Here is a 144,179-nt window from a genome sequence, read left to right on the forward strand (position 1 = left end):
GTATTTGAGATTTCCCAAGGCCTTCCTCAGTTCTTCATTTCTGCCTGTGGGATTTCATATTTGTGAGCATATCCTCTGAATGTGATGGTGTTGTAGCATCAGACTCAGCAATCCTGACTCTCAGGGCACTCATTTCGTAAAGAGCACGCATAAGAAGGGAGCATTTGAATTATCCTGTAAATGTTTTAAACTCACCAATGATGTTTATGTAGCAATCATGGATCCTGGGAATGGAGAGGGCTTTCTGGTCTCCAAAGCCAGCTGAGATGGGTTCCATATTATTACTTCTGAGTGGGGTACTCAAGTCCGTTCCTGCAATTCTTAGCTCCCTTTTTATTTATTTTTTATTGTCTTATTTTACTAGGGAAAATTGAAGCTGCACAAGGAAAACCTCATCTCACTCAGCAGTTAATTTTTTTCTTTCATCCTAATTCTCAAAGGAGTAAATAATTGCATACAAAGGATACAAGCTAAGGTTTCTATTCTGTAAGAGTATAAGGAACCAGCATTATTTATCTATCTGTTTCCCTCTTATTTGTATTAATAAAAAGAAATTAAATTTTTTTCCAAAACGTCAAATAAATGAAATCATGCAGCTAGAAAATTGTGGTATGCACGAAGATGACTGTCAATGATCTAGCAGATAAATGACTTGATAACACATATAAATACATTCCTCTGTGTTTTTCAAAGTTTTTCTCAGAGTAAAGACTATGGAATCAAAAGAGAAGGTAGACACTAACTCAGATTTTTCGAAGGAAGGAACCTATAAATAAACTAATTGGACTATCACTTGATTTGTGTGTCAGATATGTAAGTACTTAGAGAACAATGTTTGTTTCAGCTGTTCTCATCAGTATGATTAACGACTATTTAAAAGCGCTTTTATTCCATTTGTATGCCAGCTGTTCTTATATAGAACAAACTTGGACTTTCTCAAGATAATCCAAGTCAGCTGTCTGTAGGGTTTGGGGGCTGATACCTACAAGTTAGGAAGGGAGTTAGAAAAGGAAATGGATGGCTCTTAGCTCATCGTGATGAGGTCAGACCCAGAGGCTCGTGACTGAAATATATTCCTAAAGCAGATGCTTCTTTCTGGGGACTTGTGAAATGCAGGGCCTGCCCTGTGTAGGTTCTGCTTGGTAGAAAGGTCTGAGCCAATAGGGAACCTTATGCATCGTTAGCAAGTAAAAAAGAACCTAACTAGTCTTAACCACACAGACTGACCATACTTTCAGAGGTAAATCTGCAAGACAAGTCTTTGGAAATCATAGACAAGCTTGGCCAAGTGAAACCCTCAAGCCATGGAAGTAATGCTATGTCCTTTCCCAGTGAAGTGGCTGCACACCAGTCACACCCTGGGGACAGGCAAGGTGTTGGTGATGGTGGGCATGATTTCACAACTGGAAAATCGTGTGTGCAAGGTCACAACTATCAATGATTTGGCAGATAAATGACTTGATAGTACAGTTTTAAATGCATTCATCTGGGCTTTTCAAAGTTCTCCTCAAAGAAAAGATCATGGAATCAAAAGAAAAGAGGGGCATAAAGGGGAATAATTTGGGACATGAGCTCCAAAGACAGTGACTATTTTTGCATTTTCACTTCCTGTACAGCAAGTTCAAAAGTAGTTGTGTGATCACTGTATCCTCTGCGTTGAAAGGCAAAAGGATATCAGAGATGAGAGTGATTTCCTTTCCCACAAAACTACTTTCAAAAGGATCCACATGAAAATGAAAATCCCATAGTAGTCTTTAAGGTCAGTTAGTTTAAGGCACAGACAGTCAACACATATTGTTCAAGTTGTCCCTGTGCTAGTAAGTCACTCCGCCAGGAAGCGGATGCCAGACTTGGAAGCGCTTTCCACCTCATTGGGAGAGATTAAAGCCTAAGAGCTAACAGTTGTTAGACGCTTGCTATGTTGAGCCCTGTACCCGATCATATGCATCCATGGTCTCATCTCCTCCTCAGAGCAGCCTTATGGAAGTCATTACCATTACTCCACCCCCATTTTAGAGGTAAGGAAAACAAGAAACTTGAGATATTTATTTTCCTCTTTCAAAATATTAGTAGTATTCATGTGCATTCAGTCCAGGTAAATTTGACTATTCCAGAAAAAAAAAATGTGTTGGGATTCTGATTGAAATTATACTGAATGTCAGTATGAGGAGCCCTCAAATCTTGATATCACTGAGCTTTCCATCCAGGAAAATGGTGTGTATCTTCATTTATTCAGATCTCATGAAAATCATTTTTCTTTCATATTTCTTGTAAAATTTACAGCGAGGTATTTTATAATATTTGTTGCCATTGTGAAAGTCTACTTTTAACCATAGATTTGCTTATTATTAAATTTTATGGCTCTATACAACTGGAAATGCAGAATAGATAAACTCAAAGACCTGTCTTAGAATATAATTCAAAATCATTCCTGTTCAATTACTGCTTAGAACCTAGGTGAGAGAGACAGTATGCAAAATCATCTCTTAAGATGAACAAAAGTATGTCTTTGGTCTGAAAAATGTGGTGTCTTCCCGGACTCCATTGGAGTGGCTTGATTGAACTTTTCCCTCATTCCATTTTTTTTTTTTTTTTTTTGGTCTTTTTGCCATTTCTAGGGCCGCTTCTGCAGCATATGGAGGTTCCCAGGCTAGGGGTCTAACGGAGCTGTAGCCACCGGTCTACACCACAGCCACAGCAACACAGGATCCGAACCGAGTCTGTGACCTACACCACAGCTCACGGCAGCGCCGGATCCTTAACCCACTGAACAAGGCCAGGGATCGAACCTGCAACCTCATGGTTCCTAGTTGGATTCATTAACCACTAAGCCACGATGGGAACTCCCCTCATTCCATTTTGATGTTTGGCCATCAGCCTGTGAAAACTATTTCCAGGATTTACTAGGAGGTTGTTTTTCAAAGATATTTTCTAGGAGTTCCCATTGTGGCTCAGAGGAAACGAATTTGACTAGCATCCATGAAGACACAGGTTCTATCCCTGGCCTCGCTAAATGGGTTAAGTAAGGATGCATGAGCCATTAAGTAAGTTGCCATGAGCTGTGGTGTAGGTTGCAGGTGCAGCTCGGATCTGGCATTGCGGTGGCTGTGGAGTAGGCCGGCTTCTACAGCTCTGATTCAACTCCTAGCCTGGGAACCCCCATATGCCGTGGGTGGGCCCTAAAAAGACAGAAAAAAAATTTTCCATATTACATTTGTTATCTATATGAAGATCTGAGAGAAGACTTGCCCTGGTCTTTGTTCCTCTTGAGAAGCTGCTTTGTGCTTTTACCTAGTGGACCCAGTTATCAATCATGTTAGTAAGAGCGCCCCCCTGGCTGCTAGAGAGCTTACAGTCAAATTTTCACTCACCTCTAACAAATATGCAGGATTTTCATGGTTTGTGTTTTGAGTTCTACACTTATTCCTGGCCTTTGTCAAACTTTCCTACAGTTATGCCTGTTTTTCATTTTTTTAAATCTTGTTATATCTAATACATCTTTAATCCACTTTCAATGCTTTCTGGATGGAGGGAGACTTAGAAATGCTTAGGCGGGTATGGAAGCTACAATCTATGCTCTGGTTCATGAAATTGCATGGTAAATATAATGACCACACCATTTCGTATAAAGACCTTGTTTTTGAAATACTTATACATTCTTTGAAATTATACATCAGTTCATACAAAATAGTCTTAGCCTTAATTTCTAAAATCAAACACACTTGTAAAAACATAGCAAAATGATTTAGCGGGTAAACCTTGGACTCAAAGCCTGACTAGGAAAATTCTTCATGAGGTTCATTGCCTCTTACCATTTGAAATGGGTGCCTTGGAGTTCCTGTCATAGCTCAGAGGAAACAAATCTAACTAGTATCATGAGGACTCAGGTTTGATCCCTGGCCTCCCTCAGTGGGTTAAGGATCTGGTGTTGCTGTGGGCTGTGGTGCGGGTTGCAGATGCTGGTCAGATTTGGCATTGCTGTGCCTGTGGTATAGGCTGGCAGCTACAGCTCTGATACAACCCCTAGCCTGGGAACTTCCATATGCTGCAAGTGCAGCCCTAAAATGACAAACGAACGAATGAACGAACAAAAGAAAGAAAGAGAGAAAGAAAAATGGGTGCTTGCCCCCCATTTTGTGCTCAATACTGAAAACACAATTCCTCAACAAAGATTTACTCTCTCTCTCTTTTTTTTTTGCCACAGCAACGCAGTATTCGAGCTGCATCTGTGACCTACATCACAGCTCACGGCAGCGCTGCATCCTTAACCCACTGAGTGAGGCCAGGGATCAAATCCCCAACCTCATGGTTCCTAGTCAGATTCATTTCTGCTGCACCATGATGGGAACTCCTATTTACTCTATTCTTATATTTCAAATTTTTCCAGAAAAGAATTTTAAAGTTATATAAATTTGAAGTCATATTTTTGCATTAAAATGTGTAAAAGCAAATTTCCAAGTCAACAAAGACAAGTACAGTGTATGGGAATAGTTTTTAGAAAGGTTTTAGTTCAGTGATTTGTATCAGGCAGTGTTCCTTATGATAATTTTAGGAAAATATGAACGAAAAATTTTAGGAAGGAATTTATAATACTGAAGTCTATAAATATTCAAAACATCATCTTACTTTATGGGAGCAAGATAAGGCAACTGAAGATGTTAAAAAACATTGACTTTGGGAGTTCCCTGGTGGCTCAGCAGGTTAAGGATCTGGCATTGTCACTGCTGTGGCACTGGGTCGATCCCTGGCCCCAGAACTTTTGTATGCTTCAGGCACAGCAAAAACCAAACCAAACCAAAAAAACCCATTGACTTTATTTAATCAGTTCATTCTGGACATAAAGAATGACAGTCACAAGGCATTGTCCTGGGAACAGTAGCTGGGTACTTTTACATGTGATTCCCAAAGGAAAGAGATGCTCCTTAGGAAACAGTGGGGCGGATTAATTTTTGAGAATAATGAGAGACTGTGAGCATGATATGATCCTATCAGACTCAATGCTTGCCAGAAGCCTGAAATCAGAAGCACGACCAGGTCCAATCCTAGTGACCTCATTTCCACGTGGGGAAGACATTTCTAATACTTTCATTTAAAGAAATTTTTATTCTTCTACTGGTGAATGTCATAGAAAGGGTATGTAATGAATTTCTTGTTTGAACCTCTGTTGTGTTCATTTGGAAGTTTAGAAAAATCTGTAAAGATCTGCCTCTCGACTTCGTAACTTTATCAGTGCCCCTGGATGGAACATGAGGTCAACTATGTACGTTTCAGGGAGAGGGACAGCCCCAATCACCCCTTTACGGGATTCATTCATCAGCTTAACTTCATTCCAGGCTCTGCCATACTCCCCGCGAACCAGAGAGCAACCGATGCCAATTTTATCAGCCAGAGCCTGTGGGAGAAAACATGAGATCAACCAAGAGTGAGGAGAGGGAGGGGGAAGAGGAAAAATAAGTGGTTGAAAGACCCACCTTGCTTGAAGGTGAAATACACAACTTCTGCAAAAGAAAGTGCTTAGAAAGGCTGGAAAAATGTGAAGTGTTACGATAGGAGCTGGTTAAAATGTGATAAGTTCCCTTGTTCCTCAAGATTCTGTGGACTCAAAATCTCTGTGTAGGTCCTGCTGTGAAGTGACATTTTTCAGGCAGTTACGCTGCATTGTATCAGCACAAGATTGATAATGTAATTGGAGCAAAGCTGTTCCACGGGCTTTCAGCACTAGTGCATCTATCAATCTTTCCATGCTTCTGGGCTGCTCCTTGGGTGTGATGTGCAGTGGGATTGAATGCAAGTATCAAATTGGTGGGGACTTGTTTCTAGCCCATTTGTTCTGAGTGGTGTAGACAGGTGTTATGGAGCCAGAGGGGCAGAAGTGCGAGCCATTGGTCCCTCTTGGGCTGCATGAGGTTGGTTATGTTCCTTGGAAGTTGTCTTTTCAATTTGTCCTGATTTAAAAGTACCTTTTAAAATAATCTGGAGACTTCTTAGCCACATCATAGTGGATAAGAAAGAGAGCTGGCTGGTTGTGAATTTCGGCTCAGCCACTGACTAGCTGTTGTCTCCTCAAGCAGATGACTTAACCTCTCTGTGCTTCATCTTCATCTGTGAAATGAGGATAACAGCAGTATAACCACCTTCCTCTTCGTGTAAAGATGAACTGAATTCATGCCATGGTTATTGGCACAGAGTAAGTGCTCGATAGGCGTTTCTAGTACGAGAAGGTGACACTTGTGCTGTTTCGAGCATCCCTATAGTTATAATGTAATTTACTGATTGCTTACTATATAATGACTGCTACCAGGTAGTCTTGGGTGGACCAGGATGATTAAGACATGGTTACCACTTTTAGGGTCTTACACTCTATCTGGCCTGGTCAGTGATCAGCTACAACACAATGATATTTGGATGTATGGCATGCTGTAATGTATAATAAGAAACACATATTTGGTCTTTGTCCAGTTCCCAGCACAGAGCTTCTAAAACCCTTGGAATTTCCTAAGTGATGAGAGCAATAAAGGTGTCTTTTGTTATAGGAATGAGGTGACTTTGGGGCCATATCTAAGGATGGGGGCTGGTTGCCAGGAGACCTAACCTTGTGATCGGAGGGCTGGAACTTTCACTCCCACCTTCTGACCCCCTAGGGAGGGGAGGAGGGCTGGAGGTTGAATCAATAGGCAAGGATTTAATTAATCATGTTTATGCAATGAAGCATCCATAAATACCCAAAAGGACAGGATTTGGAGAGCTGCTGGGTTGATGAACAGGCAGACATTTAGGGAGAGCATGGAAACTCTTGTGCCCATTCCCCACACCTCATTCCTATGCGTCCCTCCTACCTGGCTGTTCCTGTCTTACACTCTTTTATAGCAAACCACTAATCTAGTACATGATACATTTCTCTGGGTTTTGTGAGCCACTTTAGAAAATTAATGGAATCCAAGGAGGAGGTTGTTGGAACCTCCAATCTATAGTCTGGTCAGTCATATGCACAGGTGACAACTTGGGCTTGTGCCTGGTGTGAGAAGTGGGCTGAGGAGTTCCCATCGTGACTCAGTGGTTAACAATTCCGATTACGAACGATGAGGTTGTGGGTTCGATCCCCGGCCTCGCTCAGTGACTTAAGGATCCGACATTGTCGTGAGCTGTGGGGTAGGTTGCAGATTCGGCTCAGATTGCGCGTTGCTGTGACTCTGGCATAGGCTGGCAGCTACAGCTCCGATTAGACCCCTAACGTGGGAACCTCCATATGCCGTGGGTGCGACCCTCGAAAAGACAAAGACAAAAAGACAAAAAAAAAAAAAAGAAGTGGGTTGAAGCGGGTGAAGGGAGCAGTCTTTTAAAACTGAGTCCTTAATGACGCTATTTCCAGGTAGATAGTGTCAGAATTGAGTTGAATTGTAGGACACCCAGCTGGTGCCAAAGAATTGCTTGGATGTGTGGAACACACCCCCTTATTCCCTTGAAATTGGTCCTAGAATCATTTTACACTCATAGGGGGGCAGTGACACAAAAATAAACATATATTTTCCAAAATAAAATGTATTGGTCTCTTACTCCATGTCAAGGCACTTTAAATCATCACAAGACCCCTGTGAAATAGATACTGTTGTAGTGCCCATCCTCTAGAGAGTAAAACTGAGGTCACTGTATTTTCCCAAGTTCACAATAAGCAGTGACCTATTGTGGTACTTCTTGCTCCAGTGACCTTCTGACTGGTCTTCCTGTTTCCAGTCTTGCCCCCATTCTAATTCCTTTCCCAATCTGTTGCCTGAATGGTTTTTCCAATCATGATATTACCATTTTCCCATTAACTTTCAGTGGCTACTCATAGATTCTAGGATCAAGTGCAAACTCACGTGATGCTTTATCATCTGGCCCTTTAGCCTCATCCAACCCTTCCTCTCTTTTCTGCATCCAGACAAACCACACTACATCCCTCAAATGGACCACTGACTCTCATACCTATTGTCTTGAATGAAATGTTTGCATTATTCAGAACACTCTTGTCTTCCTCTTTACCTGCTGAAATCCCTAGGTAGCCTAAAACATGGAAGCCACAAATTAATCCCCCACCCCCACCCCACCCCCACTGAGACTTTCCCTGTTGTCACCTGAGAACCCACAGGTCTGGCTTAGGTTCCCCTTCCATGCTGGGACTGTCACTTTAGCATCTCTATATTCCCAGACCCTGGAAGGGGCCCTGCCTATAGTAGGTTTGTGATAAATGTTGAATGAATTTGCTTCCAATAGTCTGGTGAATACATGTGTGTATGCGTGTACACATACATAGCCATGTCGAATATAAGTACATCTAAATGATAGGATTCATATCATCAGCCGATCGTTAGCACTTGGCTCACTCCACAGTGATAAAGACAAAACATTTTTACCTAATGGGAAATGAGGCAAAAACATCTTAAATACCTTGAAAAGCAAAGCTCGATGGTAGAAGATTCCTTTTTTGATCTGTCCAATTGGTACAACATTGGATTTAAGTTGAAATTTTAGTTCACTTATATGAAGTTCCCAGCTGAAATCATGTAGTTTCTCTTTCAGAATTTTACCGCCCATTTTTTCTGCCACGTACCTGTGTCAATTACAATGAGATTGAATTGGTCAAGTTTAATATCTGTCTTTGGATGCTTTGAGTGTAACTGTGTAATTATATGTATAAAAAATATTTTCCCTAAGAGTTTTGCTTTACTTTTAAAAATGTACTGGAGTTCCTGTTGTGGCTCGCAGTAATGAACCCAATTAGTAGCTATGAAGATGTGGGTTCCATCTGTGGCCTCGCTCAGTGGATTAAGGATATGGTGTTGCCATGAGCTGTGGTTTAGGTCACAGACATGGCTCAGGTCTTGCATTGCTGTGGCTGTGGTGTAGGCCAGCAGCTGCAGCTCCCATTCGACCCCTAGCCTGGGAACTTCCATATGCCACAGGTGCAGCCCTAGAAAGACAAAACAAACAAAAATGTACTTACCATAATTGACATTATGCTTACTGTATTCAAACTTTCATATATAAACTGAAATTGTAATAATTTCATTCAGCAGGAAGAAAGAAATGAATGCTAATTTCCTAATATTTATAGCAAGATAGAAATAAATATTACACTAAATAGGTATCAACACAGTTTTAATTTTACTCTTGGAAAGTATTTTCAAATGTTCAGTCTGAAACCGAAGGCGTTGTCCTAACACGTGATCCTTTTTTTTTTCTTTTTTTATAATGATTTTTATCCTTGCTATTATAGTTGGTTTACAGTGTTCTGTCAATTTTCTACTATACAGCAAAGTGACCCAGTCTCACGCACACGCACACTCGCGCACACACACACACACACACACATTCTTTTTCTCACATTATCCTCCATCATGCCATGTGGTCCTTCTTTTAAGGACTTTAAACTCAGAGACAAAGACAAACACATAGGAAATTTTCCCATTAGGTTCACAAATATTTTCAAGTTTTATCATCTTTTAATTTTTTTAATTTTGAGAAAGTCATGGCATTTACATACAACTGAAGTGAGAGGAAAGAGGCAACAAGGAAAAATAAGTAACAGAAGAGGATGTGAGATGAGGGTGTACTTTGCCTGTGGATTTTTCCTAAAATTAGGCTCTCCCTGAAGATGTTGGTAATCACTTTGTCACCTAAGGCTACTAATCTTGGAGTAAAGGCAGAATTGCACATTTTAAAGGAAGAATTTCCCCTTGCTGTGTGTGGGACCAAGTGAAGAAGAACAATGGTGAAAACCAAGAGAAAGGGTTGGGCAGACACCTGCAAAACTGACTGGCAGTGCCAGCCATGTGCCCTATAGTGGCTGCTAGGATCCAAAGGCCTGGGGGCAAACCTCTGTATTGCCATCTTGCTGTGGGCTCAGGTTACAAAACCAATTATTTGGGAATGATAAAGAGAATTTCTGATAGGAACAAAGCATGAGGAAATTTGACAAATGTTAAAATGAGCTAATTCAGAGTTCTGCTTGAGTCATCACTTCTCAAGGACACCAGGAAAACTTTGGTCGCCAAAAATGCTCTCTTCCAGTCCTGGCTGACAAGAAGTCAGTGATCTGGCGGCTGCGTTTCTTGCAGTTGTCACATCCAGGTTTGATGTTTGCAACTCACTTCTATTTGGAGGAAGTACAAGCGCCTGTGGAGACTGCAGCTGTTGCACAAGCCAGGAGCTCACGACTGGCTGGTGTCAGTCATGAAGGCGATCCTCCATTTCTAGTGATTCCTAATCCCAGACAGCTAGCAGCTCACGTCCTCAGCTTTCTTTGAGTGGAATCAGATTAAATGCTGTAATTTAGGAGGCGACCTCACTGGCTAACACAGAGCGCTAAGCCATCTCCTAGAATACCCACAATCCCACTTTAGAGCAATGTGAAAAGCAAAATATCAGACCTATAAAAATAGGCAGTGGCTATTTGTATTAGGAAATAGCTCGTGAGTCTACAAATAATTTACAATAGGATTCCTTCATTCATAACTTTTTCATGATTGTGCGGAAAGATACTTTCCATGGTTTAGCTGGAGAAAATGACACAGGCATTTTTCTTTAAGCAGTTACCAACTCCTAGCTCTGATTCTTGGCAGAAATATGATCTAAGATATAAATGGAGAATTTTTTTTTTCCAATTCATCATTGTGTTTTTGCTTCAGAGTCAGAGGCAGGACTCTGTAAAGTTCAGTTTTATTGTGGTGTCGTTGTCTGAAAATTGGCTAAAAAATGTAAACCGCTAATGTCAAAAAACATTTTCTAGAAATTAAAAATGTAAATGTATATATAGACAACTTACTTTGCAAGAACCTCGATCTGTTCCTTTATATTGGTGATGGGAAGTATGGATGTGGTCACTTCATACACGTAAACACAGAAGTCGGGATCAGAGGGAGGGTACCATTCTTTATCAGGGCTTCCTTCTCCCATCAGTTTTGGTACTGCTGCTGTAGCCTCTTCCTCCTCTTTCACTTTCTCCTCTTCTTTTTTCCCTCTGCCTTTCCTTAAAGAGTAAACAACAGCAATCAAAGTCACAAAGTGAACAAACACTAACTCTGCCCTGAGTAAATCTGAAGAGCATGGCAAAAACCTAGTACTTTATATCTGCCTCAACAAACATATCACATATAGTTTTCGAATTTTCCATAACAATGATAGAATTTTATAGCCTCTACATTTTGCAGGAGAAATTAATTTTCAAGAGAATATTGCTACTGCTAATGATTGATATATATTATGAAAACCTTATACTGGTCTTCTGTTCAACTGCTTAGCAAGATATCTGGTATATTGTAGGTATGTAATAGATATTTATTGAATTAGAAAAAATAGTTTGCTTCCTCAGGGACTCTATGCCAGTCTTATAGCATCTCTTGCTTCACTTGAGACCTCTGCAAGAAGGATCTGGATCACTATATTAAAGAATAATTATCCAAAACATGAAAAAAGGCAAAAACAAAATAAAGATGGCAGGGAGTTTCTGTGTCATGCAGGGACAAAGACTCATCCAAAGTTTAACTAGGGAAATATAATTAGTTTGGTACTTAGGGAAAAATGGAATGTACTTGATAAAAAATATACTGTTTAATTAAAAGACACTTAATTAAAATTTCTAGATTTAGAGACATTATTAGTTAACATATATATTTTTGTTTAGTAGATATACAAATTATTTCTATTCAATGGAAAATATATTCCAAAAGTTGCAATTTATTGTCCTGTAAGATGTTAGTCATTCTACAGGATTTTTTTTTTTAAGTGTAACTCAGAAATCTTTTTCTAACATCCCTTAATTAAATTGGATAGAAATACATATTTTATCAAATGATCTTTGAACCAGTATTAACATCTTACTAATTCTCTCACTATTAATAAGTTGAGCAAAACAATGACATGGGTTCTCATTCAGGTAACAGGGAGTAAGCACGCTTCACTGTCTCTCCTACTGGGCACAGTCATAAACCTGGACAGGGTGCATGCATTAGCTCTTTGAAAATTCTGAAAGGTGATTTGTAGCAGAAAGATCAGAGAAGACAAAATCGAATTACTACTGAACTGATGGTGAGTTTATCTTTTGATCTTCCTCCACTATTCTCCAAGCTGAACTGGCCCCGAAGCTGGAAGTGAGCATCAGCACAGAGGAAGCTCAAGGAGAAACAGGAAAGAGAGAAAGTGGAGGAAAGCCCTGTTTTTTTATTTTTTATTTTTCTTATTTTTTATCCATACTCTTTGTGCCCCAGTGCTCAAGGAGCCTGGTGACAATGGTAGCAGTCATGACATTGAGGTCCCTAAGAGTCTAAAGCTGCCTTCTACTTGGCCCAGTCCTCCTGCTGTTTGGCTGTGGTTATGGATTCAGTCACAGCAAGAGTGTAGCTAGCAGGGCAGGGTGAATAAAGTTTTTTGGCCAAAAGAGAAGTTCTAAGGAACCAGGAAAGACAAGGGAGGTCTTGGAAGGGGGGATGATGAAGTAAGTAACCCTTTGAGATTGTTTATGAATTCCTAGGCTTACTTCTAAGCTGTATGTGCATAGGTCTGACCCTAAACAGCACATACACAGATTTTGAAGATGGAACTACAGTATAGACCACTGCCCATGTCCCAAATTGGACACTAGTTGGCACACATGCAGGGCTGATCCAAGTAGCACTCCAAAGCCTTTGAAAATGAGGCGAACAGTGGAATGACAACCCACAGGACACTGGTTTGAATTCGAAGAATGAAAGCAACTGGAACAGTTGACTACTAAAACACACACACACACACACACACGAAGCATTCTTCTTAGAATGTATTTAAGATCCATAAAGAAGAACTGTAGGACTCATAATATAATATTACAATCTAATTACCCAACATATGAAGAACCAGAAAAATCTCAACTCATATGGGAAAAGATAATCAATACACACCAGTGCTGAGATGACACAGGTGTAAAATGTTCCAACAAGTAGGGTCAAACATTCTTGAAGTGACTAGGGAGTGAGAGAGTCTGAAAGAAATAGAAGATACAAAGATAGAATTTGGAGCTAAAAAATAGAATAACTAAAACTTACAGAACATAACCCCCTGAAGAGATTCAATAACAGACTGGAGATAACAGAAGGAATAATCTGTGAACTTAAAGATAAATGAATAAAAATTATCTAATATGGACAATACAGAGAACAAAAGATTGAAAAAACAACTGACAGAGTCTCAGGGACTTGTGGTACAATGAAAAAGACCTAAGGTGTGATCAAAGACTCAGAAGAAGGAGTTCCCTTCGTGGCTCAATAGTTAATGAAGTCGACTAGTGTCCATGAAGATGCGGGTTCAATCCCCGGCCTTGCTCAGTGGGTTAAAGATCCTGCATTGTCGTGAGCCGTGGTGTAGGTCGCAGACGTGGCTCAGATCCCGCATTGCTGTGGCTGTGGGGTAGGGCAGCGGTAACAGCTCTGATTAAACCCCTAGCCTGGGAACCTTCAGGTTGAAAGCAATCAAAGAAGACCTACTGTGTCCCTAGATTTAAAGATATGACATATTAAAGATGTAATTCTCCCCCAAATGATCTCCAGGTTTAATGTAATTCCTATCAAAATCTAAACAAAGTTTCTGTAGAATAAAAAATTTTATTCTGAGATTTATATGGAAAGGCACAGGTCCTTGAACAGCTAAATCCATTTTGACAAAGACAGGAAAACAGGTAGATTCACTTTACTTGTTATCAAGTCTTACTGTGTAGCTTCAGCGATCAACTAGAGTGATATTGGTGGAGGGACAGACACAGAGTAACGTTACAGAACAGAGGCCTCAGACCCACACAGGCATGCTCAAAAGGCACAGAAACAATTCAATGGAAGAAGTACAGACTTTTCAACAAATGGTGCCAAGAAATTAAACGTGAAGGATCCTTGTGGTGATAGAACTGTTGATTATTTTAAATGTAGTCATAGATACATGAACCTACATGTGTGATAAAAGTGCATAAAAGTTGATACACACACACACAGGAGTAAAACTGGGGGAACCTAAATAAATTTGTTGGATTGTATTCATCAGTATCTTGGTTCTGATATTGTACTATAATTTTGAAAACGTTATCATTGGAAGAAATTGGGTAAATGGTACATAGGATCATTCTGTATTATTTCTTAGAATAGCATGTGAATTTTCATTTATATCATAAAATTTTCAATTAAAAAATCGATTGGCCATGTCTGTGTCATCTGTTATACTGTTCTCTTTATTCATGCCTTGGTTTACCCCTTCATCAATTACAAACTATCTTTGTTACTGTAGCTTTATAGTAAGCCATAAAAATCAGGTGATTCAATTCTTTTTCAAAATGGTTTTGGCTATTATAGTTTATTTACCTTTTTGTAAAAATTTTACTATTGGCATATCTCTATCTACAAAAATTCCTACTGGGATTTTGATAGAATTATATCAAATCTGTAGATCAACTCAGGGAAAACTGCCATTTTCACTATGTTGAGTTTTCCAACACGTGAACATGGTGTATCTCTTCACTTTAGTGATTCTTTGATTTCTGTTGTGTTTTATAGTTTTTGATATACAAGTTCTATACATGTTTTTTTGTTTCATTTTCATTTCCATATTTCATTTTTCAGAACTATTAAAATGTTATTAAAATTTTTGGTTTTCAATTTTTCTTTGCTGGCATATAAAAATATGATTGATTTTTCTGTGTTGACCTTATATCCTGACATGTTGCTAAACTCACCTATTAGTTTTAGGAGTTTTTTAAAAAATGGATTCCTGAGGATTTTCTATTTAGACAATCATGTTGTTTGCAAACAGAAACATCTTTTCTCCCCTCACTTTCCAATCTGTATATATATTTTCCAATCTGTATATATTTTTAAATTGCCTAATTGCAATGTCTAGGACTTCAAAAATAATATTGAATGGGAATAATAAGAATGGCTATCCCTGTTTTGTTCATGATCTTTGCAGGAAGGCATCCAGTCTCTCACCATTAAGTATGATGTAATTCTTTGGATGCCTTTCATCAGGTTGAGGAAGTCCCCTTATCTCCCTGTTTTGTTGATAGCTTTATTTTTTAACATGAACAGATGTTGAATTTTGCCAAATAATTTTTCTGCAATTAATATGATCATGTGCTTTTTCTTCTTTATACTGTTGATATGGTGTATTACATTGATTGATTTTCAAATACTGAATCAGCCTTGCATTCCTGGGATAAACTTCTCTCAGATGAATTATTCTCTTTGATTTGATTAACTATTACTTTAATTGCTAATATTTCAGAAAGAATTTTGCTAATGGTGGATTACGACCTATAATTTTCTTATAATGTCTTTGTCTGGTATTGGCATTAGGATAATGCTAGTATCATAACACATTGGGAAACACTATTTTCTGGAAAAGACTGTTTAGAGTGGTGTTAATTCTTGAAATGTTTGGCAGAATTCACTAATGAAACCATCTTGGTCAAGAGATTTCTTTTTTGGAAGGATTTTATGAAATCTACTTCTTTGATAATTACAGGATTTTTTGGGTCATATATTTCATCTTTGATGAGTTTTGAGAGTTCACAATTTTGGCTGAATTGGGCCATTTTGTCTAAGTTGCTAAATTTAAGGTTTTCATAGTATTATCCTTTAATTTGTGTAGGTTTATAATGTCAGTTCCCTCTCTCAATTCTGATATTGACAATTTATGTCTTTTCTCTTTTACTCTTTGTCAGTCTTGCTAGAAGTTTATCAATATTATTGACATTTTTAAAGAAATGGCTTTGATTTCATTGACTTTCTTTGCTGTTTTCCTGTTTTAAATTTCATTGATTTCTGCTCATTATTTTATTCCTTCTAATTATATTGGGTATATTTTGCTCTTCTTTTTCTAGATTCTTGAAATAAGAGTTTAGATGACTGATTTAAGACATCTTTACCTAGTGAAATAAATTTACCTCTCAGTGCTGCCTTGGCTGTATCTCACAAATTTTGAATTTATATTTTCATCTAGTTCTTTTTATGTTTAAATTCCTTTGAGACTTCCTCTTGTCCCAGCGATTATTTAGAAGTGTATCATTCGTTTTTTACATGTTTAAAGATTTTCTTGTCTCTCTGTCATTAATTTCTAGTTTGATTCTGTCATAATGAGAAAACATATTGTGTGATTTTAATTATTTTAAATTTTCTGAGCCTTGTTTTATGATCCAGGGTATGGTGACTATTCCAAATGCAGTTGAGAAAATATGCATTCTGTTGTTGGTGATGGAATGTTCCATGGTATGTTGTTCAAATCTTTTATCTTTGCTGATTTTAGGTCGAGCTGTTCTGTCACTTGCTCAGAGGGACATGCTGAAGTCCTCGGCTGTAATTTTGGATTTATCTAGTCCTCCTTTCTGTTCTATCAGTTTTTGCCTTGTGTATTTTGAAGCTCTGTGGTTTGGTGCCTATGCATTAGACCATTATGCTTCTTCATGGATTGATCGATTTTATCATATGTAATAGCCTTGTCTCTAGAATTTTTCTTTGCTTGGAAGTCTACTTTATTACATATTTTAAAAGCCATTCCTGCTTTTTAAAAAATAAGTATTTCCATGGTATATTTTCCCATCCTTTCACTTTCAACCCACCTATAACAACAAATTTGAATTGAGTTTTTAAAGCAGCAAATAATTGAATCATAACATTTTATTTCACTCCAACGATTTTTGGCTTTCGACTGGTTCTTTTTCTTCTTTTTTTTTCTTTTCTTGCCTTCCTGTGGGTTACTGAAACATTCTTTAGTTATCCATCTTGATTTATGTATACTGTTTCTGAGTATTCATTTGTAGGTATTTGTATTCATTTGTAGGTATTTTATAGGTTACTATGGGTATTAAAAATACATACATGGCTTATTACAGTCTGCTGCTATCCACATTTTACCACTTTTACCTTTTCCACTTTTAAATATCATTGTCTTGGGTATCAGATGTTGTTATGATACTTGTTTCAGGAGTTCTCGTCATGGCTCAGAGGTTAACAAACCCGACTATCATCCATGAGGATGCAGGTTCGATCCCTGGCCTCACTCATTGGGTTAAGGATCTGGTGTTGCCATGAGCTGTGGTGTAGGTCGCAGATGCAGCTCGGATCCCATGTTGCTGTGGCTTAGGCCAGCGGCTACAGCTCCGATTGGACCCCTAGCCTGGGAACCTCCATGTACCTCAGGTGCGGCCCTAAAAAGACAAAAAAGATTGTTTCAATTATCAAATATGCATAAAATTCACAAGTAAATAGTCTATTGTATATACCTATATTTCAGCTCTCCTTGTTACTTTCTTTCTTTCTAATACTTCCAAATTCTTTCTACATTTTCTTTTCATTAGAAGAACTTCCTTTACCTAGCCAACCTGTAAGGGTAGGCCAGCTAGTAACAAACTTTTCTTCGTCTGTCTTTATTTCCCCCTCTTTATTGCTGAAAGATAGTTTCACCAGCTAGAGAATACATCATTGGTTCTTTTTAAAATTTTATTGGCGTATGGTTGACTTATAATGTTGTGTTAGTTTCAGGTGTACAGCAAAGTGAATCAGTTATACATATACACGTCTATTCCTTTTCAGATTCTTTTCCCATACAGGTCACTACAGAGTTTGAGTAGATGTCCCTGTGCTATACAGTATGTTCTTGTTACTCATCCATTTCATGCATAGTAGTGTGTACATGGCAATCCCAGCCTCCCATTTTATCCCTCCCCCCCAACATTTCCCCTTTGGAATCATAAGTTTGGTCTTAAAGTCTTTGAGTCTGTTTCTGTTTTGTGAATAAGTTCTTTTGTATCATTTTTTTAAATTAGATTCCACATATTGGTGATCTCATAAAACATATGGTTGATTCTTTTAGCTCTTGAAACATATTGTGCCATTTCCTTCTGACTTGAGAGAAATGTACTGTCATTCAAATTGGTATGTCCCTATAGGTAATTGGAATCTGCACCTTTATGAAGTCTGGATCCCATGACTCAGGTGCACGTCCTTGGGTGGAGCTAACTCACATGAGAAAATTGCATCTTATGCTATGCTCATGGAGAGACAACGAGGACGAGGAGACCTGTGGTTGACTTCTTTCCACCTTTGCATATGTCTATATTTTTCCTGGTGATCTTGTATTTTATCTTTTGCTTTAATAAATCTTAGTCATAAATATATATAAGCCTCAAAATTGAACCAGGCCAGTGTAGGCAGGGAAATCTCCTAAACTATATAATCAAAAGTATAGAGCATTCTGTTCCACTAGAAGTAAATTAGGGATGGGAATTATCTTTAAGTGTTAATTAAAACATGGGGTGGGAAGGGGATAAACTAAAGTCCATTTGAGTTTTCTCTTTAATTAAGAGGGAAAAAGTACAAAAATAATCCTTTCAGCTGCCATTGGAGAATGATGCAAAACTATATAATCATAGCAAATACTAAAAAGTTTTATATTTTCTAATTCAATATTCTATTTACTACAGCTAAGTAGAGTCTACTCATGTGTTAATTGCACTAGCCATATATTGTGATAAAATCTGTAAGCAAAAAATAGTATTTCTCAGCTATATGATCTTAACCGCTTCCCTTTTTTGTAAGATAAGCAAGCTGAACATCTTAACATACATAGTAAGATTTTAGTAAATTAAGAACCAGTAGTGGGAAGGTCAGTTAGAATGGCGCAAAGTATAAATAAGTTTACCTGTTTCCTAAGATTACAGGGTAGCTTTATAAGATTGGAGAGCTGGACTCTGTGATTACTCAGAGTCACCTATAAAACAAAACAGGCATTTTTCTCACTGAGTGTGCTGCCTGGAGTAGGAAGAATCATTTGGCACGTAGACAGTAATATCCAGGACACGGGGCTGAGTGCATCTGGGAGGGGAATCTGACTGAGTGATTAAAGAAGAGATAATTTACGGGAACTCCTGAACTTTAGTTTTCTGCTGCTATAAATAGAAATCTTTCACTTGGGCTTCTTTTCCATGAAGACTGCCAAGTGGTCGTAGTAAGGGCTTCTGTACTTTCATTTCTGAATAAATATGGAAACAAGAGCTTGGAAATTATAAAATTAGCTCCTATAATGTTACTCATCAGAAAGAGTATCAATTTATGATGAAAGTTATTAGAACCTTTACCTTTCTTGCAGAGGCCTTAGCAAAACTATCTCAGAGGCTTGCTGTGGGAACCTAAAAGAGTAAGGATATTTTTGTACGTTCACAGGTAGATGAGCAGGTAGGTAGGTAGAGAGGAAGATAATTGTCTGGCTCAAAATCATGTACTGACATTGTCAAAGTTTAATCACTTGCTCCCTTTGATACCACCAACTGTTTGAATGTATATTACAGAGCAAGGCTGGTGGAAGGAATGCAAGTCATGAATCCAGCCCACTTGCGGTTTCAACTTAGGTGGGAAGATGTCGGCATGTGAAAAATAATCACAATACCAGGTAGCGTTCAATAAATTCCACAAGGAATAAAAATTAGAAACTCAAGCAGTTCAATGTTAAAAGAAACCTATTACACTTGCGTATCTTATTCTACCCAGTCTCTTTCAAAAGAGTAAGAAAGGAGTATTACACAAGGTGGAGACAGGATTTATTTGGGGCTTAAGAAGATACATTGTGTATGTGTGTGTGTGGTTTATTTTGTTGGTTGTCTGTATCCCCACTAGGATGTAAGTTCTGTCAAGGCAGAGGTATTTGTTCACAGCACTTCCTCCAATACTGGAAAAATTCCTGACATCTAGTAAGTGCTCAGTAAGTATTTGTCGAATGAATAAATCAATTCAGGAAAAGAAGGTCAGAAGGTATTTAATTGTCACCAAGAGACAATACATTTTTGGAACACTTTTGAAATTGGTTAAAATTTGGAGGAGGGGTAAAAAACAGCTAAGGTATAGATAAAAGAGGGTTTGAGGGAAAGTATTTTATTTTTTAAAATTTTAATTAAAAATTTTATTGAGGTATAATATATATGTAACATTATATTGGTTTCAGGTGATCAGCATAATGATTCGATATTTGTATACATCGAGAAATGATCAATAGGTAAGTCTAGCTACCAATCTATCACCATACAAAGTTAAATTTTAGGGTTCACTCTCTTGGCAACATTCAAGTATGCTCTACGATATTGACTGGAGTCACCATACTGTATATTACATCCCCGTGACTTGTTTATTTTATAACTGAAAGTTGGTACCTCTTGACCCCTCCACCTACTCCCCCTGCTTCTCTCTGGGAACCACTATTCTGTTCTCTTTATCTATGATTTTTTTTTTTGCTTGTTTATTTGTTTTGTTTTTTAGACTCCACATATAAGTGAAGTTGTATAATATTTGTCTTTCTCATCTGCCATTTTGCTTAGCATAATGCCTTTGGGATCCATCCATGTTGTCTCAAATGGCAATATTTCATTCTTTTTTCATGGTTGGTAGTATTCTACCGTATACATATACCATACTTTTCCTTCTTCCCCTCCTCCTTCTCCTTCTTCTCTCCATTCACCCATTGATGGACTCAGGTTGTTTCCATGTTTCCATACCTTGGCTTTTTTAAATAATGCTGCAGTGAACATGGGAGTTTATAAATCTTTTCAAGTTAGTGTTTTTTCTTTCTTTGCATAAATACCTAGAAGTGGAATTGCTGGATCATTTTGATTTTTAATTTTTTGAGGAAACTCCATACTGTTTTCCATAGTGCCTGCACCAATTTACATTCCTATCAATAGTGTACAGGGGGTTCCTTTTTTTCTACTTCCTGGCCAACACTAGTTATCTCCTGTCTTCCTGATGGCCAGTCTACCAGGTGTGAGGTGATACCTCATTGTGGTTTTGATTTGCATTTCCCTGATGATTATATTTAGCATCTTTTCACGTGCATGTTGGCCTTCTGTATGTCTTTTTTTTGAAAAAAATGTTTATTCAGATCCTCTGACATTTAAAAATCAGATTGCTTTTTTTTTTTTTTTGCTACTGAGTTTTATGAATTCTTTTTACATTTTGGATATTAACCTTCTATTGGATATATGATTTGCAAATATTTTCTCACATTAAGAGGTTGTCTTTTAACTTTGTTGATGGTTTCCTTTTCAGATGCTTTTTAGTTTGCTATAGTCCCAGTTGTTTATTTTCGCTTTTGCTGCTTTTGCTTTTGGAGTCAGATTCAAAAATTTATTACGAAGACCAAAGTCAATAGCTTATCGCCTAAGTTTTCTTCTAGGTGTTTTCCGGCTTCAGATCTTACATTTTGAGTTAACTTTTGTTTATAGTATAAAATAGTGGTCTAGCCTCATTCTTATGCATGTGGCTGTCCAGTTTCCTGAGGGAAATTATTTTAAAGACAAAAATGTTTTAGGAAGTCATTGTGAGGCGATCAAGATGATTTAAATAGCAGGAATTTTAAAGTATACGTTGTAAAGATCTGAAAGTCTCCAAAGGTGAACTGACTAGAAGGATATGAAATAGGATACAGAAAACAATAAACTTTTAAGTGTGCGTGATAAACTCATGTGTAATCAACTTACATATTTATGAAAACTAGACTGAGTGTAAAATATAGTATAGTATGAACGGGGATAGTAAATGTTGGTTGGAAGTAGGATGGTCTTTACAAGGAGAAGCTTTAGAGGGCCTAAGACGTGCTGGTTGCAGGGAAGCCTAGGGCAGTATCAGGAAGGTGCCTGGATCAACACAAAATAAGTCTCTCCTACGAGTGTTGTGCCATAAGAGTGTGCCACTAAAACCTTCAAAACCAGAAATAAAATGGTGTCTGGTCACCTAATGAGTGCCTCCTGCTTAAAGGTTTGAGTTTACATGGTAAACGGTCATCATATGCATCAGGAAAAAGACAGAAATCCACGCTTTCACTTTCCTTGACTGTATTAGGGCACCTCTCATCTCTTCTTTCCTCCTTTTCAAAAATTCAGCCACTTTGTGGTTCGAGATGTCTCATGATTCTTTGTCAGTATCACTTGGTATCTTTTTGTCAACATTAAACATTCTCCATGACGTTATCAGATAAGTAGAGCTTTACACTCTATGTCTAGGGGTCCACAGTTTTAACAGTCACAAGAGGAGAAATGTTGACCAAAAAATAAACAACGGAACAATAGAATTCTGACCAGTCTGTCTTCCAGTCGCCAAGAAGAGGAAAGAGCCTGGACACATGCCGATCACGTCAATAAGCCAGACAGTGGTTTAGGGACTTTACGTATATCATGTCCCTTACTCTGACAGCAGATTTATGAGGTAGGAACCATCATTGCCAGTTGACAATATGATATGAAAACCAAGGGCCAGTTTTATCGGAACCCAAAAATCTGTGTGTTTTCCTTTACAAGCCAACAGAGCTCTTAAATGTTGGGAGCACATTAAGGGTTTATCTTCAAAAGGGGAGTGAGATGCAAGAATATGCAGAGACAAGGAGCAGAGTGGAGATGGTGTGAAGAAGAAATAATTATCCTCATTTTTTGTAATTATTTTCCCGGCGCATACTTTAAGGGAGCCAAACATCTATTCCTTTCAATAACCAGCATTCAATATTTGAAATAATTTGTGACTACTTATACAGTAAATATTCCTCTACTGCTCTTGATGTGCCTGATGTTATTCTAGGTTCAATGAAAAAGGCCTGATCCCTTACTAAGAAGGACAAATAAACAAATGAGCATTAATCAGTTTGGGTTATATATTAGTCACAGATCAAATTCACAAAGTATTTGTCCCAAAGGGAAGATTTTGCCTGGGGTAATCAGGGAAGGCCTCACAAAAGCAAAAATGTAAAGAGAATGCAGACTAGGCATTGCCATGTATGCAAGTCAGGAAACTGTTATTACACACTATGCCGTGGTTGGAGTCTGGACTTCATCTGGAAGATAACAGTCACTATTTTAGGCAGAATAATATGATCAGACTTTCACTGCAAAAATAGAACACCGAGGGGTAGGTAGGATGGAGGATGGGTGGACTATACAAAAGGCAGGAGGATCTTACAATAAGGAGGTCAGTGTGACTGAGATATACTAGATGTGACTAGGGAAGTGAGGTGGGAATGAAAAGGAAGAACGATTTAAGAGATAAGTAAGACAGAGTGGACAGGAGTAAGAGATTCATTCAGTTTTGGGAATAAGGGAGAAGGACCTGAAGATGCCTCCTATACTTGGGCAATGGTCTGGAAGATGGGAACACTCACCAGCATCGGGAATAGAAGAGGAGGAGGCGGCGTGGGAATCAGGGAGAACAATGAGTTCAGTTTGGAGCACACCAAACTTGAGGTGTTTACAGGATAATGGGATAGAGAAGACCAACAGGCAAGTAGACACACAAGTCTGGACTGAGAGGGGTATAAACTGGCATATACATGTGAGTGGCAGCTAAGACTGCAGAGAGTGAGTAAAGGAGTAGATGAGGAATCCGGGAAAATACCAGTATTTAAGGTGTTTCTAGAGGATGGGGAGACAGCAACAAGGGCCAGAAAAGAAGGAACTTACAGAACAAAGTGACTTGGATCAAATGAGATGAATACGTGAATGCTTCAAAATGTCACAGAAAAATATTAATACCAAATGTTTACTGAGATACAATAAAAAGCACAGCTGTTGGAAGATTGGCATTTTGATATTCACAAATACACAAAATAACTTTCAACCCAGAAGGTTGAAAGTTTCTCTCGCAAAAGTTTGGAATCAAGAGCCAAACTGAATTGTAAGAAAAGTAAAATGATGGAAAAGAGCTGAGGATGGCAGAACTACCAAAGACAGCTGATGTGGCATCAGGGACACTGGAGGGAAAGGCACACTTGGACTGATAGGTGATACGGACCACAGGGCTGCGTTGGTCACTCAGCAGTCACAGGGCCCACTCTTCCTCTGTCAGTGGATCAGGAGGCAGATTCTTCCCAGGACCACAGCTGGGTGGACTAAGGGGAGACACATGCCTTAAGAGTCGGCCCAGGTCCTGCCAAGAATGTGAAAATTAGATGGTCTCCCTCACGAATATGCACAAGAGAGGGAGATTATACTTGGTCGTTGCTGGGCTTTAGGATTGAAAGATTGCCTTAGAATTGGGGCCAGATTCGGTCCCATGGCAAATCAGAGCCACGTTTAAGCTATAGTTATGGGTGAGGTGGTAATCAGAAGAAAGTCAAGGAAGATAACAAAGCAATTGTAAACAGATACCTTGTAGGTGGAGAGAGAAAAAGAGAGACAGGGAGAGAGATGGACAGACTTTAGGGTTATTGACTTTATTCCCAGCGCCTGCCGTGTGCTAGATTCTTGAGATCCCTTGCATCCCTGCAAGGCTGGAGTGGGTTTGGGCTCCTTGCAACTCTTTCATACAACAGTACTAACATTTGTTGAGTATTTACTCTAGGCCAGACACTGATCTAAGCCCCTTACATTTATTAACTTATTTAATCTTCTCAATATCTGATGAACAGACTATTGTTGTTGTTTTTTTTTTTCTTTTTCTTTTTTTTCCGTTCTACTGATGAGGGAATTTAGGCAAAGAGAAGATAATTTATTTGCTCAAGGGATACAGTTTATAAGAGTGGGCCTTGTTGAAAATAACCTTTTCCTGCAAAAGTTCAGATTTCTGTTTTCTTGAATAAACACAAATGCCTTATATATGCCAACCAAGCATGGTGCTAAATGCGGGGGATGAAAAGAGAAATGACTCGAGTCAGGCAATGAGTTCTTGTCTTCAAGGTGCTCTTAGTCCAGTGGGGGAGAAGCAGAAGCCAAGTGAGGAGAGGAAGGCAAGAGGTGGGGAGGGGAGTGGGGCGGGAGGGGGGAGGCAGATAGTTTGAGGGCTGGAACAGCGGGAGCAGATCAGAAGCAGAGATCAGAATAGTGAGCAAGAGAGACTGCAATAGAAAAAAGTCAGAAATGGAAAACACACAGCTCTGAGGTCCTCAGGAGATCTTAGGGGCCCGTCTGGGTTTAGAAAGTGGATGCTCAATTATATATTTGTGAGCCAAGCAGCCTCCAGGACCCCAGTGGACCTCATGGGCTCATGTCAACAGTGATTAAAGAGACATGGAGTGGGCAGGAGGTCCAAGGGGCTTTTTGAAGAATCCAGGACAGTGCTCACAAGAGAAAGAATATGTTTAAAATATGTAAACACATGGACCATATTTTAAAATATGCCAGGCCTGAAAAGGGTGAACTGCATTATGACGGTTCCAACTAAGTCAAGAACGTGGTCCTGTTTCCTTTTCCTCCTCATTGCTTCCTGAAGGGTCAGAGGTTTCCGTGAGAAGGTGGGGAGGAGGCCTTAAGGCATGAGGCATCAGGGAGGGAAGGCTTATACTCCTGTGCAGGGCTCACACCTGCAAAGGCAACCACTAGGGGAGCAGAGAAAGGTTCATTTTAACTGATTCCTGCATGCAGCTGGACTCTCAACTGACTGGAGACTGCTGTTCCCATTGTCATTTCTGAATTAGAGTGTCTCTAGCCTTTAATTAGTGAGTAGAGTGCCAGGGTTGGGGGGTGGGGGTGGTGGGAGGAGAAATTCCCTCTGGGTAAGTTTTAAAGAGACTACAAGAGACACAAAGTTGACACTTCACAAGTCCCACTTAGTTCTACATCTGACTCAGTTAGCAGAGCTTTCTAGTTAAAAGCCAGCCCCTCCCGCTCACCAGCGCTGTGGGTAATTAAAACTTGATGGCATTACAATTAGGACAAGAATACAGTAATGCATTCTCTACCTTGATCCTTTCTCTTTAGCGGCGCTTTTGCTAAGAGCAGTGTTGCGTCCCGAGGTAGGTTCTGATTTCTCTTCGGTGGGAGATCCAAGTCCAGCACTAAAATGATAACTGTTTTCTCTTGTCATTTGAAAAGAAACCACAACCAATTTCAATCATATGTAAAATAACAATACACTACATTTGCAATGTATTTTACAATCTATAAGGCATTTTCATTTCCAATATATATGTTTTGACTCCATTAATGGAGAAGCAGCAAGGTACCAGGCATCATTCCACCTGCTGATAAGAAAACGAAGCCTGGTCATGGACACTGAGTCAGGGGCTCAAGATCTCACTGTAGGTTCACAGTAGGCAGAACGTCAAACCAGGTTTCCTGGCTTTCATCCTGAAATGATGTGACCGTGAGAAAAATAAAAATTAAGTTGCCAAAACACCTAAAATCTGAATTTTTTTTCATTCCCAAATTAAGGGAGATAATTACTTGAGTGTAGATAAAACATGATTTTCTTACTTGGTCTTTTCTTTACTTGCTCTTCTTAAAGAAGATGAAGAAGAAAGACTCCGTCCATAACCAACGTCTGATGACTTATCTTCTGTAGATGGAGGTGGAGAACTAAAATTTTACATATTTGAAATTATACCCAAGTTAAAGTAATTTGTCACTATTGACTCTGTCCTACAAAATAGATTTTTTTTCCTGAAAAATCATATTTGGAGCTGACCTTTGGTAGTAACATTTTAAAAGCATAAAGGCAAATTTAAGACAAAATGATTATTACAAAGCTTTTCATGAGCTAGAACTGGAAATATTTTTATAAAATACATCTCATGAAAATGTATCATATAGAGGAATATAAGACCATTTTAAAGTCTGTTGAAGTTTTCATTTTTTAGCTCTACCATTTATGTTTTATTTAATGAAAAAGAAATTGGGCAGCAGTGGTTCTCCTGCATATAGTGCTAGAGACTTGCAAACATAATTCATTTTGGTCTGCTCCTATCTACTGATACTTCCTTCAGTTACTTGGTGTTAACAGAAAGGTGAGAAGCCCTGACTGCAGAAATACACCAGGAATTGACGGCTAACGTGAGTCAGAGGGAAACCATGGTGGTGAATATCCCGTGAATATGCCAGGCGTGTATGCCAGGCTCTGAGTGTATGGACCTGTGTTTACCTTCATGGTGGTGCTGGATACAGGGAGGAAGAAAAGATACCATCCTGGGAAACTTTATGTATTCACATGGTGATGGACAAACATAAAATCCCTGCATCCCTTCTCCCCTCAAAGACTCACACTTCAGAAGATTTACTGTTAACCAAGAGTATGGCACGTTGGTCACTTGGTTCTTGTAAGCAGAGATCCTTCAAAGGCAAAAGTTTGGTTCCAGGATTTATCTGTAGATAATTTAAGAACTGAAAAGTAGTATCTGCATAGATTATGTATTGTTAAGTGAATACTGATAGAGTAGGTTCTCAGCTGCTTGAGGTGTCTAATTTCACACACACACAAGCACAGAGACACACTTAGAAATTGGAACCTGAGGCTTGGGGACATCTTGCGTCTGGGCAAGATGCCCCTTCTAATTCCCTCACAGGCGCTGAAGCTTTTCACTCAGTTGTTTCTCATCATCATTAGCAGCTTGGCCCCTGGAACTGAGTTTGAAAATGCATCTGTATACATAAGGCAGAGCTTACTGTCTATAAGAGTAACTGATTACTAAACAGGTCACTAAACATGCTGTGAGAATTACTAAAAACAAGCAAGACAAAGCCCTGTGCTAGTAATTTTTCAACCTGGTGAAGAGGGTTAGACCAGATCACCTGGTGAGGGCTTTTTCCAGTCAAGTAATAGATCCCTCTCTCCCACCTCAAAGATATGTTTCATGATTCTTTTAAAGTCAGAGCGTGTCATTCTTCTGCCCAGAGTCCTGGCATGTCTTCTCACTCCATCCAGAGTAAAGACCCAAATCCTTCTAGTGGTTTACAAGACTTACATGGCCTGCTTGCTTTTGGCCTCTCTAATTTCATCTCTGCTCTTCTGTCCATGGTTCGCTCAGCTCTAAGCCACACTGACTTTGCTGTTGCTTCCATGTGGCAGCCACGTTTACTCCTTATGGCTTCCACTCAATTTCTGCCTCCTAGAAAGCTCTTCCCTTGCTAGTCCCATGGCTAAGTCCCTCTCCTCCTTCAAATTTTTGCACCCTTCAGTGAGGCTACCTGACCCAGTACAAGGGAGCCCTTTGTTTATTTTCCTGTTTACAGCCGCACCTGTGGCATATGGAGGTTCCCAGGCCAGGGGTCGAATCAGAGCTGCAGCTGCCGGCCTACACCACAACCACAGCAATGCCAGATCCGAGCCGCATTTACAACCTACACCGCAGCTCATGGCAACACCAGATCCTTAACCCACTGAGTGAGGCCAGGCATTGACTAGCATCCTCATGGATACTAGTCAGGTTTTAACCTGCTGAGCCACAACGGGAACTCCTTCCTCTTTTACTTAAAGCATCTTTGTACTAAGAATGTTGTATCAGTTCTTTTAAAATTACACATCATTGAACAAGAACATTAGTTTCTCGGTGGTTTCTGTGTGTGTTATGGTGGGCATGGTGGTTGTGAAGGCCAGGAGAAGCAGAAGGAAGAGATAAAGTTTTAGGCTAGCTGGTTTTTGTTTTGTTTTCTTTTGTTTGCTTTTTAGGGCTGCACCTGTAGCATATGGAAGTTCCCAGGCTAGGGGTCGAATTGGAGCTACAGCTGCCTGCCACAGCCACAGCAACATGGGACCTGAGCCTCATCTGCGACCTACACCACAGCTCATGGCAACGTGAGAGCCTTAACCCACTGAGTGAGGCCAGGGATCGAACCTGCATCCTCGAGAATGCTAGCCGGATTTGTTTCCATTGCCCAACAACAGGCATTCCGTAAACTAGCTGTTTTGATTATTCAGAATGTCTCTTATTCTGTTACCGTGATACAGTGTGTCCTGCAAATGTGGCTTAGCTGTGATTCTTTTATGACCCTGTTTCCTCTGCTTCGTTGAACCACATTGGTCCCAGAGAGTTTCTGCTGACAGCCCAGTTTCCGAGGTCCTGCCCACCTATCCCGGGCAAACCAAACATACAGCTTTTGCACTTCTGAGTTCTCCATCGCCTCTGGAAGTGCATGTTTCTGATGGTGCTTTCCCTGTCCGTGCTCTGTCCCCCTCATCAGTCTTTCCCCTGTGTAGCTTCTGCCTGATCCCAGGGACTTTTAACTGGTTTTGAGGTCTGCAGAATGTACCCATTTCCTACTTTGTCTAAAAGGGACTTGTAGGTTCTTAAAAAATGTCCCCATTCTCCTTATTGCCTTTGGTTTCCAGAAGAAGCAGAAAATGCTGACTTAGGAATGTCAAAAAGTCCTCAAGCTTCTAATGTGTAGCTTCTCATTTTTCTTGACATTAACTCTGAGTTACACTGTAAGTTGTTTTAAAAATCATAATAATAAATGCAGCTTAGTAAAATAATATTCTTTATTACAATTTCGGTAATTTCCATTAGATTATAATTAATACAGTGAAACCTTTGTATTTCTATCCTTGTCGATAACACTGAACACTAGAAGTACCATAAAAGAAGCTGCTTCTTTTATATCTTCTCTGAAGCTTGGGACTAGCATCAGCAAGCTAATTTAAGTATACGTTATCAGCTTCTAGTTAAAACTGTACATAAATGCAAAATATTATAGCCCAACAAAGTTGAAGGTTAAAGTTCTGATTCCTAAGTTTCTGTCTATAAAAATATAGGTTAAGTTAGGTAGTTATAAAACTGCAGTGTAATGGTATCATGATTAAAGAAGAAATGATCACACATACTAAAACACAAGTTAGTGCTGCCACTTACCCGACCATAATCATAGAATCCATCGCTAATTATGTTACTTGATGACAAATAGCCGGTCTGGCTATATTTCAGAGACAGGTGGTTGTTGAGCAATTTGTTATAAGCTGCCTCACTGAATTTATTTTTTCGGCTTACTGATAGATTAATTTCTTCAAGGATATCTAAAGCCCTGTCAATAAAAGCGAAAACATTATTTGCCTCATAGAAATAATCCAACATTAAGTTCTCATCTACATCCCTCACTAAGATCCTGAGTAAAGAATTGAGAGAAAGTTCAAAACCATCCCACCCTTTTAGATAAACCAATCCTGACAGAATTTTGATGACAAATCAGTCCTTTTGTGAGAACATATATGCCATGTGGTAATTCATATTCAAACAGTTGGAAAGGTCACTTTGAGAAGAAAACATCCTTCATATAAAGCAAAATTAGGATTGGACTCCATTTTTTTCCAGCTAACCAGGCGACATGTACAAAGAATAAAAATGGTTAGAAATAGGGAAAAGCTGTTTGTGGAACTGGAATCCCTACTGGCTGATATGCAAAAGGCAGCTGACTCATAGGCTGTTGGTAAGGAGAACCAATTTGGTGGGGTTGGTTAAATGCATATTTCTAGTGGAAATGTTTGTAGGGGGAGAAAAACAGAGACGGTAGTCATGGCTTGCCCATTTTATTTTAGCACTGAACACCGAGAGACAGGCAGGCTTGTGATTATTAGCAAAGCAAGCAGAGGAAAGTGTGAGAAGAATTTATCAAGGTGGAAAAGTGGAAAAGGAAATGCTGAAGATGGTTTGCCCCAAACGGTGAAGGAGCTCTCCAGTGGGAGGAAGAGGGGAGGGGCCCGCTTCCCCAGGCTGTCCCTTCAAGAGAAAGGCCTCAGCTGCGACCTACAGAGCTTCTGAACACTCTGCAGCTTCAGAGTAGGTGTGTAGACTCTACTTGAGCTTCCACAGGCCTGAAGAGCATGAGTGTGCTTCTCTTTCTCCACCTGGGCCAGAAACCTGAGACCACTCCACTCACCCAAGCCTGCATAACTCAGTGGCCATGGGCTCGTCACCTGCACAGACCATCACGGCCCAGCTTGCGTGCCTTCTGACCTCATCGTTCTTGGAACGCAGGAGCTCTACCAGCGGCTCCAGTCCACCTGAGTTTCTCAACTAGAAGGAAGAACCAAAGTTTTACACATTAAAACTACAGAACATAAACATTTATGCCAAAAAAAGAAATTTCACTATCTGACCGTTGGAAAGTTTTGACTATGTAAAAATATTTTAGGATGTGTCCATGTTTAGGTGTATTAAATTCAGGGGAAAAGAATCAATTGCAAAAACCTTACAGACCAGAGCCCAGTTTTCTGTTCAAAGTCAAGAGGCCACAGTGCTTAAAGACTTAAATGTAAAACATGACAACATTAAACCTCCAGAAGAGAGCACAGGCAAAACATTCTTGGACATAAATTATACCAGTGTTTTCTTAGGTCAGTCCCCAAGGCAACAGAAATAAAAGTAAGAATAAACAAATGGGACCTAATCAAACTTAAAAGCTTTTGCACAGCAAAGAAAAGCATATACAAAATGAAAAGACAACATATAGACAAGGAGAAAATATTTGCAAATGATGCAACCAACAAAGGCTTAATTTACAAAATATACAAATAGTTCATACAACTTAATGACAAATAAAAACCAACTCAATCAAAAAATGGGCAGAAGGCTTATATAGATGTTTTTCCAAAGACGGCATACCGATGGCCAAGAGGGACATGAAAAGATGCTCCGCATTGCTGATTACTAGAGAAATGCAAATCAAAAGCACAATGAGGTACCACCTCACATGGGTCAGAATGGCTATCATTAATAAGGCTAGAAATAACAAATGCTAGGGAGGGTGTGGAGAAAAGGAAACCCTCCTATACTGTTGATGGGAATGTGAATTGGTACACCCATTATGGAAAACAGTATCAAGGTTCATCAAAAAACTAAAAAAAGAGTTGCCATATGATCCAGCAGTCCAACTCATGGGCATATATCTGGAAAAAAACTATAATTCAAAAAGACAGCTGCACCCCAGTGTTCACAGCAGCACTGTTTGCAGTAGCCAGGACATGGACACAACCTTAAGGTCCATAAACAGAGGAATGCATAAGGAGGATGTGGTACATATATACAGTGGAATATTACTCAGCCATAAAAAAATTAATGCCATTTGCAGCAACATGGATGCAGCTAGAGATTCTCATATTCAGTGAAACAAGGTAGAAAGAGAAGGACAAAAGCCATATGATATCACTTATATGTGGAATCTGAAATATAACAGAAATCAATATATCTATGAAACAGACTCACAGACAGAGGACAGACTTGTGATTGCCAAAAGGGAGGGGAAAGGGGGAGGAATGTATTGGGACTTTGGGATTAACAGATGCAAACTATTGTATATAGATGAATAAACAACAAGCTCCTACTGTATAGCACAGGGAACTATATTTTAATATCCTGTGATAAACCATAATGGAAAAGAATGTGAAAAAGAATGGACATATATGTCTAACTGAATCACTCAGCTATAGAGCAGAAATCAAAACAATGTTGTAGGAGTTTCCACTGTGGCACAATGGATCAGTGGTGTCCCTAGCCTGATGCAGAAGGTTAAAGGATCTGGCATTGCCACAACTGTGGCATGAGTTGCAACTGTGGCTCTGATCTGATCCCTGGCATGGGAACTCCAGATGCCTCAGGGCGGCCAAAAACAGAAAAAAACCTGTAAATTAACTGTACTTCAATAAAGTAATTTTTTTAAAAAGAGGCCACAATAAAGTAATTAAGACAGGATCCTGCAATTTTACACTGGACAGGAAAGGGGCAAAGAGCCTGTTCTTACTCCACTTACAGGTGGGACGTCCAGGTTCATCCACTCTGCTCCTCAACACTGCATGTCCATTTGGCCCTGTGGTGGACAGAACAAAGGTCCCCCAGATACACCCTTGTCCCTGGGAGAAATTTGTCTGATGTGGTTAAGAACTTGGGGATGGGGAGAGTGTCCTGGATGATCAGGGGAGTTCAGTTTAATTACAGGGGTTCTCATAAGAGGGAGATAAGAGAAAGACTTGTGGAAACAGAGATTGGAGGAATCTGTTGTGAAGATGGCAGAAGGAGTCACGACCAAGGAAAAGCAGGCTGACAGTGAAAGCGAGAAAGAGCCAGGAAACAGGTGTTCCCCTCAAGTCTCCAGAAGGATCACAGCTCTTTTGCTATCCAGACTTTAACCCATGAGACCCATTTTCAGACTTCTGCCCTCCCAAACTGCGAGATGAGTACATTTGTACAGCTTTACTACAGCCACTGGGTTGTGGTAATTTGTCTGGGCAGCAGTAGGAAACTGACACAGTCTCCAAGGCGGGCCAGGAGGAACCAGTGCAGCCAAGGGCCACCCATGTCACCGGACACTGCCGCCAAGTCAGCAGTGTGGCCAAAGCGATGCTGAGGCAATTCCCTAGAAAGAGACCCCTTTTGCTCTCACTGCACATGTCTGCAAGGACTGAAAAAGAAAAGAACAAGAACAAGAAGAGAATCAGGCACTACTACATTAATTACATTATTAGAAGAAATTACTCATGTATAAAATCATTGCAGTCAAGGGGAAAAAAAGGGATTTGACAGCACTCTTGTCTCTCTGTCTGAAATGTAATACGTATAATCCGAGCCTAGAGGAAAAAAGAATACTCTGCTGGTCTCTCTGTGTTGTATCTCAAGACAGGAGGCCTTGGGGGACACAATCCACTTCTAGTCATTTTCTTCTCAAACAGGGGGTCTCGGACAGGGATCATATGTTAGCACACATATCTTGGGCAGCTTTGAAAGTTTACTTGAAGGATGTTTTCCTGAACATCCTTATTTCTGAGGATAATATAAGGATAATAAGGACGTTTTCTGAGGATAATATGCTATAGTAGTCTGACTCCGTGTGTTCTTTTGGCAAAGATCTAAATTATTTATTCATCTCCCCACTCACCGCCCCCCCATGCATTCGTTCACTCATTCACTCAACAACTGTTTACTAAGCATATGCTGTGTGCCAAGTATATACCAATGACATGGATGCAGGGACAAAGAACCTCAGTTCCCTTCTCTACAGCTCAAGGAGCTTGGGGTCTTTCATACAGAAACTAATGCAAGGCAGAGAACAAGGGAGGCCCGTGGAGTGGGTGGTGGGAGCACAGAAGAGGGCGTTTGAGTCCATGTTTGAGGACTGAAGAGAGGCCTCATGGAGGATGGGGTGGCTGAGCTGGGTTTTGAAGGAGAATCAGGCGTTTATTGGGCAGACCAGAGTGAGACTAGCTTTCCTAACAGAGACATCAAGGAGGCATAAACAAGAGGACAGAGCATGCTGACGGAACTACACATCGTAGGGTGTTTCTGGAGTGTGGAGTACGCCTGGGAAGAGAGGGCAGACTTAAGCAGTACGGGAGCGTCACTGCAAGCCCCGCGTCACACACTAAGCAGCTTAGCGTTTCCCGTGGGGCAGTGGCGCACCCCCGGGGACCTGCAATGATGTGATGAGGGTCATGTATTTGAAAAACTGGTCTGGAGGCAGTCTGGGGAGTAGGAGGGGGTGGGGGGGCGGAGGGAGACCTGGAGAGCCAGCTGCAGTATTCCGGGAAGCAGAAGGATTACTCGGAAAGCCACAGGGAGGCACGACCAAGACACTGTTGTTCCTCCCTGTGTTGCTGCTGCCTAACATAGTGCCTGGCACATGGTAGATGGTAAACAAATACTTGGTGACTATCTTACTACCTTAATGGATGAATACAAATGAACCAAATCAATGGCAGCAAAGAAGGGGGATGTAAAAGATGGCTGAGAGAGAGAAGATGAGATTTGTTAGTTGTCTGAGCAGACAGCACAGTGTGAAAACATGGACTCTGGCCTCAGAAAGGTGTATTCTCACAGCCCTGATTACCCAACCTACCAACTGTGCTTTGAGCAGGTTATTTCTTTAAGCCTCATTTTCCTCATCTTTAAAATGGGGATTACAATTATACCTGTTTTTTTTTTTTAATTGAAGTATAATTGGCTTACATATTACACGGCATTGGTTTAATTCCATGAGTTTCAGGTGTGCAACATAGTGATTCAATATTTTTATAGATTATACTCTAAAGTTATTACAAAATAATGGCTATTATTTCCCTATGCAGTACAGTATATCCTTGTTGCTAATTTATGCATAGCGGTCTGTACCTCTTACTCCCCTACCCCTATCGTGCCCCTCCCTTCTTCCCTCTCCCCACTGGGAGTTTGTTTGTTCTTTATATCCGTGACTGTTTCTGTTTTGTTATAGTCATCCATTTGTTTTATTTTTTAAATTCCACCTATAAATGATAACAGAGTATTTGTCTTTCTCTGTCTGACTGATTTCGCTAAGCATAACATCCTCTAGGTCCAACCACATTGTTGCAAATGGCAGAAATTCATTCTTTTTATGGCTGAGTAGTACTTCATTGTGATATATATATATGGATATATATATCATATGGATATATATGTATATATGTATCTCCTTTCATCTTCTTTATCCATTCATCCATTGATAGGCATTGAGGTCCATATCTTGGTTATTGTAAATAATGATGGTATGAACATTGAGGTGCATGTATCTTTTTGAATTGGTGACAAACATATCTATTTCAAGTGAGGCTTAAATGCATGTAAAGTGCTTATCACAGTGGCTGGTGCATAGTAAGTGCTCACTATTGTTATGAGAGAGAGGAACAGAGTCCTAGGCTGTTCGAATGAATGACAAATGACAACCAAACAGGAAAAAAAGCAAGAGAAAAAGGTACATTTGTAGGTTTATATTCTCTGTGTGCGTGTGTCTTTTTCTTAGGGCTGTACCTGTGACATATGGCGGTTCCCAGGCTAGGCATCAAATTGTGGCGTATGCCACAGCCACAGAAGGAGAAAAAGGAACATATATAGGTTTATATTCTTTATGAATAGGACCAAATACATTTTTATATAAAGGACTTATAAAAAATGCAATTCCATGTTTTAAATATTTGAAATATAAGAGAAACAGAAGAGTCTAACTCATGTGTGTAATTTCAAGCATCATAGGAAAAGGCACACCTGTTTGTCCACTCAGCTTAAGAAATGGCATATTTCAATCACCATGAACCCCTGTATGCCTCTCTTCAATCACATAAACCCCTTGATCCCCCAAGAGACAACCACTGTCTTGAATTCAGGGTCATCATTCTCTTAATTGTCTTTATAGTTTTAACTTATATGTATACATGCTCAGCATATTGCTTAGCTTTGATTATTTTTGAATGTTTCATAAATAGAACCATACATCTGTTTTCTTGTGAACTTGACTTTGCTTAGCATTATGCTGGTTGAGATTGCTGTTAGTGTCCATAGCTGTAGTGCATTCATTTCACTGATGCAAAATCTATTTTATGAATCCATTCTCTTAACCACTGGACAATAGGTTTGTTTCCAGCCATGAAGATATTATAAACAATGCTTCCTGGTGCACAGAGGTACATACCTGGGAACAGAACTGCCGGCCTAGAGGATATGCTCGTCTTCTTTGCTGGATGATGCCAATTTGTTTTCCAATATGTTGCACCAATTTTGAGGGACTTAAATGATGGGTGGTTTCTAACACTTCAAAATGTTTCAAATTAATGCACTGACAGAAGAAAGGGAGAGGGGATGTGATGAAAACTCTCACCTCCATCCGGGCCTCCACGTCGCAGGCAGTCGCAGCCACAGTGAGCGCAGCTTTGCTTTGCACGAGTGTGTTGGAAGAATGTAGCGGGCTGAGCAGGGCGTGCATGATGTCGTGGCTCTGGATGTTTAGACGCAGAGGCTCCTGCACTGCCATGTTCGTCAACACCGTGGCTGCGTTGGCAATCGCGCCGTCTCGTTTGCTGGACAGGGTGTTGATTAAGGCATCGATGCCATCACCTTCTGCAGCAGCACTGGGTCAACCAAGGAGAATTGAATGCCCTTCACCCCGGTTCAAGAAATGATCTGTGGAGTGTACAACTAAGCTTATAAAACAAACGAGTGCATAAGTACAATTTTAGAAATAAATTAATTTATCCAGGTGATGAACCCAGAATAGAGGCGCTAGGGATTTAAATGGAGTCTGGGGGAAAATGTCAGGTATGAATGAATTTAAATAATCCTTTTCCTATGTCTGTAGCATTTGGTTATAGAAAAATGCATGACTGCCTCTTAGAAAGCCTATGACAGCTGTTCATTTTTTACCTCAATGATGCTTATAAGACTGGGGAAATTTATTCAAAGAAGGTCTATTAAAACAGTCCTAAGCAATAGAAAAACAAGGCTATAGATAGGAAGCCTTAATAGGAAGGAGGAATGAGTAAGCATGGGAATTTAAGTTAAACTTCTTTAGCTTGTCTTCCTTTTTAAATGAGGCTATTAATGATAGGCAGATGTTAACATATTTGAAGGCAGCAAATCATTTTGGAGGTGAATACTGCTTTTACAAATTAAACATCAAAGATCAAAGTCATGATATTGACAAAAATAATTTTAGCAATGCAGGCATATTCAGTTGTTAAAATTCCTATTTCTGGTATAAAAAGACTACAGTCATCCATTAACATGTTAACATATTCTCACAATTAGAAATCCTAAACCCCTTTTGAAAACACCATACTTTCTATAGTGCTTGCTTCTATAGTTATTACTTGCTTTGTAATAAAAAAAAAAACCTCATAAAATAGTAAAAATAAAAAAAGAGATTCAGAGTTCCTCTGTGGCTTGGTGGGTTAAGGACCTGGTGTCACTGCTTCAGCTTGGGTGGCTACTGTATTGAGCCCTGGCCTGGGAACTTCTGCATGCTGTGGGTGTGGCCAAAAAAAAAAAAAAAAAAGAGAGAGAGAGATCATTTAATGAGAGGAAAATGATTTAATTATTTTCTTTAATGTTTGGAAATCCTTTAAATAAGAGATATTCCAAAGCAATAAGATATATAGAGCATCCTGGTTTTAAAGGAAGACACCAAATTATGTTAAAAATTCATTTATTTTTTATTTTTATTTTTATTTTTTTGTCTTTCGTCTTTTTAGGGCCACACCTACAGCACATGGAAGTTCCCAGGCTTGGGGTTGAATTGAAGCTGTAGCTTCCAGCCTACCCACAGCCACAGCAATGCCAGATCCAAGCTGCGTCTGCGACCTATAGCTCATGGCAATACCAGATCCTTAACCCACTGAGCGAGGCCAGGGACCGAACCCGAAACCTCATGGTTCCTAGTCAGATTTGTCTCTGCTGTGCCACGACAGGAACTCCCCCAAAATCCATTTAAGTCATCAGGGAGACAGAGGTAATCAAGATAGTAAAAATACACTTGTGACTCCAATAACATCTCTTTTCCGGTTTATATTTGACACATTTTTTTCTTCGTTTAGGATCATATCAATAAGCAAAAGTGAAAAAAAAAAAGTGAGGCTCTATGGTTTTGCCCATCACCCTGTATTCTGATGAGTTCAGTTGAATTTGGTTCTGTCACTTAAATGTGCTGGTTGTGAAGGAGAACTGACAATGTCAAGAACAGAGGTTATCACCACTGTTCATCAGAGAGCAGAATACAAATGCAGGCGCTAGAATGCAGCTCCAGGTGAAAGACTGAACAGCAGGGATTGGTCAGGAAGGGAATGACTAGAGGCAGCAGCTCTGGAGAATGAAGGGTTCCTTGGTATTGACCTTGAAGGTGCCTCCCTGGTTTATATAAATGGATCCAGAAAACACACCATCCTGATACACCAAAGTCAAGTCAGTGCTCAGTTTGTGTTTCCCTTCCACTAGCTCTTGGGAAGCTCTCTGGGAAGGCATCCCGTAAAACTACATCTTTTTTTTTTTTTTTTGGCTTTTTAGGGCCACACCTGAGACATATGGAAGTTCCCAGGCTAGGGGTTGAACTGGAGCTACAGCTGCCGGCCTACATCACAGCCACAGCAATGTGGGATCCGAGCCGAGTCTGCAACCTACACCACAGCTCATGGCAATGCCGGACCCTTGACCCGCTTGAGCAAGGCCAAGGATCGAACACACATCCTCAAGAATCCTAGTAAGGTTTGTAAACCACTGAGTCACAGTGGGAACTCCATTAAGGCTAAAATTTGGTTAGATGATATGTGACCAAACTTTGGCAGGAAGTCCAAGAAAAATATTGAGAAGGATCTGCATCACACTATGACAGCCCGAAGGACAGCATTTAATTTCCTTTCCCAGAGGATAAAATAAACACTCTTAAGAAAATTTCACATTTACATCTCTTTCCTATTATTAATTGACATGGTGGTCCTTTGATTTTATGAATAAGGGAAAATTTGGGGGCTCTAATAATATTAGTGAATCAGAAACTTCTCCTATTCAACTTATAGTTGAAACATTGAAATAAAAAAACCTGCCAGCTGGAGAACAGACTTGTGGTTGCCAAGGGGGAGGAGGAGGAGGAAGGAGTGGGATGGACTGGAAATTTGGGGTTGATACAAACTATTGCCTTTGGAATGGATAAGCAATGAAATCCTGCTGTATAGCACTGGGAATTATATCTAGTCACTTATGATGGAGCATGATAATATGAGAAAAAGAACGTATACATGTATGTGTGACCTTGCTGTATAGTAGAAAACTGACAGAACACTTGTAAACCAGCTATGATGGAAAAAATAAAAATCATTAAAAAAAAAAAAAAAACTGCCAGCAAGGATTTTAAAATATGCATATATTCTAGTTAACTAATACAGGCTTAGACCGTCTCAAAATTTTTTTCTTTGACTTATTTTTCATGCACTTAATGCAATCAGTTCCTTAAATCAAATACTCTGATTTAAAAAAAATTTTTTTTTGTCTTTTTGTCCTTTTTAGGGCCACACCCTCAGCATATGGAAGTTCCCAGGCTAGGGGTCTAATCAGAGCTACAGCTACTGGCTTACACCACAGCCACAGCAACGCCAGAACTGAGCTACATCTGCGACCTACATCACAGCTCACAGCAATGCCAGATCCTTAACCCACTGAGCGAGGCCAAGGATGGAACCCAAAACCTCATGGTTCCTGGTCGGATTCATTTCTGCTGGGCCATGACCAGAACTCCCTGATTTTTTTTTTTATTTTTTAAAGTTTTATTGAGGTAGATTTGATTTACAATGTCATGATTATTTCTGCGGTACAACAAAGTGATTCAGTTACACATATACACGCAACCATTCTACTCTGTGATTTTTAATCATTATAAATATACCTTGGGAGTTCCCACTGTGGCTTAGTGGTAACAAACCCGACTAGTATCCATGAGGATGTGGATTCAATCCCTGGCCCCACTCGGTGGGTTAAGGGTCCTATCTGGCATTGCCACAAGCTGTGGCATAGCTCGTGGATGCAGCTTGGATCTGGTGTGGCTGTCACAGTGGCGTAGGCTGGCAGCTGCAGCTCCAATTTGACCCCTAGCCTGGGAACTTCCATATGCCACAGGTGTGGCCCTAAAAAGTAAAACAACAACAACAACTTGGAGAGCAAAGAAAGAGCAACCATGGAGGTATTTCAGTGGCATCTGTGATAGAAGCCAGAGTGTTTTAGATAAATGAATGCCTACCAGTAAATTCTCAAAGGCTTTGTCTTTTGTGTGTTATCAGGGAGTTTAGGGAAAACTTAAGTACATAGGATGATACTCTCATTTTAGTTTTTCTAGTTTATGTAAAAAAAAAAATAAAATCAACCTGGTTCCTTGTGACACAAGAATTTTCATGAGACATACCTCTGCTCACAGCCTTTCTGCTTGGATTTTGCCTCCTCCTTTCTCCTGGATGAAGGCATGTCTGGCCCTGGTTCATTTTTACACTACCTTTTGCTTTTTCTTTGCTCTTTATGGAGGCAGTAAAGGGAAGTACATAAAAACTTAGCTGTTTGAAAAACAAAACAAAACAAAGATCCTAGTACACAGTGGAATGTACCTTTAAGTAAATTGAGCATAACTGAAGGCACTGAAAGACAAATAATATGTGCACAGCTGGGAGAGCAACGTATGTTATATATACATATCTGCCCATAATTTGCTATGTGTGGCCCTAAGTGTAAAAAGCATAGCAGATTAAACTAGGATGTGAAATATCAAGAAGCTATTCCGTTTACTTAAAAACACATAATTTCAGTTACAGAAATAGAGTGCAGAATTTTTACTTTTAAAAAAAATTAATTTTGTGTCTTTCAAACCCAAGATATGCTGTCTTATTTTTCCCTGTGTCTAACATGTACGTGAGCTGAATGAAACCTGTCATTTTTTAAAGCCACATTTTAGTCTCCTAGATGGTACAGCATCATCCAAATGAGTAGGACAGAAGTCAGACTGCTTTGTTACAAAATCCAGAATGACAGGGCCATATGTCATCACAACAGTCTGAAGCTATTTTCTGATATTTACTATCATTAGTCTCTATCTGATTGGAGTTTAATCAAGTTAAGAGCTAAAAATGTAAATTGGAAAAAAAAAAAACAACAACAAAAAACAACTAACCAAACCAAAAACCAAGTATGGGAATGTCTACAAACATCTGTTTATATCATTTGATATATGTAAACAGAAGCGAAGTTTGACATGTCGTGTGTAGCCAGTCTATTACCCAGTCCCCTTTCCCTCCTCCACATTTCTCACATCTCTCCCTTTTCTCCATTTCTCCCACTGAATCCAATCCGACGCCCTCTCTCATGGATTGATAGAAGTACTCTCCTAACAGGTGTACCCTCCGCCCCTCCAGTCCTTTCTCCATCTCACAGCTAGAGTGATTTTTTTAAAAACAATAAACATAATCCTGTGTTTCCCCTACTTAAAGCTTCCACGGTCTCCCATTGCTCAGGGTAAAGCCCCCGTTTCTCACATGGCCTCTGAGGCTGAGTGTGAGCTGACCCCGCCTCCCTCACCCGCCCATGCAACCTCTTCCCTCTGCTGGCTGTGTGCTAGGCCCTTCTGGCAACCTGCCATAGGCCAGGCTCCGTCTCACCTCAGGGTGGTCCCACATGCCGGCCCCACTCCCTGAGGTCTCATCCCCCCGATAATTCCCATTCGTTTTGCCAAGTTTGGCACAAATGTCTCTTCCTCAAGGAAGCATTTCTTGACCCCTAAACTAGGTTAGGTTTCTTTTTCACATGAGCTCAGAGCATTCACTTGCTAAATATGTACATTTCTTTTTGTTTTAAAACATGAGGTTTTGGCACAAATGTTCACAGTCAAGAGAATGATAACAATCTTGAAATATTACTTTACAGCACCTGTTATGGAAAGGAAATCAGCACAAAGTCTTTCATATTAAGTCCCCAATGCCCACAGTGTAAAAGCACTTAAGTATGGGTACTAAGAACATTGTGAAAGAAAAATGCAACTGTGGAATCGTGTCTGCTTCTGCCTCCCTGAAGATACCACGCTACTTCATGTCCATGCGCCTTTGCACTCATGCTCCCTTTGCCCCCAAACACCCTTCCCTGAGGAACTCTCGAGCTCACCCTGCAAAACCAGCTCACCCATCCCTTTTTCGATGGAGTCACCAGTGCCTCTTCCTTAGTAACCATTCCCTACTCTCTGCTATGTCTATGCTTGGTACCTACTTCTCAGAGGCAGCCTGTGAGTCTTCTTTATATCCCTGGTGCTGAGAAGATCAATATATTTTAATTGACTTGAATCAGCTCCAGGAGAGTGATGAAAACCTCTGCTGGTGTCGAGAAGGGGAGAGGGAAAAGTACTCAGCTCAGCTTTGCAAGAAGGGTCCTATCTCTTCTTGCAAAACCGAGAGTTTTAAAAATCTCAGTTTTGCAAGAAAGGATAGGACCCAACAAAACTGGGCTCTCTGTTGATATCACTTACAGCTGCTCTTGAATCAGCTTAGCCCCTCCTCACCCTCATGCTTCTCATGACACAGTGAAGTCATTTTTATATGAAGTTTAATAGATGAAATCTTGCACTTTAGATGAAATCTTAGGGGGTCCACTCCTTTCATGTATTGGGGGATGTGCATACCCTGTCTTTGTAGACACCACTGGCTGTTCATTTGGGGTGTGTCGTCAGGTTTTGATCCTTGCTGCTGTTTGGAGGCTCACATTTAACCCATCTGCAAAGGCTGGTTACGTGAATCAAGGGTGACCTTGGGCCGTCCAGAAAATCTGTTTAACAGAGCCCACATACAGAGTAATATGTGGAACCCGATGGAACAGATGGTAATATTGGCAATCAGAACCTTGTTTGTTAACAGTGATTACAACCATTCCCACCAGCACGACTTTTCATATGTCTCCGGGAGGTTTGTCACACCAAGGAAGACATACTGGTGACAGACACGCTGGGAGTGGCGAGGAGAGGAGCATGTGCCTCAGTGACTTGGAGCTGGCACGTTTAAGCCTCACGGACTCCCAGCAAGCTTATGCAGGTGTGAGGGGGAGTGGATGCCAGCCGTGATGATAAACAGGTCTCCGGGTTATCACAGCCAGATTTGGAATACTGTGAACAGGATTCCTGCCTCTCATCCCAGACGGTTTTTTCAACAAAGGTAATGATCCGAGAAGTTGAGGGTGTGGGTTAAATTGATCAGTTTCTGAGCCCCAAATGACTATCACCCCACAGCAGCCCCACAGCTGCGGAAGACTAATAAATGTGCCCCTGCCAACTCTGGCTGAACCCAAGGGTTGACAAAAGTAGCCAAGAGCATTGTCTCCTTTGAAAGAAATGTTAAAGAAGCTTATCCACAGTAAGGGAGAGAATCACAATTAACTGCAGGCAAAAAACTTTAAATGGGGAGTGTAAAGCAACGTTATAATTAAGGTGAAATCCAGCCACAGATACAAATGTAGCGAGTTTTGCACCCTATAGCAAAATAAGAAAAAAAATGCAAAAAAACTTCTTGAAGTATGTGAAACTGAATTGTTTCCATCATATCAGTGTACCCTAGCAGGTAGGATTGGGGGACTTTTAGGATGTGCTTTTATGCTACAGTTGCTGTGACATCATGATTTTTCAAGAGAAAACTGCTAGTTGTACAGAGATGAGTACATGCCAGCCCTGCGCCTCCACAGAGAGCGTGCAGGTTTTTGTTACCAATTACCAGGCAGTCAATCAAAGTGCAGGGAAATCAAATGTAATTTTCTTACAAGTGACATGGAATCCTTATTGACCTATCTGTTCAGTCACGATACTTCACTTCCATACATGCCACCTTCTGTTTCAGAAAGCTGGAGTGCCTGCCAATAATTAACTAGCTGCCATCAGGGAAGAACAACTGTCTTCAATTTTACATGGCTGACTTGTCTCCTGATAAAATAGGAATAATGGTCAAGGTGTTAGAACATTCATAATAAATGGCTTCTGCAGTTACCAAATGTTTCTGTTTAGCGTGGAAATCAGTCTATTTACATATCTGGATATGACAAGGGCCACAATCCCAAAGTAATTAGAGCTACCATGTTGTTGATTTTCTTAACTAAATAAGAAGGACGCTGCAATCTCTAGTGGGATGGTGCATAAACCCCCTCCTGGTCCTTCTTCCTCCTGGTGCCTTGTCTCATCAGCTCTAATGTCGCTTCTTCAGAGAGACCTTCTTTGATGAGCTCTGTGTCATTCCTACGGCCCTTTTCACAGCCCTGGTGTCATGCATGCCCGTCTCTATGATATTGCGCTATTTTATTTAATCTTTATGTTACTGCTTCTGAAATCACCTTCATAAAATTACTGTGTGAATTGTCCATCTCTCTGTCTAAACTGTAAGTTTCATGAAAATGGTTTCTTGGAACCATTGTCACGTTCCCTACAATATCCCTAGAGTCTAGAACAGTGCCTAGCACATAAAGAACACCCAAGTAATGGTGAAATAATTACAAAGGAAACCGGAATTCATAGCTCATAACTTCCTTAGTCTTTGGGATAAAATGATAAAAATGGTAAAGTGGAAGCTGTGTTTCAGACTCCCTATGATACTGGATGGAGGGTAATCTTAGACACACACAAAACGTGATTATCTAGATTCACTTATTTTTCGTTTTATAGTGAAGAAAGATAAAACTTAGCGTAAAACCTGCTCACAAAGCGAGTCAATAGCAGACACAGGATTAAAATCATGGTGATCTTTTAGTCCACTATCTTTTTTACAATGATCAATCTCTTAAGCTTTAAAAAGAACAGCATTTTTTAGGGAAAAAAAAAAAAAAGCCAGCATCTATTTGGTTCACTTCATCATTCCTCAGGGAATGAGAAATGAGGCAGATTATTTAGACATATAGCACAGTGAGACATTCTTACTAACGGTTGGATACATTTTTCCCCCTCGATTTCTTATTCTCTTTATAGGAGGAGGGGGAAGAGGAGGGAAAACAGGGAAGGGAACCTTGGAGAAAGGTGGAAGGAGGGAGGAAGGAAAGGAAGGGATGGAAACTCCTCCAAAGGTGCCTATTGGAGCTCAAGGCTCCCTGGTCATTCCAGTCTGGAGGAATCCAGAGACCACAAAGCAAAGGGAAACATTTTAGTGGGAAGATTGGAAGTTCAAAGTCAGGAAGATAGTGAGCAGGAGGCAGAGAGTGTAAAACCCTGGGCACCCCTCTGGATATGCATGGCGGACTGCCTGGGTGCGAAGTGTCCATCCCGCCACCGTGACCGTCAGCAAGGACTGTGCCTCTGTTTCCTCATCTGCAGGATGCCCATGTCGATAATACGCCAGACCCCAGAGGGCTGCTTCAAGGATTTAATGATACATTCCACTTGAAGCACTTAGCTGTTAGCACCATCGCCATCAGCATCACTACCGTCACCACTGTATCATCATCATCACTGTCATCACCATCTTCCCATTATCATCCTGCACACTCAGTGAGCCGCAAGGGCAGAGATTTTCCTGTATCCCGTCTCCATTTCTTGGATCAGGGGAAAAGAGGATCCTGTTTGTAAATTTACATATGTGTATAAAATTTTCATTCTCAGGTAATCTTTCAGCTAGGTGGTCAAATCGCCAACCCCTACATGGCTAGAGCTGAAGCAGTTTCCTTAAGAATCGCACCCAAGTTTCTTTGTTTAGGTAATCAATGAGCAATAAAGACCATTTTCAGGTGGAAGAAAAATCATGGCAAAGGGTAAATATAAAAAGTCAAGGATGAGTATTCGTGGAATTTATGTCAGTTTTAAGTACTGCTTCACTTCGAAAGAGAGAGAAAAATCACATATAAAGATATCCACACTGTCTGATAATTTCATCTTTTAAAATCAGTAACGTTGCAAATTAAACCTGAAAGAGGTACCAGGAAATTTAAAATAAAGTTATACAAATGTCAGTCTCTGCTCTTTAGGTATATAAAAGCAGCATAGATAACTTTGTAACTGAACATTTCATGGGATTCACCGAGCCTCACAAAGCTGGCAGCTCTAGTAAAATTCAAACCATTTGTGAAGGTGAACTAGGCATCAGCCGTCACAAAACGGGGATACGGAATCAACTTGTTTTATTGCAAAATCCAGCTTTTCATTCTACATATTCCTTTGGATCAGAGGCATCTCCCAGCATAGTTAGGAAAGGAGGAATCTAGGTGCTAAGGGGTAGACATAGAAAGAATCCACTAAGTAAGCTTGGATGGAAATAAGACAAGAATACAGTAAGATCCTGCTGTATAGTGCAAGGAACCATATCTGGTCACTTGTGATGGAACATGATGGAGGAAAATGTGAGAAAAAAGAATATGTATATGTGTGACTGGGTCACTTTGCTGTACAGTAGAAACCGACAGAACATGGTAAATCAACTATAATAAAAAAATAAAAATCATAAAAAAGCACTATACCAATAAATAGATAAATAAATAAATACAGTGGGGAAAAAAAAGACAAGAATAATATTTAGGTTTACCATGAAGATACTTCCTATCTATTCTATCTAATAATTTCAGAGCCTTTTAAAATAGTGAAGAACACTTTAAATGAGCTCTTTGAGGTATCATCTTGCATACAAATGTTTGAAACATCCTTAATACAAAACTGAACTTTCTAAAAGGTTATAAAATTAATTCAAGTTGTCTTGCAGGATTCTAATATTGCGAGCATTCTAGTTCAAGGCATATGACAGCAAAGTGATACAAGTAAGAATTTTAAGCAAAATAATCTTTTCTATTACACAAAGTCTAGAGCAGAAACTCTAGGGTAAGTACGATAACAAGATTAGTTTATGACGTTTAAGGGTATGATATTTATACTATATGGTTATATAGCACAGCAGATATTCAGCCACAGGGACAATGAATGTGTCAAAATATTTTGAAATGATTTCACCTTAAAAAGAGACAAAGACAAGTGTCTATTAACACACAGTTAGCAGTAGAATATTATCCCTTTAAAAGAACCACAATGGAATGCTTTCCAGATCACAGTCTTTCAATATTTTAAAATATTATTTAGGCACATTGAAGAGTATTTCAAATTAATGTGCATTTTCACTAAAATCCACAGCAAACCATCCATTACCTTTTTTGCCCCTCCCCCAGCTTCTTTCTAATCTGCCACTAGGGGTCAGTATGAAGACACAGTTCCTCCACTAGAAGACGGAAAATGGAACTCTGAAAACATTTTCCCTGTAAAAACCCTAACAAAGACAATAACCACACAACTATAGCATTATCAAGTCCAACGCATACATCATGTCTATAACTGTGAATTGGAATTTTCTGTAAGACTGCATTTTAATGTTGAAAATCTACAGTGGGTTATTTCTATGGTCAATGTTTCTTTAATAAAAAAAAAAGTATTGTAAGTGACAAGATTACTTATTCTAAGTGAATCTGTGCACATTGGCCAAGACATACCATCTAGAACAGACGTTAGTCTATTTGCAAAGGGTGATGGTTCACATCTCTAGCAACCTCCAAGGCATATATCCCATCCCTTCCTCTAGAGGAACCGAGATGGAGAACTGACTTTTTCCGTGTTTTGCCAACTTTAAGAGAAGCGTTTTCTTTCTCCTTCAAAATGACTGTCATCATGCACTTGAGAGCTGGCGTTGCTGTGGCTGTGTTGTAGGCCAGCGGCTACAGCTCTGACTGGACCCCTAGCCTGGGAACCTCCATTTGCCACAGGTGCGGCCCTAAAAAGACAAAAAAATATATAGGCAATTCTTAGTCTATACCTGAGTCTACAGAATAAACTAAAAGAAATATTTGTAAAAATAAATATACAAGTATATTACCTTCCACTAACTCTGTTTAATGGGGTGGGAAGGAGTTGTGTCACTGTGAAAAAAACGAAGTGCTGTCTTTTCTTGAAGTTCTGTATGTGGTATATATTTTAAAAATTTTCTTGGAGTTCCCTTGTGGCACAGCAGGTTGAGGGTTTGATGTTGTCACTGCAACAGCTCAGGTCACTGCTGTGGCACGCATTTGATCCCTGGTTCAGGAACTTCCACATACCACAGGCCAAAAAAAATTTTCTTTTCTTTACGCATCACATGGTTTTCTTAGGCACAATACCCCATGAATAATTAAGTCAATGCTTTATTTCTGTGTTCATGAAGAGAAATATTAATACCAATAATACAGAATGAGAGTTCATCCCCTATATAATGAGCACATTGAAAAGTTCCGAAAGCAACCAAAATGCACGTCCCTATAATTGGGGGGCATTCTTTCTCTTTCTGGCATCCCTTTGGGGTGTATTCCTTACTCAGTTCCTCATTTCCTTTGTTGTGGTCCTGACCACAGGTGATATGATGGCAGGACAGTCCCTAGAGAAGAGTTTTTTGTCTGGTATTGTGGAAGCCAGCAGTGTCCCAGTAAGCAATCAAAAAAATTTTTTTAGGAGTTCCCGTCATGGCTCAGCAGTTAACGAACCTGACTAGTATCCATGAGGACGAGGGTTCAATCCCTAGCCTCACTCAGTGGGTTAGGGATCTGACAATGCTGTGAGCCATGGTGTAGGTCACAGCTGGGGCTTGGATCTGGCATGGCTGTGGCTGTGGTGTAGACTGGCAGCTACAGCTTTGGTTCGACCCCTAGCTTGGGAACCTCCATATGTCGCAGGTGCGGCCCTAAAAAGACGAAAAAACAAAACAAAACAAACACCAGTTTTGACTCACTTCTCTATAGGTATTAAAATAGTTACAGTTATTACTTTTAATAGTTTAATTTTATTCATTGTGTTTTATTTCCTAAAATAACTGTATCTTTGCCAGAATATCTAGTTAGCAATTATATTATTTGCTGATCTTTTCATTGTTTACCAAAAGCCAAAATTTAATTAGTGCTGGCATTGGGAAATGAAAAGCATTGAACCCTTTTCATTCTTGGAATAGCTTAAAAACTCTAATTCTGATCAGATCCAACAGATGGCAGTGATGTTATAAATTAATAGCTTAAAATATTCTTATAATAGGTAGTCTCTGCCCCTCAGAAAATGTCACCCAAGAATAAATTCTCTCAGTACTTGCATAAATAATGTAAAACTTTGAAATGACTAATTGGGTAAAAGAGTACAAGGTAAATATAACATGAAATTTAGCCAAAATAGTACTTCCTATGTCAAAAATGAACAACTTTTCCCTTTCCAAAAACTATTATAAATTGAGAATTGTCAAAAAGAGTAACAGTGAACCAAAAAAGGGTAATGGTGTTCAAATTAACTAAGTAGATCACATTTTTATATAAAATTCATTATTGCTTCTGAGTTTCCACTTTCATCTCTTTCTTTCAATGGGGGTTATTTTAATCCCACTTTTTATTTATTCACTTTAAAATGATTTTACCTTCCCCCCCCCCATCACTTTAAATAAGTGAATCTGGCTATCCTTGTCTTCTCTTCTTATACCCTCAAATAGTTATTTTTATTTTTACTTATTGCCTTTTCATGTTTTTATCCACTTTGAATAACCTTTATTCTGCAGATAATAAAGAATGAAAAGTATGGCTAGAAGACTCTTAGAGCTAAGTTGTTTTCCACTTGGCTTCTGGGATCCAAATTATGTGAAAACAAACAAAACAGTACAGCTGATCACTTTCTAAATTGTGGGCATTGGTTGATGTCAAGGAGACCCTCTATTTTTCACTGTCCTTTTCTTTTTGGTTGTATGTTTGGTGTAAGCCCACTTCCCTCTGAATGCCTGCTGTGGGATGGGCACTAGTCCAGAGGCTTGGTGTGTATTGGTGAATTAAACAGACAATGGTTCTGGGTGCTGGTCAGAGGGCAGGGGACAGAAAATAAATAGCAAACATAATGAGCAAGCTGTATGGTATGTGAAAAAATGACGATGAGTGCTGTGAGGAAAGGGCAGCAGGGAGGGAGGATGGTGTGTAGTGGGTGTGTGCAGATGTGCAGATACGTGCTAGGTGGTGCAGTTGTCAACTCTGTGGTCACGGGTGGGCCTCTATGGGAGTGACGTTTGTGCAGACCTGAAGGGGCAAGAGTGTGAGCCATGGGCATCCTGGGTGAAAGACCATTCCACGCAGAGAAGATGGTCATATAAAAGCCCTAAGCAAAATACCCCTGGTGTGCTACAGAATAGCTTTTATTATCTATCTTACTCTTCACCGTGTTCCCCAACACTGGCTTGTCTGTAAGTACAGGGATCTGTGTTAAATTATTTTTTTTATTATTATTATTTTTGTCTTCTGTCTTTTTAAAGCCACACCCTCGGCCTATGGAGGTTCCCAGGCTAGGGGTCTAATCAGAGCTGTTGCTGCCAGCCTGTGCCAGAGCCACAGCAGCACCAGATCCAAGCCCCGGCTATGACCTACACCACAGCTCACAGCAACACTGGATCCTTAACCCACTGAGCAAGGCCAGGGATCGAACCCGCAACCTCATGGTTCCTAGTCGGATTCGTTTCCACTGCACCATGACGGGAACTCCATATTATTTTTTTAAACTGCAGTTTCTCTTATACATAACTCAAACACCTGGAGACTTTAGATATCCAGAATACACATAAGAACTATCAGGAAAAGAAAAAAACCAAAAAACCCTCTGAGGACCAAAATACCACTTAAAGAAATGGCTTCCAGCCCTCCTGTATGGTGTTCATATAAAGTTTGATAAAGCTTGGTTAGCTGGTATCTAAGCTTTTCACTGATGGAAAGGGATTTGGAGTGAACCTTGGCAGGCTTGGCTCTGCCATCAGATCTACAGACAGTGGTGAACAGTAATACTGCCAGTCTCCCAATAAGGAGTCAATAAAGGAGTTCTCGTTGTGGCGCAGTGGTTAATGAATCCGACTAGGAACCATGAGGTTGCGGGTTCGGTCCCTGCCCTTGCTCATTGGGTTAAGGATCCGGCGTTGCTGTGAGCTGTGGTATAGGTTGCAGACTCGGCTCGGATCTGGCACTGCTGGGGCTCTGGTGTAGGCCGGTGGCTACAGCTCCAATTGGACCCCTAGCCTGGGAACCTCCATATGCCGCGGGAGCGGCCCAAGAAATAGCAAAAAGACAAAAAAAAAAAAGGAGTCAATAAAATGTATCTACTTCCTTGGAGCTGCCTGGAGTCTATCCTCAGAGAGGGGGCTAGCACTCCCCCCTTTCCTAAGGGGCCGTGACTATACCACTGTGGAGCGCAGGACAGCCACTTACTCAAAATGATAACCACAGCCCTCCTCCCATGCCCAAGCTGAATAGCAGTAGGATCTTAAAATTGGGAGGGAAGAATTTTAGAAGAGTTCGAGTCAAACCTAATGCATATTTTACAAAGCTTTGTTGATTGCAGACATAAGTTTTTAAATTTCCAGAAGACTTTATCTAAGAAGCCTTATTTACAGAGAATAGCAATTAGGCAAGATCTTTTGGTACCAATTAAAGCGATACTTGTAATTAAATTTGAAAATCTGCCCCAAAGGGGTATGGATGGTCTGGTTATTTATTTATCATTGCTACCAAATTTCTCATCACCATACTCTCTTATTACATTCGAGTGTGGTTTTTTTTTTTTTTTGTGAGAAAGCAAGACCTGCAAATCTGAATTCAGGTATTTTTAGATTATGTTATTTTATGTATATTATAAAATTATGTGTTTAGAGTATAAAACTTTGATTTTAAAAAAGCATCTGTCAGTTTTGCAAAAAGAGTCACTGCAGATTATGTTCCTCTTTTCACCAGTTGGTTTTTTTTCTTTACTTTTAGAAAATTTTGATTTTCCCACAACTTTCCAGGCAAAAATCAGTTATACAAAAGAAATTATACCAGCATTATATGTTGTCATAACACAGCAGTGCTACTCAATTTATGAAATGACTCTCTAGCTCCAGAAGGTACACTGAGTTTAAGAATTAGGAATCTATTTTAGGTGCATTGAGTGCAAGGGAAGGGGTTACATTTTAACAAACAAAATTAGAATTCTCAGGGCTTAACTGCATTTAAAAAAAAAAAAAAGGCTAGTGATTATCAGGTATCTAAGCAGCTACCAAATGCACCTGGAAGATATTAGCGCTGAGTTTTTGCCTTCCTCTGGTATTACTTAGATGTAGTGGAAAAGCAACTTTCTGTTTCCAGCGACCCAGCTGCAAAGGCTCGGACTCAGCCTTGGTCCTGTAGCACTTTGCTAGGAAAGGGATACAATGGCCTGCTTCTAAAAAGTGATGCCAATGGGAGTTCCCATTGTGGCTCATCGATAACAAGCCTGACTAGTATCCATGAGGATGTGGGTTTGATCCCTGGCCTAGCTCAGTAGGCTAAGTTTCTGGCTTTGCCATGAGCTGTGGTATAGGTCACAGATGTGGCTTCGATCTGGTGAGCTGTGGTGTGGGACGCAGTTCCCATCCTGCATTGCTGTGGCTGTGGTGTAGGCCAGCAGCTGCAGCTCCAATTCGATCCCTAGCCTGGGAACTTCCATGTGCGGGGCCTAAAAAAACAAAAACAAAACCTATGCCAGAAACACTAATCAAAACTGAGTTTAAGATAATTTTTGGGGGGTGGGGGTGCTGTGTCCGAGGCATGTGGACATTCCTGGGCCAGTGATCTACCCACAGTAGCAACCCAAGACACTGCAATGACAATGCCAGATCCTTAACCGGCTGCACCACAAGAGAACTCCCTAAGATAATTTTTTAAAGATCATCTGAGAGTTCCCACCGTGGCTCAGCAGAAACGAATCTGGCTAGTATCCATGAGGAGGCAGGTTCGATCCCTGGCCTCAATCAGTGGGTTAAGGATCCAGTGTTGCCATGAGCTGTGCTGTAGGCTGCAGTCGAAGCTTGGATCTGGCACTGCTGTGGCTGTGACATAGGCCATCAGCTAGAGCTCCTATTTGACCCCTGGCCTGGGGACTTCTGTATGCCACAGGTGCAGCCCTAAAAAGACAAAAATAAATAAATAAGGATGATCTGAGTAGAGGGGAACCTAAAATATGATGCAGGAGTTCCCCCTGTGACTCAGCGGTAGCAAATCTGGTTAGTATCCATGAGAACATGAGTTCGATCCCTGGCCTTGCTCAGTGGGTTAAGGAAGGACCTGGTATTGCCGTGAACTGTGGCGTAGGTCACAGACGCGGCTCGGACCCTGCATTGCTCTGGCTGTGGTGTAGGCCAGCAGCCACAGCTCCCATTTGACCCCTGGCCTGGGAACCTCCATTATGCCACAGTTGCGGCCGTAAAAAAAAAAAAAAAAAAAAAAAGACAAAAATAAAAATAAAATATAACACAAATGAACCTATCTATGAAACAGAAACGGACATAGGTAACAGACTTGTGGTTACCAAGGGGGAAGGGAGGTGGGGGAGGGAGGAATGGGAGTTACATGAAGAATGGATAAACTACAAAGTCCTCCTGTATAGCACAGGGAATTAGATTCACTATTCTGTGATAAACCATGATAGAGAAGAATATGAAAAAGAATGTGTGTGTGTGTGTGTGTGTATTACTGAATCCCTTTGCTGTACAGCAGAAATTAACACAACTCTGTAAATCAACTATACTTTAATAAATTTTTTTAAAATGATCTGAGTGGAAAACACTTTTATTACAAATAACCAGTCATTTCAGTTGTCCTCTGCTGTGATTAGTTAGTTAACTCTGTGAGCCTTACTACAAGGATTGACAGCCAGACTTACTTGTTTTCCTTCCTTTTAATTGACTATAGATTCTTTCTCAGCATTTGGCACAAATAGGTCAAATCTAACTCTATTTCCTCCTCAAAACCATAAATTTTCAATACCTCTTAGGTCAGAAAGTCTAAAGTAAAAGCCATATACACCCTAAAAAAAAATCCATAAAACCACTTTCGTGCATGTCCTGTTTTCTTTACCTAATACAAATTGGGAAAAAGAAATCAGAATTTACAGTATAGAGTAGGTTTAAGAAATAACTGAAATTAAAATTTATAAATAATAAAATTAAGCTACAAAAATAAAGTTTATTGTCATAGGGGAAAACTTAGGCATCATTTAGTCCTAATGGACCTTCCTAGTTTGAAAAAACTGGCAGATGATAAGAGTCTGATAAGGAGATAATAGAGAGAATCTGAAGGCAACCTCTTTAAAACTTACCATCCTCATTTTCTATGATTTTATATAAAACTGTGAAATGCTATAAGCCAGGCAAACTCACATCAAATCAAGACAGCTATACACTCTGGAGGCCTATTAGATTATTCTAGATAATGTATAAATTTAAGGTAGGGAAGAGAGAAGTGTTTTTGTGTCACTGACAAAGTTTTTGCACTGGTATAAATATACTGGAAAAATCACTGAATATGCTATTTTCAAATTGCTACTTACTATGACCCAATATTCTAGAAATATATGTGCTTTGATACAATGATGATGACTCTGAGTTAGAAAATTATTGTGTCAAAGATTGTAGCTATTAAAGGAACATAATTTTGCTTTGATGTTTATGGATTTTTGGTTGTGTTTTTTTATTGAGTATTGCTAGATTTTTTAGTAATTCCTTTAAGGTCTTATAATGTATTTGGGTGGGAGTAAACTAAAAGCAAGAAAGGATGAGAGATAAAGTATATGATGGGGGTGAAGGATTTATTTCCTGTTAGAAAAGGGTAATTTTAGCCACAATGCCACAGAACCATAATATATGAAAATTAAAAACTAACATACTGGGAGTTCCCGTCGTGGCGAAGTGGTTAACGAATCCGACTAGGAACCATGAGGTTGCAGGTTCGGTCCCTGCCCTTGCTCAGTGGGTTAACGATCCGGCGTTGCTGTGAGCTGTGGTGTAGGTTGCAGACGCAGCTCCGATCCCGTGTTGCTGTGGCTGTGGCGTAGGCCGGTGGCTACAGCTCCGATTAGACCCCTAGCCTGGGAACCTCCATATGCCTCGGAAGTGGCCCAAAGAAATAGCAAAAGACAAACAAACAAACAAACAAACAAAAAAAACTAACATACTGGAGTTCCCATCATGGCTCAGTAGTTAATGAACCTGACTAGTATCCATGAGGATGCAGGTTTGATTCCTGGCCTTGCTCAGTGGGTTAAGGACCCGGCATTGCCGTGAGCCGTGGTGTAGGTTGCAGACATGGCTGGGATCCCGTGTTGCTGTGGCTGTGGTGTAGACTGGCAGCTACAGCTCTGGTTCGACCCCTAGCTTGGGAACCTCCATATGCCACAGGTATGGACACAAAAAAGGAAAAAGAAAAAAACAAAAAAACAAAAAAAACCTAACATACTGCGATGGTTAATTTTGTGTGTCAACTTGACTGGGCCGAGGGATACCCAGATAGCTGGTAAAACATCACTTCTGAGTGTGTCTGTGAGGGTGTTTTTGGAAAAGGTCAGCATTCGAATCAGTAGACTGAATAAAGATCCCTCTTATCAATGTGAATGGGCAGCATCCAGTCTGTTGACGGGATGACCATCTTCTCCTGTCCTTGGATAGCAGTGTGCCTGGTACTCAGACTGGGACTGAATTTCACCAGTATCTTCCCTGGTTCTCCAGGTTGCAGATGGTAGATCCTGGGATTCCTTGGCCTTATAAGCCAATCTCTTTAATATATCCCATATCTACCTCCTATGGTTCTGGTTCTCTTGAGAGCCCTAACACTCATGCCATATTTAAGGAGTGTAAATAATTTTTTTTTACTTATTTCTTTCATTAGAATTAATTTTACTGAGGTAATCTTGGTTTGTAGCATTATATAAATTTCATGTGAACATTATATTTTACTTCTGTATACCCTACAACGTGCTCACCACTCCAAATTTTCTGTCCGTTGCTGTACAGTTGATTCCCTTCACCCATCCCACCCTAAGCCCCCTTCCCTTCAGCTAACCACTGGTCTGTTCTTTGTATCTATGCATTCGTTTTTGTTTGGTTTGGCTTGTTCATTTATTTTGTTTGTTTTTGATGGTCCACATGTGAGAGAAATCATACAGTATTTGTCTTTCGCCATCTGACTTATTTCCCGGAGCATAATATCTTTAAGGCCCATCTATGTTCTTGCCAAATTATTTTTTATTTTATTTTATCAAATAATTTTATTTATGAAAGTTGCCTTCTCGATAGTCTTACTGTTTTATTAGGCAACCTTATCTTCTGTAGAGGAAATAGCACAGGCTTTGGAGTTCAACAGACCTGGCTTTAATTTCCAGCTCAGCTATTTTAATGAATATGTGTACCCAGGAAAATGAGGGAAACTTGCAGAGCCTCGGTTTCCTCATTAGTGGATGGATTACCTCGATAATTAAAATTTTAAATGAATATAAATCACATGCCACACTGCTTAGAATACAGAAGGCGCCCCTTTTCAGCCACTCTCCATAGTATTTGGCTATAATTATATGTTGTCTTCAGTGGGCTTTTTATATGTTTCTCCACCTCTCCAAAGTTTATGTCCTTTTAAAATGGATCTTTTAAATTTTTTTCTAGATTTCCCAATATCTATACAGTGCTGTCTTTAATATGCCCAGCATTATCCAGTTTTCTTTGTCCTGGAACCTTCTACCAGAGTTAGCCTATTACCAGAATCAAATGGCCTGCATATTTTCCCAACAAGCCCAGAAACCCTCAAGATTTTGTAATGTCTTTGGAAAATGGGCCTATGTGCTGACTTTTATTTTCATAAGGGTTCCTGAGGAATAATCCAGATAGAAGCATCTGAAAGAATATGTAAACTGCTTTGAAAGCGAGGATATTACAACCATCACATCTTGGACTCTTAAGTATCCTGCAGCAAGTCCATGCCAAATGAGCCCTTCTGTACTTACCTTGCATTCGCAGGATGGCAAGTGGTCAGATTAGCCAGGGCGAGGGCTGCAGCTTCCCTCACCTCTTCATTGTCACTTTTTAGCAACTGAATTAACTGCGGGATCCCTACAGGAAAAGAAAGGTAAAAGGGGATAGAACAGGTGTCCATGTGAACTAGAATATGGTAACCTACAAATATTCAAGGTGCTTTGTTTTGTTTTTTTTTTCCAGTTTGCTTACCCTGATTATTGAAAAATTCTTTGCTGCCCAAATTCTCACACATGGCCGAAATAGCTTGGGAAGCGGCAATTTTAGTTCCATCATTTTCAGAACCCAAAAGGGTTACAAGGCATTTTTCAACCTCTTGTTCATGAAAAAGTTTTCTATTTTCAGCTTTCATAAACCAAAGGGGAAACAAAAGTCAGAATTTTGCTGTAAAAGTGTGCAAGTATAAAGACTTCCCCTTCCAAAATACAATAGGAATTTATACTATTTTGTTAGCTTTAGTCACAGCCTAAGCAAAATACACATATACCTACTTAACCTTTACTACACAGTGATTATGCAAAATGAATTATGGGTACTGCATTCTTTTCATATTCCCTTATATGATATCAATACTATGGCAGAGAAAATTCCATCATAAGGGAGAGGCAAGTTTCAGATTTGGCAAGAACTTATTTAACACTAAACATGTGCCTGGCATGGTGCTGTGTTCACACACGCTGTATTTTCACTGAGCACAAAAGCCTGTTTATTTTAAATACCAAACCCAATATTTGAAGAATGCCTCAGATGTACAAACTGGTGAGCGGGACGCTCAAGAGAAGCCCAGAGATGAGGAGAAAGTCAAAATGAGTAATAAAGTATGATCCCAAGTCTTAAAGAATTTATAGTCATCTTTTACCTTGTGACAATACATGCTGTCACAGCAAAAGTTAAAAGAATTACTTAATTGCTGTGTTGCCATAAACATAATCTAAACCAACATTAGCACAGTTTTGTTTGAAGACAAAGTCATGACTTCAAGTACATACCATGACATTCACCCCACTATAAAACACTAAATTAAAAAACCAAAGTATTTTTAATGTTCTTTTGGTTTCCTAATGTTTTCCTGTTGATTCAGTTTAATTTTTTAATGTGACAATCTCATTACTATACAAATATTGCATTGAATTCAATTAGAACATTAAGCAATTTTTGTGTTTCATAGTTACTTCTAAATAAATTATGACTTATTAAAAGCATGTACTAGAAAAAATATACATATTAAACCAAATTCAATTTTAATCCTATAATAAGAACCAGAGACAAGCTGGAAAAGAAACAGCTTACAAATAATTCCTTGCTAGTTTATTTACAGTTCCTTAGAAAACTTTGTCACATGTTTGATTCTCATCAGTTCACCTTTATGAAGTCAATGTAGATGCTTAAAATAGAAGAATGTGTGATAGAGGCTCTTAAGGATATTGACATCTAAGAGAATAATATTCTGTTAGAACAAAGATCTCTGAGAAAAATACTTAGATTACATCTACATGTGAAACTAATTCATGACTTACATATATTTTAATTAACTTTTTCCCCAGGAGTTCCCATCGTGGCGCAGTGGTTAATGAATCCGACTAGGAACCATGAGGTTGCGGGTTCGGTCCCTGCCCTTGCTCAGTGGGTTAACCATCCGGCGTTGCCGTGAGCTGTGGTGTAGGTTGCAGACGCGGCTCAGATCCGCGTTGCTGTGGCTCTGGCGTAGGCCGGTGGCTACAGCTCCGATTCAACCCCTAGCCTGGGAACCTCCATATGCCGTGGGAGCAGCCCAAGAAATAGCAACAGCAACAACAACAACTACTACAACAACAAAAGACAAAAAAAAACAACAACAGCAAAAAAAAACCCTTTTTCCCCAGAGATGTCTTCAGAAATTATAGCAACTTGGTTTCCACTTGTCAGTTAACACATGATTTCTGTCTTCTTTCACCATGGTTTTTAAAACTCACCCTTTTTCACAGAAGCAGTATCATGGTCAGATGCCACTATTTGCAAATAGTCTTTTGGCCTTTGTTCCTCTGATACAGGGATGTTTGCCCAGGAATCTGGCCATCACTGGCACCAGCTAAGTCACTAACACTCCTGTTCATTCATCTTAAACCAATCATGAACCATGTCCTGTAATCCTATCATTTTAATCCTTTGCTCCTTTCATTTAAAATTGGAATTCAGTCAGGCCATAACTGTTTCATTAAAAAGCTGTGATTAATACTTACATCTCAAGAATGTGGCCCCTAGAATACTTTAAAATATATGTAGTCTTCATTAGTTTTCCATGAATAAACAAGATCTCAAACTTTTCCGGAACTTCTGACTTAAAATACTCAGATTTATAATTAAGATTTCCGTGACGGTGCTAAGCCAACCTTCCTAAACAGAACACCCTGAGCATGGATTCTATCAGGAAAATTGACCAATGGTGTGTCCACAATTATTGGAATGACTTTTTAAAAAATAATTTAAATACCGTGGGCAATTAGTTTCTCAACCCTGCTGGGAGTGTTCTCAAAATCCAGCTGTGTTCACCAAACCTCAAAAGTGCTGACTGCAGCATGGCTATAATAGATTTAAAAGATGAATTAACATATTAACCAAGCACCGTCATTGAATTGCTACACCGAGAAGGATTTATGTTTTAATTACACAGATAATAAAGATGGCAAGGTAATTATGACAGTAACAGAGTAATGTCCTTTAAAAATAGTATTTGTTCAGTATCACTAAAAAGAAAAGCTTGAGGTGTTGTATCTGAAAATAAATCTATATGCAGTGATGCTTTTCTTTACCCATTCTCAGAAGTTGCTATCAGCCACCCGTGCTCCTGCTGAGATGTTAATGCCAGTTCATAAACCTCCTGGCAACATAGTAATTAACACTTTCCTCCTCCTGGTGCCAGGTCAAAGGCATACTGATTTAGAGGTGCAAGATAAAACTTTACTCAGCAAACAAAACTTAAAAGAGTTGGAGTTCCCTTGTGGTGCAGCAGGTTAAGGATCTGGCATAGTCACTGTACTGGCTAGGATATCTGCTATGGCTCAGGTTTGATCTCTGGCCTGGGAACTTGCACATGCCAAGGGCTCGGCCTCCTGCAAAAAGAGTGTACATTATGTGATTTTGTTTCAACTGTGTTTTTGACATGCAGTGACAGTTCATTCCCTAGCCTAAAAAAATTTTTTGATGATGATGGAAAATAATAAGGGAATGTTCTAAATGAATCCTGATGGTTACATTGTTCTTAATAACAATATAAGGAGCAATCTCTGTTAAAACCTACTTCTGAATGGAGTTTTCTTTTTTTTTTCTTTTTTCATTTGTCTTTATTATTTATAATGATTTTTATTTTTGCCATTGTTGCTGGTTTACCGTGTTCTTTCAATTTTCTACTGTACAGCCAGATGACCCCTGAATGGAGTTTTCTAATTGTGTGAAATTACTTTAAAACTTCTTCCTGGTGGAGTTCCATGGTGGCCTAGGGGTTAAGGATTTAAGCATTGCCATTGCATGTCTCAGGGGCGAGGCCAAAAAAACCCAACAAACTTCTTCATGGTTATTTGCTCTCATTAGAGAATTATGAGGAGATTATTTTGTTAATCCTTGTTAAGATTTTAGAGTTCATCATCTTACTCATACAAAATAAGGCATGCCTAGTTAATCTAGCTGGGTCTGGCCACCAGTTGATATAAAAAGGAGTAGACAAGAAATATAGGTAGGATCTGAAAAAAAAGGCAGAGTCTGGAATGGAGGCTGGGAGGAAGAGGTGGTTTCTGTGGATCTGGCCAGGTGAGCAGCTTTAGGAGGTAAATAAAGCAAGAAAAACAGAGGGAATGATCAGGTAAAAGAGGAGAATGCTGATCTATCCTCTATCACTGGTGCTGGGGAGCAGGATACTGTTTCTGTCCTGGTGTTGTGTTCTGGACAGAATTGGGCAGCTCCCCCGACCAATGTTCTGGTTAAGGCAGTTCAGAGTCCTTAGGGGAATTCTGCTTCTGGATAAGCCTGGAAAGGAGGGATGATCTCTGTGCCCTGTTCTTCCAATCAGGAGAGGGTTCATTCCTGGGGGCTTATTGGGCTATGTGATTACAGAGAAAGCTTGAATCTTTGTGGGGCCATCTATCTTTCTAGAGCCTCCCAGAATCAAGCTTCCAGACCAGGTATCTCTTAGGCCATAAGAAACTTGAAGCATCTCTGCATCCACTGGATTTGAAGATTCATCTGACATTTTTTTTTTCCAGGGTTTGTATAGTCACCTTAGGTGGAAATAATTTAGGAAGAGAGACCATGCCAGAAAGGATAGAGGAAGGTTCCCACTGGAGGAAGCTGAATTACGAAATGTAAGCTTTTACAAGTTATAGGCGGAATCTGCAGGACAGTGGTGAAGGGCCTCTACTGTAACACAGTCAGGCAGGTGGTCAAGTGATATTATTGGGTAGATGTAAATCTCATTTCATCTAGATAAAGGGGTTTCTGCTAAACAATGCAAGTTAACTCTTGTGTTCTGCTTGCTTGGTAATGAAAATAGTGGGGTCACATCGCCTTAGCTGAAGCAAAAGGTCTGATGTGAGGAAACGGATGGTGTATTTAAAGCAGGGTGGGCTATACTAGGTAAAAGACTGAGAAAGGTATATTTTAAAATTTCTTACTGGAAGATAGGGAAAAAAAACAGTTGTTTTATGTTGAAACCATGAAAAGCAATGGAATTTGCAATTTTTATTTTTCTCTCATTTGAAGAGAGAAAAAACCTAGCCATTTGAAGAACATAGATATCAATAGGTCAAAATAGGATTTCAAAATCAGAATCCAGATTAAATATCTACACCAGAGCAAATGTGTACAAAAGTATGATCTTGCATAAGTTATGTGCTTGAGAACACATAATAGTGTCTGAGCAAGAACAGTTCGATTGCAAGTGACCATAGTTATTAACTTGGGGTCCATGGATCCAGAAGGCATAGATTGGCTTCAGACAGTCCCTGAACTTCCTGAAAATATACACAGAATGTTGTGTGTATGTGCATCAGGGGAGAGTAGCTCTTTGATCAGAATTTCAAAGAAGTTCAAGACCCCTCAAAAGTTGAGTTTGGGCAATACAGTTAGATGTGCCTGAGAGTCATCAGAAATACAGGCAGGAATTCAGACATCAGTTGAAATTAGATACAGAGTTGGGAGTTCCCATTGTGGCTCAGAGGGTTAAGGAGCCGACATTGTCTCTGTGAGGATGTGGATTTGATCTCTGGCCTTACTCAGTGGATCGGGGATCTGGTGCTGCCATGAGCTGTGGTGTAGGCCACAGACAAGCCTCAGATCGCACGTTGCTGTGGCTGTGAGGTAGACCGGCCCCTGCTCCTCCAATTCAACCCCTAGCCTGGGAATTTCCATATACTGTGGGTGTGGCCCTAAAAAGCAGGGAAGAAAAAAACAGAGAGAGAGGGAACAAGACAGAAGGTAGGAAGGCAAGTTTAATGTTGAAATTGGTAGGCAGAGAAGAGGAAGCTGGTAAAAACAAAGGGCAATCTGATGATGAGGGTATAATTGGGTGAGAGGAGTGTTTATGGAAAACAAGGCATAAGAGGAGGGGGCAGTGGACAGTGTGCAGTGCCACAGAGATCAAGAAAAGACTGCAAGTGTATCTTGTAAGATTTAGGAGCTGGGAAGTCACTGTCGAATTCTACAAGGACTGTTTTGGCAGAAGGTGGGTGCAGAAGTCCCATGCAGTAGGTTATGGATGGAAATTGAGTATGGAAGTGTGAAGAAAATTGAGAAGAAAAGGAGGAAAAGAGGGCCTTGGGGCAGGTGCAAGAGAGGAATGGAACAAATTTCTATAAACTACTCCTGGTCAGGAGTTCCTGTTGTGGCTCAGTGGTTAACGAACCCAACTAGTATCCATGAGGTGTGGGTTTGATCCATGGCCTCACTCAGTGGGTTAAAGGTCCCATGTTGCTGTGGCTGTGGCACAGGCTGGCAGCTGCAGTTTCAATTTGACCCCTAGCAGGGGAACCTCCACATGCCAAGGATATGGCCCTAAAAACAAACAAACAAACAAACAAAAAGACAAAAAACAACAACAAAAAAAACAACAAAAAAACAAAACAAAACCTACTCCTGGTCAACAAACAGTTAAGGGTTCCTCAGAATGTGCCAAATGATTTTTTTCTTTAACTCCTAAAACATACTCTGATTAACTGAGAAATGAATCAAAAATAAAATCTTTGAAACATAATAAAATGTTTTATTATGAGAAATTTACAGTGCACACTGAAACAGATTCAGTTACCTGCGTCACTGTAAATGGTGGCTGAATAAATGTAATGGCAAAATGAGTCTTAAAAAAGAGAGGTTTGTATAGATTTTGAGAGAGTAGAATCCAACCCTTATGAAATTTACAAACATCAGGATGGGGAAGGGTTATAGAAGCAAAGGTGCGTAATGTCTTAAATAACTAGTGACTTTATCGTTAAAATAACTGTTTAAAAAAAATTTCTAAACCGTGTAACGGAAGAACAAGTAAGAAAACAAAGACAGCCTAGAAAAATATAAAGCAGAAAATATAAAACATGATGTCTGAAAGACTGTCAAATACAATGTACATCTCATAATGTTTCATCGCCTCGGCTCCGGATCTAGCGGTAGTGGAGGTTTCACAATATTGCTGGTCTGTGTGGACCTCACCGTCCTTTGTTCCCTTAACTGTTCTTCTGAAAGTAGTCTCATTCGTCTCTTTATGCAAACCATGTGGAGTTTACAGAGCTGTTTTCTGCCAAGACCATGTTTGATAGTACAAGGCAGTCTTAATATCAAATTAAAATTCAAAACTAAAAAGCTCTGAGATTTTTTTGAAAAATCAGCAGTGGATAAAAAACAATTAAAAAAATTTTTATTTACAAATTCTATTTATTTATTTGTTTGTTTATTGCTGCACCCACAGCATGTTCCACCTGTACTGCTGCAGTTGTGTCTTGTACCACAGCTGTGGCAGCATCTGACCCTTAACCCACTGTGCCACATGGGAACCTCCTAAAACAATATTAAATAAAGCAAAGTTAGTTAAGGTAAAAAATTACAAGAGAAAATTAATGGAAATTACATAGCGGCAAACTTCTAACATACCAGTCTTCATCTGTGATAGATCAAAATAGATGGAAAATAAAGATGAAAAGAACCTTACAAGATAATTTACAAATTTGAACTAAAAGATAAATATCAAACTCTACATTCCAAAGGAAATACATCATTTTGTTTATTCTGCAAATGTTCATTCATTCATTGTTTATCCTTATCTTCTAGAATAGTGCTATGCATACAGCATGCACACAATAAATATTTGTTAAGTAATAGGCAGAGTAAGCCTTTTCAAGGTTTCACAGAAACTTGTATACACTGATTACATACTAGGCCTTACTAACGCAATATTATCCTTGAAACAAAATTTGCCCTTTCAAACTACAAATTTTAAAATTTGCATTTTTTAAACTACAAGTCAGAGAAGTTAAAATGAAAGACTTTGAGCTCTGGGTCCTGACTGAGAAATGGAACCTGTGTTCACCACAGATAATCGTAAAGTAACCTATCTTTATATTATATACAATGATGGAACATGTTTTAAAAATGCTATTCATAAAACTTATTGCCACACTTGAAAGAGAGAATTGTGAACAAGAGAAAGTCTAGAAAAGGTAAGAGAGTGACCACAGTATGTTTGAGGAGAAGGATTCTAAATAAAAGAAGGATTCTTCAGTCTGGAAAAGTGATGGTTGAAGGGAACATGAGAAAAACTACAAGTGGCAAAAATGGAACAAACTCAGATTTAGTCCTTAGATTCTAAAATAAAGAGTGAGGTGACCAAATTTGCAACTGGAAAGTTAGTCATTTTCAGAAATAACGTAAGGAAGTAGATTCATCAAACATTAAGTGACAGATGGGACTTAAAGACTATCTGGTCAAATTTCTTTGGGTTACAAATAAAGACTATTTCAACAAATGGCACTGGGAAAACTGGATATCCACATGCGAAAGAACGAAGTTGGAGCCTAACCTTACACCATATTCAGAAACAATCCCAAATGGGTCAAAGTCCTAAATGTAACAGCTAAATCTATAAAACTTCAAAACTCTTAAAAGAAAAATACATAAAAGCTTCATGACCTTGGCTTCATTAATGATTTCTTGGATATGACACCCAAAGCACAGGCAATACAAAAAGAAAATATAAATTGAACTACATCACAGTTTAAAATTTCTATGCATCAAAAGACACAATCAACAGAGTTTAAAGTCACCCCACAAAATGGGAGAAAATATTTGCAAGTCACATATGGGATAAGGAGTTAACATCTAGAGTGGCTTCGTTGCCAAGAAAATAAAGTCCAAAGCCCTTAACTTGGTTCATGATACCCATTAACAGTCGGCACTTCATTACTTCTCCAGCCTTAATGGACAGTTTTCTGCTGCCTTCTAGTCACTGGCCGTTGTGAACACTTTCAGTGCTGGGAATTTAGCAGGCCCTGTCCTTCTTTGGCCTTTATGCGCGGTTTCCTCTCCTTAGAGCAATGTCGAGCCTCCCCCACCCTACTAGGACCTTCCTGGTCTGTAAATCAGCTTTCCCAGGAAGGCTGGTCTCATCCGAGTCTGTGTTAGGTGGCCCTCCAGGGGGATCCTGTCCTCCCATCGTCAAGCACATTTTAACCCTGCATTGTGATTGCCTATTTACTTGCCTGCTCTGGGTTAGTTGACTCAAAGTGGGGGCTTAATAAATCATTAATAAATGAATTGCTAAACAGATCCAGAGGCTGTAGTTCACCCAGTCACATCCCTAGGTCATTGCAGTGCCAGTAGCATAATTAGTGGTAGAACCAGAACAGAGCTCCATACAGCGCTCTTCTCACTGCTGTATCGCATGATGGGTAATAAACTCCTGAAACTCACTGTCACAGGAGGGCTGCGACCCAAAGAGATGTTGAGATGTGTAAACATTTTAGGTTTGATATTGCCCATCTCTTTTCATTGCCCTCTCATTGGGTCCCAAATAACTAAGAAGGCCTGGGACAGATGGAGAAAAAAACTGACCAGGTATGATAAGGTCTAAGTTCCATTTGGGAGAATGCTGAATCAAGCAATTTTGCCAAAATTGAAAACCTTAATTTTGTAGGCTGTCTTTAGATTTGGCCTTTATGATGTAACTCCTGAGGCCCCTCTCTATTAAGTTTGTACTGCATGGTGAAATTCGGCATACTGCATTAAAACTTTGCTTTGAAGAAATCCAGGATGAGTTGAAAAGAAAATGTTTCCCATAATATGCACATAGACATATAAACAGATAGAAGTATGTATGTTTAGAATATAAATCACTTAAATGAGTCAAAGCTGTCATTTATAAGAGGAGTGATGTGGAATGTGGAAAATAAAATCACATCTTTTATTAAATAAAATACTCCAAATATACATAAATTAAACCATAATTCCATCTTTGGTGCTTATGATATAATTAATCTCTCATATATTACAGATTTATGTCAACATAGCTCGCCAGTGAAATGAAAATTGTATTTTGTATATGGTATGAGTGTATTATATATAACATGGCACAGCTAGACTCCAGCTGCAACTCAAAATTACTGAATGGATATCATTCCAAATGTAACTTACTGAAATAGTGTTTCAGAATCACAAACAATGCAGGAATTCTATAAAATTTCAAAACCGTAAAGGTTTAAAACTTAGTTGAGGAACGAATTGTTTAAAAAAAAAGTTATAATTAAATCATATTATTATATCCTGGACAAAGCAATTGCTCCTTTTACTTACTGGCACTGAGGTGAATTTTGGGCTTAAATAGAAAGTATAGCACTCTGCTCAAATAACCATTTAAAAGCAGACAGGTACTCTAGCATTTGTTAGTTCCATTCAAAATCAAGAATACAGGAGGAAATAGGTATGTTTAGTTTATATAAAATGAGACGTACGATCATAAGCAGCTTTAGTAATTGCTCTTGCTGCATTCTTCTGAATATCAGGAATTGTAGAGTTTTCTGCAAATGAGAGGAGCTTCTTCAGACCCCCCGTCTGCTGAATCAGCACCATAGTATCCATATCTTCAAGGCAATTGGCTATCACGGAAAGTGTTTCTATATGCAGGTCATTCAATTCCTAATAATAACAGCAAACACAATTTGAGAAAAGTGTAATAAAAGGAATTCATATTTTCCAAATTTTACTGCAAGAGGGACTCAGGTCAGTCAGAACATAATGTGATTAATTTTATTGTGACAGAGGCCCAAGTTCTGTTTGTTAATGTAACATCACTCTCCCTAACCATTTAAGTTACAGGATGTCAAGGAGAAGAGCAAGCACCAACCATCCCAAGACTTTGCATCCTCCTCTGGGGAAGGGGCCAGCATGTTTTTGATGGTACACAGGACAGCTGTACCATGTTAAGTGGAAGTATGGTCTTGTTATTGTCTTCATTTGGAGATTAAGGATTAGGAGCTGTGTAGGGGTGCCAAATTGACTAGGTTAATTTTTATGTTTTAACTTCGGTAAACCAGAGTATACAGATATTTAGTCAAACAATATCTAGGCGTTTCTGTGAAGGTATTTTTTAGATGAAATTAATGTTTAAAACCATAGACTGAGTGAAGCAGATTATCCTCCATCATGTGGGGTAAATGGCTCTTGCTTCACCTTGGAGAAAAACTATGAACCTTTCCACCGAAAAGAAAATCATGAACTTGGAGAATAGACTTGTGGTTGCCAAGGAGGAGGGGGAGGGAACGGGATGGATGGGGAGCTTGGGCTTAATAGATGCAGACTATTGCCTTTGGAATGGATTAGCAATGAGATCCTGCTGTGTAGCACTGGGAACTATGTCTAGTCACTTATGATGGAGTATAATAATGTGGAAAAAAAAGAATCTATACATGTCTGTGTAACTTGGTCAGCATGCTGTACAGTAGAAAATAGAACACTGTAAACCAGCTATAATGGAAAAAAAATCAGTATTAAAAAAATGGCAGACAAAGGTTAAAAGACAAATTCTAGCTAGGTGTTTCAAGAAAACATAAAATCATAAACAGTAAAATCATAAACAGTAATTTAAAATTCTTAAATCTTTTTTTTTTTCTTTTTAGGGCCTCACCTGTGGCATATAAAAGTTCCCAGGCGAGGGGTCAATTTGGAGCTATAGCTATAGGCCTATACCACAGCCACAGCAACACCAGATCCGAGCCACATCTGCGACCTACACCGTAGCTTGCAGCTAAGCCGGATGCTTAACCCACTGAGTAAAGCCAGCGATTGAACCTGCATCCTCATGGAGATGAGTGAGGTTCTTAACCTGCTGAGCCACAATGGGAACTGCAAAAATCTTAAATCTTCTAAACTAGATGGGGATGGCCTCTAGCATTAGTCTGCTTTAATCATGCTGGTAAACTATGTAGCAATAAGCAAGTTCATCCATTATATTTAATGACATGCTTAAATACAATAAAATTTCATTTAAAAATATTCAATAATTTGCATTATGTAACACCACTTAGGAGATATACATCTCCTCATAGAGAGCTGAATGAATGTTAAGGTACCTTAGTTTCTAGGATCTTAATAAGGAGGTCCACTCCTTGGTTCTCTCTTAGCATTGCCCGGGACTCCTTATCATTTGTAATAACTCCTAAGGTTTTAAGAGCCAACAACTGGATAACTGGATATTCTGTCTTCAAGAGATCTAATATAGAAGGGATTGCATTCAGTTCTTGAAGAGTAGCTCGGCACTGAAAATCCTGCCAAGACATACAGATGTTCCAATAAGTGATTTTTTGAAGCAAAATACAGTCTCAAAAATAGAGAAATTCTATTTTCTAACAAAGAACATTAAAAGTTATACTGTTACCATCTTTTATTTCACTTCCACATTAACTCACAAACAAAAATAAGCAAACCATCAATTGACAATACCAAAATATTCATTTTAACTATAAAGATAATTGTCAATAATAGGAAATAGACATGATCTATGACTTCTCAGTATCTATTGTCTCTTTATTATACAGCAAATTCCTCTTACTGTAAACAACATTACAATGAAAGCTGCGCTAATGAAATTCTTTTCACACTCTCTACCCTGTTTCAAATAGTATTTGATAAAATGAAATGATGGTATCAGTTCCTTATTATCATTCACGTGGATTGTTTATAAAATGCTTATCTGCATGCAGTGCTGTCGGCAGGTTCTGTGCCTGCAGATTTACATCAGGTTTAGTTCTGACACATGCCCTTTATTTAGGACGTTCACAAGATCAAGGGGTCATTAGAGGCCAGACAAGTCACTTCTCCTGGTGTGTCTGTAATCCTGGGTGTGTGTGAGTGGTGGAAGGAGGGGCTGCTGCAATGAGCAATGGAAAAAACAAAGCAAAAGGCCATGAAAAGCCCCCAAACCCTGACTGCTCAATCATGACATTTTAAACCAAAACATGGTAAATTTACAGTAGCATTAAAGGCGGAAAAAATCCACCGCCAGCTTAGCTTTCCTCTGTTCATCCTTCAACTGACTTATAATATTCAGCTTCCTTCGGACATAAAAATTGTAGGTTGCTGTTTGTTATGGTGAATTGTATCCTCCCCAAATCTCTGGTGAAGCCCTAACTCTCAGCACCTAAAATGTGACATTTGGAAACAGGGTCGTTGCAGATGTAACCAGTTAAGGTCAGGTCATGGCAAAGAAGGGTGGCTATTTAATGGTGTCTTTATGAGATTGGTGTCTTTATAAGAGGAGGAGAGAGAGCTGACAGAGACTGCAGAGATGCAAGCCAGGGACTGCCAAGGACCCACAGCCACCACCAGAAGCTGGGAAGAGGCAGGAAGGGTTCTACCCAGGGTCCCAGCGGGGGGATGGCCCTGCTGCCACCTTGATTTCAGAAATCCAGCCCCAGAATTGAGGGAATAGATTGCTGTTTTTAAGCCACCTGATTTGTGGTACTTTGTCACATTAGCCCTAGGAAATGAATACACTATTATTAACTAGTACTTCCGTTATGAAGAATAGTGGAGGGAAGCTTTTTTCATTTCCACTTGCTAAAAAATAGAGAAACAGAGCTACTCAGGCATCTTGGAATAAAACACACAAATGGGATAATTTAGGCCTAGAGGATGAAGTGAAGTAACCAGAGAAGGCACACAGCTGCATGTCCTCTTTAGGAAGCATGTTGTTAACACCAGCGAGTGCCCAGCCTCACGGCACGTGGCATGGACATGCCATGACCCCGGGGTGCACACTCTGGGTGCTTTTTGACATGAACCCATTTATCTTCTTTTTCCATGTATTTTGTGTAGATACTTGGCTTCTTGATACACCCTCGCTCACTTTTGCTTCTATATCTCTTCTTTCACATTCTCTCAATGGCTATTTAAATGGTGTCTTTTGGACCTCCCGCTGTGGTGCAGCCGGTTAAGGGTCTAGCATTGTCATCGCAGCAGCTTGGGTCACTGATGTGGCAAGGGTTTGATCCCTGGCCCAGGAACGTCCATATGTTGTGGATGTGGCAAAAAAAAAAAAAAAAAAAGTCAGAGTTCCTTCCCATCATTGTACAGTGGAAACAAATCTGACTAGGAACCATGAGGTTGCGGTTCGATTCCTGGCTTTGCTCAGTGGGTTAATGATCCTGCATTGCTGTGGCTGTGGCTGTAGCTCCAATTGACCCCTAGCCTGGAAACCTCCATATGCCACAAGTGTGGCCCTAAAAAGAAAAAAAAAAAAAAGGTGGCTTTTACTTCCAGTTGATCTAAAGCTTATCAAATGTGTGTGGGAATTGTTCAGCCTGCCCTGCTGTGGGTGTGAGGCTGTGCATGCTGGTTTGGGGATTGGGAGGTTGGGGTTGGGGAGGAGCCTGAGGATGGGGTAGGTGGGCGAGGGGGAGGTAAGCAGTTTCTTCGGTTATGAAGGAAAAGCAGCACAGTGATGTAGCATCTTGAAAATATGAACGATCAGTTCTGTTCAGCAAAACTCAACTCACTAGGTTTTTACCAACAAATAAGCCTAATCCCAAATCTTGGTACATTGCATAGGGCATATGGTACAACTGATTGGATCACCAATATTATATCAATAGGTAACTGCCTTGGTCAAAACTAGATCAACACTAATACTAAATTTCCTGTTTTGGAAGAAATACATTTTATTTAGTATAATCTTGCCTTAATTTGTAAGCCACTCTATTCTTTTAAAATAAGAGTGTGTTCCTGTTGTGGCGCAGCGGAAACAAATCCAACTAGGAACCATGAGGTTGCAGGTTTGATCCCTGGCCTTACTCAGTGGGTTAAGGGTCCAGTGTTGCTGTGAGCTGTGGTGTAAGTCGTAGATGTGGCTCGGATCTGGCATTGCTATGGCTCTGACGTAGGCCGGCAGCTACAGCTGCAATTAGACCCCTAGCCTGGGAACCTCCATATGCTGCAGGTGCAGCCCTAAAAGCTCAAGACAAAAAAAAAGAGAGAGAGAGTTCCCTGGTCACCTAATGGCTAAGGGTTTGGGTTGTCAATCCTGCAGCTCGGGTTTGATCCCTGGCCCAGGAACTTCTTTTTTTTTTTTTTTTTTTTTTGTCTTTTGCTATTTCTTTGGGCTGCTCCCGCGGCATATGGAGGTTCCCAGGCTAGGGGTCCAATTGGAGCTGTAGCCACCGGCCTACGCCAGGGCCACAGCAACTCAGGATCCGAGCCTCGTCTGCAACCTACACCACAGCTCACGGCAACGCTGGATCCTTAACCCACTGAGCAAGGGCAGGGACCGAACCCGCAACCTCATGGTTCCTAGTCGGATTTGTTAACCGCTGCGCCACAACAGGAACTCTGTAGGAACTTCTACATGCCGCAGGCAAGGCCAAAAACAAACAAACAAAAAACCAAAAAAAAAAAAAAACCTCCTGAGCTATGTTTCTAAACTACTCTTTCATAGAGGACAATTACTTACAAAATGTGAAAACTGAAACGTATCAGCACTAAACTTCCTTTTTTTTTTCTCTGAATAACTGCTAAATGGTACCGAGAAAAATTGATTATGTAAAACTAGAGTGTTATAAAAGCTTATTCTTTTTTAAAATGGAAAAATAAATTCTATAACCAGCTTTTGTCAAAACACACGCTTTTAGAAATTAATCTTACCTGGACCAAGTTGTAAATGCACTCAATAGAATTCTTCTTCACATCCGGGTCTGGGCTGCTTAGCAGTCTGATGAGAGGCTGTAATCCACCTTGTTCAAATATTTGCACTTTGCTGGTATACTCTGCAGACATGTTTGCTAGGCAAAGACTAGCAAACTCATGGATAACTACTTCTTCTGTGTATCAAAAAAGTAAAAGAACACAAGTCTGTAAAGGCTTATTCAACCATTACTTTAAAACATGCTTCGGAAACCAAAGCTCCACACATCTTACCTTGGTTGGAGCCCAAATTGGTTTGAGAGATTTTAATGATAATTCATAACTGGTGTTTCATAAATTATTTTCAATAGGTAGTGTAATCAGATGTGAAAAATAAACCATTCCCAATTTTTGAAAAAGATGTAGGTGGTAACGGTACCTTCTGGAGCCAGCTGAGCAATCACAGAATTCATGACGTCTAACTCCCTTAGCAATTTTTTGACATCGTCTACAAAAGAAGAAATACTAATGTTTATTAATAATAATAATGGCAATGTCTGTGGAATAGTTCCTTATGAGATAGGTTCTATTATTGTCTAAGTTTAGAGATAAGAAAATTGAGGCTCGAAATCACAGAGCAAGTAAGTGCTGGGGATGGATTTCACACCCAGGCGAGTCTGACCCCAGACAGACTCCAGCCCATGCTCCTTGATCGCTCCACTGTACTGCTTCCAAAACACGAGAAAAGATGACTATAAATGTGCAAGAAGTGCCTAGAACACCTGTCAGTCAGGTTGAGTTACTGTGCCCGACAGTTGCTTATTCTATAACTGTAATTCTTTTTTTGTTGTTGTTGTTTTTGTTTTGTTGGGAGGATACTTTAAATTTTAGATTTTAATAAAACTAGTACAAAATGCAGATAAGAATCATCCTCAGCCTTTTTCCATAGCTGCGTCTTATTTGCTTTCCATTTGATTATCAGAAATACCAAAAATGCTCACAGATAAGTCTACCAGTTTTTTTTAAAGTTCACTTTTATATTATTTGTAGGAGCCTAAGTAAAGGTAGATAGTTACTCCCCTACTTCTTTCTTGCCAACCGTAACCCCCTTTTCCTGAAAAATAAGGCATAGCTGCTACTTCAGTTTTGCAATTTCTCATCTTGGTCAATGATCTTTTCTGTAAGCCAGCATTAGCATTAGAAGTTTGGGAAAGTTCATTTTGCAGCAGCTGAAGCAAATGGTCTCTAGATGAATTTTTCCGCATTAACCACTGGATTTTTTTTTTGGTCTTTTCTTGGACACCTTTTCCTGTGGGATTTAGAGGTATGGCTGTTCCTCACTCAGCCTGTCAAAGCTTCATTCTCTCTGTTCTGTTCACAATGGCTCAAAGAGGGCTAGCGGACTTAACAGCTGCCAACATGCACACAAACAGGCTTTCAGTACAGAAGAACAATTGAGTTTTGGGAACATGAGGGACTTCATTTTACTATCAAAACTTGTCTGAAAAACACATTACCTCCACAGGTTAAGAAGTAAGAGCCTTGGCATAATACTCAGATCATTCCAAGTGTCCTATAATCTACACAGAAGGGCCATTATGGAAAAGCTTGCTGTCATTCTCTTCTCTTTCTTACGAGTCCAGTCTGTGTTGTTTGTGATGATATATATATATATATATACATACATACATATATATATTTTGTCTTTTGTCTTTTTAGGGCTGCACCCACAGCATATGGAGGTTCCCAGGCTAGGTGTCAAATCAGAGCTGTAGCCGCTGGCCTACACCAGAGCCACAGCAACGCAGGATCGGAACTGCATCTGCGACCCACACCACATCTCACGGCAACGCCGGATCCTTAACCCACTGAGCAATTGAACCCAAAACCTCATGGTTCCTAGTCGGATTCGTTTCTGCTGCGCCACAACGGGAACTCCTGCAATGATATTTCTGAAGGCGGTACCAAGATCTCCTATTTTTACATGCTTGAAGAAAAGCATTTCTGGGCTCTTAGGTCTCCCAGTACATTCTCCGTTAAGTATACACAGTAACCTAAGTTTTCAGAGTTTCTGCTGCCACACTGACCACAAGCTCAAGAAGACTCAGGCCCTGTGGGCTGTCTCTCTGCTCTTGATGTTTCTCTGCAGGAGGATCTGCTCCTACAGGGAGGGCCCCCCTCAGGGCCCCTCCCCAACCCCTGGCTGCCTCTCTAAGTGCTCCCTCGCCTTGGTCTGCACAAACAAGGTAAAAGTTTTGCTAGAGGATTCTCTGGGCCATGGAATTCCTTCCAGATATGAATTTAGCCCAGATCTGTTCAACAGCAAATCTAGTATGTTTATCACTACACCACGTGCTTAAGGCTCAATGGATGATTCAGAGTCAACGGCAGCTTTTATAAATTGGTGGCATGGTTGATTAACTTGTTATTCTGCTTTTTGACACCAGATTGTTCAAATGATCCTTTTCTTGAGGTTAAATCAGCAAAAATAATGGATAAGCGGCTACTCCTGTCACTTTAAACATAATGTTCATCTCTGTCCCCTTCTTTCTCAAGAGTGACACTCTCGGATTTAGCAGCATGAACTTGTGGTGAGGCCACATGAACAGGTTCTAGCCAAACAATGTGACACCTACAATTCTAGCTCTTCTCTGAACCGCCTTTCTTCCTGCAGTGCCTTCATGCTCTCTGTTCTAATTGCTTTCTCACAAGTTTTAGGCTTCATAATATTGACCATCTAATTTAGTCTTGAGCTGGTAGACTCTTACATCCACCTTCTCCTAAGATGGCAAGCTCTTTGGATTGCTTTCAGTAAAGTCTGGGCTTCCAAGGCAGCCGCTCCTTACGAGGATCCTGATGAACTCTCTCTTTAGCTGACTTCTTGAAATGAGTCTCTGTTATATGGCCTCGTGGAACTAAACACAAACTGGCAGGTAAAAGAAGACAGCAGCTCCCTGTTTGATAACAAGTTGTTAAACAAAGTAATTAAAATGCCTATCTTGGTTGACCCAGGCACATAGCTCAATCACTCTAGCAAAAAAAAAAAGAAAAGAATTTATTTGCAACTGCAAAAGGGAAAGATGGTTCTCATTGCAATCCTTTAGCACCTGGAATGTTGGAACATTCTGTTAGTCCATCCACTATGAGCACAGTGATATCGCTGAGTATATTAAAACCAAATGAAAGTACAAATTTCTAAAGAGGCATCAGTTATTTTAAGACTACCCAAATATGGTGATTTATTTATTTATTTATTTATTTATTTTCCTATGTAAGCGATTTATTTATTTATTTATTTATTATTTTTTTAATAATTTTTTTTTATTTTCCCACTGTACAGCAAGGGGGTCAGGTTATCCTTACATGTATACATTACAATTACATTTTTCCCCCACCCTTTCTTCTGTTGCAACATGAGTATCTAGACAAAGTTCTCAATGCTATTCAGCAGGATCTCCTTGTAAATCTATTCTAAGTTGTGTCTGATAAGCCCAAGCTCCTGATCCCTCCCACTCCCTCCCCCTCCCATCAGGCAGCCACAAGTCTCTTCTCCAAGTCCATGAGTTTCTTTTCTGAGGAGATGTTCATTTGTGCTGGATATTAGATTCCAGTTATAAGTGATATCATCTGGTATTTGTCTTTGTCTTTCTGGCTCATTTCACTCAGGATGAGATTCTCTAGCTCCATCCATGTTGCTGCAAATGGCATTATGTGATTCTTTTTTATGGCTGAGTAGTATTCCATTGTGTATATATACCACCTCTTCCGAATCCAATCCTCTGTCGATGGACATTTGGGTGGTTTCCATGTCCTGGGTATTGTGAATAGTGCTGCAATGAACATGCGGGTGCACGTGTCTCTTTTAAGTAGAGTTTTGTCCGGATAGATGCCCAAGAGTGGGATTGCGGGGTCATATGGAAGTTCTATGTATAGATTTCTAAGGTATCTCCAAACTGTTCTCCAAAGTGGCTGTACCAGTTTACATTCCCACCAACAGTGCAGGAGGGTTCCCTTTTCTCTACAGCCCCTCCAGCACTTGTTATTTGTGGATTTATTAATGATGGCCATCCTGACTGGTGTGAGGTGGTATCTCATGGTGGTTTTGATTTGCATTTCTCTTATAATCAGCGATGTTGAGCATTTTTTCATGTGTTTGTTGGCCATCTGTATATCTTCTTTGGAGAAATGTCTATTCAGGTCTTTTGCCCATTTTTCCATTGATTGATTGGCTTTTTTGCTGTTGGGTTGTATAAGTTGTTTATATATTCTAGAGATTAAGCCCTTGACAGTTGCATCATTTGACATTGTTTTCTCCCATTCTGTAAGTTGTCTTTTTGTTTTCTTTTGGGTTTCCTTTGCTGTGCAAAAGCTTTTCAGTTTGATGAGGTCCCATGGGTTTATTTTTGCTCTAATTTCTATTGCTTTGGGAGACTGACCTGAGAACATATTCATGATGTTGATGACAGAGGGTGTTTTGCCTATGTTTTCTTCTAGGAGTTTGATGGTGTCCTGTCGTATATTTAAGTCTTTCAGCCATTTGGAGTGTATTTTTGTGCATGGTGTGAGGGTGTGTTCTAGTTTCCTTGCTTTGCATGCAGCTGTCCAGGTTTCCCAGCAATGCTTGCTGAATAGACTTTCTTTTTCCCATTTGATGTTCTTGCCTCCCTTGTCAAAGATCAATTGACCATAGGTGTCAGGGTTTATTTCCGGATTCTCTATTCTGTTCCATTGGTCCGTCTGTCTGTTTGGATACCAGTACCACACTGTTTTGATGACTGTGGCTTTGTAGTATTTCTTGAAGTCTAGGAGAGTTATGCCTCCTGCTTGGTTTTTGTTTCTCAGGATTGCTTTGGCGATTCTGGGTCTTTTGTGGTTCCATATAAATGTTTGGATTGTTTGTTCTAGTTCTGTGAAAAATGTCATGGGTAATTTGATAGGGATTGCATTGAATCTGTAGATTGCTTTGGGTAGTATGGCCATTTTTACAATATTGATTTTCCCAATCCAGGAACATGGAATATCTTTCCATTTCTTTACATCTTCTTTGATTTCTTTGATTAAAGTTTTATAGTTCTCGGCATATAGGTCCTTTATCTCCTTGGTCAGGTGTATTCTGAGGTATTTGATTTTGTGAGGTGCAATTTTAAAAGGTATTGTATTTTTGTATTCCTTTTCTAATATTTCATTGCTGGTATACAGAAATGCAACTGACTTCTGAATGTTAATCTTATATCCTGCTACTTTGCTGAATTTATGAATCACTTCAAGTAGTTTTGGGGTTGAGTCCTTCGGGTTTTCTATGTGTAGTATCATGTCATCTGCATACAGTGACAGTTTGATCTCTTCTCTTCCTATATGGATGCCTTTTATGTCTTTTGTTTGTCTAATTGCTGTGGCTAGGACTTCCAAAACTATGTTGAAGAGCAGTGGTGAGAGTGGGCATCCCTATCTTGTTCCAGATTTGAGTGAGAAGGCTTTCAGTTTTTCCCCATTGAGTATTATATTTGCTGTGGGTTTCTCATAAATGGTTTTGATCATATTCAGGAATGTTCCCTCTATACCCACTTTGGCGAGGGTCTTGATCATGAATGGATGTTGGACTTTGTCAAATGCTTTTTCTGCGTCTATTGAGTTGATCATATGATTTTTGACTTTTTTTTGTTAATGTGGTGTATGATGCTGATTGATTTGCGTATGTTGAACCATCCTTGTGAACCTGGGATGAACCCTACCTGGTCATGGTGTATAATTTTTTTGGTATGTTGTTGGATTCGGTTGGCTAAGATTTTGTTGAGAATTTTTGCATCTATATTCATCAATGATATTGGGTGATAGTTTTCTTTTTTGGTGGTATCTCTGTCTGGTTTTGGAATGAGGGTGATGGTGGCATCCTAGAATGTCTTTGGGAGTATTCCTTCTTCTTCAACCTTTTGAAAGAGTTTAAGGAGGATGGGCACCAATTCCTCTTTATATGTTTGATAAAATTCACCTGTGAAGCCATCTGGTCCTGCAAATATGGTGATTTAACCATGTAGCTTCAGAGGTGCATTTATTTATTGAATAATGGAAATATGACTTTTCGTTTAGATCAAATGACTGATTGCTCTTTTTTTAATCTTTTTTTTTTTTTTTTGGTCTTTTTAGGGCCACATCCATGGCATATAGAAGATCCCAGGCTAGTGATCGAATCAGAGCTATAGTTGCCAGCGTGTGCCACAGCCACAGCCACGCCAGATCTGAGCCACATCTGCGACCTATACGACAGCTCACAGCAATGCTGGATCCTTAACCCCACTGAGCAAGGCCAGGGATCAAACACAAGTCCCTCATGGATACTAGTCTGGTTCGTTACCACCAAGCCATGACGGGAACTCCCTGGTTACTCATTTTTTATTCCAAGTGTCCTAGGACATGTAGGAAAAGTGAAACAGTAGCTCTTAATGTGTTGGCACTCTTAACAAGAAAGGAACTTCATAAGCAGTTGAGGATGCCATGTGTTTATCAATGTCATCAGAAAGTTCAAATAGAAAATCAGGTAAGTTAACTCCAATAATGGTTTGATTTTCTTCACCCTATTCATGGAATCAAAAGAAGGCCCTTGGAAGTATATTCAGCATACTTGAGACCTGAGCACTCAGTGGAGATCTTGAAGCAGCAAAACTCTTTCCATGGTTAAGCTTTTCAAGTGCAGACTGCACTGGTCCTAGCACTGGTTACAGACCAGCTGGCCAGCTTACAAAGGGTGGTTTGACAGGTCTAAGGGAGCCATCTTACTTAGCACCCAAATGTTCCCCTGGCCCGGGAACCTCCATGTGCCTCGGGTGTGGCCCTAAAAAAAAAAAAAAAAAGAACAACAACAACAAATAAAAACAGGAAAAAAGTCATAGAAACCTAGACATTGAGTTAGAAAATATAAATATAAACAAAAATTATAACTCTCATTTCTCCCCCAAAATCATTTAGGAGACTCTGATTTAGCACCTACATTAAGGATCATAAAAGATTTAGTCAATAGAAAGTCTACCAAACTGTGAGGCAGAGAGTAAAGCTGTCATTCTAGCTCTCATCTCGGTTCTACTACCAGCCACCTGCATGACTTTGGGGAAGGAACCCAATCCTTCGAGGGATTGTTCCTATTTTTAAAGTAAGGAGTTGCGTGAGAGGTGTTACAAAGCACTTTTGGTTCTCAAACTCTGTGCTGTGTAAAGAGAATAAAAGGTAAGAAGTTGAAAGATTTTTTTCCCTCTTTTGGTTATAAGTAATTCAATATGGCACATTCAATACAGCAGGATTAGTCTATAGACAACCCCTGAGATGGATTTATGAAGGCCCTACAGTACACATGATTACTATTATGTAGGAGAGTGCCTGCCACGTTGTGAGTACCATATAAATGTTGAGTGGTGTGTTGTAATCTCTGTTGGAGGAACATGCACTCCCCCACGGCAGTCCTCACCCTTTTCATTCCTGAGAATGCAGAGGCCCCACCTTACTGCATAGCCACTGTTAGAGCTCCTGTCCCCATGAAGTACCCCCACCCAACACTGCAGGTGCTGTCCATGCAGTCTCTGCCGCTGAGGTGGTGATGGCACAGATGCCAGACCAAGCTCCCTTCCCCCTCCCCTCTCTTCCTCCACTCACAACTGTCTGTAAAGACACCAAGGCTACAGCCCCTGCTGGACACCATGGTGTAAGGAGCCCCCTTTGTCCCACACAGGGTCCAGGGTAAGTGAGCTGGGGCAGTGCAGGAAGTTGGGGGAGGATCTGTGCTTGTGTTTTTGCTGAGACCGTGGTGAAAGGGAGAACTGAGGATGATTTTAGCCAGGTACCATGACAGAGAGAGACGTGTTTGTTCCTATCAGCCTGAGTTTCAATGATAGAATTCAGCCTCCACCAAGAAAGTCATTTTTTGGTTATGAATAACAAGGCATTTGTTGACTAACTCAAAAATCTACCACTGGAGTTCTCTTCATGGCTCAGCAGTTAATGAAACCAACCAGGATCCATGAGGATGCAGGTTCGACCCCTGGCCTTGCTCATTGGGTTAAGAATCCCTCGTTGCCATGAGCTGTGGTGTAGGCTCACAGCTGTAACTCCATCCAATTCAACCCCTAGCCTGGGAACTTCCATATGCCACAGGCGTGGCTCTAAACAAACAAACAAACAAACAAACAAATCTACCACTACTACATGAAAATGACTTACAAATGGAAAACATCCCTGTTCACTAGTCAGGGACTGCCTTTATTATTTGGTTTTGGTCAAATTGATATTCTAATAGACATAACAGCTATTTTAACTCATACTATTATTCTACCATATTAAATATATAAAAAAAGCTCAAGCAAGAAATAGGTCTGATTTAAGGGGTCATGTTTAAATTTATTTTGGGCAAAGTATAGCTTGCAGCTTTGAAAATGTATCAAAACTTTTTACTCTGGGCTTCATTTACTCTGAAATACACATGAAGTGTAACTTATATACAGACAGACAAATTATATTATCCTAACTCAAGGGGAAAAAAAAACATTTTAGGAGTTCTCATTGTGGCTCATCAGGTTAAGGACCTGACGTCTCTGTGAGGATGCAGGTTCAATCCTTGGCCTCACTCAGTGGATTAAGGATTTGAGTTGTCGCAAGCTGTAGCATAGGTTACAGATATCACTCAGATCCAGTGTTGCCATGGCTGCGGTGCAGCCCCCAGCTACAGCTCCAATTTGACCCCTGGCCTAGGAACTTCCATATGCTTCAGGTGGGGCTATAAAAAGAGAAAAGAAAAAAAATTTATTTTATTTTATTTTTTTTAATTTTATGGCTGCACCTGCAGCATATGGAAGTTCCCAGGCCAGGGACTGAATCTGAGCCACAGCTGCAGGCTACACTGCAGCTGCTTGATGCTGTATCCTTTTATTTTATTTTATTTTATTTTATTATTTTATTTTATTATTTTTGCTTTTTAGGGCTGCACCCATGGCATATAAACGTTCCCAGGCTAGGGGTCAAATCAGAGCACAGTTGCTGGCCTACACCACAGCCATAGCAACGCCAGATCTAAGCCATTTCTGCGACCTACACCACAGCTCACGGCAACGCCGGGTCCTTAACCCACTGAGCGAGGCCAGGGATCAAACCTGCCATCTCATGTTTACTAGTCAGATTCGTTTCCTATGTGCCACAGCGGGAACTCCTAGATCGTTTCATCCACTGAGCAGGGCCAAGGATTGAATCCCTACCTCTGCATTGACCTGAGCTGCTGCAGTCAGATTCTTAACCCACTGCACCGCTTCCATTTTAATTTTAAGAGACAATAATTGCTCTCCTAACTTTTAAGGGTGGAACATACTACATCACCAACTATGAGAATTTCTGCATGGATATATATATATATACACATACATATATACACACACACACACATTCTTATATTTTAAAAATCCCTTAAGATATGAAATCATACATTAGTTGTACATTGTATTATTTAACTTTTTTGTTAACATTAAAGTCAGTTTAAGTAAAATTAAAACAAATCCCTTAAAGTTAAAATCCCTTAAAGTCATCACGTGAGATGACCTAGTCTTAAAAGCGGATACTTACTGTTAGAAGCCAGGATTCCAAATATCATAGTAGCATTTCTTCTCACAGTTTTGTCTTCATGGGTGAGCAGCTTTGTTAAAGGTTCCACAGCACCAAGTTCAAGGAGAGTTGCTTTGTTTTCCTCACCTGACATCACAAGTAAAATTAACTCATCCATGGAGAGCAATCTCATCAACATTCTCGTGTCATTCCAATTTCTTATTTGCCATTTGCCTTTCACATTCCTCTGCTTCCACACATTCGTCTCTCAGAATAAACCTCAGCGCACAGGGATCCTGGGCATTTGCTGCTCTCCCATCCCTGGATGGCTTCCCCACCAGTTCATGGCTCACACTGAACCTCCTGAGGGGTGGGCCTTCGCTGACCACCCTACCTCATGTCATCACCACATCCCAGTCCTTCTGCGCTCTTATCCTCCTTTACATCTTCCTACCACTTGACCAGCTCTGTGCGTTGTTTGCTTACTTCCCTGGACCTTAACTTTCCATGAAGACAGACACCCTTTCAGTTGTACTCTCACATAATCTCAGTGCCTAGCACAGGGCCAGGCATGTAATGGGCACTCAATAATACTCAGTTGCATAATTAATTATGAAAATTAATTGACACACATAGTCCCCACATCAAGTTCAAGTGTGTGTGGTAGAGATTGGGGGCTCACTGTTCACCTAGTAGGTTTGCCTGCAGCCAGCATGGAAGTGCATTTATGGAAAGGAGCCACCAGGTAACTGGGGACACTTCAGCTGTGGCAAGAAGCCCGAGAGCCAGGTCAGTGAAGGCCAGAGTCTAGCCTAACTGTGGAAGCAGTTTATCCACACCCTAATAAGTGGGATATCATTCTGCCAAGTCTGGAATGATGTTTAAGTCCTTATTTAATTTCAGCTTTTCAATTTCCTGGCTGTGAAAATACACATTTCATTATCAAAATTAATTAAGAGTGTAATAAAGTCTATTAAACTTTTGCCTCAGTTTTCTCATAAAATTAAAATATTTTGTACTTCATGTTACAGGTTCATTCCGCTAACACAGTTTTCAAAGCATAGACATTATCTTCCTGTAGCCCATGGAGTTGCCCTGTATCTAAATGGTTAAATCTGTCACTTGATAAGAATATGTTGAAATATGCATTGTTGGCTATTAGAAATGTCCTTCTCAAATCTTCCATAATATTTGCATTTTATTGGAATTCTTAAAGTTAATTTCTTAAATGAAAATATTTTGTCAAATAAATTTTAATTTAAGGATAAATTTTAAGATATTGGGGGCTTCATAGAATCAATAGAGAAATATGCCATCTTTTTCAATTTTCTAAAAGAATTTGTATATAATTGGTATTATTTCTTCCATAAGTGTTCGGTAGAGTTCAGCAGTGAAAAAAATGTGGACCTGAAGTTTTCTTTCTGCGGTTTTTAACTACAAATTTCCATTTCTGTAACAGATAAGGGGCTATTCAGGCTATCTACTTTTCTTTAGTGAGCTTTGAGAGTTTGTGTCTTAAAATGAATTTGCCCAATTCATCTAAGTTGTAGAATGTATTGGCATTCATAATATCCAGATTATCCTTTTAAATGTCTGCAGGATCTGTAGTGATGTCCCTTCTCTCATATCAATAATTTGTCTTCTCTCTTTATTTATTAATCTGGCTAAAGATTTTATTATTCTTACCGATGTCAAAAAAAAACCAAAACAGCTTTTCACTTCATTGCTCTTGTCCATTGTTTGCCTGCTTTCTATTTCATTGATTTTGCTCATATATATGTTAAATCCTTATTACTAATGACTAGGTTTAATTAGATCTTGTTTTTCTGTTTTCTTAAAATGGAAAATGAAGTCATTGATTTGAGAGACTTCGTTTTTTTCTAACAGGCATTTGGTACAATAAATTTCTCTCTAAATACTCTTTTAGAAGCATTCTACAAATTTTTATATGCTGTATTTTCATTTTCAATTTGGATTATCCTTTTGATTTCTGCTTTAATTTATAGGTTATTTAGAAGTGTATTGTTTACTTTCTAACCGTTTAGTGATTGTCTAGAGTTCTGGGTGTTATTGATTTTTAACTTAATTCTAGTAGCATATATTTTGTATAGCATATATTTTGTATGATTGGAATTCTTTTAAATATATTAAGGCTTTTTTATGTCCCCGAATATAACCTATTTTGATAAATGTCCTCTATGCATTTGAAAAGAATGTATACTCTGCTAAGATTTTTCATAGCATCTTGATTAACTGCTGTATTATTATTATTATAAAATGACCATCTTTATCTCTGATACTTCTCTTTTCTCTATATTTGTGATATTAATATAGCCACTCCAGCTTTTTTTGGATTACTATGAGCAAAGGGTATCCTTTTTCATTCTTTTTACTTTCAAGTTATTTGTGTCATTACATTCTAAGTGTGTTTCTTGAAGGCAGCATGTAGTTTGGTCTTGTGTTTATCCCATAAAATACTCTCTCCCTGGTTAATTGATGCATTCAGATGATTTACATTTAATTTGATTATTGATATGGTTAGGTTTAAATCTACCGTCTTGTTACTTGTTTGTTATGTTTCATTGTTCTTTTTCTCTTCTTCACTTCTGTCTTCTTCTTCTTTTTTTTTTTTTTTTTTGCTTTAATTTTTTAGGGCCACACTTGTGGCATATGGAAGTTCCCAGGCTAAGGGTCAAATTGGAGCTGCTGCTGCCGACCTGCACTGCAGCCACAGTAACACCAGATCTGAGCCATGTCTGCAACCTACACCACTGCTCACAGCAACATTGGATCCTTAACCCACTAAGCAAGGCCAGGGATCGAACCTGCATCCTCATCAATACTAGTTGGATTCATTACCACTGAGCCACAATAGGAACTCCCTGCCTTCTTTGTATGAATTAATTTTTGTATCATTCTATTTTGTTTCTTTTTTGGCTTTTTGATAGTTTGTTTTGTTATTTTCATGGTTGCAGTAGGGTCTGTACTATACATGCTAGCAGTCTTCATTCTAGTGGAAATATATCACTTAATGCATAGTACAAGAATCTTATAATAGGATACTTCAATGTTTCACCTTTCTACAACTTGGTTCTGTTGTCATATACCTTACATTTATATATGTTTCAGGCTGCACAATATATTAATATTATTTTTTGTTTAACATAACCAATTTGCCTTGCTTTTTTTTTTTTTTTTGTCTTTTTAGGGCTGCATCTGTGGCATATGAAAGTTACCAGGCTAGGGGTCAAATTGGAGCTGCAGCTGCCGGTCTATGCCACAGCCACAGCAACATGGGATCCAAGCTGTGTCTGTAACCTACACCACAGCTCACAGCAACGCCAGACCCTTAACCCACTGAGCAAGGCCAGGGATTGAACCCACATCCTCGTGGATACCAGTCTGGTTCATTACCACTCTGCCATGACAGGAAACCCCCAATTTGCTTTTTAAGTGACTTAAATAATAAGCAAAAAACCTGATCTGTTACCATTTCTAGTGTTCTATCTTTATTCTTCTGTGTAGATCCATATTTCCATCTGGTGCTGTTTTCCTTCTGCCTGCAGGGCCTGCTTAACACAATTAGGAATGTGGGTCTGCCTGCAGTGAACTACTTCAGCTTTTGAATATCTGAAAAAGATCTTATTTCACTTATGTTTTTGAAAGGTATTTTTGCTAGGTGTAGAATTCTAGGTTCAAACTTAATTTTTCTTTCAGCACTTTAAAGATACTCTTCCAGGACTTCTTGCTTGCATGATTTGTGATGATAAATCAGTTGTCATCCTTATTTTGGTTCCCTGGAATGTAACATTTTCACCCCTCTAGCTACTTTCAAGATTTTCTCTTTATCATTCTTTTCAAGAAATTTGATTGTAACCTGCCTTGTTAGTTTTATTCATATTCATTGTGCTTAGGTTTCATTGAGTTTCTTGGATCTGGAGGCTTTGAGTTTTCATCAATCTGGGGAAATTTTTTTTTTTTTTTTTTTTTGGCTGTGCCTTGGACCATGTGGAAGTTCCCAGGCCAGGGATCGAACCAGTACCACAGCAGTGACCCAAGCCACTGCAGTGATAGCACTGGACCCTTAACCCATTACACCACAAGAGAACTTGCAAACCAGACAAATTTTTACCCGTTATTTCTTCAAATGCTTATTTTGTTCCTCTCTCCTTCATTCAGAGAGTCCAATTACACATACACTGGGTCACTTTTGATTTACTAATTGATTTATAGCCTCATTATAGGTTATATTTTCCTGCTTTTTGTCATGCCTGGTAATTTTTTTACTGGGTACCAGACATCATGAATTTTACCTAGTTGGGCAATGGATATTGTTGTATTCTTGAAATTTGTTTGGGGTACAGTTATCTGGGGAAAGTTTGATCCTTTCAGGTCTTACTTTTTAAATATTTATCAGGTAGTACTAGAACAGGACTCAGTTGAAGCCTAAATATTTCTAACTATTGAGGCAAGAGCTTTCTGTGTACTTACACAGTTCTCCATGTGTGTTGAGGTTTTGCAGTCTGGCTTATGGGAGCTGGCACTACTTCTGACCCCGTGTGAGCACCAGGCACTGTTACCTCTAATCCTGTTGGGTGCCTTGTCTGACTTCAAGTAATCCCCATACGGATATATGCAGATCAAGCTGAACCCCTGAGTGGAATCCTTTATAGATCTCCTGAGTTCTCTCTCTATGCAACTCTTTCCTCTCTGTTACTCTGTCCAGAAACCTCTTGCTGCCTTCTTACTTTTTCTCCCTGTGTCCATACTGTACCATCTCTTTAGGAAGATGTCACTGTGCCCAGGCCCTAAAGAGTGGAAAGTTACATCCCACCTCCTCGAGAGCTGAGTATCTACATAAATTGGAATTCTTCTGCTTTGGAAGCATGTCTTTTCTCTCACATTTATTTACTTATTCAATCATTTATTTGTCCATATAGACTCATGGATATTTACTTTCTTCTTTGGGTGATAATCTAATACCGCTTTATTTATTTTGTTGCTCAAATTGTTCCAGCTTTGATCCTTGGGAGCTCTTTCAGCTCCTATGACATTTACAGTTTTAAAACTGCTATAAAACCTTGAAAATGACTATTCTACTGGTGACTAAATTGCTCCTTAAGGCTTGAGTTAGGCACACAGGGAGATACATTACTTTCAGGTAATGCATTAAATGATATTCTGATTGTCTGAAAGAATTCATCTGACAGGAAGTAAGTTAAAGACTAGGGAGAAAGTGCCCATTATGTAGTAAAGATTTTAAGCAATGAAATAGAAAGATAAATGGAAAAAATCCAAACCTTTTAAAGCAAATCTATAAATGGCTTCACATGCTTTAGCCAGAATTTCTTCTTCTGGAGAATTAAGCATTAACACCACAGTTGCTGCTTTTTTGCTTTCAATTGTTAATGGATCAAACTGAAATGTGAAGGGAAAAATATCAGAGTCACATATGAGCTTTAAAAAGCACATAAAACATGAACAGCATCTTGAAACTTAAAGAGAATACAAGCTTACAAAAAGGTCACTGCCCCCAAAGTGCATTATAAAATTTTTATTAAAAAAAAATCACTGATAGACAGTTGTCAACATTGGCAGCTTTGGAATTCCTGGGAGATGGAGGGAAGAGCAAAGTATTTTGGAATCTGGCAGACTAAAATGGCAGTCTCTCATTTTAGCCACAGGAGAATCAAACAAGTTACTTAAGCTGCTAGAATTTCAGCTTCCTTCTCTGAATAATGGGTATAATAATACCTATTGCAAAGGATTAAGGAGAGGATTAGAGACCATATATGTAAAGCATTTAGCACATTGTCTAGCACATAATAGATGCTCATTAAATAACACATTTTAGTGTAATTCTTAGTCAATACACAAGAAACCTTGAGAACCTGTTTACTGTAGATGCCCTGACGGTCTCAGTGGTCAGTACCTGCTTTCTAACCACTATAACCTTCCTGGGAAAGCAGGAATTACATGTGCGAAATAACTGAAAAACAAAAGAAATCAGCATATCACAAAATGTAAACCTAGATAAAAATCTGGAATGGAGAAAAGGTCATATAATATAAAGAAAAGGTACAGGACTCTGAGAAGACCTGTATCCTGATGTGAGATCTTGAGGATTCATGTAGCTGAAATAAATAATAACAAACATGAGCCCTGTGGGTTTTCTTTGGTCAAGGAGAAAACAAATTATTACATTATTTTTCTTCCATTTCTAGAGACCATGGAGGAGGAAGTTCTGCTTATGTTAAAAAATAAAAAGCGAATTTCAGAGCTTTAGCTGTTTCTTTGTGTTGACCCTTTCTAAATGGATGTCTTAATGTGTTTGGGGATATTACAAAAATTAATGTTCAGTTTTAGGTAGAGGATGGAGAGAAAGATTACTCTGAATAAGAAGACATAATTAGAAGAATGAGAAGGACAGAGAGGCAGTGAACAATGACCTGAAAGGACGTATCGGTAAAATTACTCTTGGGAGGGAAAATGGCTGTTGGATTTTAGGATACCATTATCTAACATCCAGATTAGAGCTATTGTTTGTGCACGTGTAACTCTAAACTGGAAGCTGAAAGAGTTATAAAAGTCTCTAGGCTCTTCGACTCTTTTTGGGAGACAAACCTTCAGTAAAAGGCTGCCAGGTGCACCAGGCTTTCGGCACTTAGGGAATTCCAGTGACGTGAACCAGTGAGAGAAAATGGCCTCTAGCAGAGTCCAGAGCAAGGCTGCTGCAACACTGATCAGGAGAGCATAAGGACCTGGTAATCCACAGAGACATTTTAAGGAAGAACTTCTAAATGTATTTGTGGATTTAGGCTTGAGAATCACCTTAAAGTTAGGTATTAAAAGGTAGCCCAAGGAGTTCCCTTGTGGAACAGTGGGTTAAGGACCTGGCATTGTCACTGCGGCAGCTCTGGTTGCTGCTGTGGTGTGGGTTCCATCCCTGCCCTGGGAACTTGTGCATGTGTGGGTGTGATTAAAAAAAAAGGGTAGCCCCAGAATGCCAGAGGACTTGGAGTCAGCTCATTTCTAAATCTGAAAAATTAGGGAGTTGGAGTTTATCTCTTAGATCTCTTCCAGATATAAAAGTCTAGGACTCTATGAAGTACAAAAACATGGCAGAAACAACAAATGTTGTGATGGGAAAAGGGTACTTCATTTGAATTGGGGTAAACAGAGATGGGTCTGTGGAGGTGTTCAAATTTTAGATGTGATCTGAAGAAAGGATACAATGCTGGTAGGTTGAGATAGGGAGGAAAGATATTCAAATGGAGAAAAATAACACCAGGAAGGTTTAAAATGGGGGTGAATGTTGCATTTATTGTGGATAAGGTAGGAGCTTGACTAAACAGAATACACATAATAGGAAGCAGAAATACTATTGAAAAATAAGAAAAGATGAGGTCTCAGCCAGTGACTTAGACCCTCCCTTCACCAACCCTCTATTGAGGATAACCAGTTATCAGTCATATGTGAAGAAGACATGTTCAGGCACTCACAAACTCAACAGGGTATCAACTGTACAGTCAAACAAGTTACTGGGCAAATACTCCAGCCAAGATTGGGGAGGACAAGATAGAAAAACAATAGTGGTGGATCAATAAATATGGTAAAATTGATAGTTAAACTGAATGATAATGATGGTCTGAATTACATTGTAAATCTTCAGAAAGGATTTCTGAAGTAATGATGACACATGATAAGAAAAAAAGTTAATGATGACTTGGCTTTAAAATTCTAGATTTTTTTCAACAAAACTCAGGTAAAATTTCACTGATAATATCACTACCTGAATTACATTATTTGTTAGTCGACTGTTCCCCCACTGTTATGTAACTTGCCTCGAGTCCTGATCTATGTGCCCAAGAGGAAGAGGAAAAATCGCATAGGGTGCACTCAGTGTCTGTCCAATAAAGGAATAACTTCCTCTGAGCAAAGGTTACGTTATTTCTCTATCTCCATGACCTAGAACAACACCTGGGATATGTAAACACTGAATAAATGACTATAAAGGAATGCATTAAAGTGCCTCTGAAAATTCCTTTTCACGCTTGTGGTCTTGAAGTGCCTTTACCATTGTACTGTCTGTTGATGCCAGAAAAGAGGATTCTAAATCTGAGGTTCATGGAGCCATCAGAGGGCTCCAGGGATAGCCTGTCTCCCTGAAATTGTATGCAGAACCTTTGGTGTGCATTCTGTGTGGAGCGAGTCCACAGTCCCCATCCGACCCCCATGAGGCCCCCTGGCCCCCAACCCCCTGCCCAGCCCTTGAGAACTGGAGCCTTCGATCACCTCTGCCACTTAGGACAGGCCCCCTGGCATTCTGGCTGGTTCCCTTCCCTTCCATTTTAGAACTTCCCCTTTAGAGACTTCTGATATTTCAATATTTTTAAAGCTGTTTCTACGAGCATGTGAATGAATATACTGTGTTGAAGCATAGATGTGTCATGATCTCCACAGAATGGCTACACTTCCCCAAGGGGCAGGGTACCTGAAAATGCATTTAAACAGAAAGTCTGGTAAATGTCTTTTAAACCTCCTTCACTGGTTTAGAACAAGAAGCCTAAGGGGTGGTTTAAGACGGTGAGAGTTTCCGTCACAAGAGCTGTCAGAGGTGCAGAAATCCCAATGTTTGGCTCAAGTGGAGGAACTTGACGTGACATTTGTTTTTTCTACAGAGCCTGCAGCATTATAGTAATTTTTTATCTTAAGATGAAGGCGCTGAGAATAAAACGAGAGCTGTAACAGAATGCCACATGACTAAATAAATAATACTGTGCTGTAATTACAGATCCCATCTGCTTTCCCGTGAGGAACTCACAGCCACCAACAAGCTGGTTGTGAAATCATAATTTCGCGCTCTGTGCAGAATAAATGAATCAAAATTATTTAGAAACAGAATGAAAGAAAGGGGAAGCATTCTGGCTGAGCTCTGAATTTTAAGCTCAGTCAATTAGAGTAGCCATGGTCTCGCTGAGATACTTTCCTACCTCGGTTAAGGAAATAAGACTGTTTAGAATAAGGCTGCTCAACAGAACTGCAGCGGTGCAAGCGTTCCGAGTCTCTGCTGTCCAGTACAGTGGGCATGAGCTCTCTGTGGCTCTTGGGTTCTTGAAGTATAACTGAAGGAACTGAGGTTTTTTTTATTGTTGATTTTAATTAATATAATTTTAATTATTATTATTTTGGGGCATCCCCAAGGCCCAGGGACGTGCCCGGCCACAGCAGTGACAATGCTGGATTCTTAACCCGCTATGCCACAAGAGAACTCCTAATTTTTATTATGTTAAATAACCACATGTGGCTAGTGGCTACCCTATTAGATAGCACAGGTGTAAAAGAACATAAAAATTATCTAGCAGAACTCAGTGAAAATCGAGAAATCATGATAGATGAGCGATTTTTATGGTGATGGTAAGTGCAAATCAAAGGCGCTTTTTTTTTTTTTTTTTTCCATGTCCACAGAATTCAGAAGTTCCTGGGCCAGAGATCCAGCCAAGTCACAGCAGTGACAATGCCATGTGGGAAGTCCAAAAGCTTTTTAAATTTCTATTGGAATGCGTTTATCAAGTCAGTGGTCTCGGATCCTGGGGAGCCAAGAGACAGGAAAAGGGAGACATAAACGGAAGGAAGCAGACTGCACCACTGTAGCATGAATCTTTAGTACAGGCTCTCTAGACAGCAGTTAAAAATCTACAAAAGGGTAAAGGTTAAAATGAAAATAGCTAAAATGGCCTTTTAGTTTGCTTGACAACCTGAATCAAAAGAGCAAATTTTTGGAGCAAGATGAGCAAGCTGATATTTATACCAATTTTGTATAGGCATGTTATTTATGAATTTATAAGATATTTTATTAATTTATGATGTTTCATTTACTTGTGATAAGGGAGTAAGATGGGAAAATAAGTCACTAGGATGCTTCATTTCTAGAAAAAAATCTATGGCAGTTTTGGCAGTGTATGACAGAGTAACAGGTTGAGCTGTGAGGCTGAGGAAAAGGGTCCAGGAAAAATAAGCCCCCAGAGACATCCCACTCTTCCAAGGAACTGGGTTAAGTTCCTGGGTGAGGTTCTACTATTGCCAGTTCCTCTGATTCAACACTCACCATGCTTGGTTCCTCATATGCACTTAACTAGAAGAGAACGCATTGACACACTAACCTAAATGTTCTGTTAACTTAATACTTAATCACTAAGATTCTAGAGCCAAATCATAGTCTCTTGTGAGTTTAGATACTGTGGGTTTATCCATTAAAGTTCAATTGCCTCTGAAATATAAAAAGAATAAAGTGTTCATGCTTTTACACTTGAAGACATGACCATGAATCGCGATGGCCATGCTCTAGGCTTCCGGGAATTTTGGTGGATAGATGGTCTTTCACAACTGATACACCTGCCTCCTTTGAGGTTCTAGCAGGTGTCAACGGTTTTGTAGAATGATGGACAGTGCCCTCAAGACATCATTAATGATAACATTTACCAAGTTCTTATGTAATGCCAGGCACTGTTCTAAGCATCTTTTATTGTCCCAGGGCTGGGAGGATGTGAAGTGGATATCCTATGAAACGGACAACATTACATCCCTGGGGAACACAGAGGTTAGATTTGCCCCAGCTCACTGATGGCCGGTGATTATCTGAGGATTCAGACTCTGACAATGTAACTCTGGAGCCCACACTCTTAGTCACTGAATTTCATGCCTTTAATCAAATATTGCCTACTAAGGTAGTTTCTGTTAATAATTCTTTTGTGCAATCAGTCCATGGTAAGTCTGCCTTTTATTAAAGCATCAGCCAGACTTGGAAATGATTTGGGAAAGCAGAATACAGTTGTATGGGTTGTTCAAGCCATATCTTCCCCACATTGAGGCATCTTCTTAGCTAGTGTTCTTTTATGAGAAGAAATGGAGAACAATAAACCCTAAATACACATATTAATGCATGTTTTGACAATGAGAATACTAAGAAAAGCAAAGGGAGCTTTTTGTTTTAAGCTTATTGCCAAACACCTTTTTTTCCCATCCCCATTACCCATTTTAACCAGTAGATGAAAGACTAATAAAAATAAAAATCTTCAAAAACAATGTTTTAGGAAATACATAAGAAGCAAATTGCCAGGAGTTGACACAGAAATGTTTATTTTCTCAAGCAGTTATATATCCCTCTTTTAAATCTGGTTTCCATTTATAATTTGTACAACAAACCTTTCACAGACTTTGAAGACGTATGCCTTGGAACAAATTCCAAGTTCTGATACTTTAAACTGCTATTCTGTTTTGAAGTGTTGGAATTTGTAAGACTGAAAAGTGGTTAGGTATTTTAATACTACTCTCTTAGCTTTATTAACATAAAGTCAGAGTAGGGTAAGGATGGACGGACCCTCGGGAATGGTAACAGTCAGGGACCATTGGTAACTTATACATGCCTTTGGCTGCCCCCAGGGCTCCTGTGACCCAAAGAAGCAAGAGCTAAATTTTTGTTACCTCAAGGATTGGAATTGTTTCTCAGTCCTTGATTGTGCCCCTCAAGGACTGGAGTAAAGAGGACCATGCCAGCAAGACATCATAATATTATGGAAAATGTATCAGACAAATAGAGCTATTGTTTAATAGTCCCTTAATTCTAATTTTAATCAGAAAGTGTTTGTTGTCAAGTACAGTGTTCATGATTCTAGTTTCTGGTAATTGGGCATCAGTAATGCTATTTTGCAGCAAAAAGAGGGGTAATGCAAACCAGATGCAATGAAAAAATAAAGAGAATTTAGAAGTTTGTCCAAAGGAGAGCAGCCAGACTGATGAAATATATCAGGAAACCACAGTGACCATCTCTACAAAGCCTCCCTCGACCTGGGCAGACAGGTCTTCTGCAACCTTTGCTTCCAGCTGTACTGAGGGATCATGCATAAGAGGTTGCATAGTGATGTGTGTGTGTGTGTGTGTGTAGCTGAATCTAAAGAATTCCCAAGAGAACAGATCTTATTTACTGAGTGTTTACTATGTGCCAGGCTCTGTGAACTTCATGTGCTTCTAATTAATAGAACAACCAAAATAAGTTGGACATTACAATTCTCACTTAAGAGATTTAAAAAAAAAAAAAAAGAGCTGAAATAACTTGGCCAAATTTGGCAACTTCACCAAAATAACAGAGTTTATGAGAGGCAGAGCTGGGACAGACCTCGCATTTGTAACCACAATGTTCCAGTGCTGTCAGGAAGATTCCTGCACGAAGCTCAGGTTCCTTGAAACTGTAACATCTTGTGAATTTGTTGACTATACACATTTTTTTCCCCACTCACATTTTATTTGAAGAAAACCACACCGAATGTCTGTTTCAAAATACGTTTCTAAATTGAAAATCGTCCAAGGATATTTTCTGTTTTTAACACAAACTTTCAGTAGTTCATGAACTTTAAAGAAAGAAGATTGAGTCCTGCTTTTATTTATTTTTATTATAGCTTTTTAAAAATTTGGGGGGTATAGTTGATTTACAATGTTGTATTAGCTTCAGGTTTCCAGCAAAGTGAATCAGTAATACATATACCTATATCCATTCCTTTTCCCCATATAAATTATTACGGAACATTGAGTATGCCTTCCTGTGCTATACCATAGGTCCTTGTGAGTTATGTATTTTATATACAGTCATGTGTCTGTGTTAATCCATCCTCACAATTTATCCCTCCCCCCACTATTAATTCTTAATTCTATTAATCTTTAATTCAGTATTATGTACCCATGCTATCAAACATTCAGTGACATCATTGTATTTTATTAAAATGAAATAATTTATTTAAATTTGTATTATAAAAAATTTTTGCTATTTCTAATTGTTTACTCCTATAATCACTACTGCTATGGAAGTAATTTTTTGTATGTCCCATGCTTATTTACTATCATCAGTTTAAATTATCTTACATCTTCGAAAATCACTTTGTCCCAAATAGTCAACCTATTGAACATTAAGTTTTTTGAATCTTGTTTTTAAAAGGGAGAGCTGAGGTTTTGTGTTGGGGGGAATGCATTATTTAAGCATTTGAAAGATGAACACAGACTTTTCTCTCCAGAGAACTGGAAAATACCAAATGGTCATCTTCAGACAACCTTACATGCATATCTAATAGCTACAGCATAACTTCATCATTTTAAAAAATTCGCTTAGATAATGACCAATAATGAGAGCTGGCAAATGTAAACTTAAAGTATTTGAAAGAACAAACCAAAACTATTTGTTCATTAACTCAGCTTATAGACATGCCATCCACATACTGGAAAAGCTAATAATTATTCTCTAATTACACTAATTATGTAATGACAATGTTGTAAATGTTTGTTTATATAATGTTAGATTCCTCTGACTAATCTTATCATTAGTCAGACTTTGGACTTCTGCCACCGTGCACTCATGTATATACTGGGGCATGCCAAACTGTTTGAACAATTTATTTTTAAAACTGGTTATTAACGTGCTGCTAGGATTCAAATCAGAAACTTACCACATCCTTGGGAGGGGGCTCTGCTTCCTTCTTTATTTTTTTACCCATTCTGGAAAAAGATGCCACAAATGGTTAAAATATCATCTGTACATTGTATATGCATAAATCTCCCAGTTACCCCTGTCCCTAGGATGAGATGTATTTCCTTCTCTAACTTTTACCTGAAAAGAGACTAGGCAATATACGTAGAAATTATTGCACATATACAAAAATGTTACCTTCATTCCAAAATTCACAATTTTAAAGGAATTAATTGATAAGATTGTTGGGCATTAGTCCTGGCTTCCAGTTTGGAAAGAATACATTAATGATGTAAGTTTTGCTTACATAACAGATAATGATTTACCTTGCTTAGAGCTCACTTATGTAGGGCTTGGGAGTCTAAATCCAAATTACTTTTGAGATCTGCAGGAATATTCTGCTCCAAAGGGAGGCGTTTTTGGTCTCCTTTCTTGCACTAATCTGTCCCAAGCACCTACAACAGTGTTGGGAACACAGTGGGCATTTGACATTTATAAAAACCATGAACTCTGTTTACCCTGGGAGTAATTATTTTCTTGGATTCAGTATCCATTATCTAACAAGTCAGACTTCATGTCTGTAATGTTTCGGGCAGACACAGACTATTCTGGACAGATAAAAATCTGACCTATGATTTCTCTAGGAAAAAGATTTCATAGCTCTTTATAACCAATTCCAAGGTATAGCAGCCTTTGATTTACAAAAGAATCCTTTTGTGAATAACATTCAAGAGCAATTAAATTACACTTGTGAAAAGTTATCTTGAGTCAACTGATTTTCTCTCAGGAACTTACTTTTCCCATTTCAGGATAGTGGTTTTGAGTAACTGCATATTGAAAAATAGAGAGGCTGGGATAACCTACACATACAGGATTATAGAGATGCAAGTGGTCCTTGGCAATACTATGAGGTGGGAAGTATTACATCTCCATCTTTATTACCATACTGGGCATAACCATTAATGAGGGAGAAAATACAAAGCTGACATAGGCCAACGGCAAGGACCCCCAGATATGACCCTAAGTGTTTTTTTTTAGTTTTATAAATTAAACATTTCATTTAAAATCAACATGATAGAGTTAAATTACCTTACTTTATTCTTTAAAGATTTCTTTTCCTTTCAAACTACAGAGACATCAAATTAAGAAAATAAATCCCTTTGACTTTTTTTTTTTTTGGCCACACCTAAGATATGCAGAACTTCCTGGGCTAGGGATCAAGCCACAGCTGTAAGAATAGCCACAGTAGTGACAAATGCCAGATCTGTAACTCACTGAGCCACAGGAGAACTCCTCTCTGACTTTTCGAAGCAGATTAAACCTGTTTTCCACTGATTTTTTTTTTATTGTGTTAAAATACACGGCACATAAAATTTACCATTTTAACCACTTTTATATGTACAGTTCTGTGTCTACTATTCACTTATAAAGGTGTTACATTTCATTACAAAGAATTTGGAAAACAAGGAAGGGCATGTGGAATTTTTAAAAAATCACTCAGAAATAAGCTCAGGGAGATCAGCACTATTTTGATATAGTTCCTTTTTTTTGTGTATTTTCTGTAGTGATTTTACCATCCTACTTGTATTTCTATCACCTATTCTTGACTTTCCTTCCTGGGACCACTTTCTTACTAAATTCTTAAACTAATGGACAAATTCATGAAATTTGACTCTATTTTTTGCTTCAATCATCAGCAACGAATTAGCATGTCATTGGTGATAATATTTGAAAATCTACCATCTAGCCAGTCCCCTATGTTGAGCATTTGTCTCAACTTTCTGGAATTAAGGACAAGGCTGCAAATGAACATCCTTAGACATAAAATCTTCATCCACATCTGCAACTGTTTAAGATAAATCCCTAGCAGTAAAGTAACTGGGTGAAAAGGTATGAAAGTCATGGCATTGGACATGAAAACAATCTGCTTTGTGTATCTCCTTGATTATTGGAGAGGAGTCACATTTTTTCGTGAATTCATTGATCTACTTTGTGACCTGTCAGCTTATTTGATCTTAAATGTTTTCTAATGAGAGATTTATTTGGAGGAGAAGGGCTAGAACAACTGGTGACCCACTTTTTGAGTTGATCAGTCAAATGACGGAATCTTAGACCCTCAAATCCCATTCCTGGGCTTTTTTATCACTTGTTAAGTAGGAGGCAGCGGGCACGCTTATGAAATCCATCGGGACCCCAGCCTAAAACTGCAGGTGTAAGACAGGGACCCGCAGGTCTTCACACCGTTTTCCTTCAGTTGCCCCAGACGCCCCCACCCGCGGGGCACCTTCTTGTTCCCCAAGTGTTTGCTGAGACCTCTGCCCTGGGCCTCTCCAAAACGCGGGGGTAGCTGTGCAGCCGTCCATCTGTCTTTACCTGCAGGGAGATCCCGCCGAGCCCTGGCTCCAGAGACCTGACCAACTGCACCTGTCGCCGCCAGTGCCCCAGTCCTAGTTCACCGTTGTGCCTCGTTGCTAGGCAACAGGGGGCCGCGCCTGCGCAATCCGCGCCTGCGTGCTCCTCCTTCCTCCTAGCTGGCGCCCAGCTTGCCGCTGTGCCTATTGTCCTGCTGCCGGTAGAGGCTGGTAGCTGAAGAGCCTTGTGCATCCTCGGTTCTTGAGGCCTGGGCTTCGGGGCGGGATAGACAGTGAGAATCCTACCCTTCCTAGTTGTTGAGGGCCAGCCCTAGTGACAACGGTAAATCAGGAAGGAGGCAGCACCGTCTCAGCTCTGGCCAGGGAGCTGGCTCTGGATTCACATATTCTCCGCTGCCCCGGCGTCTTCCCAGCCACGTCTCAGCGAGAGTCTGTGCGGTTGACTTCCACGTCGCCACTTTATGCCTGGTTTGCGCCGAGCTGCATTGCCGACTTTGCTGTCCCCGCGGAACGTACCATGTCCCTTCAAAACCTTCCGCTTACATCTTTGCTTCCTCTTTCTGCCATCCCTCCCAGTAGCCCAGAACCTCAGGTTTGCTGCTGCCTCCTCCGCCCCCAACGCCAATCAGCATTGAAGTTAATTGGCCAGCCACTTTTTGTCCCCTCTCTATTCCCTCTCTTAAATCTTTACTGTCACCCCAGTGCAGGTCATCATTTTTGGTCTTCTAAGTGATGACGTCGGTTTCTCTCTCTTTCCCGTTCTGTCTTGCTACCACAGGTAAACCTTCCAGAGATTACTGCCCTCCTCATGCCACGCCCTTACTCCACCTCAGTGGCTTCCTAAAATAAGGTCTAAACTCATTAGCCTGGTTTTCAAAGCCATCTGCCCCACTGCTTTTCTACCTGTGCAGCCCACTGCTTTCCCACAGCACAAGCCCCAAACTTACTGTTTTCCCCAAATTGTCCATGCTTTTCTCTTCTAAATTTTTGCTCACTCTTTTCCTTGTCATTTCAGCTATTCAACAAATACTAAGAATCTATCATTTGCCAAGTCATGTGTGGCTTGTACAGCTCCTGGAATATTCTATTATTTCTGCTTAATGAAGTCCAGCTCAAATGCCATCTTCAAAAAATACTCTTCGATTTTTTGCTAAAAAAAAAATCTCTCCCTCTCCTGAATTCCCCTAACAGTTTTTGAACTCCCTACCTACCTGTCCCTCTTCCCCACCCAGTCCTAAGAGTGTTAGATGTTTCTTACCATTTCTTCTTTCCTATCCTTTTATGTCCTCTTCATACCTTTTGAATGACCTGATAAACAGCTTTATACAAATGTAACATTCTTTGTATTAGATTTTGTATAGTCAAATAACAGATGATTTCTGTCTTCCTATTGGAACTTGAATGATACACGCCTGTATCTTCAGCCTCTCTCTTCTTGTCAGTTTATGAATACTGTGAACTCTATCATTTGCCTCATACAAAAAGCAAAAACAAAATCTCTTTGAACCTGTATCTCCTTCTAGTATCATTCTATTTTTCTCTTTCTCTTCTGGACCATGAGTTTCTGCAAAAGCAGCCTGCATTTGATACTTTCGCATTTTTAACATACCTTCACTTTTCAAGCCACAGTGATTCGGTTTGGTCCTACCACTAAAAGTACCCAAACTTGTTGTCTGTTTCTTAGTCTTCATCTTTTTTGACATCACTACTGCAAACAATACTCCTGATGACATCTCATTCTGGAAACATCTTCCGTGGTCTTCTTGATACTACTTACCTTTGACCTTCCTCCTGCTTTCATGGACATTATTTAGCTTGATTGCCTGCCTTCCTGCCTCCCTCCCTTCCTCCCTCCCTCCCTCCTTTCCTTCCTTCCTTCCTCTCTCCCTTCCTTTCCTTTATTTCTTTTCATTCACTGCACCTGTAACATATGGAAGTTTCCAGGCCAGGGACTGAATCCAAGCCACATATGAGACTTATGGTGCAGCTGCAGCAATGCTGTACCTTTAACCCACTGCACCGGGTCCAGGATCCAACCTGCACCTCCACAGCAACCTGAGCCACTGCAGTTGGATTCTTAACCCGCTGCACCACAGCAGGAACTCCCCTTAAGGTCTTTTCTGTACAGCTTTAAATGTTGATATTTCCTAGGGATCTGTCCCTGGCTCCCTTTTTATATTATGTTTTTCCAGAGTGATCTTACTTATTTTCGTGACTTCAAATGCCATATATATCGCTCCCCACCAGACTCCAATGCTTAGTTGTAGGCTCATATAGCCTTCTTTTTATAGAAAGCTCCCTGGTTGTCCACAGGTGTCCACCCACCTAAATTCATCAATTATCCAACATAAACGTGTTTTTCTGTTTTTAACTCCCACCGAGTTATTCAAGCATTAAGTCTGACAGTCATCCTAGACTTAGGTGCCTTTGTATGAAGTTATTTGGATTCCCTTAAAAGTCTCTTTCATTTATTCTCACTTTTCCATTCCCATGGCCTGGTGCAGAGTGTCACCATCCTTTGCTTGATTTCACTGAACAAGCCTTCTGACAGGTTTCTCATCCTCTAGCTTTCTCCTGGCTTCAGTTCATCTTCTCCCAGGTAATCCAGGTAATCTTTGCCCTTTGTCTCTCACCTTGCAGTTTGTCAGTCAGTCCACCATATACACGATGAGATGCAACAAGATTCTTAAATTTGCATTCAGGACCTTGTTCTAGCTGACTCCTCCCTATTGCAATACCTTCTCCAATCACTCAAAAAAAAAAAAAAAAAAGTTAGCAAACTGCCCTTAGTTCTTCAAAGACACCAAGGCATTTTATGCCCTTCACTCTCCTAATCAGCCTGAAAACTATCTGTCTTTCAAAAAATTTTTGGCGTGATTTCCTCCAGAAAGCCTTAATTGGCTACTCCAAATGAATTGAACATTTCTCATTTTGTTCCATCGGCGAATCTTATACCTGCACTATTTCTGCTATTTTCATATGATGATGTGATTTATTTGCTTATGTGTGTGTCTCCCCATCTCAGCTGTTTCTAAATAGTCTTCAAATAGCTAACATTTGTTCAAAGCTTATTATGAACCATGCAATTATGAATTATGAAGTCTTTCCCCCCCACACAGTCTTTACTGCACGTGTCTGTTTTTTGAGGTCTTGTTTGTACAGTTGGATGAGTTTCGACAAATGTTTGCAGTTGTGTGACCACTGCTGCAATTAAGATATTGCACTTTTCCATCATCCCAGATTTCCTTCATGCCCCTTTCAAGTCAAACCTCTCCCTTTATCCTCCTTCCCTGGGAACAACTGGTATGTTTTCTCTCTCTTAAATTTTGCATTTTTATGAATATCTTATACATGGAATCATGCAATATGCTACCTTTTCTGACGGGTTTCTTTTGCTTGTCATACTGCTTTTGAGATTTGTCCGTGATGTTACACGTATCAATTGCTTGTTTCTCTCTGTCGCTGAGTCGTGTGGCACTGTGTAGATGTGCAGCATCCGTTTGCTGGTTGAAGGACATTTGGATTCTTTCCAGTTTTGGACTGTTATAAATAAATCTGTTTTAAACAGTTATACACGGGTTTTTGTGTGAACATATGTTTCTCCTTCCTTGGGAAAATACCCAAGAGTGTAATTTCTGGGTCTTATGCCATGTGTACATTTGATATTATAAGAACTTGCCAAATGGTTTTCCAAAGGAACTATACTATATTTGCATTCCCAGCAGCAATGAGCCAGAGATCCACTTGCTTTATATGCCCTACAACACTTGGTATTGTCAGGCCTTTTAATTTTAGTCGTTCCACTGAGTGTGTAGTGGTATCTTCTTCTGGTTTGAATCTGCGTTTCCTTAATGACTAATGATGATGAACTGATTCTCTGTATTTGTTAACCACTTCTATATCTTCTTTTGTGAAGTATCTGTTCAGAAATTTTTCCTACTTTTAACTGGGCTGTTTCTCTTATTATTGAGTTGTAGGCATTTGCTATATATTTTGGATACAGGTCATTTATCATATACATCATTTGGAAGTATTTTCTGCCCTGGTTCATTACAGTGGAAAATGAAATTTAGAGACCATAATCTAAACACCAGGGGCGCTCATTGCTACTGGATTTGTCATTCCTACTAGGCCTTCTCAAAAGCCTAGAGAAGCTCTGAATTCAGCACATATTATAAATCAGAAATCTACAGATCCAAGGAGTTTCTGGCATGGCTCAGCAGTAACAAATGTGACTAATATCCATGAGCCCTTGGGTTCAATCCCTGGCCTCACTCAGAGGGTTGGAGATTGGGCATTGCTGTGGCTGTGATGTATGTGGTGCAGCTACAGTTCCGATTAGCCTGGAAACTTCCATGTGCCATGGGTGCGGCCCTTAAAAAAAAAAAAGAAAAGAAAAGAAAAAAAGAAATCTTCAGATCCAAACTATGCTCATAAGAGATAAGATATCATTGAGTAGCAGTGATAGGTACCCTCTGGTTCTCCAGCCATGACTACTGGGATCTTAAAGCTGTCATTTTCTGTCTCAGAACTAACTAATTAGGAGGAATTCAGCCACCCTACATCCCTTGCAGTCCTTTCGTCCACCGCACTGTGCTATGGCAGTAACCATTTGGTCTGTCAAAAGTGTCTCCAATAGAAGCTTCTTTCTGGGAGACCACAAGTGACTCCCGATAAGACATCCTGTCAAAGTAAGCAGACTCAATCAGGTCAAACAACCAGTCCCATATTTATACCTTTGAGCTTCTAAGATCAATAACCACTTCTGGTTTCAATTACTGTGTCATTTGACATTCCATTGCAGACAACAAAATCTATTCTGGTTAGCAGGGAATTTGAAATTTATAGCATTGATGCAAAGTCTGGGGAAACAAGTTCTAGGCTGAGCTTTGGGAGATGACTTTCAAAACAATGCTACAGAGCATAATTTACAAGAGCATGGCATGAGGACAAGCTAAGTATTCACTGACAGATAAATGGATTCAGAAAATGCGTATCTAGGTACAATGGAAGATTATTCAGCCATAAAAAATGAAGGGACTCTTGCCATTTATGACAACATAAATAGACTTTGAAGCCATTATCCTAAGTGAAATAAGCCTGACAGAGAAAGACAAATACAGTATGATCTCATATGTGGAACCCAAAGCATCAAACTCATAGAAACAGAATAGAATGATCTTGCCAGGGGCTGAGGGGCCTGGGAGAATGGGAAGATATTTGTCAAAAGGTATAAACTTTCAGCTATAAGATGAGTAAATACCAGGGATGTAATGTACACTACAGTGATTCTATAATAATATGGTGTTATAGACTTCAAAGTTGTTGTAAGAGTAGAGCTTTAATATTCTTTTGTTGTTGTCTTTTTAGGCCACACCCACAGCATATGGAGGTTCCCAGGCTAGGGGCTGAATCAGAGCTGTAACTGCTGGCCTGTGCCATAGTCATAGCAATGCCAGATCCAGGCCACGTTTTCAAACTACACCACAGCTCACAGCAACGCCAGATCCTTAACCCACTGAACGAGGCCAGGGATTGAACCTGCGTCCTCATGGATGCTAGTCAGATTCATTTCTGCTGAGCCACAACAGGAACTTGAGCTTTAGTATTCTTAACCATAACAGCAACAACAACAAAATGCTAATTATGTGATGTGAAGGATATATCAACTAACTTTATTATGGTAATCATTTTATAGCAACTACATGTATCAAATCATCACTGTGTACACCTTAAACTTATACAGTGTTATATCTCAACTATATCTCAACAAAACTGGGGGAAAATACTGCAGAAGTGGGCAAACAGGAAAGACAAGGAATTAGGAAGCTTAAATCACTTTCAAACAGAACAATGAAGAGTTCCCATTGTGGCACAGCAGAATCGAATCCGACTAGGAACGATGAGGTTGAGGGTTCGATCCCTGGCCTCACTCAGTGTGTTAAGGATCTGACATTGCCATGAACTGTGGTGTAGTTCGAAGACGCAGCTCGGATCCTGTGTTGCTATGGCTGTGGTAGCTCTGATTCAGCCCATAGCCTGGGAACTTCCATATGCTGCCAGTGTGGCCCAAAAAAAAAAAAAAAAAAAAAAAAAAACAGAACAATGAGAATTATCTCAAATTAGTATTTATGTTCTCCATCAATTCTTTTCCTGTTCCGTGTGTGTGTGTGTCTGTGTGTGATGTAAAAGTTATCGAATGAAGAATAGTGCTTAACCGGTCAGGCTAGCTCCACTCTACACAACTTAGATCTTAAAGAGAGGAAGATTTGAACTTCTTAGAGCATCTATAAGCTCAACACTAAAAATGAAATTCTTTTATGAAAATAGTTATACCTGTATGAAATTAAGCTCAATTTCATACCTAAAGCCAAGTGTCTCTCTCTCTCTCTCTCTCTCTCTCTCACACACACACACACACACACACACACAATTGTGGAATCATTCAGTTTAATAGCCTCTGTGAAAATTGTCTGTGTCTGGGGCCAGCAAAGCAAAGGCAAGGAAAAGATGTCATTTCATTTATTTATTTATTTATTTTGATTTTTTGGGCCCAAACTCCCAGCATATGGAGGTTCCCAGGCTACATGTCAAATCAGAGCTATAGCAGCTATGACACAGCTACAGCAATGCAGGATCCAGGCCGCATATGCGACTTACACCACAGCTCACAACAATGTCGGATCCTTAAGCCACTGAGCAAGGCCAGGGATTGAACCGACAACCTTTCGATTCCTAGTCAGATTCGTTTCCCCTGCACCCCGACGGGAACTCCAAAATGTCGTTTTTTGAATAGCACTGTAAGTAAATGCAGTTGTGGCATGTGAGGTGCTATAGAGATAACACTAACCTAGAAAATAGTTCAGTCAAAAAATGACTGTTGAATCCACAGACAATAAATGTGCCCAGTTAATAGATCTAATCACACTACCTAAGGAGAAGTTCATCCAAGAAACATTATTTTACTGCAGAGAGAGACCAAAGCAAACACCTTAAGATATTTAAAGTGTTAAATGAACATGTTGAAATAAATAAGATGTATTATGAACACTGCTTAAATGTGTGTATTGATGCTTTAATTGTGTTAAATTATTTACATCAATAGTTTATTCTCAAAACCCTATCAGTGAGAGAACTTCATGTTCTAATAACAGAAAAATCTTTAATGTAAAGATTTTCCATGGATTTGTATTATACATTAAATGGTAGCCTCAAAATGGTGAATCTAAGCCATGAAAGTCATACCTGTTTACAACTTTATACAAAAATTAAGATTAAAAAAAAACACTATGCCAGTTCATGCTAAAGAGGAAAAATTTCTCAAGAGTTTCTGAGCTAAAGGAATTGAAATTTGAGATGTAAGTGTGGATGTAAATAATTCTTACTTTGCAGATACAAAGGTTGGTTTGTCGGCTTAAAAAATGCACTGATATTTTGAGCATCTTAGTGAACATGGTCCAAGATTGGAAGGACCACAGGAAGTACAATAACGTGCTCTGCCAACATTAATGAATTCAAAGGAAAAATGACCACCGATGTTTACTGAGTGTTAGAATTAGAATTCTGTCTGGTGTTGTCAGTGCCATGGCTTGGGTCACTGCCATACTGCAGATTCAGTCTCTGGCCCTGGGAACTGCCACATGTGGGTACAGAAAAAAAAAAAATTAGAATCCTAAAAAATTAATAAGACTAGTAGAGCAATATCTTTATGCTGGAAGAAAAAACTTCATTAAAATTTTAAAATACTTAATTTGAAAACATTTTGAAGGATTTAGTATTCATTATCACAAAACATTTCAATGTTGCATTTGTCAAAGAAAGGTAAGAGTTTTTATGTTTAAAAAATTATAAACCTCTGAAGTAAACTTTTACGGCATTAAAGATCAAATTATCTGATAAATATCAAATTATCTGTGAGAAAGCAGTTTTCATGGATTAAGGAAAAAGTTACAGTCTGTTATTTGCTGCCTGTACTTGTGTAAACATAATTTCTGACCATGGTAACTATGAAGAATATGAAAGGTTTTGGTCAGAAATTATACACAGCAGTTTCAAGCTCCAATATGTATGATTGTGTGTGTGTGTGTGTGTGTGTGTAAAATATTCACAGAAATACACTCAAGTTTTCTGCTAATTTTTATTTTCCGTATCATAAATACGCAATATAAAGGAAATTTAATAATTTTTTCCACCAAGCCACATATTGACTCTTCAAAGTCCATTCCAGTTCATCTCAGTGTGACTTACAAATATTGCCACTTTTCTGAATGTGCTGTGTTGTGGAAAAGTTTGAGAACCACCGATCTAAAGTCGTACTGACCAGCCCAATGTTGGGTCTACAGGACTTTGTCCCCAACAGTCCTGGTCCAGTAACTTGACCTTATCCATACATGGAGAGAGCATCAAATGATGATCTAGGAGAGCTAGTCCCACCTCCCTATGTCAGTGCACTTTTCTTTCCTAGTATGAAGGTACCTGAGCCGCAAATTAACCATCAGAACATTGTGGGTGAATAGAAACTAGGATTGGGGAGGTGAGAAGTCTTGATGGATTTTCCTACCCTATCACAGACAAGAATTCTTTTGCACTGGGTTACTACTGATCTTAAGACTCAGGATCTTTCTCCCCTGAGCTCTGTTACAGTTTACACAGCTATTTCTATGACTACAAATCATTTTGTCTCCTCACGTTATATAGGTTTAAAAATCAACGCCTTGGAATTCCCTTGTGGCATAGTGGGTGAAGGATCCACGGCGTTGTCACTGTAACAGCTTGGGTCTCTACTGTAGTGCAGGTTCAATCCCTGGCCTAGGAATTTCCACATGTTGTGAGTGAGGCCAATAAATAAATAAGTAAATAACAATCAGTCAGTGTCATTAGGTATTATCACCGTCATGCTCCGCCCTCAAGCACTGTGGTTTTGGAAACTAATTAGACCTCGTAACACCATCGATTCTCCCATGTTAACAACTTGAGAGTCTTAGCACAACAAAGTTCATTTGATTCAACAGACGTGTTCCAGAAACTGTGTTTTTGACAAGAAGTTTTGAAATCTAATTATACTTGAGGAACACTGAGAATTCACTCTTTAGAGAAATCTAAGGGTGAATCACTTAGTATAGAAAAAGAAAAGAGCCCTTCAGTAAGAGAAAGTAATTACTTATTATTTATCTACTTTATAAATCTAAATTTGCTTAAAGTGAGGGGTACATCTGAATAATATTGGGTAATTCATCATGATGTGTTCCTTTTACTGTATTCTTTGGATTCATTTCCATTCAAATTGAATTAGTCAGGTAGTTGATTGTTGTAAATCAGTTGAACTTGGTTAAAGATAAACAATAAAATGTAAGACTTCGGCATGTGACATTCAGCTCGGGCGGTAGCAGTGTAAGGAAACCCATAAACAGCACGTTAACCCTTCACCTTTCCTAGAGCTTAAACATAAGATAGTTTGCCAACATGTACAGTAAATAGTTGCTGTTTTTCTCCACAGCAGACTCTGCCACAAGGCAGTTTCTCCCACCACATTGTGTTATTTAAAAGTTATCTGCTTTTTTGGCTGCTGTTCAAGGGAGTTCTTTGCCTGTAAATCCTCTTTATCTCATGCTAGGGTTGAAGCAAAATCTTGGCACAATTTCAGCGCATTTGTCTTGTTGTACCAGGGGAGAAAAAAATGAAGGGCCGCAGAGACCAGCACTGTTCTGCCAATGGTCGTGAAACAGTGGGGGGCCGTGTTGGCCATTCAAAAGGGTAATGCTACTAAGCACCCACTGTGAAAAATAAGATCCCCTCACACGGAAGGCAGCCACACTATAAAAAAGATCATTGAAAAGCCCAAAAGATAGAGTTTCAAAGTAAACATTGCTCATTGTGTACTTGACTCCAGGCCTTTAAAATCAGCTTAACTTAGTGGACGGGGTCCATATATAGTGGTCATTTAGTGCTTAGTCTGCTTTGACATTCTTTGCTCTCTGAACTCAGTTTCAGTAATTAGCGCTATGGAGCGATCTGCTTGTTTGCCAGAGGTTAGAGGTTTAAGAGAAAAAATAGGGTGCAGCCCACTTAAAATCTGACACCGCTTATCCCTTAGAGGTAATGTCTCCTTCTGTGAGGAATGCCCCAGGATGACGGCTTCCACCACCGACCAGCCCCGTGCGTGGAATGTGTCACCTACGCTGGTAGATAAACAGCAGGAACTGCTGTCAGTGCAACCCCTGGACATGGCGACGTTTCCCCATGTCAGCTTCTGGCATTCAACTTTTTTTTTTTTAAGAGGCTGAATAGTTGTGTCTGTTTAAGGAAGGATCCTTTGAACTGGGAATAAGTGGACTGATCTAAAATACAATCCAGATCAGACTCACTAAAATCAATGCTATTGAATATACCGTGGTTTGGGCAACCCCAAGAAAGCCAGTGCATTAGCAGGCGAGGAAGTGGTTCTCTGAGCTCCATCTTGGCCTGTTATGGTGAGTTGTAAGGTGGTTCAATAGCACGGGGTGAACTGTTGAGGCCAGGGGCTGGGTCTGATTTCTCCCTGGTTTTCTTAACCAAATTGGGCCAGAGATTTTAGCTGGCTTCTGACTGATGCATGATTTCAGAAAAGGAGATCTGAGCTAAGCTTTTCCACTGGCAGATGGTGGCTATAATCCTGACCCAAGGAGGGTTCTTTGGTCTGAATTTGGAAGGCCCTCCTTCTCTGTGGAGCTGGGTCACCCTGCATGGATCAGGTTCCAAGGCAGCATCATTTCATGTGCAGTAGGTTTAGATTCCACAGGTTGGTGGGGTTTTGTGTTTAATTTTGGGCAGAATCACCAGACTTCTATTTCAAAGTTACTACATTTTCCAACCCTTATTTCAAGAAATGCCAAATAAAACAAGTTTAAAAAACAAATGGAGGGAGTTGCTATTGTGCCTCAGTGGGTTAAGAATCCAGCTAGTATCCATGAGGATACAGCTTTGATGCCTGGCCTTGCTCAGTGGGTGAAAGGATCCGGCGTTGCTGTGAACTGTGGTGTAGTTTGCTGATGCGGCTTGGATCCAGTGTTGCTGTCGCTGTGGTGTAGGCCATCCATCAGCTGCAGCTTGGATTTGACCCCTAGCCTGGGAACTTCCATATGCCATAGGTGCAGCCCTAAAAAGAAAAAACAAACAAACAAACCCGAATGGAAATACTTAAAATCCGACCCAGGTACTTGTACAATAGAGATAAGCAGGGGAGGAGGGAGGAATTGGAGGGTGGGAATAACACATACACACTACTGTTTAAATAGATGATTAACAAGAATCTGCTGTATAGCACAGGAAAATCTACTCAATTGTCTCTAATAACCTACATAGGAAAAAAAGAATGGATATATTTATATGTATAGCTCATGCATGTTGCTGTACACCTGAAACTAACACAACATTGTAAGTCAACTCTATTCCAATAAAATTTTTTTAAAAGAAGGAAAAAATAAGCAAAAGAAAGTACATAAGAGTCAACTGTAGTTAGTTTTTGAATAACTATATAGAAAGTAATTTTTAAATTATAATGGATGGCTATGTCTACTAGTGAAAATCTTAATTATTAAATATTTAAAGAAACAATTTTAAATTTCAAGTAGAGTATGATATATGATATTAATAAGTGCAATTACATGAATTGATGAAAATTTTAAATCACACGAAGTCAGAGTCACCAAAGTCTATCTTTAATTTTGACTAGACCTCAAACTTCAGCGCACCTTGAAGGAGTTAATAATTTTTTTTTTTTTTCTATTTCTTTGGGCCGCTCCCGAGGCATATGGAGGTTCCCAGGCTAGGGGTCCAATCGGAGCTGTAGCCTCCGGCCTATGCCAGAGCCACAGCAACGCGGGATCCGAGCCGCGTCTGCAACCTACACCACAGCTCACGGCAACGCCGGATCGTTAACCCACTGAGCAAGGCCAGGGACCGAACCCACAACCTCATGGTTCCTAGTCGGATTCATTAACCACTGCGCCACGATGGGTGGAGTTAATAATTTTTGAATAGTCGACTGCAGGGGTATAGAGTTTAATTTAACTCTGACTCCTCTGTAATAATCAAAAAATTAAAGAGAGATAAAATATTCTGAAATCTTTATTTGATGGCAGACTGAGACCAAGTTCACACCAAGACTAACAGAAGAAATTCTTAAATGCAAATAATTTTCTCTATCACATTACTCTAATTTTTCACCATCGACCTGATATATTCAAATGAAAGAAAAGTCCAAAAAGAAAACAGTACCTAAACGGAGAGATTTAGCTTTCCTGTACTCAAAATAGGATGAGTTCTTCACTTCAAATTTAGTCTCTATTTCTTGTAAACATATTCCTACCTCTGCAGAAAACAAAGTGTAGTTCTGTTTATCCTCCACTTATTAAGTAGTTTGTTTTCATTGTAGTCATAGCAAACTACTTGATAAAGTTAGCGTTAACCAAAGTTACTCTACTGGTCTTGCTATTTAGCATTCAAATTGTGACAGTAATTATACACTAGTGACTTGTTTTCTTTGAATCCATTAATGTTGGCCATACATATTTATTATATGTGGTCCTTGCAATTTCGGATTATGTTCATCACATTTTGGGACATCTCAGAGGACATTATCCAAGTCAAAACTGTCATTCTAAGCTTGGCATTACTAACTGAGCACTGAAGACTAATTAATTCAAACAGTAGATATTCTTATTCAAAATAATGTTCCTAAAGGATATTACAGTTTTGTTCATTAGAAATATCTGCAGTTTCTATTCTCTAACTATAGAAAAATTTTTTTTAGCTGATTCACCAGAGTGGACAGTAACAGACCATACAGGAAATTCTATTACCCCTTAGTTCTGAGTACTCCAGTTTATGATTTGAAGGTTCTAAGATGGTTCTCCAAGTGGCTTCAATCAAGATAAAACTCATCTTAAGGACCAGAATCAAGGAAATGACCTATATCTGCCAAAATAATCAGCTGCCATGAATAACTCTGGCCTTAAAAAGCAAGGCCACTGGATTCTATTTCCATGACCATTTTGACCCATGACTCAAGTAGAGCTTCTAGTGTTTGGAGGTTAGGGGTATGTAACTGACGCAGATATTTATATATATATTTAAGTAGGAATGTGGATTTGCCAGTATTATGACTATTAAGAAAGTTGTTTGATGGCCAGAGTACTTTATAGAGCACCGTTGTATATTAGTAGATAGAGAAATTAGGAATTTTTTGAAAAAGAAAGAAAAGAAAAAGAAGAAAAAAAGAAATATAAAGTATCCAAATCAGAAAGGAAGAAGTAAAACTCTCTTTTGCAAATGGCATGATGTTATATGCAGAAAACTCTAAAGATTCCACTAAAAAAACTGTTAGAACATATAAATTCAGTAAAGTTGCACATTACAAAATAAATATACAAAAATCAGTTGTGTTTCTCTACACTAGCAGTAAAGACTTGGAAAGAGAAATTAAGAAAAAAAATCCATTTACGATAGCATCCAAAAGAATAAATACTAAGGAATAAATTTAACCAAGGATATGAAAGCTCTGTACACTGAATACTATAAAACACTCATGAAAGAAATTGAAGAAGATGCAAATTAATGGAAAGACATTTCATGAATTGGAAAAATTAGTATTATTAAAATGCCCATACTACCCAAATCGAACTGCAGATTCAATGCAAACCCAATCAAAATTCCAATTGTGTTTTTCACATAAATAGAAAAAAATAATTCTGAAATTATTGTGGAACCACAAAAGACCCAAATAGCCAAAGCAACCTTGAGAAAAAAGAACAAAGCTAGAGGCAAAATATTTCCCCACATCAAACTATATTACCAAATTAGAATAATAAAAACAATGTGTGGTATTGGCATTAAAAAAGACAAATAGATCAACGAAACAGAATAGAGAGCCCCAAAATAAATACTGCATATTCAGTCAATTAATTTCTAACAAAAGTGCCAAAAACATACGATGAGGAATGAATAGTCTCTTCAATAAATCATATTGGGAAAACTGTATATATCATACACCATACACAAAAATTAACTCCAAATGGACTAATGACTTGAATGTGTGACCTATAACCCCCAGAAGAAAACATAGGTGGTAAGCTCCTTGACATTGGTCGTGGAAAACAATTGTTTGGATTTGGCAGCAAAAGCAAAGGCAACAGAAGCAAAAATAAATAAGTGAAACTATATCAAACCAAAAAGCTTCTGTACAACAAAGGAAACCATCAACAAATGAAAAAGCAACCTATGGAATGGGAGAAAATATTGCTAAACCACATACCCATTGAGGAGTTAATATCCAAAATATATGAGTTCATACAACCTAATAGCAAAAAAAATCTGAGTAGACATTTTCCAAAGAAGACATACATATGGTTAGCAAGTACATGAAAAGGTGCTCAAAATCTCTAAAAATTAGGGAACTACAAATCTAAACCACACTGAGATATCCCATCACATCTGTTTGGATGTCTGTTATCAATAAAATAAGAAGTAAATGCTGGTAAGAATATGAGGAAATGGGAACACTTGTATACTGTTGGTGGGCATGTAAACTGGTACAGCCACTGTAGAAAAAACAGTATGGAGATTCCTCAAGAAATTTAAAATAGATCTAATATATAATCCAGCAACCTCATTCCTGGGTATATATCCAAAGGAAACAAAATCATTATCTCAAAGAGTGACCTGTACTCCCACATTCATTGCAGCATTATTCACAATAGCCAAGGTATGGAAACACCCTAAGCATCCTTTGACAGATAAAAGGATAAAGAAGATGTGGTATCTATATGATAAAATATTATGCAACCTTAAAAACGAAGGAAATCTTTCCATTTACCACATCATAAATGAATCCTAAGGACATTATGGCAAGTGACATAAGCTACGCAGAGAAAGACAAACACTGCATGACATCACTTACATGTGGAATAACTTTTTTTTTTTTAAGTCAGACGCCTATAAAGAGAGTAGAAAACTGGTTTCCAAGGGCCTGGGGATGGGGGCAATAGGGGGAGGTTGATAAAAATTACAAATTTTCAGCTATAAGATGAACAAGTCCTCAGACTAATGAGGTAATGCGTGACATGGCAGCTATAGTTGATAACACCATCCCGTATAATTGAAATTTGCTAAGAGAGTAGAACTTAAGCATTCTCATCAAAAGAAAAGGAAAGGTAAATGTGAGAAGTTATGAATGTTTAATTAACTTTTAAGGTATGCACATATCAAAGCATCACATTGTACACTTTTTTGTTTGTTTTTTGTCTTTTTAGGGCCACACCCATGGCATATAGAGGTTACCAGCCTAGGGGTCTAATCAGAGCTGTAGCTGCCAGCCACAGCCATGCCAGATCTGAGCCACATCTGCAACCTACACCACAGCTCATGGTAACACCAGATCCTTAACCCACTGAGCAAGGCCAGGAATCGAACCTGCAACCTCATGGTTCCTAGTCAGATACATTTCTGCTGCACCACGACGGGAACTCCACATTGTACAGTTTTAACGTTTTAGGGTTTTTTTGTCAATCATATCACAATAAAGCTGAAAGAAAGAATATTCATTCTAGCATTTGTCAATTGCAAGGGTATGAAATCATTTACTGATCCATCAGTAAATGATCCAATGCCTAGTCTTTAAAAAAGAGAATGGCATATATGTATTGATTTGAAATAATCAAATCAAAAAGACATTAAAAGTAAAAAAGGAGGTGTGAATATTATGCTAAAGTAAAAAAAAATATTAAAGTAAAAAAAGCAGGGCATGAATATCAGTGTGAATATTATGCCATCATTTGTGGAGAAAACACTCTGGAAGACACACCAGCAGGCGATAACAGTTGTTGCATCTGGGGGGAGACCTGGATGGCTAGAGAGCAAAGGTAGGAAGGTGACTTAGTCTTCATGGTGTAACATTTAATACATTCTGTGTAACATGTGATGATATTACCCATTTAAAGATAAGAATTTATAAATGGAAAATTAAAGCAAAAAGAAAGAAAGAAAAGAATAACAGGTTATATGTCTGGGCAGCTCATACCTGGAATGACCTGTCAGGCTTTGCAAAACCATGAGTATATCCTGAATTATTAACGATCCTCACCTAGAGGCACAGTCTGAGGTGACAGGACACAAAGCCAGCCCATTCCACTACTGCTGAGACCCCCAATGCCAATGTTCTCCTGCTCTAACCAGTGGCAGAAGAATCTAGCTTCTTAGAAACGTAGGCATTTCAAAATGAATCTGATGTTCCAGCTGTGGCACAAGGGGGTAGGGGGTGTCTCTACAGCTCCAGGACACAGGTTTGATCCCCAGCCCCGCACAGTGGGTTAAAGTATCCGATGTTGCTGCAGCTGCAGGGTGGGTCACAGCTCTGGCTTGGATCTGATCCCTGGCCCAGGAACTCCATATACTGTGAGGTGGACAAAAAAAGAAGACATAAATCTGTCCCTCCATCTCACGTAACAGTGGGCACTTACCCTCTTACCATCAGAAACGATTAAAAAAAAAACCAAACCTCTGACGCTGAACTCCCAACATTAGTAAAGACCATTTTTGTTTTTACCCTTCTGTGTCTCAGGAGATGGGAGGAGACAATAAAATTGACTGGTGTCTTCACCGCCATACCCAATCTCTGGAACTAGAAGTTTAGTTCTTAATTCGACCAATAGTCTCAGAAGCAATTTTGCCAAGAAATGTCTATTGGAAAACTCTTGATTACTTAAATTTCTACCTCACTCCTCTGCTGAGATTTTGGCCCACCATATATTTCACATAAGCCCCCCTTTTCAGGAACATATACTGACGAATAGAGCAATTAGGATATTTATACTAGTGCTTTATTGTAGTTAAGTATTATATTTAAAAATTGTGGTTGTTTCACACATGTTTTCTACTTCAGTTCATCTGAATGATATGAACAGGTTTAGAAATAAATGTACCAAGAAGAGGTAGCGGCCACAAAATCTTAGTCTTTTATATAAACTCCATCAGTAACTCACAGTTCTGTGTCAGTGATTAGATATAAAAAGATCCGAGAAGAGCAATAGGACAGGACACTGCCAGGTTCAGGAGAGAAAGAAGATGGGCACAAGCAGGCTCCAAGGAGTGGGTGATACAAGCTGAATTGTTACAAATGGTTATGTTTTAGCAAGAGAGACAATGAGTGGATCTCATGCCGATAGAGGAAATGATATGAACTAAGTATGTTTTGCAGAGGACAGGAAAGTTACCGGTGACATGCACTGACAGAGCCTGTGAGAAGGGACAGGAGGCAGTGTTGGGAGACAGGAAGGGACCATACGCCCAAGAAGTTTATGCAAAGCATTTCGGATTTTACCTTGTACATTTTGGGAAACCACTTTATAAAATAAGCTAACTACAGAGGTTCATAAAATTCAAGTAAACCAGTTTGCACCCAGGAAATGCCACACAGATCATCATTTCACCAGCACAATGGGGACAGTTTCTCCTTCCATCGGGATGTCCCTCAAAACTCTCTAAGAGGGAGGGACCGTTAAAAGAAATCAAGGTTGGCTCAAACAGTGACCTACCAAATGCCTGGAAACAGAAATCACCTCTGCCTAAACTTTGCCATTCCTCACTTCCCTGGTTAAACCACACTAACCTAGGATGCAGATGAAAGCAACCTGTGCAAAAACTTGAAAAGATTATCACTAAGTGGTCCTGTAAGCATTCTTGAGCAGCAGAGCACCACTGCCCCGCTGGCCGGGGTTTTGCTGCCTAGGGTCCCTTTATATCACTAGTTTGAGAAGGTTGGTACTCCCACGAGAGAAGGAGCGTCATCTCCAGCTGTGTTGGAGAGCTTGCAGAATCTGCCATCCGAGACCACACCTGGGTGTGGATGGGTTTTCCTTGGCCCAGTTGTGGCCTGGCTCTGAAAGAGGAAAAGGGGTTCTGGCTCCTGGGTACAGGGTGAAACAATTTGGCCTCTCCTCCCAGTGATAGATGGCAGCTCACTTCCACTGACTCAACCAGGAATTAGTATTCTTCTGAGACCACAGACAGCCTATTCTTCCTCTTACTGTGATGTAGGCCATGTATCTTACACAATAATACCTCTTATTATGCTTTAAAAAAATTACTTTTCCCTCAATCTGTGTTCATTAAAATGTGCTTTCAGTTTATCAGGAAGTATCCTTTGTGAGTCAAACTAGGAAAATTACCTTTCTCAATTTGTTTTTTGGGTTTGAGTTCGGGGTTGGTTGTTTTTTGTTTTGTTTTGTTTTTTTCTTTTTTCGGGGCCACATGTGTGGTACATGGAAGTTCCCAGGCTAGGGGTTGAATCAGAACTGCAGCTGCTGGCCTGTGCCACAGCCACAGCAATGCAGAATCCGAGCCATGTCTGTGACTTACACTACAGCTCATGGCAACACCAGACACTTAACCCACTGAATGAGGCCAGAGATTGAACCTGTGTCCCCATGGATGCTAGCCAAGTTCATTACTGCTGAGCCACGGGAACTCCACCTTTCTCAGTTTGTTTTGCTTTGATTTCCTAACTCCTCCCTTGATGGTGGGGTGGAAGGTTGAGAAGAGGATCACGGGTTGGATTCTCTTGAAAGAAGTTGTGATGATGGAGTCAGAAGTATAAATGTTTTATTGTGAAGTAGAAGTTTCAGAGGAAAGCAGGAGGAAGCAGGATTGGGCAGGGGGAGCCGTCAGACCACAGGGCGGACAGGGAAAGACAGGACTCTGGAGCAAAGATTGCCCTTCAGAGGAGTCCTGCATGGCATAAAAATGACTAGACCCTTGATATACTGCTGTGCTCATTACCAACAAGGAGGAGCATTACCGTCTGAGGGCGGTGTGATGTTGGCTGGAAAGCTGGGGCAGAACCTCGAGGGTCATCACCTAGATGACGGGTACAGAGTCTCCCAGCTCTCCCATGACGAGCTCGGTGTGCATCATAAATCTTTGTTGTTTTTAGCCCCCAAGGTTTAAGACTCTTGGACGTGTGGTTTCCAGATTTTCCTCAATGTTGGAAAAATTCGGGCCATAATTTCTTGAAATATTTTTCTTCCTCCCCTTCCCTTCTGGCTTCTCCTGACTGATGGAAAGTACTTGGATTGGTGCCTAGTAGCTGGTCCTTTTACTCACTACTAGTAGATGCATCACAGCACATGTGAGTTCTAGAGAAGCTTCATTCCTTCCTCTGTGCTGCTTCTTTGCCCTGTGCTTCCATCATTGTATGCTTAAAACCCTATCAGTCTCCTTGAGCTACTGTAACAAAGTATCACAAACTGAGTGGGCTTAAAACAAGAGAAATTTATTCCGTAACAATTCTGAAAGCTAGAAATCCAAAATCAAGATGTAGACAGGGCCGTGTTCTCCCAGAAGGCTCTGGAAGACACTCATTCCTTTGCCACATTCTAGTTTCTGGTGGTTGCAGGCAATCCCTAGCATTCCTCAGCTTGTAGCCATATTGCTCCAGCTGCCCCTGTCCTTATGTGGGCTTCTGCCCTGGTGTCTCTGCATCTCTGTCTTCTTGTGGTTCTCTCCTTTCTGTGTCTGTGTCCAAATTTCCTCCTGTTTATAAGGATAAGCACTCATTGGATTAAGGTGTCCTCTAATTCAGTAAGACCTCATCTTAACTTGATTACCTCTGCAAAGACTCTTTTTCCAAATTCTTCAATTCACATTTACAGGTATCAGAGGTTAGGACTTCTACAGATCACTTTAGGGGACACAGTTCAATCCACAACAGCGTACTGCCCTTATTTTCTCATGTGTAAACTTCCCTTAGTAGACTCTTAGCTTTGTGAGTTTAGTAACTGTCTTTATACTCTTGGTGTCTAGCATATTATCAAATTTTATTTAGGTTAATGTATGCAGATATATTTCCATAAATGTGTATAGAAGGCAACTGAACTGAATTAGAACAATGCTTGCATTGCTAGAGATCAATCTGGGGAAAATGTGGGAGAAAGAATAAAATACTAATTCAATATTTTAATGCTTAGCTGTGAATCCAAGTCTTCATACAGCATAGCACTCAGGATACAAATTTTGGTTGTATGCCACAGAAAAATCCAACCATTACTCTCCTAAAATAAAAAAGGAAATTTATGGGTTCACATATCTAAAAAGTACAAAGGTAGGTCATTTTTCATGTGATTCATTGGCTCAGCAATACAACCAAGAGAAAAATGTAGATTTTTGTCTCAGCCTTGACAGAATACCTGGATCTGAACTAGCCATTAACAACTAGAAAAATGGACAAAACATCTGAAACAACAGTGTTTAGAAATTGGAAACCAGTCAGGACTGTGACATTTGAAAAAATGGAACAAATAAGGTGAAAGTGATGATCACTGTTGGTTTCTGCCCAGAGGTACTTCTCATATTCTAGCACAGTAAGAGGGCAGCAGGCAGATGAACTGAGCTGAAGAGATAGGGATTGGAGTTTGGGAATGCCACAGTGAATGGAGTTTACAAGACAAAATATTGGAAGAAAGGGAACTGTGCAGTTAGAGCTCGAAAACCCTGCAGATCTGCACAAGGGGCTATTGAGATTTTAGCTGAATACTAAGCTACATGTATTCAGTGTAAGACTCCATAAGGCTTTGCAAAGGAGCTATAAGCTGGAAAATTCCCAGAACTCACATGGGGCTAGGAGATGTTTTATTTTCTAACTAACTACAATAGGGAAACCATATAGAAAAGCTGGAGTATTCAGTCGAGACCACAGAAGGGTTGCACCTTAGTAATAGTGCTAACATAATGTAGAGTAAAGGCCACTGTTGGCCTACCCTAACAAAGCTTATAAATAAACATCCAAAGGATCAAACTGATCCACAATAATTTACTGACCAGTCATAGCAAAATTCAACACTCTTTAAAGTTAAAAAAAAAAAAAAAAATCAGGAGTTCCCATTGTGGAGCAGTGGAAACAAATCTGACTAGTATCCATGAGGGTGCAGGTTTGACCCCTGCCCTTGCACAGTGGATTGGGGATCTGGCATTGCTGTGACTTGTGGTGTAGGTCACAGATGAGGCTTGGATTCTGCATTGCTATGGCTGTGGTGTAGGCCGGCAGCTGTAGCTCTGATTTGACCCTTAGCCTGGGAACTTCCATATACCGAGGATGCAGCCCAAAAAGAAAAAAGAAAAAAGAAAAAAAAATGCAGACACTCAGTAACATAATATTGACAACATCCAGCATCCAATAAAAAATTACCTCATGTACAAAAAAGCAGAATATGTGACACATATAAGGAGGAAAAAAAATGAGTTAATAAAAACAGAACAAGAATGACAGTGATAATGTTAGTCGAAAAGGACCATAAAATTGCTATTACATGGGGAACTCTACCTGATATTCTGGAACAACCTACATAAGAAGAGAATCTGAGAAAGAATGGGTGTGTATGTATGTAGAACTGAATCACTTTGTTGTACAGCAGAAATGATCACAACGTTGTAAATCAAGCATCCTTCAACAAAACTTTGAAAAATGAAAAAAAAAAAAAAAAAAAAGAACGTAGGCATTCATTTCTCTCCCAATTGAACAAAGTTAATAAAACTGATTCTCCTCTCTTGGCAAAGTTGGATGTCCCACATTGAGATAGTGTGGAGGCATCTGAAGATCAAGGAAACTTGCATCCCTGCGTGTCTGGATGTAAAAGAGTCATAATAAACCCACATCAGTGGACTTGAGGGCCAAGCATAGCATTTCTATCAAACCACCTAGTTCTTGACTAACAATATTGGACAATATTGTTCTGTATATGAAAAAAATTTTAAATAAAATTGCTATTAAAATATGAGAAGGAATCAAAGAAATACATAACTATAATGAGAGAAATGAAACTTTATAAAAGTAATGTCTAGTGTCGAAAAATACTAAATCTGAAATAAAAGTTTACCAGATGGACTTAACAGCTGCAGAAGAAAACATCAGTGAACTTGAAGACATGGCAAACAAAACTCTAAAATGAAACATGAAGAGAAAACTGGCTGGAAAAATAATGAAAGATCCTTGATTGTTTATAAAAACACTATCACGTGTGTGTAATTGGGGTCCTAAAAGGATAGGGAAAGCAGAAGGATCTTCAAAGAAATAATGGCAAACAATTTGTACATAGGGATGTAAATATCTCTACCACTGATCCTGCCTCTCTACTTTTTTAAATGATTTGCTGGAATATATCAACTCATAAATGGACTTTTATAGCATTTCCAGCTGTGGTTTTAAAGTTTGGGGCCTGCCTGCTTTCCATACTTTAGAAGAACCTCATAGTTTTCGGTCTTCCACTGTGCCACCTTTATTTTCTAAAGCACTTATACCTTTACCAATTTATTGTATTTGTTTTATCTTATTTCTAGGGCTTGGGAGGCATAGAGTTAGGCTTCTGCATGAGCTCTGTTATCATGACCAGCTCCTTTAGTGACTTGTTTTTTCTAAATAAGGTATCTGGAACCATTTTTTAAAAAGCTTATAAAAATATTGTCGTTATAAATAAGCCTCCTTCATACGATCAGTATGAATTTGTGAAAAGTTTAAATGTAGAAAATTCAAAGGAAAAGGGTGAGGTCATAACCTTCTGCATCTGAAAATTACTAAGAGGGAAGGTGACATAATATCAGAAGTAAAGAACTTTCACACATTCTCAAAAAGAAACATGGAAGAATTTCTCTGTTTTTGGGCAAAAAGGGGAAAATATTCTGCTTAAATGGCAAATAGCCTGTTTCCACAAAAATTTTTTATCATCTCCTTTACCTTAATTCTTTCATGTCACACTAACATAAGTTTGATTTTAGAGGGGGGAAAAAACTCAAAAAACTACTGCCTGTCAAATTCTGAACTTTTCTTTTTTTTTTTAGGACCGCACCCATGGCATATGGAGGTTCCCAGGTTAGGGGTCCAATTGGAGCTACCGCAGCCATGGCAACTCGGGATCTGAGCTGTGTCTGCAACCTACACCACAGCTTACAGCAATGCCAGATCTTTAACCCACTGAGCGAGGCCAGGGATTGAACCCGCAACCTCATGGTTCTTAGTTGGATTCGTTTTCACTGCGCTACAAGAGGAACTCCAAATTCTGAACTTTCAAATTAACAAAATATCTTGAACCGTATTAACAAAAGATTGCCACGTAACCAAGTTCCTAGAGGAATCTAAATTACCATATCAATTGGTATGTAAATGATACTTCCATTGTGTTAGAAAAATGAATTCTAGAACAATTTAATTCTTAAATGAATTAAGTTGAATAATCTTTTTGCTCTGCTAATTGTCACTCAATTTTTACATTAATGTTTAACTATTTTTACACTGTGACTAACAACCCAAGTTTAGAGTATATGAGGCATTTGTAAACTTTAAATCACCAGAAAGAGGTAAGGTAAATTATTGTAACCTTGGAGTTCCTGTTGCGGCTCAGCAGGTTAAGAACCCAACTGGTATCTGTGAAGATGCGCGTTCGATCCTTGGCCTTGCTTAGTGGGTTAAGGATTAGGTGTTGTCACAAGCTGTGGTGTAGGTCGCAGAGGTGGCTTGGATATGGCCTCACTCTGGCTCTGGTATAGTCCAGCTGCAGCAGCTTTGATTTGACCCCTAAATCTACCTTCAGAACTTCCATGTGCAGCTGTAAAAAAAAAAAAAAATGTATATATATTTTACCAATATTATATATATATATAAACCTTTGGTTTAACTAAGCCTTACTATAGTGGTCATTGTTTGGGGGTGTATCTGGTAGTACTATCTTCTTTGTCTATACTATGAAGTTTTAGCGACTACAGACAAAATGAAGTGTGCTGATGGCATTTACTAAAATCTTCCTAAACCCTGATTTGCTTTTTTTCTTTTGACTTCTCATACACAGGGAAAGAATGTAGCCTATCTGTCCTGGGCACCAACCTGCCAGTTCTAAGATACGGTATGGTGATGAATTAACTTTACTCACAGAGAGGTCTGGCCTTTGTCCATGCTCCTGGGAGTTAACCTTTACACCCTTGGAATGTCCCAAGTAATAGGAATATGCTGTTATCCAAGGTGACCCCTCAAACCACTTCTAACAATTAATGCAAATAAATGAATCATGATGGGCATTCTGATAGGTTATGCTAAGAGATGACTCAGTGTGGGGGTTCTTCCTACACCAAAAGTCTTAAAGTGAAGATTGGCCACACCAGAGAGACCAATCATATGATTAGAGGGTTGAGACTTTGAGCCACGTGGTACCAGCCTGACCTCCAGGAAGGGGAAAGGGCTGGAGACTGAGTTTCACTGTGTGGTCCATGACTCAATCAGCATGCCCACTCAAGGCAGCCTCATTAAACACTCAGCTGAGCTTCTTAAATTGGCAATACTCCATGTGCGTACTACCGTACATAGACCAGGAGAGGAGTGAACACCTCTCTCTTCCATGCGGACATGGAAGCTTGAGTTTGGAGCCCTCTCAGTCCCAGATTCTGCCCCATGCATCTCTTCCTTTGGCTGGTTCCAATTTTTTACTCTTTGTTGTAATAAAATTGTAATTGTACATATAGTACTTTCTTGAGTTCTGAGAGTCATTCTACCAAATTATCATATTTCAGGGAGCTTTGGGGACCCCTGTGTTTGAAGCCAGCTAATCTGAAGTGAGGGTAGCTCAGGGATCCCCCAAGCTTCTGGCTGGTGTCAGAAGTTTTGGGCAGACTTGGCCACCTGGAAGACTATGCCCTTCACCTTGAGCTGACGTGGATGGACTTAAGATTTGCAGGAGCTAGAATCAAAAGGATTTGGTGATTGATTGGAAGTTGGAGTACTGATATGGAGGTGTCCTGGATGACTCCCAGGTGTCAGACTTGGGCAACCAGGCACATGGTGGTGCCATTCACTGAGTGATAAAATACTGGAAAAGCATAGGTTTGTCAGGGAAACATCCCAAGCTCAACTGGACTTGCTGAATTTGCCATACCTATAAACCATGTGTTTGGATATGTCTGCTATGAAGCTCCATTTATGTGTCTGAAGCCCAGAGGAAAGGTCTCTGCCATGTGTATGTAGACCTAGGTGTTACTGGTATTTGGAAGGAATCCGAATTCATGAGAATGATGGGCTTTTTTTTTTTTTGGCTGTGCCTGTGTGGCATGTAGAAGTTCCCGGGATAGGAATCAAACCCATGCCACAGCACAGCAGTGACCCAAGCTGGTGTGGGGACAACTCCAGATCCTTAACCCACTGCATTACAAGAGATCTCCAAGAATCATAAGCTTAGCTAGGGACGAATATCACAAAGTTCCAGTACAACTTTAGCCATGTGATCAGCTCAGATACATCAACCCTTTAGAGCTTTATCCCGGAGTAAAGACTAGGTTGGGACAGAAGTTGGGCGGAAGAGCCAACGAAAGTAGAGCTTCGTGGTCTCTTTTACATGTGGTCACCATCCTTCTCCCCTTTTTTCACCTTCTTTCTCAAGTTAGAAGTTAAGGAGGGTTTGTAGTGGAAATGGGTGGGTTTTAGGCATTGTCTGGGGGCTATCTGGAGCTCAAACTCCTGCTGCCATTGAAAACTGCCCTCACAGAGCTAGATCCACTCCTTCTGCTGAAGATAAGCGGTAACTATGTAGCTCATGCTGACTTTTTTGTGAGGTGATGGATGTGTTAGTTAACTAGACCAGGGGAATCTCTTCACAATGTAGACATCTATCAAATCATTCTGATGAATACTTTCAATATCTTAAGATTTTATATGTCAATTAAACAGCAACAAAGCTGAAATATTTTTAAAAAGTAATTTTAGAACTCCCACTCTTTTCTCTTGTGCTTTTCTCTTCTGGGAAGTGAGAGGATCTATTTTGCACATAATTATTAATATTCTATTAACTTATTTTATTCTCGAATGTTCTAATGCCCTTATTCCACCGGGTAAAGAGTCTCTCAGAGGTACTCAGTCAAACAACCACCTTTCCACAAGTCCGGTGGGGAATTACAAAAGTTTAAGTCCCTGGCTGATCTCGTGTTGCCGGCTCATCTCCTAGCCAAGCTCTGAGAAATCCACGATGAAGTGGGTTTCCGTCACATTCATACATCAGGGGTTAAGTCGTAGTCTATGAGATAGAACAAATGATTTTACATGGGATCCTCAGCCTCCTTCCCTCAACACCAGTATTATACAATGATTGCAGTCCGTTCAGAATAGGTCATGACAAAATAGTCACTAAGCTCTGGAAAGACTGAGTTTTCACCAATACCGCTTTCTATCTTTAACCGCTTAAATAGCTCTGTGGTCGACTGGCTCTCATTATGATCTTCATTTGTCAGCTGCTTGAAAATAGCCTAGATACGTTTTCCCGCAAAGAAAGGCACCCTACTGGGAAGGATGTGCTGGAAAGAAAGGGACATTGGGCTCACAGCAGGAGCGAGGCGTTCTATTTCCTGGGAGAGCCATTTTGATTTGTGCTGTTGATGAGACCGCTGGCTGCTTGGGAAGGGCCTGGAAGGCTTGCAGCTCTCTGTCCCAGGCACAGGCTCCTAAAGGAGAGGGCAGAGATGTGTGATTTAATCTCTAGCTTGGCTACATTTGCTTCCCTGCATTCATGCTTATCCTTACTCTGACCCTTTCTGTACCCTCATCCCCCACCCCCAACCATACCTGGCTCTAGAAAGACTTTATATCCATAAATCTCAGAGATAGCCATCTGCTTTCTTTTTTCCAGAAAAATGCCTAAAATGCTTTGATGCTTGCTCTGGCCTCTCATGCTCCTAGTTATGCCAAGTATTTCCAGAGCATATGTTGTATACCCAGTTCTTCTTCTATTAAGAGAAAATTTTGTCTGATCAAAATGTTTACAGTCTTGGAGTTCCCTTCATGGCTCAGTGGTTAACAAACCCAAGTAGGAACCAAGAAGATGCAGGTTCAATCCCTGGCCTCGCTCAGTGGGTTAAGGATCCGGTGTTACTGTAAGCTGTGGTGTAGGTCCCAGACACGGCTTGGATCTGGTGTTGCTGTGGCTGTGGTGTAGGCCAGCAGCTATAGCTCTCATTCGACCCCTAGCCTGGGAACTTCCACATGCCATGGGTACGGCCCTAAAAAAAAGCAAAAAAAAAAAAAGTTTACAGTCTTCAAAAAATCCCATGGAAGTTGATGTAACTGAGAATAATTTTCTTATCGTTACCCTACTCTCATATTTAATCACCATGTGAAGAAAGCAAGCAGATTAAAAAGGTCTTTGAATCTAATCCCCTTACATCTTAAACGAAATGAGAACCCAGACAAATATAGATAGAACCAGATTTTTTTCCTCAGGGAGCTCCTGCTTTCCTAAGCCTGCTGTCCTGACATGATCCCATGGGGATTTCTTCATATTGGTGAGGGTCCATAATGCAGATACCTGGCCACAAATGAAAATGCCCTCAGGACCCAAGTCTTGACTTTCAACATATCAGTAACATCCTGTTCCTGGTGCTGTGAGCAGATGCACTGCAGGGAGGAAGGGTGAGGAAAGCAATGTCTTCGTATTTGTGATGTTAAAAGAAAATCTAAGGGGGTCATGAGGGTCTTTCTCTGATTCTTGTAATGTTCCATCTTAGGATCTGGATTGTAGTTAAATAGCTGTGTTCTTCATGAACACTCATCCACATGCACTTAGAATTTGCGCATTTTTGGGTACATTTTATACTTCAGTAAGAAATTTACAGTTAAAAAAATCAATCTAATCTGTTGTCCAAAAGTCTGAGAAGCAGATGACATCCAGCCCTTGGCGAATGTACCTAGAGTTGTTCCAATATGGTAGCCATACATGGCTATGAAACACTTGAAATGTGGTTGGTCCAAGTTGAGGTGCGCTCTTAAATGTAATTATACACCCTGGATTTCCAAGACACGGTATGAAAAAAAAGCAAAATATATTATTAATGTTGTATAAATTATAAATTACATATATTGGGCTAAGTAATATGTATTAATAAAGTTAATCTTAACTGTTCCTTTTTGCCTTGTTCTAAGGCTACCAGGAAGTTAGACGTTGAATATGTGGCTAATGTTCTCTTGGACAGCGTAGTGCTGGGGCCTCCCCAGCTTCATATGGAAGGAAGTTCCAGGGCTAGTTCCAAGAATCAGAGCTACAACTGCCAGCCTATACCACAGCCACAGCAATGCAGTATCCAAGCTGTGTCTGCGACCTAGCAGCAAAGCTGGATCCTTAACCCACTGAGTGGGGCCAGGGATGGAACTAATTGATATTAGTCAATTTCTTAACCAGCTGAGGCACGACAGAACTCTAGAGTCTTTTAACTCTCCTACTGAGTATGATGTAATTGTAGATCTGGGCTTTACCCACTCACACTTAACTTTTCCAATTTTCATTGAAATATCACAGAATATTTTATTTTCTAGGGAAAAAAGAATTATTATTTACTTTGATTTGTAAACTTGGGTTTAATATATACATATTATTCTTGGCCTTTTTGAAAATTAACACTCAACCAAATTGTGAGTTAATAGCAATAAATAGTGTAAAATGTTTCGGTTTGGCTTTTTTTTTCTTTTTTTTAGGGCCTCACCTGCGGCATGTGGAGGTTCCCAGGCCAGGAATTGAATTGGAGCTGCAGCTGCTGGCCACAGCCACAGCCACAGCAATGTAGGATCTGAGCTGCGCCTGTGACATACACCACAGCTCATGGCAATGCTGGATCCTTAACCCACTGAGTGAAGCCAGGGATGGAACCCCCATCCTCTTGGATACTAGTCGCGTTCGTTACTGCTAAGCCACAACGGAAACTCCAAAATGTTTCAGTGTTACAAATAATAAAAGTAACATGTCTAAAATGGACAGATCTGCACAGTCATTATTCGGAGAATCATTAGTCCAGACCTCTATAGCTAAGGAAATATTACATCCTTTCTTGGGTTTATAGTCTTTCCCTTGGTCTACTGTTTCTGCTTTCTGTTGGATTATTTTTTCTGGATTGATATTCAAGCTGTGAAAAAACGTTCTTCCATCAGCAGAATCTGGCACAATAGCAGGCTCTTCAGATAGCAGGGTTGGCATTTTCAAAATTCACTCTGGATTTGTTAAGTGGTTTGCAGCTGAGAGCTTGGATGAGCTGACTTTCCATTGTATGAATTTTAAAAATGCTCAGAGACAAGCATCTCCTTAAGAATTCAGATACTCTGTGGGCCATGTCATCAGCACATTATCACAATGTATGCTCTTTTGATTATTATAGTAATCTAAAAATTGCTAATTATATAATAGCATGCCAACTAAAACATAATTGCTGATAATACATTATTTGATGTGTATTCCTGCTATTGGCAAACTCTGAAATGAGTTACTTATTATTGCTTGTCTCTGTTTGCCCACCCTTGGAACTGTACCACCTAGCACTATAGCTGCCCAAATGTTAGACTCAGTCCAGGCTAGAATCAGTTACGTAGGCAGGAAAATGATCATTTTCTTCCATGACAGTTACTGGGGAAACATCTATCTGTGAAAGTTTGGGAAAATTGGGTACAGTAAGCAGGAATGAGGGAAGACTTGCAGTAATTGCATTTTTTTGTTTGTTTGTTTGCACAGGTTCTTATCCTTACTCTTAAACTGATTATTCCCACTGGAAAGAGTTCACAGTGAGCACATTTGTTCTCTTTATATGTAACAAAAACCATTTTTACATTTGGTGGCCGTTGGAAAAATGAAAGACTCAGCAAATGTAGGACAAGCTTATTCTTTGAAAGCAGCGGGGCTATCAAACAAATTTCATTTGATATTATATTGCTCTACTCAATGTTTACTGTAAAGATGTTCAGAACAAAAAGAGGAGGGAAATAAGAGAAGGAAAAATGGGGGAAAAGTAGGGGAGGGAGGGGGAAAGAGAATAGAAAGGTCCATCTTCTGGAAGTCATGAAAATCACTGAGTTGAGTTTATCTAATGTTTTATCTCAGTGGTATTATCAAGTGTAAGCTCAGGCAAATTCTTTGGAAATTTGAGTGGAAAGAGCAAGAAGAATGATAAAACAGCTGTAGTTAAGTAATGCTGATTATTAGACTTTAGAGCCTCTTAGGTTGGGAATTCAAAACACATTTTGATCATAGCAACCCAGAAGCCATCTCTTGTAGGCATTTATCAGCTGCCTCCCAAGTATACATTTCTTCTTGCCTTTGTTCTAATAAGACCCCAACTTTCCCAGTAGCAAGGTTTAGATGTGACTGATCCCACCCTCAGTTCCAGGGTGAGCCCTGATTGGCTTTAAAATGTCCTATTTTCCAGGCCACAGGGCTTGGTTCAGGGGTAGGGATGTGATCCAGTCAGTTCAGTGAGATACAAGTAGAAGTGCTTAGGGGCTTTCTGCAGAAGAATTATGGGAACTTCCTATAAGGTACTTGCCCTCTCCCCCAGTAGACACAATGAAACTAGCATTCCCAGTTCTAACTGGCAGAAGTCTCGAGACCACTATGGGAAATGACCTTGAAAACGAAGCTGACTCCATGACACACAGAGAGGAGACATAGCTGGATCCTTGGTAGCACCTCTATTTGTTAAATCACCTTTTTTTGAGATACAATTAACATAAGATCAAATGCACTCAATACATATATTTTTTAACTTTTTATTGTGAAATAATTTTAGACTTAGAGCAAAACTGCAGAAATATTCAGAGTTTCCATAGACCTCTACCCAGCCCCCTAACGTTATCACTGCTCACGAGGTTCTACTATCCATCTTTAACTTCTCACTGTCCACCTTCAAACACTTCGCACAGAGTGTGATTCCACTTAACCCCTCCTATCCTTTGTGCCATTATCATCATATGCCAAAACCAGCTTATCAGGATGGGGCTGAAGAACGGGTGCTGTGAAACTTAAGGAAAAAAGTTAACATAAAACAAAACACAGAGACTTTTATCTTAAAGGTGGGAACTGGGGGACTCAAGGTCTCAGGGACCAAGAGCACCGCCACAAGAAACCACACTGCTTTTATTGTGCTCTTTCGAATTACGCCAAGTGAGGAGGGGCCTATAGGTGGAGGATATAGGGTTTTTAAAAATTATTTTATAAGTTCTTTTATTATTTTAAAAGTCACATAGCTGGTAGATGGTTAAGCTTTTACGCTGACCTTTAGGCATTTAACAATCATTAGCATTTGAGTTAGCTATCTATGCATAGCATTTCAGAGAATCCTCACTGTGCTTCCGCAAATGGTGTGCTCATTTGCGGCAACCTTGGTTCTCTGCTAGTGCATATTCTGCTAACGACCACTCATAAACCACTTGGCCACGAGGTTCCTCTTTCTCTTTTTGTTAGAGGACATATCATGCTTGTGCAAACGGCGTGCCAGTCTGCACAGGTCCTGCGTGGCGTGGCTGAACCAATGCATTACGTCCTCATTCAGCTGACCCTATGAATAGCTTATGCCTTTAGGTCTTTGTTCTTAAGCTTAAGTCATTTACCAGCATTGTGACTGTTTTTCAAGCAGGAAGATGGGGTAAAGTAAAGCAGGACAAGATGGAGTTTTCAGCAAAGAGGCTAAGAAAATATTGTAGAAAGATGTCTCTTGACAATCATACACTTTATTTCTCCACATGGCAAAAACCACAGCTACATTCTCAGCAATTTTGTTTTGGGTAGTCAATTATTTTTAAAATGAGGAGAAATGGAGTTTCCTGGTGGCCTAGCAGTTAAGGACTTGGCATTGTCGCTGCTGCAGCTCAAGTTTGATCCCTGGCCCGGGAACTTCCGCATGCCATGGCTGTGGCCAGGAGAAAAGGAAAAGGGGGGAAATGTCATTAATATTTCCTCCCATATTTACTACTTCCAATAGCCTTCGTATCTTTACATAGATAGGAGATGCTTTAGTTTTATAGAGGATCCTCCTTCAATGGCCTGAAGTATGAACTTGAATATGTTTTGTAGTGCAGTTTTGTTGCCCACTTGTTTTCTGTTTCTCTGTTTGCCTGAGCATGTCTTTATTTTGGTCTTTTTGAAGGATATTTTTCCTAGATCTGGAACTCTAGGTTAGCTTTATCCCCTTTTATCCCTGTAGAAATGGTGATCCTCTGTCTCCCAGCGTGCCTTGTTTCTGATGTTGTTGTTATTCTTTTTTTCCTCCTGGATGTAACATCTTCCTTCTCCTCATACTGCTTGTACTATTATAAGTGTATCGCTGTTTCTCAACAGTTTCGTTTTTTTTTTCATTTGACTACAAAATTTGGGGGCCGCTATTTCTTCAAACATCTTTTTCTTCAGATGACTTTTGTTTTCTCTTTTCTCTTCTTCTTCCCCACTCCAATCACATGTATCTGGACTTACCTGATTTTTTTGGTCCACAGGATGCCGAGGTCCTGCACCCTGATAGTTTTGTTCTTTTCCATTATAGTGTACTACGATATCGTTCCCTACTCAGTTCAGTTTTTTTATCCTTTTTTTCTCTCTTGCTTCAGTTTGAATGGTTTCTTTTGCAATATTTTTAAGTTCACTGATCCCCCCCTCTGCTGCCAATTCTATCCAATAAATTTTTATTTTAAATATCATATTTTTCGCCTCTGGGAAGTTCCATTTTGCTCTTTTTAAATATTTTTTTGTCCCTCCTCTTTATGTTCCTGCTTTCCCTTAGATACTTGAACATATTTATAAAAGTTGTGTTAAAGGGTTTTTCTGCTGATTCCATCATTGCTATCACTTCTGGATCTTTTTTCTTTTTTCTTTTTTTCTATATTGACTGAATAATTCTTGGGTGTTGGATATTGTGAATACTATGTGGTTGAGTATATGAATTTTTTTCTTCCTGTGAAGGGTTTTGAACTTTGTTTTGACTGACAAAACAAAGTTATTTGCAAGTCAGTTTGATCTTTTGAGGCTTATGTATAAGCTTTTATTCAGCATTTATAAGCTAGTATAGTCTTTAATCAAGGACTAACTTAATTCTGCTATTAACATGTGACCCTTCTGGGATCTCTGTCCACTGCTCCAAGTGTTCAGCAAGGTCTCTGCATTCTGCCCAGTCCCAGAACCTCCCTATCCCTAGGCCTGCATGATCCCCGGGAATCGCTCAGCTTCTAAAATGTACAGATTTACACATTTCTGGAATGGTGTCTCTGCTGGTCTTCTGTTTGGCTTTCCCTCCCTGCACCATGGTCTGAAAGAAGCTACTAGTTCCAAAATGTGCTATCTCTGATAAACTGGGGAACCTATACCACAGCTACCAGTTTCCAAACCATACCCTCACTGTGGGCATCCTGACAAAGAGATGCCTCATCCCTGCCTCTCTCCTCAATCATGGCAGTTCCAGTTAAGCTGCATTATTGGAACCTAAATAGTACCTGGGACCTTAGTTGGACGAGAGTCTTAGTTTTTCACTGCCCAGCCTCAGAGCTGGGGAATGCACACCAGGAGCAGATTGGTATGGATGTTGAGCAAACCGATACATATTTGCCACGTAAAATATGTCAAGCCATCAGAAAAACACAGAGTGAAATTCATTTAACATCTGTAACAAACCATCCGGTTTACCAAATGTTAATTGTTAAGTGTTAAAACCCAACCCAGGTTCACTCTGCTCACCACAATACTGGCCAGTAAATTCAGAGGATTTGTTGTTGGGGCAAGGAATAATGGCTTTAATTGGAAAGCTAGCAGACCAAGAAGATGGCAGACTAGTGTCTCAAAAAACCATCTTGCCTCAGTTCAAATACAGGCTCCATTTATACGGAGAAAGGGGAGGAGAGGGGCCAATGGTCACTCACTAACTGTCTCCTTGCTTGGGGGAAGGGCTCATTACCCTTCTAGAACTCAGTGCCCAGAGAGCTAACATAATTGGCAACTGCTCTGTCTTTCAGAGCATTTATAGATTTCCCCACCCGAGCAGACACCTGGAATGGCCTACCAGACAATATTTCAAGGGGGCTTAATTTAAGCCTGCTTCTGAGAGCCGCTCTGACCTGCAGCAGGGCAACCAGCGAGGCCTTATCCCAAGTTACATTAGTCCCTTGACCTATTTTAGCAATGCTTCTCTTTAATGTATGATTCATTTTCTCGGTCTTTCCTGTTGCTTGTAGCTTCCAACTAATTTGCAGTGTTTTAGATACTTGTTGGGTTGTGCTAGAGACAGAAGCAGATCCATTAGCACTTTGTTTTTGTTTTTGTTTTTGTTTTTGTCTTTTTGCTATTTCTTGGGCCGCTCCCACGGCATATGGAGGTTCCCAGGCTAGGGGTCTAATCAGAGCTGTAGCTGCCAGCCTATGCCAGAGCCACAGCAACTCGGGATCCAAGCAGCGTCTGCAACCTACGCCACAGCTCAGGGCAACGCCGGATCGTTAACCCACTGAGCAAGGGCAGGGACCGAACCCGCAACCTCATGGTTCCTAGTCGGATTCGTTAACCACTGCGCCATGACGGGAACTCCCCATTAGCACTTTGAAGGGAATTAGGTAATCCAAATGGGAAATCGGGGTATAATTTCCTTCAGGAGAGCTTTAACCACTTTGGAAGCTTTTTCTGTCGTGTTAGGATATGCCTCCACCCATCCTGAAAAAGTATCTATAGATACTAGCAAATATCTGAAATTTCCTGCAGCTTGAGGCATTTGGGTCAAGTCTATCTGCCAGTCTTCCGAGGGGCAGGTTCCTTGGTGTTGGGTCCCCTCTGGGGAGGCCTCACAACAGTCTTTGGATTATTTTTAGCACAAATCATGCAGTTTTGTCATCCTTGCTTCAGATTATTTTTAAAGACATAAAACTTAACAGATGTGTTCAACAACCTGTATGTACTCCTTTGCAGATTCCATTCCCTCCCCCCAGGATAATCACACTTTTGAATTTTCATTTGTTTTATTAACATGTGCCAAGAAGATATACCAAGAACATGCAACATGGAGTTCCTGTTGTGGCTCAGTGGGTTAAGAACCCGACATAGTGTCCATGAGAATGTGGGTTTGATCCCTGGCCTTGTCCAGTGGCATTCCCACAAGCTCTGGCACAGGCTGGCAGCTGCAGTTCTGACTTGATCCCTAGCCTGGGAACTTCCATATGCGACAGGTGCATCCCTAAAAAGAAAAAAAAAGGAATATGCAACATGCAAGTGTGCTATATCTCCAATGCTACATGTTCCATTATTTTTTATCAAAAAAGTATTTTTACGTTGGTGTAATCCCTCTGATGGACACTCCTTTGGTCTCCTGGTGTGTAGCCCTAGCTCCCCTCAGAGAAGAGGAAATCTGGGGAAAAGACCTTCTCATTTCTCCAGCCCTGTCATTTCTCTCAGGTCCCTGAGTTTCACTGCCCACAAACCGTGAGGGGTTTGCTGCCTCTGCCCATCATTGTCTGAGGTGACCAGGTGACCTCCCACTGTCCCAGCTCTCCCCTCCCTGGACCTGCTCTGAGATGAATATACATAGGAATCCATGAAGGTCAAAGCGGTTCGTTTGAAAGCCTATAGAGTCAGGATATACTGGCTGTCTGGGAAGGGGCTTTCACTCTGGGTCAGTTTAGACTAGACTATGTCTAAGATCAAATAACTCTCACCTCTCAGGAGAATGAACCTGCCCTACCTGTGAAAAATGTCTGTTTCCACTGACATCATTTTGACTTGATTTCTTGCAAATGAATGCCTGGCCTTACAAGGCACAGAAAGCTTTCACTGCCCAGAGTTACTTCACAAGGGAGAACCTCCAGTCCAATCACTCTTCCAATCCTGAGAGAAAGAGGAAGATGGACCAGCGATCGGGAAGGAAAATCTCAGTGCACGAATATTTCCCAAAGCACATCAGCAACCTAGACAGGAGGAGGATCTGCTCGATACTCCAGATTTTTCCAACATGTGAATCATGGGACCTGCCCCCTCCTTTAAACTTTTTTTTCTGATGTAATTCTATAAAGCATACTGTGTCAAGTGACAACCACAGCAGCAGCTGATAGTGTTTCTGTCAATAGGGAACTGTTGTAATTTGGTTGTGCTGTACAAAACTGGAGATATGATTCTAATTACCTCATTTTTCTCTCACTTTCTTTTCTTCGGTGACACAGTTATCTCTCCAGATCTGGCTTCTCCATGGAAGGAACTGATGTTGTGGTCCAGAGTGATTTTCTCTGTGTTTCTCTCTACCTTTATCTTTGTACGAGGCAATAGTTTGTCCACAAAAGTGCATTGCCCCCCTATTAAATTTGAGAAACCAGGACCTCTTAGAGACATCTAATATGTATCACTTATTTTCAGAGCTGCTTTATTCCTGAAGGCAAAAGGAGAGAGAGAGAAAGATAGCTGACCTATGCCCCCGGCTCACTGGCCAAACCCTAAATGGTTTTTCTTTTCCTAATTTAAAAGATGGCAAAATGATTTTTCTTTTTTTAATTTAAAGGAACGTGATTTATCTGGGATGAATGGTCAAAAAATAAATGATCAGAGGCCATATACAGTCAACTTGCCTGAGAGTCTGGGTAAAGCACTGAACAAGCACAGAGAGTGCAGAAGATTGAATCCTGGCTCTTAAACCGAATTTATGTCTAACTCTGGCATAATATTTTACCTCTCCTACCCTGTTTCCTCACCCATAAAAGGAAACAGTGTCTAACTTAGAGATTTGTAGGGATCATGTGAGATAAGTTTTAGATGTACCTGGTGCATCTATTCTGTTACTCCCCATTATTTATGTGTCCCAGAACATAAACTATTTTGAAGACTAATCTTGTACTAATGCCTACAAGGATTAATTTTTATCCTTTGAGGAAATGAAGTTGCTGAAAAATTTGCAATAGAAATATTTGACATAGAATTCTTAACTCATTTTACCATTAGTGCTGAAATAGAAAAAAATTATATGTTGACCAAGAGGATACTTACAAAATATTCAAATATAAAATATTCAAATCCAGAAGAAACCCAGGAAGTATTATTTTAAATGTTTTAGTATAACTTTTGCTGCTCCTAGCATGGGGAATAAACATGAAAAGAACAAATCTTCTCTTTCATAAACATTCGCCCAGGGACCTTGCCATTTAAAACTGCAGTGCATCCTTCATCACAGGTCTCATGGAACATCTTTTCCCATTGACTCCAATTATAATTTTAAGGAAATGAATTTGTAGCATCTCTTAAATTCTGTTTCGGGCACATTCTATTTCAAGTTCATGTCGCTCTGTGTTTAAGATTGGGCCCAAACAACCTTCTGTAGTTAGTTAGGAGCAACTGAATACACTATGGTGTATCCACACAGCAGATGCCTAAAGTTGAAAAGGGAGTTCCCATCGTGGCCCAGCTGAAATGAATCTGACTAGTATCATGGGGACACAGGTTCAATCCCTGGCCTCGCTCAGTGGGTTAAGGATCTGGCATTAATGTGAGCTGTAGTGTAGGTCGCAGACATGGCTAGGATCTCGTATTGCCTGGCTGTGGTGTCGGCCTGCAGCTACAGCTCCAATTTGACCCCTAGCCTGGGAACCTCCACATGCTGCGGATGCGGCCCTAAAAAGACAAAAAATAAAGTTTAAAATGACCCCTATGGGCTAATATGGGAATGCTCACCCTAGTATTAAATGGCTTTTGTGTTTATACTTTTCTGAATAACTTGAATATCTATGTTTTAAAAACACTTAAACTATTAATAAAAGTTAAATAAAAAAAAATCAAATCTGACAAAAAAAATCAAGAAAGCATAGCAAAAAAAAAAAAAGAAAAGAAGAGGAGGAAGAAAAAAGGATGGAAGAGGAGATGAGGAAAAAGTGTGGCTCTAAACCTTTATCTCTTCACCTCTTACAGGTTTTTAACCCCCTTGCCTGATCTCACCAGTCTATTAACAGTACAACTTATACCTCTTCCCCTCTGGTCTAGTCCCCTTTATCCAGCACTTCTATTTTGCTTTTCCATAGCACTTATCACCTTCAAACACACAATATTTGTAACCTATTTGTTTAAGTACATAGAAGAAAGCCTGGCATTTAGAAGGCAGTCAGTAAATGTTTGTTGAATGAATAAATGACGTCTCTACTGAAGGTCAGTTCTCCACTTAAATGAATGATAGAACTTGTTTCATTATGTGACATCATTGTTGCAGAAGGCTGAGAATTTTTCGCACTTTGAATTTGCAGTTCTGTACACAGAAACATAGCTGTGAAGTCTTTGGGGAAATGGTGCAAGAATAAGAAAGTTTATAAATACATTCTGTACATTATCATAAGTCTCTAAGGAAGTGGCACTTGAGCAAACAAGAAGATTGAACCACCTGATCCCTTCTTTTTTGTTCTGTTTTCTTTGGGTCCTACCATCAGAACCTGCGTCCTCATGAGTGCTAGTCAGATTCGTTTCTGCTGAGCCACAGCGGAAGCTCCTCCAAAAGAGATTTCCATATGCAGCATTTTTTTGCTCCTGGAACCCATTTCTCCACAGATCATCTTGGAGGACAACTCTGCCATCAAGCACATTTTGGGAAAGGATAGAGGGGCCCGGTTCTAATTGGCCCAAAGTATCCTGCCAAGCAGTTTGGGGTTTAGTCCAGGGCTCTAAAGCCAAAGGACCAAGGTGCAGCCCAATCTTCACATCGAACGGCAGCATAGCAGATGGTCAAGCTGGGCTTGGAAACAGGTGATCTGGTTTGGAAGGCTACCACCACTGCTTTCTAGTTGGGTGATTTGGGGCGAGTCATCTAATCTTCTGCAATCTTGCATTTCTTCATGAAATGGGGATAATAAAGCCCCCCCTAAGGTAGTGGTGAGGAGTTAAATAATGTATTACATTGAAACCATTTAGCAGAGTGTCTAACAGTGCAATTTCAAGAAACAGTAGTAGTTGCATTTAATATTGGGAATGGTCTGTATTTTATTTGTTGGTGTTGATGTTCTTTGGGCTGGTCCAACTCTTCAGTGGGATAGGGGTGTTTTACAACTGAATGGGGACCAGTTTCCAAATTTCTCTCTTGACCTGCAGGGTCTGTAATTGCAGAAATCATTTCAGATCTCACCAGACAGTGGGCACAGGCTATTGCTTTCCTCCAGATCTGTGGAGAAGCTCAGGACTGGGTCCTGGTGGGCTTGTGAGTGCTGCGGGAGGCCATGGTTCACAGTTTCTTTTTCCTCCTTCCTTTTTTCTACCTTCACATCACATGAGAAACACCAGCTGGGAGACTGACCTTTAGCCAATGTAGCTGCAACTATATTAGCACAGAGTTGAGCAGATGATTATTTCTTACACGTTGCCATTTTTTTCTCATCAAAATGTTAAGGATTCATTTTATTTTTTTTCTTTCTTTTTTTTTAAGTTAATTTTGTTAACTTATGAGGGTTAAGTTTCATTCTTTTACATGTAGATATCCAGTTTTCCCGATGCAATTTTTTATTTCTTGTTCAGGGAGGGAAAGGCCCAGCCCTTTTTATTTATTTAGAGGATTCATTTAAAATAGCTAAGACTTTTTATAAATTCTGTAGAGAAAATGCCAAGCTATAAAAATAAATAGTCCTATAATGTTGCTACATCCTTTTGGGCCCAGTGCCTTCGACTGTCTAACACCTGATGGGCTATTTATTAAGAGGAGCTCATATGACCTGCAATAATCATTACTGCAAACAATAGCTTTCTTAGCCTGGCCTAGATAACTTTGCATGGGTTTAGATAGTATAATAAATCATCCAACTTTACATGTTTCATTCAATCTAATTTTTCTTAATCTGCCTTATTCATTTTTAATGTGTGCTTACCTAAAAACACTTGCTTTTATATGCTTTTTCTGCTCATCATTGGGTTGTTTAGAGCTGTCTTACAGGATCCAGGCATATACTTCTCACTGATTTGCTGTCATAAGGACTGTCGGAACTACAAGACACTTCAAGACATTCTGTCCAGATTTGAAAGGAGCAGGTGAACACGTGACTTCCTCTTACATTTGCTTGTGAAAATTGATATGATAGGGCTTTTTTTTAAAATGAATATCCACAGGAATTTCCTCTTTTCTACAAAAACATCTTTATTTCTAGCTTTCCAGTTAATTTTTAAAGTCTTTTTACCATTTAAATTGATTACAGCTTCTTTCTTAGAAGCTTCTTTCTTAGAAGCTGTAATCAATTTAGAAAGAAAGAATTTGATTCAAATCAAATTACTTTGTCAGAAAGAAAATCCAGTTTGGATCCAAAGTCCCCTAAGTTGTATGTGTTCTTTCATTTTTCACTCAGTCAACAAATATTTATTGAGCACTGGCTGTTGTAAGACATGATGTAAGATGCCGTGAGTGAAATAAAGATAAATTAGTCACCATCTCTTTCCTCAGCAGGCATATAGCTCCATGGGTGAAACAAGATTTAGACACAAATGTTTGTAACAGCACTTACGAAGGGTCATAAGGATGAGAGAAAAGGAAAGGAAATAAGGTGCCATCCATCATAACTCAGACAAGGAAGAGATGAATTCTTCCTGAGGGAGGATTTGCACATGCGGAGGCGAATCCTTTCCAGCGTTTTCTGACTCTTTCAATCAATTCCTGATGATGCCTTGTTCTATGTGATCGTTGGGTTAAAAGTTAGAACCAGGCATCTCACAGGCTTACATGCTTCTGGAGGGCCCCCCAGTACACAATATATACAAAGACTTAGAAAAAAATCAAGGTGCTGATTTGGAATCTAAACGATTAAGGTCTTCTTGCACATGTACTTAGAAATAGCCCTCTTCAACAGTAATATCTACAAGTTTGACAGAAGCTTTGAAACACTAGGGAATTAATTCTCTTAAAACTTTTGAAGGCCAGAAGAAAAATGATCAAGGCCCAACCTGCACAGAGTAGAAGCCGCAGGAGTCACAGATAACAGTGCAAGCTGAAAATGTTTTGCAGACAGATGCCCTAGACCATAGCTTTGTCATGGAGGAAACTCGGAACGTATGAGTCACTTCCTCACTGAGAAGTGGGAAGGCCAACATCAGCCTGCTGATGAAGAGAAAAATTTAAAATAACCGTACTAAATTGGAGAAGTGGTCACAATCCTTTTTTAAGTGCACTGAAGATAAATGCTGGGTGGTAACTTCAGGAGAGGGAAATGAACTATACAAATAGAAGAGGAAAAGTCACTGGTTATAGGCAAGGATGTCTGAACAGAAGCCAGCAATGAAAATAGATAAGCGAGAGTCAGTCACAACACCAGCTTTTTAAAAACTGCATGCGGTTAGAATGCAAAAACAAGAACCTGGGGGGGGCGGTGAGGTCATCCTCTCTTTACACTTGGTATTTGCCAAATGGCCTAGAGGACTGGGTCCATTCCTGAGTTCTGCAATTAGGTCACCAAGAATATGGGGAACATTCTATCCCTAATTTCAATGGGGATTAGAAAATAAGACCTATGCCTAAAGAGTAAAGGTCTGAGTTGTTCAGAAGAGAAACTAGACTGGCATCTTTCATTGGAAGACTTTCATATGTGTGTGTGTGTGTGTGTGTGTGTGTGTGTATGTACATATATCCTTACACATATACACACATATGTATACATATATGTGTGTGTATATCTATTTTACATATATATATAAAATTCAGCTGTTCTCCAGTCTCACTAGAAAGGAAACAAAACTTTTTAGCTACAATATGAATATTTGGGCTTAAATGTTCAGAGAACTGTCTCAAAGGGGGTTCAAACCCTAGTTTAGACATGTTTTTTCCTAAGTTGAAAGTCCTCCCTGCTTGGTGGGAGGGGGCGGGGGACCAAATGAGTGTGTCAAAGACCTACTTGGCAGTATCTTTCTTTTCTTGATATCAATTGCCTTGACTTTGGTAGAGATTACAAGCTATTTGTTCCTTTTATGATTTTTTTTTTGTCTTTTTAGGGCCGCACCTGCAGCATATGGAGGTTGCCAGACTAGGGCTCTACTCAGAGCTACAGCTGCCAGCCTACACCACAGCCCCAGCAACATGGGATCTGAGCCGCATCTGCAACCTACACCACAGCTCACGGCAATGCTGGATCCTTAGCTCACCAGGAATCAAACCCACAACTTCGTGGTTCCCAGTCGGATTTGTTTCCGCTGTGCCACGATAGGAGCTCCTTCTTTTATGATTTTTAAGGCATTTTTCCCCCTTCTGGTCTACAGTAGGTAGGTTCTGTCTCCTGTCCGTGTTGATAACGATGATGCTCTGTATTTCCTGGCCCTAATCTAGGGCCCTGTCCCTCGCTGGCCTCCTCTCCGCTCTGGTATCAGCGAGACGCCCACCTCCCCTGTTCTTCTTGACCTGTTTTCATTCATCTTGACTGCACTGAAACCTGCTTCCCTCCCCCACCCATCCAGGAATACTTCTTATCGCCCTCACATTTCCCCCTTTCCCACGTACTTTAGGACCAGGATGGAGGGCTACTGTCTTCCTTGCCCTTTTGCTTCTATTTCCATCCCACATTATTGTTTCCTCTTGCAAAAAAAAAAAGAAAAAAAATCCCCCTTTTATGACCTTCATGGTTTTCATCTCTATCTTCCCCTGTCATTGTCGTCTATCAGATTCCTGATGGCTCTCTTCCTTGTTATTTTTCAGTCTTAGCATCCGACCTACAAGCCCTGCCATCACCCCCAGTCACTTCGGCGCTCAAGTGACAATTATTTGACCAAATGCTCTCATTCCTCCAGGCCTCACCTCCAATACTCTACTCCAGGTCATCTCCTCCAGTGCACACGCATTGATTGGGCCTTGCCACCACCTGCAGCTCCTCCACCTTCAGAGTCTCTGGCATCAACATTTCCTACCCGTCCCTTGTCCCCTCTTGCTCCACTCCTTCCACTGAGACTCTTCCTCAGCCTCAACGAGACTTCCGGTTCCTTGCGCCAGGCCAGCCTCGGCCTCATAGGGTGTTGACCTCTTCTGTCCTGACTTCCCGTCTCCTCCAGCAGAGCATGGTTCAGCGATTTTATAGCACTTTCCACCATGCTCCCGACTCCCTTGCTCTTTGGCTCTTTTTGTTCCCCTTGTCTGACAAAAATCTCATCCTTGATGGACCCAACAATCTACATCCAGCCCCCAGCAGCTGAACCTTCTTGCCAAGAAAGTCACGCGAGAGCAGATTGGTTTTGCTGTCATTGCTTTAAAGCTCATCTCAGATGAACCCACTCACTACATTTCTGTGATTAACTCACTCTCCCTCTTTCCATAAAAACGACTGCAAAGCTTCTCCCCACCCTTGCTGACAGCTGCCCTCCCAGCACATAGGCACGGAGTGCACACCTTTGCTCCTGCCTCACTCTCAGCAGAAATCCTGCCTGCTCAATACAAAGGAAATTGAAGCTCTGACACGAGGTCTCGGTCACTGTCTGGATACCACATGTTTGGAACTCCCCTTTTCCCACCCCCTACCCCCCACCCAGGAACCTTACACTCTCTAGTAACTTCTCCCTCAAGGAGAATCTCTAAGCCGAATCCTTTTGTCACCCCCAAGAGCCTCCCACGTCCTCCGCATCTTCAGCCGCTCAGCCATTTCTCCAGCTGTCTCATCATAGCTGAAGCACTTCAGCTATGATGAAGTGTTTCTATCTTCACTGGCTCCCTTTTTTTCCTCCCATTTTCCACGCATTCCCCACCTCCTCCTTTTGGTGTCCCTCAGTTCTCCATTAATACCAGTCTTGCTAGGTCAGCGTGACCTTCGTGTCCCCAGATTCAGGGGACATTCATGATCCTCATCTCACTCCTTTGCACAGCAGGGTCTGACACCGCCGATGCCAGTCTCCTTGTTTGGAACATGCTCTCTCCTGGGCTTGGGGGCTTCAGACTCTTGTCTTCTCCTAACTTCTCTGGCTGCCACCTCTCCTTCACTCATTCATCCTCCTGAACTTGGCCATTAACTATTCAATGCATAGTGCTAGTCCCTCTCTCGCTTCCTTTTTTTCCACTCTGTGTTCTCTGCCTACACATACTGATCAATCACAGTCATTGTCAGATGACTTATGAATGCCTATCTCTAGACCAGATGTTTCATCAGAACTTCAGACCCATTCATGCACCTGCCAACTTGCCATCTCCTTGTGGTTGTCTCCAAGATACATCTACGGCTCCAGAATTAAATTCACGATCTTCCCATCCTCCAAACGATGATCCTGTTCTGTTTCCTTTATTTTAGCAAAAGACACCCCTATCGTTCCCGTTGTAAAAGCCAGATATCTAGAAATCACCCTTAGCTTCCCTTCCTCCCTCACTCATATATTGACTCTGACCTCTGGTCCTGTGTATTTTTAACTCCTAAATATCTCAAATCCATTCTCTACCTTAAGCCAAGCCACCTCCTATCTATGTGACTTTGGTAGCCTTTTCCTGAAACTACCTAGATCACTGCATGAATGGCCCAGGAACCACATTGTCCCTCTCTCCTCCACTCAGAAGCCAGAGTGATCTTTTGCAAATGTAATTCTGAGAATACCATTCCTCTGCTTAAAACCCTTCCACAGCTTCCATTACTCTAAGAATAAAGACGAAAGAGATGAAACGCTTAAAAGTAATGTAATATTGCCTCATCAGCTATACTTGAAAATTTTTTTTTTTTTAAAGATAGAACTCTTTGTCTTGCTTCCTCAGACAGATGCCATGATGGCCTTTCAGGACATGCTTCTTCATGCCACAGGGCCTTTGCTCATGTTGCTTCCTCTGTTTGGGATTGTCACTTCCTTAGCTGACTTCCTTTGTGGCTTGAGGACAAGTCTCCCTGCCATCAAATATCCTCAAATATTATGGTTTCCATTTTACAGTTATTGGTATGATTGTGTGACTAACGTCTTTCTCCCCTAACTGAGGGAGCTCTGTGAGCAGAGGGACTAGGTTGGCCTGGCTCACCTCTGTCATGCTCAGTGGATGGTATGATATCAAGAACAAGGTAGACCATCAATAAAAACTTGTTAAAGGAACAAATGAAGGTATGGATGCATGACCCTATTATTCTTTGTGTGAATCTGTATGAATACAAATTTACCGTCTACTTCAAAACTTAATTCCTGGGAAAAGGATAGTTTTCTTTAAAATCAGCTCTTAGAATATAGAAGGAACGTGCAATAAATCCTGTCACCCATATGTTCCTCTTTGACAAGCAGAATTTTAAAATTTTTTGGCCACACCCATGGCATGCAGCATGCAGAAGATCCCAGGCCACAGAATGAACCTGCAACACAGCAGCAACCCAAGCCACAGCAGGGAGAATGCTGGATCCTTAACCTACCGAGCCACCAGGGAACTCCTAATTTTTAATTTTTTTAATCTCACAATTTTATGTCAGATTTCACTCATGGTCTATAATATTATTCCACTTACCATGGAATTTGAAGTAAAGGAAATATTTTGGTTTTCAGTTTGAAACTATTAGTTTCTCTTCTTTTTCCTTTCCTTTCTTTTCTTTTCACTCACTGATTTGCATTTAAGCTTCTTCTTTTCCCTCCTCAGCAGACTGCTTCCTACCCGGGGCTTTCTGGGATGGAAAGGGCTGCACTGGGGTTTGGAGCTCTGCCACCATGGTGATGGGCAGTTATAGTGGCTGCATTGTCCAGGGCGGTGCCTGTTACTGTCAGAGCCCAGGGCTCCTCAGCTCCAGTTCTGGTACACACTGTCCTCACTGCTGTTCTCTGGTGAGTTGTTTCTCTCATTCTAAACTTGGCTTTGCAGTCTTGAGTTATTCCTATCTTTTTTTTTTTTTTTTTGGTAGTTGATTTACAATGTTTCAGGTATACAGCAAAGTGATCCAGTTATACAGATACACATATATCTTCTTTTTCAGATTCTTTTCCATTATAGGTTATTACAAGATACTGAATATAGTTCCATGTGCTATATAGTAGGTCCTTATTGTTTATCTATTTTATATATAGTGTGTAGCAGTCCATCTCAAATTCCTAATTCTTTCCTCCCCCACCCTTTCCCCTTTGGTAACCAGGAGTTTATTTTTCATGTCTGTGAGTCTATTTCTGTTTTGTAAATAGGTTCATTTGCATCTTTTTTTTTTTGTCTTTTGTCCTTTTTTTATAGCTGCACCTGTGGCATATGGAGTTTCCCAGACTAGGGGTCTAATCGGAGCTGTAGCCGCTGGCCTACACCAGAGTCACAGCAACGCCAGATCTGAGCCACGTCTGCAACTTACACCACAGCTCACGGCAACGGCAGATCCTTAACCCACTAAGCAAGGCCAGGGATTAAACCCGCAACCTCATGGCTCCTAGTCGGATTTGTTTCCACTGTACCACCACTGGAACTCCTGCATCTTTTTTTTTTTTTTCAATTCCACATATAAATAATATCATAGGATATTTGTCTCTCTTTGTCTGACTTAGTTCACTTAGTATGATCATCTCTAGATCCATCCATGTTGCTGCAGATAGCATTATTTTATTCTTTTCATTCCTATCTTAAGCTCCCACCTGCGACATCACATCTGTCTGTATCTCCTGAGGAGGTTTTCTGTGATACTTTAAGCTGAGACAGATCTCGGTCCCCATGTGTAGGCTGGCCCCTCCAGCTCTGTCCTCCAGGAAAGGAAGGCGATGCTCCTTGTGGGGGTGACTCAGCCCCAGACGTGAGAACTCACCTGCTCCTTCCTCCTTCTCCCCAGTCAGAAGCCTGACATAGCAGCGTCTCTCCTGTCTGTGTTCTCAGGCCTTGCCCAGCCCTGTGTGGTTTCCTTCCCACACTCCTCTTCCCTGACCAGTGAAGCACCATTCCTCAGGCCACCACCTTCTATCTCCTCTTCGAACTTTGTCTCTTCTCCCTGGGGAATCTCTTCTCTGAAACATGCAGTGCCAACCCAAACCTCCTTCCTCATTTGTAGATGCAAGTATTCAACACCCACTTGCAGACTGAACCACTCACCACTGTGGTCATTGAATATAAAGGTGTGACAGGCAAAAATAGGAAGGGTGACAATTCCATAGGAAGCTCCTGTTT

The 144,179-nt window shown here is 39.9% G+C and overlaps 1 protein-coding gene across 2 annotated transcripts; it reads right to left on the bottom strand.

The window, feature by feature from the left end:
• Positions 1–4,798: 4,798 nt before the first annotated feature.
• On the bottom strand, positions 4,799–97,431 carry ARMC3 (armadillo repeat containing 3). Of its 2 annotated transcripts, XM_047755339.1 has the most exons (19): positions 97,366–97,431; positions 94,973–95,021; positions 86,780–86,897; positions 81,501–81,626; positions 72,346–72,414; positions 71,928–72,103; positions 68,363–68,557; positions 66,746–66,929; positions 56,979–57,131; positions 56,759–56,864; positions 36,314–36,563; positions 30,596–30,732; positions 29,575–29,743; positions 26,991–27,091; positions 26,207–26,308; positions 25,693–25,788; positions 10,802–11,005; positions 8,425–8,587; positions 4,799–5,392 (listed from the first exon to the last, which is right to left on the bottom strand). In XM_047755339.1, exons 2-19 carry the CDS (start codon positions 95,018–95,020, stop codon positions 5,183–5,185), a joined length of 2,607 nt encoding a protein of 868 aa, XP_047611295.1. In that variant the 5' UTR covers position 95,021; positions 97,366–97,431; the 3' UTR covers positions 4,799–5,182. The 2 variants fall into 2 exon arrangements, with proteins under 2 accessions (XP_047611295.1, XP_047611296.1); XM_047755340.1 differs by lacking the exons at positions 4,799–5,392; positions 8,425–8,587 and adding an exon at positions 12,912–12,991 and having other exon boundaries at positions 10,844–11,005.
• Between the last annotated feature and the right edge of the window lie 46,748 nt (positions 97,432–144,179).

Source organism: Phacochoerus africanus, chromosome 12, assembly GCF_016906955.1.
Source record: "Phacochoerus africanus isolate WHEZ1 chromosome 12, ROS_Pafr_v1, whole genome shotgun sequence".
In the NCBI taxonomy this organism is placed as follows: Eukaryota; Metazoa; Chordata; class Mammalia; order Artiodactyla; family Suidae; genus Phacochoerus; species Phacochoerus africanus.

Bases quoted from the DNA above. Each gene is read 5' to 3' on its own strand.
- ARMC3 (XM_047755339.1), bottom strand. From the start codon at position 95,020: ATGGGTAAAAAAATAAAGAAGGAAGCAGAGCCCCCTCCCAAGGATGTG. The intron at 72,104-72,345 runs GTACCGTTACCA...TTTGATACACAG, and splicing joins TGCTCAGCTGGCTCCAGAAG to AAGAAGTAGTTATCCATGAG. The intron at 30,733-36,313 runs GTGAGAGTTTTC...TCTTCCTTCTAG, and splicing joins ACGTGGAGGCCCGGATGGAG to TTGAGAAACTCAGGTGGACT.